Below are 142,692 nucleotides of genomic sequence, written 5' to 3'. Positions count from 1 at the left end.
CACCCAGTTTTATGGATCCAGCCGTTCTATGTGAGTTAGCATCCCATGAAGACCTCAACCGAGCCATTCATATTGCTCCCGAGTTATTGCAGCGAAGAACAGGAACAAGGAATTTTGCACCGTATCCTGCCAAAGGAGAGTTACAGTCCTTGCTTTCTATACAGGATGTTTCTTTGTTGTACTGGAAAGGTGTTTGGGTTTGCCAGTTGCCAAGACGGGACCCAGGAGTGGCAGCTGGTCTAGTTGACAGTCTCTCTATTCAAGGAGACCCAAAAAAGGGGGACTGAATTGTGTAATGTTAGCAAGCCATTTACAAAAAAAACTTTTTCCCCTTTGCAGTGACAACAGATTTCTGACACCTCTGTTCTTTCTCAGGTGCACCATGCTAATGTGTAACAAAACAAAAAGAAAAAGGAACCTGTCAAACAGGTCTTTGTGACCTCTTGATGGAAAACCTCCAGCTGGCCCTGAGTCACACTTACAGTTACCCATCCCAGGCCCAGGCTGAGGAACAAGGAACGTGAAGCCAGCCAAAGCAACTCAGAGAAGATGCCTGCAAAACGGCTCCACTTCATGCCTTTTATGCTCAATGCAGGGGATCTGGAGGGTGTGTGTGTGTGTGTGTGTGCATGTTGCAAAAGGGTTTTTTGCTTTCAAGGCCTTCCACCATTCTTTTCTTTGAGTTAATGCTTTGAGAGGAATTAATGTCCCCAAATCTGACAGGTAACAAACATTTTCTCCCCTGCAGGCTTTTTCTATCTGTTTTCTATCTTATGTTCAGGGCCCTCGTCTAGAGAATTTCTTTCCAATTTCTCATGGTGGTGTTTTGGGCTGACTTATACTTGGGAGTTTCTGGAGGCTGGTTAACTGTTAACATCTCTCCATTAATCTGCAGCCTCTCTGGCCGCTTATACTTTTCACTATGAAGGGCTGCTGGGAATAGTTCCTTCGGGAAAATCTCCTTTGGGATTTAAGCTGGGGAAACTGCAGAGCATCAGACAGATGATCTTACCATAAAAAAACTGGACATTCACACAATGTAAATTGTGTGATTTACCTGAAGGCAGGACAAGACTCAACAGATGGAAACTAACCAAAGAGAGAAGCAACCTAGAACTAAGGAGAAATTTCCTGACAGTTAGAACAATTAACCAGTGGAACAACCTACCTCCAGAAGCTGTGAATGCTCCAGCACTGGAAGTTTTTAAGAAGAGACTGGACAGCCATTTGTCTGAAATGGTATAAGGTTTCCTGCCTGAGCAGGGGGTTGGACTAGGTGACCTCCAAGGTCCCTTCCAACTTTATTATTGTTGTTGTTGTTAAATTCTCTCAACTTACAACCACAATTGTAATCAGACATTCCATTGCTAAGCAAGGCAGAGGTTAAGTGAGTTATGCCTGGTTTTATGACCTTTTTGCGGCAGTAGTTAAGCGAATTGTTGCACTTGTTAAGGGAATCATGCAGTTATTAAGCCAATCCAGCTTCCCACATTGACTTTGTCTGTTGCAAGCCAACTGGGAAGATTGCAAATGGCGATCACATGACTCTGGAATGCTGCAACCATTATAAAGGCATGCCAGTTGCCAGCCACCTGAATTCTGATCATGTGACCATGGGGATGCAGAGAACCAGTTTTTTTCAGTGCCCTTGTAACTTTGAACAGTCACTAAACAAATGGTTGTAAGTCAAGGACTACCGGTAATACCGTGTTTCCCTGAAAATAAGACCCAACTGGAAAATAAGCCCTAACATGATTTTTCAGGACCCTCGTAATATAAGCCCCACCCCAAAAATAAGCCCCAATTAAGATTGTCAGCAAGACAGATGCATTTAGTATTGTATTTCCCTGAAAATAAGACCTAACCGGAAAATAAGTCCTAATGAGTCTTTTGGAGCAAAAATTAATATAAGAAACACAGTAATAATCTTCTACTTCCAAGATAGCAAGAACAACACCTAACGCAAAAATCCTATTCTATTCTATTCTATTCTATTCTATTCTATTCTATTCTATTCTATTCTATTCTATTTTCTATTCTATTCTATTCTATTCCATTCCATTCCATTCCATTCCGAGGCATCTCCAGGGGAAGGGTGGGGCAGGGGTTTCAATGACAAAAGGAGCATTGTGTCATCATTGTGCAAGGCCCACTCCATTGCTACATCCCTCAAGACAACGTGCACAGTACAAAAAGTATGGAGCTTCCATCTCCATTGTGCCCCACTGCTCTAGAGATTCTGATGAAAACATCAGCTTCTGCTGATGCCTCTGCCCTGCCTGCCCAGGTTCAAGAGGAAGCAACACTGGCTTGGGCTGATCCAAAGCGCAACCGTGCACAAGGTAACATGTGAAACGCAGATCCTGCCTATGAGCCACTGGCTCAACCCATCCGGTCTTCACCTTCTAATGGGCATCTCCACCCAGTGAGGACACATAAAATGTATGGTTTTTTAAAAAAACAAACAAAAGAGAACCAAGAGTACTACTAATATTAATAATAATATATTTGAGCATAAAAGCAGATCCACCCTCCTGTTACTAAAGCATCTCAAGAAGCTTGCCAGACAGATTCTGCCATGACACAGCAGCGGATGTGCTCTGACTGACAAGTTCTGGCAGTGGGAGAAGGCTGAGTCTTTGGAGCAGGTCGATGATTAGAGATAGGAAACTTGCAAAACATTTTGGTCAAAGGGACTCCTATTACATCTCTTCCGCACTTGAACAATGCGTAGATCTGCTCTCTCTCTCTCTCTCTCTCTCTCTCTCTCTCTCTCTCACACACACACACACACACACACACACACACACACACACGGAATGGGGCCCCTTGCAGTGGTGGGATTCAGCTGGTTTCCACCACTTTGGCAGAACCGGTAGCCCTATTTTGCCCTATTTTCCTGCAACCTTCAGAGTACTTTCAAAGGACACACATTCTTTTAATCCTTAAGTGAAAAGAAAATACAAAAAAAAACTCCAGGAGGAGGAGGAGGAGAGGGGGGAAAAAGGAAGGCAAGAATAAACTAGCCTGAAGAGGAGGCATCAGGAGTAGAAAACTGGGGTAGAGCAAAACTAAAGGTGGAACTTCCAGAAACATGTGTGGGTGCCCCTAATGAGCACCTTAATCGACTCAACCAGGCTTTGCCCCTTCTGGCAACTGACAAAGGGGGTGGTGGCACAGGTCTGCACCCCACCTGGAGACCCCAGACCAGCAGAAACATCCACACCGGATCATATAATGCAGGTTTCCCAACCTTGATATGTGAATAGTCAACTGACAGTGAGAACAGTTGGCCTCCTGGAATTGTGGATGTTCAATCACTGGAGGTTTTCAAGAAAAAAACTGGACAACTCTTTGGCTGGGATGGTATAAGGACTCCTCCCTTGGATAGTGGGTTGGACTAGAACACCTCTATGATTCTATGAACTCCCAGAATTCCCCAGATAGCTATGCTGGTCTTGGAATTATGGGAGTTGAAGTCCACGTCTTGCCAATCCTGATGTAATTCATGGCTTTGTCTTCTATCATCCTGCTTCTATCATGTTTTCTTGACCAGGGCTGGGCAACCTAAGGTTCTCCAGAGGTTACTAAACTTAACTCCTAGCAGAAGAAGCTACAGTATAGGTGACCAATAATGAAGCATGCTGGTAGGTTTAGTTCAGCAATAGCTGGACAACCAGTACCTTTGGTCTAGTCTAGTGGTTAAAGTATTAGGCTAGAAACCAGAAGATCCTGAGTTTTAGTCCTGCCTTAGATATAAAAGCCAGTTGGATGACCTTGGGCCAGTCACTCTTTCTTAGTCCAACTCACCTCACAGGACTGTTGTTGGGGAAAGTAAGGGGAAAAAAGAGCATTAGGAATGTTCGCTACCTTGAGTTATTTATTTTTTTAAAATAGTGGAGTTGGTAAATAAATAAAAGTGCCACTTTCTCAGTTCTTTGCTGACATGATATGTCCCAGCTGTAACTTGACCTTGTACCACATCCAGACAAGGATGACAGACTTTCGGCATTTTGCTCATGGGGGAGAGCTGCTTAATTAGACTGTACAAGAGATTTCTAGGGACATTTACGTCCAGCAAATACCAAGTATCAGCAAAAGCCAACTAATTACAAGCCCTTCTGCAGACATATGTGGCAGGGGGGAGCCAAGACAGGATCCAAAATGGCTGCTCTGTCCAGCCAAGGCATTCACTGGACGCAGGACTCCCATCAACGGTTTCTTTTCCCGTTTAATTAAAAGCAAACACTGAGCAGGAAGCCTAGCAGGAAACCTAGTCAGTGCAGCAGACCACAATTTTTTTTTTTTAAAAAAAAGGCCAAGTGGAAAGTAAATACAAGCGAAAAAAATTCAGGAAGTTTGCACTTTTCTTGAGCTACTTGAATCCCTTGTGGGCCAACAACAGAGTGAGGGAGGCCACGTTTCAAACAGCCATCAGCCCCACTGAAGGACGGACACCGATAACATAGGAGCAGAGCTGTTTATGTCCTTGTAGGTGGGTTTTCTGAAAGGTTACATAGACAACCTTATCAACCTTATCACTTTCAGGACCAACACGGGTACTCTCTCTCTGCAACCCCAAACCAATTCAATAAAAAACTGCTTTGTGGATCTTCCTTTTCTTTTATTCAGATGGTCCATTTGGATAATGGAAGGCCATCAATGAGTCTTCCCAGATGGGCTACTTTTGAGAAGGGTGGGCTCCGAAGCCTCATAATCCACACACAAGGCCAAGAGGGTTGGGTTATGGCAGAGTTGAAGTCCGTGGCACCTGAAGGGTGGCACAAGAGGCTTGAAAAGCCAGCAGTTCCCACTTCCTGACTTTCTCACGTGTGGCTCTGGGCAAGTCACATAATTCTCCCGTGAGTCAGAAGGAGGTGACCTTATCTATCCACCTGGGCAGAAAGGAGGCATTCTACCTGCCCCTTGGCAAGCTGCCACATTATGTAAGTGTGGAGTTTAGCCCTGAGAATGTTTACCTCCCAGGATGTTCCAGCCATGCCAGGACACTCCTGATCAGCTCTATAGTTTTGCAAGAATAAACATCTTTTTGATGACTACTCTTTGCTCTTTGGAAAGAACAAAGGCAGATGGGGGGATGGGGGGAAACAAAGGCAAAGTGGGCAGAATATTTATTTACTAATATGTATCCCGCCTTTATTGTTTTAAAAATTACCAAAGGTAGTGAATACATCTGACACACCTTCCTCTTCCTATTTTCTTCACAACAACTTTGTGAAGTGGGTTGGGCTGAGAAAGAGGGACTGGCCCAAGGTCACCCAGTTGGTTTTCATGGCTAAGTTGGGACTTGAACTCACAACCCCCAGCTTTCTAGCCTGGCGCCGTAAGCAATAAAGTAAACGGACTCCGTGTATCATATTTGCATCATGCTTGGAAGAGGGTGGTGTAGTCTCAAAATGAAACTTTTTTTTTAACTGTTGATTTTTGGCAATTTTAAGGAGACATTACAGATAGGCCTCATCTTATGACCAAACTCGAGAGCAGAATTTCCATTGTCAAGCAAGGATGTTGTTAAGTGAATCGTGACCTTTTTTGTGATAATTGATAAGTGAATCATGCATTATGCAAATCCAACTTCTCCCACTGACTCTGCTTGTCAGAAGCTGGCTGGGAAGGTCGCAAACGGTCATCACAATACTAGTGATGCTGCAATCATTATAAACACATACAGGATACCAAGGTCTCGAATATGGATCACAGGATCGCTACGACGGTCGTAAGCGCAAGGAATGGTTGTAAACCACCTTTTTCAGCACTGTTGTGACTCTGACCCAGTGGTGGGATTCAGCTGGTTCGTACCACTTTGGCAGAACCGGTAGTTAATTTTTTGTTGCCCGGACCCAGAATGGACTTCCGGAAGCGGCATCCACACAGAGAACCGGTTGTTCACCTATTTGAATCCCACCACTGCTCTGACTGGTCAGTAAGTGAACGGTTGTTAAGTCGAGGACTACCTTTATGAGACTGTGAACAAAACTGTGTCCATCTGCAGCCCTAGGGCTCTAGGTTGATCACCCCGGCTTAAGCTATATGGACTCTGATGGGACCCCAAATGGCAGTGTCCAAGTGAGACGCGATGGGGCATACGCGGAGGTTAGTAATGTCACTTCCTGAGTCCCTCGTCTTGCTGCTCCGACTTCTTGCTACTGTTTGCCCATCCTCTCCAAGCAGGCAAGCAGAACCACAATGCAAAGGAAGTTCTAACAACTTTCTCCCTCTAGTCAGCTCTTGGGATTGTCCCCCCCCACCCCAAAAGGAGAACAAGTGAATGAACGGCAACTGTCAGCAGCAAGGATACAATGGGTATTACTGAAAGGTGGCCATATTTTTATGCAAGGACATCTAGTCCTCGACTTACATCATTTCATTTAGCGACCAAAGTTACAACAGCAACTGAAAAAAAGAGACTTGTGACCGCTTTTCACACTTACGACCGTTGCAACATTCTCCACGGTCACGTGATCAAAATTTGGAGGCCTGGCAAATGGTACATATCTATGATGGCTGCAATGTCCCAGGGATCATGGGATTACCTCTTCCGACTTTCTGACAAGTAAAGACCATGGGAAAGCCAGATTCACTTAACCACCGTGTTATTAATGCAACTACTGCAGTGATTCACTTAATAACTGTGGCAAGAAAGGTGGTAAAACGGGGCAGCATTCAGTTAACAAGTGTGTCGCTTAAAAACGGGAATGTTGGGTTTAATTGTGGTCGTAAGTCGAGGACGACCTGTAATAATACTCTGCTGAACTTTTTGAGGGCAAACATCTGCCTGAAGGCTTCCTTTGTTTCTTAGTTCTCAGCGAGCCAAGACCAACTTTGAGAAGGAAGGATGGCGAACTCAACCAATAACATTGGTCAATTAACTCTTCCCTGACATGATTCCAAGCTGCCATGAAAGACAGAGAGGAACTTTCCACCATATGGACCTACTGAGGAATAATAGGCAGTCAAGGGTGTGAACACACATCCATGCATTCCAACACTTATGTACACAACAGTGTTATTCCTGTCAATGCCAGCAAGCGCTTGCTGACATTCCAAGAGCAAAAACAATCGTCATGCCATTAAACAATTAATTGTCTTAGTCATTGTCTTTTTTGGAAAACCAAAATCCACTTCTCAGATCACCCATCCCATCCACCTGCCAGGACAGGCCCAATGTAAACAGGGGCATCTGCCAAAAATGGAGTCAGAGGTCAAGGGCAAACATTTCTGGAATACAGATGGCTAAGACATTCCTGAAGGATCCCATCCTTCTATGGCAGTGTTTTCCCACTTTGGCAAGTTTGAGAGGTGTGGACTTCAGGTCCCAGAATTCCCCAATCAGCCTGCTGGCTGTGGAATTCTGGGAGTTGCAGTTCACACCTCTTAAACTTTCCAAGGTTACAAAACACTATTCTACAACGTGTGATGGTGATATATCCCAAAGTGCTCTTTATTAAAGTTCTCCTGCATTTTTTTTTACCAGTTTTCAATCTAGCGGGGGAATAAAATTGTTTCCAGAGACAAACAGAATTCAGTACAATTCTGATAGATGGTACGTAGTATTTTTGAAATTATTTAGCAATAGAATACCCAAGTCTTATCTTCTACTAAACAATCATATTACCATTCAAATCCAAGGGAAGGCATCTATAACTTCCTCTGGGAGACATTTTCAGACAATATTGTCAAATGAACCTGGCTTCCCCATCGACTTCACTTGTCAGAAGGTCGCAAAAGGGCATCACATGACCCCAGGAAACATTACAGCCATCATAAACCGTCAGTTGTCAAGCAGCTGAATTTTGATCATGTGACCGTGGGGATGCTGCAACAGTGGCAAGTATGAAAAACGGTCCTTAGTCACTTTTTTCAGTTTTATTGTAAATAATAATAATAATAATAATAATAATAATAATAATAATAATAATAATAATAATTAATAAATAAATAAAATAATAAAATAATAATTAATGATAATGATAATGATAATGATAATGATAATGATAATGATGATGATGATGATAATAATAATAATAATAATAATAATAATAATAATAATAATAATAGAGTTGGAAGGGAACTTGGAGGTCTTCTAGTCCAACCCCCTGCTCAGGCAGAAAATCCTATACCATTTTGTTTAGTGAATGGTCACTAAATGGGGTATTGTAAATCGAGGACTACCTGTAATTTGAAAAATCCTGAAGCCTGTGGGTGCAGAAACCGTGCAGGAAGCCTCTCCATGCAGGTCAAATGGGCAATCCAAAGGGACATTTTGGAACAGCACGAATGACCTCTGCTCCCAAGGGATAGATTCCCCCCCCCCCCCCATCGTCCTCAAGCTTTGGCTCAACAATTTTTGGCCTTCTAAATATATTTAAGAGGAGCAATCCTGTTAAATACAGGCCAGGTTACTTCCAGACGAGCATGCTTAGAACTGCGCTGCATAAGTCAGCCGGCAAGGATCCTAAGTCAATGCAAAGCGATCAGGATTGAAACAGAAGCCTGATGTGTTTAATATTTCAGTGTACTACATGATTATCAGCTAAGTTAAATTTTAATAAACTGATGAGGGGTAAATAAGTGGCAGGTGCCTGCTTCCCAGTACATTTTGTTCTCACTGGCCAGAAGGCTGGAAGGGAGATTGCTTCTTCTTGGAATGAAAATAATAAAAAAGCATGTGTGCTTTTATTTGCAGAGATAAAAAAAGGGGAAAGCATTTAGCTTCACAACAATAAAGGGGAGAAAAATAGAATATTCCAACCAAGTGAAAATCAACCCTTGCAACTTTTCTAAGACAGCAGTTCTGATTTTAACTGGGAGAGTTTGAGGAGGCATCTCTTCAAAACTTCTACCTTAGCACTGTACTTCACCCTTTATTTCCTTTGTGTTCGTAGTGCACAATATACTCAGCTCTCTCTATAGACCAGCTTCAATGCTCTTTTACAAACGGCGCCCTCAGGGAACCGGGTTGCATGACAACAGCATGAGGTCACAATTTCCCATCTCCCCGGGATTTATATTTATAGATTATTTTCTGGCCCATGTGGTTACCTGCCCACACATTTTCCAACCCCATCCTCACTTCTAGTACGTTTTGCCATTGTTTGCATTCGGGGCTGAGATCAGGCTGTGTCATCTGCTTCCTTTACTTCTGGGGCTGCTGTAAATTTATTTTTATTTTTTTTTAGAATAATACCTGAGTGTGAGCAGTTATGAAAAGCCATACAGCGATGAACACTATAATAAAAAACCCATAATAGCGCACTAAAACATCCATAATATATATGATAATATAAATCATAAAATAACCCAGGGCATTATGTCACCTTTCCTAGGTTTTCTGAAACAATTCAAAGATTAAATACTTATGGAAAGCCAACAATGGGCAGGGGGATCCTTAGGGTGGATGAAAAAGTTATATATACATACATATACATATACATATGCATATACATATACATATACATATACATACATACGTGTGTGTGTGTGTGTGTGTGTGTGTGTAAATTGTTTTGGCTTGCTAACAAAGAATAAAGGGAGACCAATATGATCATTTCAAACTTATTTGTTCTCATCAATCAGCCATACCCTTCTGAGATTCAAACCTGGGCCTAAGCAGTAGTTTTAACCCCTAGGCCACAGGCTCTCTCTCTCTCTTTGTTAGCTGAGAAACAAGGGAGATATGTGTTAAATGTTTGTTAAGCATTCAGAATACACTTGCTTAGTATTCTGAATGCTTAACAAACATTTAACACATATCTTCCTTGCTTCTCAGCTAAGAGAGAGAGAGAGAGAGAGGGAGGGAGGGAGGGAGGGAGGGAGGGAGGGAGGGAGGGAGGGAGGGAGAGAGAGAGAGAGAGAGAGAGAGAGAGAGAGAGAGAGAGAGAGAGAGAGAGAGAGAGAGAGGGGGGGGGAGGGAGAGGGAGAGGGAGAGGGAGAGGGAGAGAGGGACTGTGGTCTAGGGGTTAAAACAACTGCTTAAGACGCAGTCGGCCCAGGTTCGAATCTCAGAAGGGTATGGCTGACTGATGAAAACAAATAAGTTTGAAATGATCATATCGGTCTCCCTTTATTCTTTGTTAGCAAGCCAAAAAAAATTTACACAAATATGAGCTGCCACTGCTGTGGCTACTGCCTGTAGATGGATGGATGCCCTTGAATCAGAAGACCAATTTGATTTCCAGCAAAAAGGTCTTCCTAGCACAGGGGGTCCTGTTAAGAAGCAGCAGAAAAATGCCCTCCCACCCTCCACCCCTGCATGTCCCCACCCAAATGAAGAACCTTTTTGATTTAACTGAGATTTGGTTGCATTGAATGGTAAGCCAATGAGATTGCCTGGATCTGACAAAACAAGTCCCCACTGGCTGCTGTGGTCCATGCTATGTAATAGTGGTTCCCCACCTGTGGTCTGCAGACCCCTGGGGTCCACAAAGGCTTGAAGAAATATTCTGATTTAAATCTTGAGTTAAATCTCGGTGGTCTGTGGCCACAAAATGTATTTAAAGGGGGGGGGGGTCTGTGATGAAGAAAAGGTTGACAACCACTGCTATATATCATTCAGGCTGGATCAAAAGCATCCCCTGGACACTTCACATATCCACGGCATTACATGTTAATAGCCCTCAGTTTGAGAATCAACAAGCAGCCATGTTCAGAGCAAAGCCTCATTCTGTTTACATGGCATTGTGATGCTTGTTTTCTGGTGAGTTTCCATAAGCGAGTATTCCCTAAGTACTACAGTAGCAGTCATTCCAGCCTAACGATCCAGGCTCACTATAGTATATGGTATGTTTTTATCCAATGTGCTCCATTTCAATATCATCGGGCCTGCCTTTAAATTGCATTGCATTTAAAATTTAGAATTGCATTGCACAAATCCCTCCCCTCCTCGGGTCCTTATTTTTCCTCATTTACCAGCTCTCTTGAGGTCCACAGAGCTCAGATCAGATTTTGCTTCACAAGGCCATCCAAAGGAAAAGCAGCGAGCAAAGGGCAGCTCTCAGCTGAAGGGTGAGCCCTGCCAGACAGTGGTGGACAGGAGGTTCTTTGGAGTTTCATGAGACAGCACCCAGATGCCAATCAGGAGGCCCTACATGTTCAAGCCGAGCTTTGTGAATTGCCCAAGGATGTCATCAGGTTTACCCAAGATTGACTGTTGTGTTCCCAGCTGCAATTGGGACTAGGATTTCCATCATAAGTCCTTGTGGTTGTAAGTCAAGTTGGACTTAATTTTATATCAGCAATCATTGTGAATCATACAGTCATTAAGTAAATCCAGCCTCCCTAGTGGCTGGGTTTTTTTTGCCAGAAATTGACCAAAAAAAAGGTCACGAGTCATGATCACATGACTGCAGGACACTACATCGTAAATGTGAGCCGGTTGCCAAGCAGTCATAACTCCCTTTTCCCAAGGCCATCGTAACTTTGGACTATTGTTTGTTAAGTCAGTGGTTAATGTATAGAATTCAATATAGAGAGGTCAATGATGTAAAGAGTTCAATGACAGATGACAAGCTGAGATCAGAAGTGATCTACTCTGGGGAAGCCTCTATGTCATGTCCTTTTTTTTTGCTTAAGGGTTAGCATAGGAAAGAGGAACAAAAGAGTTATCTTTGCTTCACCACAGCCCCCCCTTTGTATCGGCTGCATTAACCTGGGAGTGGTCTATTTCAGTTCTTCCTTCCTTTGAGAAAAGAATTCCCTCTTTTCTCCTTCAATTTAAGAATGATGGAGAATTTCTTAGAATATTTGCATCTGGCTTTCCCCATGCATCCTTCCCTAAAATGAATGAGTGGGGATATTCTTGATTGGATTCTCACTCTTTAAAGGGAATATTTATTCTAGAGCTGGCCCCACAATTTGCAGCTTTTTGACTTGAGCCTCAAAAGGAGGAAAATAGCTTCAGAGGTTATCACCCCTTTGAGCTATTTTGAAAGGACAGTCTTCTCCAATCCAAAATGTCCAGAGAGTGGTTGGGACATTTAAATCAGCCTTTCCTCTTTTGCTACCTTCCAAATGTTTTCAGTTACAACCAGGGCTTTTTTTGTCATAGAACGCCCAGAACGGAGTTCCAGCATCTTTTTGGGATGGAACCTTGTAGGGTAGGCAAGGCGGGTTGTATGACACGTGTGAGTTCCGGCACCTTTTTTTTTTTTTTTACAAAAAAGCACTGGTTACAACTCTCCTGAGCCCCAGCCAACATGACCGAGAGTCAAGGATGGTGGGAATTGCAGTCCAAAATGTCCAGGGCTCAGCAAATTAGAGAAGAATAGCCCAGGTTGTTACAAAACCAAGGAGCCTTCTTGTATAGTACTTAAAAAAAGAAACCAAAAATATAAAATTATCTTTCCCAAATCTGACATAAATGGCTTCCTAGCTGGCATGAGCAAAAGGGATTAGAGAAAGTTGACGCGCAATTTGGTTGTGAGTGTGGGTGTGTAGAATCCCTTGGAAGCAGTGCATTATAATCTGTATCCTCAAGTAGCATGGTAGATTGCTAACAAGGAAGTAATAGGACAGATAAGAATTGCAAACTGAGAATTCAGTTAGACTTTAAATATATCTAAAGAAAGCACCCCAATCCTTGTTAGTGGATCACACAATTAGTTCAACAATACTGAGTTAATGTGCACTTACATTATTCACTCTTATTCATATGTAGCATCCCTGATGGGAGATCAATGAATTCTTGTACAAGTAACCATCCTTAAGTTTTCTCCAGAAGTTCCATTCATTCGTGCCTCAGTAGTGATAACGACTCCCTGTTCTCCATGACAATTAATTCAACATTGCTCAATAACTGAATGTTGTTTCTTATTAAGGACAAGGTAGAGAGTTAATACTGAACATTTTTTCAAGGTCTAACGTATTTTGGCAACTTTAAGATGTGTGTGGTCTTCAACTCACAGAATTTTGCTGGCTGAGGAATTCTGGGAATTGAGGTCTACGTTATCTTCAAGTTGCCAAGTTTGAAAAACACTGGTCTGATTTGCTTGATCTTTCCTTTCCCTTTTCCTTTGGCCTCAGTCTCTCCCTTCTACTGCTAAAGATAACACTTGATGGTCTGATAAAATGCTGCAATTTGCATTCCACAGCCTGCTTGTGTCAAATGGGCTAAACTTTCAACTACCCCAAGACACGTCTTTACTTTTGCTCCCTCTAATGTACTCCACTATTTAATTTTCCTCCTAAAGGCTGCCCTCATCTTCTCTGCAGAGGTCTCAGTTGCACAGCAAAACATTTTTTCTGCCCCTGGGACAAGGTTGTAAGAACTTCTCTATGCACAAGCAGCTCTGGAGGGTCAAATCAACACCAGGGGAAAGTTATGAGCTGCTCACCCTGCCTTCGGGTGTCCAAAAGTTCCTCCAACCTTTGTGGCTCAGACTGGAAGATTTACAAGAGAAGCTTCAAGCAGCAAAGTCTTCAGGGTGAGGCAGATTTCCTATGTATTTATTTTTTCACACTTTTGAACCACCTCTCTCTCTCAAAGAGGGACTCTGGGTGGTCTAATCTAGAAGGCCTTCCTTTTTCTTTTTCTTTTTTTAAAATGAACTTTAAAATTTATTTTTTGTAAAAGTCTGACTTTTACAGATTCCTCTACCAGATATGACAATGAAAATGGTAATATAAGTTTTTTTTAAAAAAAAGAAACCAACTATGAAACCAGATACATTTTAAAAAGGATATAGACAGCTCTACCAATGATTCACAAAGCCTCAATACAGAAGGGGTATCTACCACTGAAAAGCAGATGCTGAGGTCTAGCAACATGGCAAACTGTTGCCTTGTTTGCAAGCTTCCCTCAGAAATATATGGTGCCTGGTATTGGAAACATGAGACTAGACTTGATGCTGTTTTGATCCAGCAAGATTCTTTACCAGGGGCAAGAAGAGCAAAAAGGCGTGTGTGCGTGCGTATATATATATATATATGTATGTATATATATATATATGTATGCATGTATGTATGTGTATGTGTATATGTATGTATATGTATATGTATATATATATATGTATATGTATGTATATATGTATATGTATGTATATGTATATGTATATATATGTATATGCGTGTGTGTATATATATATGTGTATATATATATATCCCCTTCATGGATTACTGCCTTGTCGTGGCGAAGGGGCTTGCGTAATTCAATGAAGCTATGAGCTATGCCGTGCAGGGCCACCCAAGACGGACAGGTCATAGCCGAGAGTTCTGACAAAACGTGATCCACTGGAGAAGGAAATGGCAACCCACTCCAGTATCTTTGCCAAGAAAACCCTATGGACAGTACCAAAAGGCAAAACGATATGACGCTGGAAGATGAGCCCCTCAGGTCGGAAGGCGTCCAATATGCTACTGGGGAAGAGCAGAGGGCTAGTACTAGTAGCGCCAGAAAGAATGAAGCGACTGGGCCAAAGCCGAAAGGACGCTCAGCTGTGGATGTGTCTGGTGGTGAAAGGAAAGTCCGATGCTGTAAAGATTTTTTCTCCATAGGAACCTGGAATGTAAGATCCATGAATCAAGGCAAGCTGGACGTGGTCAAACAAGAGATGACAAGACTGAACATTGACATCTTAGGTATCAGCGAACTAAAATGGACAGGAATGGGTGAATTTAATTCAGATGACCATCAGGTATACTACTGCGGGCAAGAATCCCTCAGAAGAAATGGAGTAGCCTTCATAGTCAATAAAAGAGTAGGAAAAGCAATACTGGGATACAATCCTCAAAATGACAGAATGATCTCAGTTCGAATCCAAGGCAAACCATTCAATATCACAGTAGTCCAAGTCTATGCCCCAACCACCGGTGCTGAAGAGGATGAAATTGACCGGTTCTATGAAGCCCTACAGCACCTTATAGAACTAACACCAAAAAATGATGTCCTTATCATCATGGGGGATTGGAATGCTAAAGTAGGAAGCCAAAAGATAACTGGAATAACAGGCAAGTTTGGCCTTGGAGTGCAAAATGAAGCAGGGCACAGGCTGATAGAATTTTGTCAAGAGAATACGATGGTCATAGCAAACACTCTTTTCCAACAACCCAAGAGACGGCTCTACACATGGACATCACCAGACGGTCAACACAGAAATCAGATTGACTATATGCTCTGCAGCCAAAGATGGAGAAGCTCTATACAGTCAGTAAAAACAAGACCAGGAGCTGACTGTGGCTCAGACCATGAGCTTCTCCTTGCAAAGTTTAGGCTTAAACTGAAGAAAGTAGGGAAAAGCGCTAGGCCACTCAGGTATGAATTAAATCATATCCCTGTTGAATATACAGTAGAGGTGACAAATAGATTTAAGGAATTAGATCTGATAGACAGAGTGCCTGAAGAACTATGGACAGAGGTTCGCGACATTGTACAACAGGTAGCAACCAAAACCATCCCAAAGAAAAAGAAATGCAAGAAAGCAAAATGGCTGTCTGAGGAAGCTTTGCAAATAGCTGAGGAAAGGAGGGAAGCGAAAGGCAAGGGAGAAAAAGAAAGATACGCCCAATTGAATGCAGAATTCCAGAGAATAGCTAGAAGAGATAAGAATGCCTTCTTAAATGAACAGTGCAAAGAAATAGAAGAAAACAATAGAATAGGGAGGACCAGAGATCTTTTCAAGAAAATTGGAGAGATGAAGGGGACGTTTAATGCAAAAATGGGCATGATAAAGGACCAAAATGGCAGGGACCTAACAGAGGCAGAAGAGATTAAGAAGAGGTGGCAAAATTACACAGAAGAACTATACAAGAATGAGCTTAACGTTCCAGATAATCACAATGAGGTGGTCACTGACCTCGAGCCAGACATCCTAGAATGTGAAGTGAAGTGGGCCTTAGAAAAGCTGAGCAACAACAAAGCTAGTGGAGGTGACAGTATTCCAGCTGAGCTATTCAAAATCTTAAAAGACAATGCAGTAAAAGTGCTACACTCAATTTGCCAGCAAATTTGGAAAACTCAACAGTGGCCACAGGATTGGAAAAGATCAGTTTACATTCCAATTCCAAAGAAAGGCAGTGCCAAAGAATGTTCAAACTATCGCACCATTGCACTCATTTCTCATGCTAGTAAAGTCATGCTTAAAATCCTACAAGCTAGACTTCAGCAGTATGTAGATCGAGAACTACCAGAAGTACAGGCAGGATTTCGAAGAGGCAGAGGAACTAGAGATCAAATTGCCAACATACGCTGGATCATGGAGAAAGCTAGGGAGTTCCAGAAAAACATCTACTTCTGCTTCATTGACTATGCTAAAGCCTTTGATTGTGTGGATCATAACAAACTGTGGCAAGTTCTTAAAGAGATGGGAGTACCAGACCATCTTATTTGTCTCTTGAGAAACCTATATGCGGGTCAAGAAGCAACAGTGAGAACTGGACACGGAACCACTGATTGGTTCAAAATTGGGAAAGGAGTCCGGCAAGGCTGTATACTGTCACCCTGCCTATTTAACTTATATGCAGAGCACATCATGAGAAAGGCAGGGCTAGATGAATCAAAAATTGGAATTAAGATTGCCGGAAGAAATATCAACAATCTAAGATACGCAGATGATACCACTCTAATGGCAGAAAGTGAAGAAGAACTAAAGAGCCTCTTGTTGCGGGTGAAGAAGGAGAGTGCAAAACTTGGGTTGACACTTAACATTAAGAAAACCAAGATTATGGCATCTGGCCCTCTCAATTCCTGGCAAATAGATGGGGAAGAAATGGAGGTAGTGACAGATTTTATTTTCCTGGGCTCCAAGATCACTGCAGATGGGGACTGTAGCCAAGAAATTAAAAGACGCTTGCTCCTTGGGAGGAAAGCCATGGCAAATCTAGACAGCACACTAAAAAGCAGAGACATCACCCTGTCAACAAAAGTGCGTATAGTCAAGGCTATGGTCTTCCCAGTTGCAATGTATGGCAGTGAAAGTTGGACCATAAGAAAGGCTGAGCGCCAAAGAATTGAGGCCTTTGAACTATGGTGCTGGAGAAGACTCCTGCGAGTCCCTTGGACTGCAAGGCGATCAAACCGGTCAGTCCTAGAGGAGATCAATCCTGACTACTCTTTAGAAGGCCAGATCCTGAAGCTGAAACTCAAATACTTTGGCCACCTAATGAGAAGGAAGGACTCACTGGAGAAGAGCCTAATGCTGGGAAAGATCGAGGGCAATAGAAGAAGGGGACGACAGAGAATGAGGTGGCTGGATGGAGTCACTGAAGCAGTAGGCGTGAGCTTAAATGGACTCCAGAAGATGGTAGAGGACAGGAAGGCCTGGAGGAATGTTGTCCATAGGGTCGTGATGGGTCGGACACGACTTCGCAGCTAACAACAACAAATATATATATATATATATATATATATATATATATATATATATATATATATATATATATATATATATATATATATATATATATATATATATATATATATATATATATATATATATATATATATATATATATATATATATATATATATATATATATATATATATATATATATATATATGTGTGTGTGTGTGTGTGTGTGTGTGTGTGTGTGTATATGTATATGTATATGTATATGTATATGTATATGTATATATGTAGAGAGAGTGAGTGTATAGATACGCAAGAATAAAAAAAACCATCTATATTTACGCATGCGCCTGAGATGCTCAAGTCAATCAGGTTTCCTAAACAAACTTCCCATTATCTTTACAGACACGTGGAATATTTGGAGAACAAGGAAAACAGGGCGGGGGTATTAGGGGCACCTATCTTCTCGCCAGTTACAGGATGATGGGCGCTGAAAGCCAACCGCCCACCAGGATACCCGGTGGGAAAAAGTGGTGCGGCGCCCCCATCCCTCTCCCGTCAACCCCACTCCCAAGGAGCCTCGTAGAGCACATCAGCAGGCGCGCCTCCTGTGGAGAACGCCTCGCCTGCCGCCCCGTCTTCCACCAATCGGCGGCAGAGGAAGAAAGGGGGGCAAACCTTGCCCTGGTTTGTTTGCATACAGACGGAGGAGGCGCACACGAGGAAGGAAGGAAGGAAGGAAGGAAGGAAGGAAGGAAGGAAGGAAGGAAGGAAGGAAGGAAGGAAGGAAGGAAGGAAGGAAGGAAGGAAGGAAGGAACTCTCTTAGGCAATTCGGTTGGAGAAGAAGCGGCGTCCACCTGCAGCAGACCCGCCGTCGCGTTGCAAGGCTCTTGTCTTCGGCTGCGAAAGAAAAACAGGTGGGCGGCACCCCGAGGCTTCCCATTGGGCCCGAATTCCCTCGTTCCGCGGTGGGGGGGAGGGAAGAGGACGCTTTCGGAAGACCTCTCAACCAATTAGAAATGGAGGGGGCGCGGCTAAACTCTCCGCCCTCCTTGCCCGTCTATATAAGGAGGGCTGAAGTTTACCCTGCTGGCGAGATACACCGAGGAGTTGGGGGAGGCTCGTGTGGGGAAAGGGCGGGCGGCCGGCCGGGAGGGATTGATGCGTCCGGAGTTGGGGACGCCTTTGCAAACAGCGGGCCAGGCCGGCCGACTCGAGGGCAAGCAGCGGAGGAGCGTGAGAAGGCCGAGAGCGGAGCGGACGCCGCAGCCGGGGCTGCTTTTGTTCCGTCGAGCGGACTGCTGCTTCGCGCCTGGTGCAGCCGCCCCTTCGAATCGCCACCTTTGGGGTACGTGTCTTTGGGCTAAACCGCGCGCCAGAAATGACACGGCCGGGGAAGCTTTTGCCTTAGAATAGGCGACGGTCTCCCTAGCCCTGCCGGCCTCTCCCGATTTGCACCGAGCGCTCGGCAGGCAGGCATGCAAGCTGGCTGCATTGTCTTGACTCGGGCGCCGGGAGGGAAGGGTTAAACGCGTGTTCGCGAAGTGCTGATCTTTGTGCTGGCGGAATGTGCCGGGGCGGGGAGCTACCTCGCCGGGGCGGAGGGAAGGGGGAAAGGGGTGGCGGTTGCCGAAGGGTTAGAACCAGGAGAAGGGCGCTCGGAGTACCAAAGCGCCGCCACCCTGTTCGGAGAAGCTGGGTCTAGGGCAGGGGTAGGCAACCTCGGCTCTTTTATGACCCATGGACTTCAACTCCCAGAATTCCTGAGCCAGCATAGCTGGCTCAGGAATTCTGGGAGTTGAAGTCCATGGGTCATAAAAGAGCCGAGGTTGCCTACCCCTGGTCTAGGGAGAAGTGCTGGCCGGGAGACACGCGAACGCGAAATACGTCCCTGACTTGCAGTTTCGTTGGTATTTTTTTACAAAGGAGCCACTGCGCGTTATCTATTAGATGTGCGGATTGGGCCTCGCTTGTTGGGGTTACAGGCTGAGAAGAGAGAGGGGAAGGAACCGCCAAGGGGGGCGGCGGAGGAAAGGAAAGCGGAGCCGAACTCTCCAGCCTTGCGCGCCTGCCTGAATGTTCATTTCAGCTGCTACGAACGGCAATCGCCGCCGCCGCCCCGGGCAGCACCCTGCCCTGCCTCTAGGGGGCATCACAAGGAAATTAAATGCCAAACTTTTATCGAATCGTTGTTGGATGAAAAAAATGTCTGGCCGGCCTTAAGCTCAGAAGAGGGCCAGCAAACTGTAAAGGGGGATAAGTGCAATGATTTCCATAAGAGTCATGACAAAAATAGGGCAGGTCCTGCATGGTTCACGGAGTATGCCTTAAGTTTCCAGTCTACTCCGCATGCTAAATGATGGTTGGAAACCTCTGTGGCAGGGTTCACCCCATTTGCTGAGTCTGAGCAAGTGTATTGTGTAGACACTGGAAGACACCTTCTCTCTCTCTCCCTCCCTCCCTCCTCTCTCTCTCTCTCTCTCTCTCTCTCTCTCTCCCTCTCCCTCTCTCTCTCTCAGAGAGAGGTGGTCATCTTTGCTTTTAGCCAGCATGAGAATTGTACCCACTTTGGGGCAGGAGAAGGCAACCTGGCTTCAAAGTGTTTACGGCTACATACTTAATCAGCAACATGCTGGTACAGACGACTTAAAAACAATTTGGAATTAAATGCAGCAGTGCACTATGATTAATTTTAATCTTGATTTGGGGCAGAGAGGGGGCTGTAGCATCTTCTACCAGCTGTTAATGTACTGTACGGTGGAAACCCAGAAATGGATTAGTGCAAGAACCTGTGTGAGAACATAATACTTAATAGTAACCATTGTGAAGACTGACAGACAGATTAACTGAAGGACACTCCATGGTAAATTGATGTCATTTCTATTGTGCTTTTGCCTGATGCATTTATTCCCAGTTAACTGAATCATAGTTACTCACCTGCTTTTCTGAGTTCAGCTAACACTTTAGACCAAAATGTGGTTTACTGTTCCGGATTGTGTGATGCCTCTGCTCAAAAGCGGTATTTCTCCAAATTAAATGTCTGAAAGGGGAATAGTAATGGGATGCAGGTTATTCTAAGGGCTTCTCAAAATCACTCATGCCCTGTAGGAAGAGGGATGTTGAGCCCTGAATGTCTTCTTTGAGCTAAAACATTGGACTATAAGTCTCATTGTAATATCCTACTTGAGTTTTCTCTTTGCCACATGGACTAAGGGGGCAGGGAGGAGTCCCTACCATCTGCTGCCACTGTGGACAAGAAAGGCTGGAATTATATGTATGCGTGCCTCTTTGCTTCATTGAATTAGCTCTGGCCCTTTGCTTGGAGAAACATCTGCAGCTGTCCAGAGCTGCAGTTAATTTTCAGCTTTCAGTCCCCCCAATCTTAATCAATAGATTCAGAAGCAAAGATTTTTAAATCCAACTCAGCTGTAAAGTCCACTGAGTAATTTGGGGCCAGTTGGGCAAGACAATCTGTGGTCCTTTGAAATTTCTAGGAAAAGTAGCAAGAAAAGGTTTCCAGGGTCTTTAGCTTGGTAGTAGCATAGGTATTTTTATGTTAAGACTCTTAGATCAAATCTCTGAATAGAGTTAGGGAGGAATTCAGTCTAAATAAAGTACCTGGGAAATAATGCCTCTCAGTCTGCACCTATGATGGTTATCAAATGTGATAGAATTTAGCGAGGTGCAAACTCAACGTGTCTGGAAGATGTCAAGTTAAGCAGGGGTAGTGGACAATATCAAATAAATGGACTATGCAGGACAGCTTGTCTAGAGGATGAGAGTTGACCTTGACAAAAGGGGCTGAGTGCTGGGAAGCCATATTAAGAAATTGCTAGAGCTAAGGTACCGCACAATCAGACTTACAAAAGTCTGATATCTACCTCAATAAAATTATCACACTAAAATGCACCTCTGATCTTCCTTTGGAGATCTTCCTATGAGGAGGCTGACATTGTGACATTCCTCATTGGAAGGTCACATTGCACTGGTGTTGCCTTTGATATATTGGCATTGAGGACAGCTGTTTTCCCATCTGAAAAATAACCTGATCAACTAGTTCGAATGTCAGCAAGGGAGCTGAATCATTCATTCTTTGACTTCCAAACCCCAATTGCTACCAGCAGAGCCTTTAGAATTCATAGCAGTGAGTTATTAAGCCAGCCTTCTAACTTGAACTCTTTGTCTTGCAGTGCCCTGTTTGTGATGGCTGATCACATGATGATGTCAATGAGCCATGGCATGAATGGGATGCAGAACTACCGGATAGGCATGAATGGGATGCAAGCCCCGCCGCAACACGGACAGCAGCACGTGCTAAGGACGCTTCCTCCCAGCCATCAGATGATGCAGTATGGAGGCCCTGCTATGGATGGAGGAATGAGGCAGAGGCCAGGCATTAACGGACAGATGGGTCACCACCAGATGCCAAACACAGTGATGTTCAACAATCCAAGTCAACAGCAACAGTATATGGGACCTGTGGGTACCCAGCAACTTATGGCAAGTATGCACTTGCAGAAACTCAACACGCAGTATCAGGGCCATCCTCTCCTCGGCATGACTGCTGGCCCTGTTGGACCAGGTACACAGCAATACAGGATGGGCCCGGGACAGCACCCGGGCATGCAGCATCTGCCCTCCCCCGCTTTGACCTTGAATGGTATGGACACGGATCTTATTGATGAGGAGGTCTTGACTTCTTTGGTTATGGAGCTGGGCTTGGACCGCATTCAGGAGCTGCCAGAACTCTTTCTGGGACAGAATGAGTTTGACTTCTTCTCAGACTTCGTTAACAAACAGCAGCCCAGTGCAATCAGCTGCTGAGCAGTTCTGCCTGGGAAGCAGGCCTGTTTTTCTTGTGGCCTGATTGTGATACACGCCTGCCTCCAGCATTTTCATTTTCTCCTGTAGATATGTTGCCCAGATCATCTTTGCCTGTTGCTTGAAAAACAATACAGACAATCACCAGAGGCTTTTTTTTTTACTTTTTTCCTCCCCTTGCACTGCCTTGCTGCTTCTCACAAGGGAGAGAGTGGCTTTTTCTTGTGCTGTTCTTGCAGAGAGGGTGGTTGAAAGGCTTCTGCAGATGGGAAATGAATAGCAGTTGTAGAACTTCAGCCATTCAGGAAAGAAAGCCTGTCCCTTCAAAACTATTCTGCATTTGGACTGCAAACAATAAGAGGGGTGGGTTTCAAAGAGGCTGAGGACTGTTCTGTTGTATCCTTCTCTGATGGCAGAACAAGCTGTTTCCATAAACCCCTCTCCTTCAGGGGTAGCGGTAGTGGATTTTTAACCGAACGTGAACGGCTGGGAGATACTCTTCACTGTTTCTCCTGCCTTATTGCCCTTCAGTACTGTGAAGTCTGCAACCATCTCTCCTTTTTTTACTTGAAAATAACACTGGCCTCAGATTGGGGTTTATTTTGGTTCTGTTCTTTTTTTTCCCCTCTTGTAATTGCATTCCTTTGTTTTGTATTAAGCAGGCAGGAGTTTCTGGGGGATAGCTGGCACATGTGTTCAAATGACAAGGTTAGGTCACTTCTGATGAAGACCAACTGATTAGCATTTCTTGACAGGCTGCTAAAAGCATGAGCTATAAGCTTCTCTAGCTTTTTCTGCCTCTTGAAACCAAATAAAATCGCGTAATTGTGTATATTTTTAATTTTTCAAAGGGGAAAAAGAAACCTTTGTTGTATTTCTATTTATTTGGAAGGGCTCAATGTTACCTTCTGAAATCACTGAGAAGGGCTAAACAAGACACTGAAGTGCATGTCCCTCCATATTTTTTGTTATCTCTAATTAAAGAGCAAGAATATTTTGTTTGAATGAAAAAATAGCTTGTTGCTCTCTGGGGGCTTGATTTTTTTTAAGTTTTGATTTGTTTCTCAAAAAAAATGGTGTGGATAGCAATTTTATTTTTATTTTCAAATTCAGAAAGTTCAGTAGAGTGGATATTTGCTAAGGATCCTTCTGTTTGCAGGCACACATCTGTTGATTAATGAAGTGAAAATGTACAGATGATTTTGTTTTTCTCCAAATAAAAGCTAAACCCTCAAATTTAAGATCCTTCTTGGGTTTGTGTCTTAATTGAAATTATGTAAGAAAATGTTCCTGGACTTGCAATTAAGTATGGACAAAAGGTCTAACATGTTCTACTTTTTAAATTGCTCTCTCTCTCCTCCCAGATGCCTGCTGTTTCTGTAAGTACTTGACATCCTCAAATCCTTAAGAAGCCTTTTTCAGCCTCCTTTTCAATTGCCTGTGAGATAAGCTTAATTTTGCATGTGGCATTAAACTATGCTTTGTTTAATCTTAATTTTAATAAGCCACAGGGTGGGTTTGTACAAAATGGTAGCTATAAAGCACCATTTTGGGGTTCAATAGACAAAACCAAACCTAAACAAGCCACAAGCTAAAATACTTGATAAGTGCAGAAGGTGTAGACGCCCTGGAAAACACTTGTAAGTAGAGAAGCTATTCAAACTTCCAGATGGACTACAATTCCCATTAGTCTGGCTGACATAGTGTGGTGGAGGTAAGGTCTTTAATATCTGGGGAACACCCAAGTGGGAAAGACTGGTGCCCCAAGTATGTTCTGACTTTGCGCAGCTCATAAAGAAACATTTGGGGCAATTAAACCTGAGTTAAGTGGTTGTACATGTAAACCACAGATGTTACTGCTATTTTAAATGAGAATAGGAAACTGAAGCAATCGGTATATACTAAGGTCAGCCTTAGGTTCCCTAATGTGTTGAGATGTGCCTAGAAGCTCTAAAAGTTGCAGTTGAATATACCTGTTGAATGGCAGCTTAGGAAACTTCACCTGTGTCTGTTTGATCATAACATATCACATTACTGATGCTTTCCGTGATTACTACCACAATCTTAGCGACTCGCTTAAAAATCTAGTTTCTGGTGTCTTCTGATAATGACCAAAAATCCGTGATCTTCCCAGATGGAAATATTGCTATTAAGTAATTGATTGGATTTTTGGAGGGATTTTGCAGTAACATTATGGCATTTGTGCTCAAGAGTAAACAGGTTTGGCACCATGCCTAATCTTGAAAAAAATCAAACTTGATTAATTATTGGATGAGAAACTACAAAAAAATAATAGGACATGACCGGGAAATTAAAAAAAAAATCCTGGGAAAAAGTAGTGGCAAATTACTTCCATTCTGTTGCCAAAACCTTAATGCATGTGCCCAAAAGGTCACCAAAAATCAATCTAATTAGTGTAAACTCCGCCACTGTAGTTGCAACCTTTGGTTTATATGGTTTAATATGTGCAAAACCAGTCTGTTGTTGCTTAGTAAAATTCCTTGCAGCTCTTCACTTTGTGGTTTCCCAAATCCCGGGAGTAAAGTCAACCAGAAAAATTTGGATTCCATGTTTGGGGAAATGGATTTGTGTTTATAAAAGTTAAATGCGTGCCTTAAATTTTTAGAAGACTCTATAAAAAAACTCACCTTTCCCCATCTCAATAAAGCCCCTTAAACTTCTCAGCCCATGGAGATGTATTCAGAAAACCATGTTTTTTTGTGAGTGTGAGTGAACCCAGATGGTAGTGCTTATTGCTGCCTTATATTCTCTTTGGTAAACAGTGGGAACTATTAATGATTGAAAACTTAATGGCACCTGAGATGGAGTTGATTGCAAAGGAAGAATATTAATATAAGGAAAGTTCTAGTTAATATCAGGGGAAGGGAGTTTGGGATGTTGATGTGGTTTTTTAAATTGTGCTTACCTGGACTCAAAAAGAAAATTTACGAAAGACTAGATCTGATTCCTGTTGAATTTATACATGCGATTAAGTCAAAACCAAGCAAACAACTATGGTGTAATATGAAAGCAGTCTGCTTTTTAGACTCCAACCTGGTTCATACAATAGAGTAAGTTCTTTATTGTTTGCTTGTTTCCTTTATGAATTATATAAATCTATTCTGATTTGGAAATTAGGCTTTAGGCCTAGTGTGATGTCTGAAACCAAACAGTCTGGCTTACAATGGTTTTAAACACAGTGGGCTTTGGTTCAATATCTTTGGTTATTCACCTACTTCAAAACAAAGATAAAACACCACTGAAGTCTAAACCTGGATTCCTCTCCATGAAAAACAGGCACTGTTGCTCAGCTCACACAGAAAAATTACTAAGCTTAAGATGAGCTATAAAGTTGCTTGCTTGTATCAATTTTTTGTTTGTCAAGCAGAGTTTAGACTTTGAATTTTGCTGGGTATATTTATTCAATTTTGACTTAATTTGTTAAACTGTAATTAAAGTCTAGCTTACCATGGTATATGAAACAGGGCATTCATTGTTCATTGATTAATTTTAGGACTAAGCCATGGGATCAAAAAGCAGATAGAACCAGATCCTGGTTTCTCCAGGACACAGAGTGTTTTTGTTAATGTGTGACTTTGCAATCTCCTTTCTGCCTTAAAAATAATGGCAAGCAACTACACACTGTTTTGTGCTTGGCATCTTCTCTTTGTTGTTGGCTACCAGTCAAGATACACAGACTCCTGCCTGCTGCATAACAACAGGAAACACTAATGACAAAAGGCCACTTCATGTGCTCCTTGGCCTGGAACAATTGCTCATTGAGAGGATTATCTCTGCTCCTCTTTCACATGAACAGAGACTGAGTTGCTTTAGTTACTGTCAGGTATGCAAACTGGAGCCTCTCCTCCAGGCCAAACAGCTTGCTCCCAGATTGATTTCCTATGCACCATCTCTGCCTGTTTTTCACAGTCATCCCTTCAAATCTCTGGAGAGATGCAAAATTGTTGACATAGCAAATGTTTACTACTAATATGCTTCAGAGTTAGTGGGGGTGGAGGGTAGGAGGAAGATCCATCAATTTCTTTTTGGGATCCAAGCCACATTGCAAATCGCAGGTTCAAAGTATTAAGCCGAGCTTTATTGAATAGATCACAATTGTCTGCATAACAGTTAAATTATAATACTTGAACCCTCCCTTTGCTGTGTAATACAAACTACAATCCTAAACTGGGCAGATGCTTACGCTAAGTATCCTACCTCTTTTTAGCCAAGGTGGTTTATCTTGATAAGACTCTTCTTTCTTGGTATATCTTTCTGATCGCTTGGCAGTTGGTCTCTGAATTGCAGAAATTAAGTCTTCTGGGGGGGGGGGAGTTGCCCTATTTATCTTTGGGAGATGAGATCATCTGTTTTGCCTGTAGAAAGCCACAGATCTCTATTATCTTCCCTTAAAAGATCAGGCAGTCAAAGATAAAAGGAGACTCTGAAGAACAAGGACCTCAGTATTAGACTATGAAGGTCTAACACCTTACTAGGCAGAAATTCTGGCACTGGCTCTATGCATCATTTACTGTATCCTGTTGTCTTACTTCCATGAGGCATCTGAGAGGTCACTATTAGAAACAGGGCATTGCTCCGATCCAGGAGAGTTGCTAATATGTTCTTAACTTCAATCTGATTTCAACTCCATCCTTTTTAGGACATTGGGTTTTTACTGTATTCTTTCTAAACCAGCTGGCCATGGTTGTATTTCGCAGTGAAACATTGCGAAATATACTGCTTATAGCATATTTGCACTATCAGCTCTATCTCTGTTCTGACTTTCTCATATACACACACTTGCAAGTGAGATCTACCTAGATGGAACTCAAGTTATTCCAGGATAACTGGACAATCAGGAAATAATCCCATCCGTCTTAGAAAGCACACAAGGTTTTGCAAAGTTGCACGATTTGTAATCGACACTGCTTTCCAAATAACTTGCTCTGTTGGAAGGCATTTTATTTTCAGTTGTTGCTAGGGTTCAATCATGCTGGCTCAGCTTGGGCAATCTCCAGGTCCCAACAGAAAAACTGGGATGAACAAGTCTAGACAGTGCTAACGAATACGGTACAAAATTCAGTATGGCTTCAGACTGCCATTTATGATGGAATGAACACTTGTTATCATTCTAATGAGCGTCTCCACTTAGTACTTCTCAAGAGTTCTGTCCGTATGTGTGTGTGTGTACGTACACTTTTCTCTCCAGGTCCACAGCAGCATCACATAAATAGGACCCTTATTGCTTTGATGGCTAGCAACTGTTCGTTGGACTTTAATGCTTAATTTCCAGATCAAGGGATTTGTGCTGATATACTATTGGTGACACAAAGACACACAATTTGAACTATATATGTTCTCTGAAAAAGGTATGGAAACCATAGATTAAAAGTTTGTGCTGGCTCGCTGACTGTATATTTACACAACTTTGTAAGCGCTCCCAAAATGTAATGAACAGAACTCTTGAAAAGTGCTACGTGCAAAAGCATGTTAGAATAATAGCAAGGAGTAAAAAGAAAAGAGCAAAATATATACCTAGTGGATTTATTGCATCTCATACATAGGTGACAGTATTCATAGACCAACATTTCCTATCTCAAAATGAGATGGTTACCTTGGAACAGAATTCTGATAGATTAGCAAATAATACTACTGTAAAGTGTACAATACCATCTATATAGCTCAACAGTGTGATATATAATTTAACAATACTGTAGTTGGTTAACTTGGCCCATTCGAGTGAATTACAAATCATGCAGTAATAATGGGAAAAATGCAAACAGATTTTTCACCTTTTAAGAAATACTAGCAAATGCCATTTCAAAATTCAGCTGCTTCCATATTCCAGTGTTGTTACATAAAATATCCCAGTAATTACAGCATGAAAAGGGAGAAAAATGTTCTTAGGGCAAGGAATAAATGGTTTTATATTCTATATCAATAATGCATTAATTAATCACGCTAATGTTAAGAATTGGCCAGGTACAAGTATTCCAAAAGACTAGTTTCAGCCATATGCCGCACGTTCAAATTGAACTATTTGCTATAATATTCTCTTTGGAAACAGATTGTACGTGGATTTCTGCTTATAGAAGATCCTCAACTGTACACTGAAATAATTTCAAAGGATTAAGACAGGGGTTCCCAACCAGGGGTGGTCGCACCCCCTGGGGGTGTGAGATGATATTCCAGGGGGTGCGAAAACTTGGGTTTTCAAAATTATAGTGTATAAGAAAAATAGGGACCACTACGGTGGGAAGGTAACAGTGTTCCGTGCGCCTTTGGCGTCTAGTCATACCGGCCACATGACCACAGAGACGTCCTTGGACAATGCTGGCTCTTTGGCTTTGAAACAGAGATGAGCACCGGCCCCTAGAGTCGGAAACGACCAGCACGCATGTGCGGGGGAACCTTTACCTTTACCTAGTTTACTTAGTGCTGATCAGAGGAAAAGCCTTATGGTTCTTATTTAATTTGATCAGAGGAAAAGCTATGGTTTATTGAAATACAGTATTTCAATGGCTAAACCAGAATATCCTAAATAATAGTTTCTTTATCAAATGGCTTAGAATGGCTAAACCTAAACCATACTGTAACTTTGTGCCATGTATGCATACACTTTCACAAAAATGGTTGTACAGATTAGAAGGGGAAATAAAAAGAATCCAATCCTGATTAGAGGAACAAATTCTTCCTATCTGTTGCACCATACTATTGAATGGAGATATTTGCATCCGTTCTGTTTCATATATATAAATACATGGTATTCCTTAATCTTCCTAATGTGGCCAATTAAACTCCCCACCTGACTGCTAGGCAGCCTGTTCAGTGTGGTATTGGGCCTCTAGTCATGGCTGTCAATGTTCTCATAAAAGCTTGATTCAACAACTTGAAAGTCTTCGGCATTTAAAATGAAAACAGGAAGAGAACAGTTGTCTATTTTTTTCTTGCTGGATTGTCACTGATGCAATACAACAGAGTTGCTGGCTGTATTTCTATATTTGGAATCACATCTTCCTCTGTGTTGTAAGATTCATCAACCACGCAGGAGGACCCTTTGGATTCCTCAGCGAAACAAGTTTTATTCATTCTCCTGACTTCTTCATTAGAAGAGAATGTAGTACACAGGATTTTTCCAGCCCTACTAGTATACCTTTTCTTATCCTTTGGCAGCCTAATGTGTAAAAGTTTTCAAATTCATGTTCAAATCCTAAAATATCCAGAGTAGAAAAAAATATCCCTGGAAGTCTGCAGTTGTGTTAACGTAACAGGCTAAGCTGCGATTTCTTGAACAACTCACATAGCAGCTCACTCTCCAACATTAACATCCTGGGGAAGATGCAAGACAAATGACAAAATGTGCCTTGTGAGGTTGTGACAAATGTCTTTTTTCAGTGTTGCAGTTACAACCAAATAGCTGAGTTCTTATAACGTATTGACAGTATTGGGTTACCAGGGTAGGAAACCTTGGCTCTTCAGTCCATGAGTCATAAAAGAGCCAAGGTTGCCTACCCCTGGGTTAGACAGACCATTGGCTTAAATTCAGGATAAGAGAAGTTCTGTTCCTTTTTCCCATTTCCCAGTTCTTGCACTTTCAAAGTTTTGAGGCTTAGAAAAACAAGGTATACATTGAAAAAATAAAACAAAAGTAAATTTATTAACTGAGTTGACTCATACTGTTGACCTTTGGTTAACTTAATTATGATTGGTTGACCTGCATTTGACTGAGCAATAAAGTAAAACCCAAACTACATCATGGTGAAGTTACATGCTGTTGATCTATTCACGTGACATACTAATCCTTTTTGTTTGGGGAAGAGGGTCACATACATTTCCTTCTTAATCTCCTAAACTATACAGCCTTTCAGCCAAGATCTATGACTTATGTAAGGCCAAGCATGTTATTTTTATGTAGAACTGTCACCATTTCTTCATTGATTGACTTCTCTAAATTACTGGCTCGTCCTTTCAGATCCTGGAAGGTCTGCTTAGGACCTTGCCCCTCATGAAATAAAGGTGGTGGGCTGGAAGACAGGCTTCTCAGTGGTGGACCCTACATTGAAGAATACTGTCTACTGCCTCTGAAGGTAGCTTGGTTACATTGCTCAAGTCTTCTAGGATGCTCGTTTAAACTTCTTTAATAATGTTTTTGATCATCTTAAGGCCAGAGTGTTTACATTACATTGATATAGACATTTGGAAATTAAACAAATTTTCTAGTTGACAGGAACTGGAATTTGAAACCCATGGCAAGCCTTGATTTTAAATTCTGAAAACTTTTATTACTCACTGTTTAATCATGTGGCTGCTGTCTTCTTAATCTAGCGGTTCCCAACCTTTTCTATACCCCGCATCCTTAGAATGCTTCTGATATATTCTTGCACCCCTTATAAAAGTTCGAAATAACGGCAATAACGGGAAACCTTTACCTTTACCTTTTTATACTATAATCATTTCGTTAACTGTTCTATGTTGACTCCAATTATTGTGGATTTAATGTACTAAGCCATAATATGGTTTATCTTTGGACTTTGTGTGAACCAAGCCAATCACATTTTATAAAATAAACCATGGATAAACCTGTGATTTATAGTCCCAATAGATGTTTGCCTTTGGCTAATACCTACAAGTATCAGTTTCCAGAAATTAGGGATGAGTTAAATTGCTAATCTCAAGTTGTCACTAACAATCTGGTGGCATCAAAATGTCCTGGGTGGATGGAAATATACATATATTACATTTGTATTGTACTTTTAATGTTTATTGCTTCTCTTCAGGAGCTCAAAGTGGCCTGCGTAGAACTTTCCATTTTATCTCTACAGCAATCCTTTTCTGAAGTAGGCTGGGCTGACAGTGAGCAACTGGCTCAAAGTCAGTGAATTTCCATGGCTGACAGTGGACCTGGGTTTTCCAAATCCTAATGTAACACTTTGACCTCTATTTCACTCTCTCTTTCCCATACGAGCCTTTGAAGGCAAATCTTATATGCAAAGACTTGGGAGGACATCAGGAATGCCGCTCCTGCCACCACAACTAACACCTGCTGCTTAATATTCTTAAGAGTGCTAACAAGTTGCTCTGCACTGGACAGAATATGAGAATGTCGTAGTACCTTCCCCAAAAGGCCAGTCCATGATAAGATATAATAGACATGAACAAAAATGGACCAGCTCAATTCTGTTATGCATGGGGGGAGGGGGGGAAGTAACTGAAAATAAATGGTTCCTGTTGTGCCATGACAGTCTCTTTCCACCTACCAGCCCTGACCTCCTCATCTTTCTACTACACATTTCTCTTGCAACATCAAGTGCAGCTGAACTGTTAACTCCTCTAGACAGTTAAACAGACTTTGGTTTCAGAGGTCACAATGCAATAACGAATAGTAAATAATAGTTGCTCTAAGCTCCATTTTTATACGCTAGTTTGAAAGTCACCTGCATTTATGGCCACAAAGCCGAGATTCAACCATTTTTAATTGCAGGAAACCTGTGAACCTTTGCTCCAACTGTTGAATAACTGATCCTTACAACATAGCTCAGGTTAGCGGGAACAATTTTGTAACAACCCAATTCTTGCACTTAGCATTTATCAGAATTGGCTCTGCATTTAACAGGCTGGGTTCCCACTCTGCACTAAGCCATAGTTTAACCACTTTTAAATCACACTAGCAAAAAACCAGAGCCCTCAAAATCAAACACATACCGGTACTTATTTGTGATTTTAGAAGCCACATTGACTGCAAGGCAGAGGAGTTTAGAAGACAAATTAGATAGTCTATTGGAGTTCGTTAAATTCCTTAAAATCCTGAATGCTTTTGTTATCTGAATGCTTGCAGCAAATTATAAGCAGCCAGTTTTTTCCACTCTTGGTGTGAAACATCCTTGAGTGTATAGATGACAACCTGGTGCAATGGTGGAAGTGGGGAGGGAAGCGTTTGATTGTTTTCTTGCAAGCAATATTCTGGTCCTCTGCATTAGAAGCAGCCAGTTCTGGTATATAAATAACCAGGTTCAGGAAAAGGCACTTTCCGCTTAGCTCTCTGAACATTGTGAATCAAGAGCATTTTGAGTTGAATAACAAAACAACAAAAAAGGAGTCTGCTCTACCCTTTAAGTTCAAAAGCCTTGTATTTGTGCAGCTTTAACAGATGTTGGGGCCTCCATTCACTACCACCAGGGTTGTCTACGTTTCATATGCCAGATAGTTTGTGTGTTTCCAAATCTCCTGAAAAACAGGAGATTTTTGATTTTTGAATTCAGACATTGTCTTATTTTTGGACAAGGAAGAGCTGGAACCCTAAAAACTTGGTTCCTACAGAGCTGATGCAGAAGATACTTTTGTTGCAGTTGGACAGGCAATTGCTGAGAGTGCTTATCATTAATTTACAGGGTTTACAAATGTGGTTTAGTTTACATTAAGACATAATGTGAATTAATGCAAATGTTATTCTCTTCCTGACAGCCCTTGACAGTTAACAGATGTTGCCCTGCATTGTTATTTTTACATTGAGATTCTTTTAACTATCACCTACATTTTTAATTGTATTGCTGCATTACTGTTTAAACAACTGGATCCATTATATTTATGCAAACTGCCTTGTGAATCATCAGAAAATAGCATAGAAGTGGGCTGGATGAATGTATACACATTTACCTAGAAACATCCCTTGCTATTTGTATTTTCTTTTTTTATCCTCTATTCTAATGTAGTGAGATTAGAAAACATGCAAGATATTGTGTTAATGTAAGAAACCATCTTTATTTGGCTAACAAAATTTAAAAATTTGAAAGCCGAGTAGCTAAGACTTCCAAAATTATTATACTGCCACAATATTACATTTTAGGCTGCATTTTATGCATAACATTGGATGATACACCACAATATGAATGGGCAATTAGTTTTCAATAAAAACACCAACCTTTATTAATCACCCATTATGCTCCTATAGTACCATATGGCTGAGTGCAGATTGATGTCATCCAAATGAATTGGTTCACAATCATTCATCATTGCCATTATGCATGGAATTGGAATTTTACTTCCAACAGAAACTTGAAAATACCAGCGTAGGGAAGGCTGCATAGAATCTTTCTGAATACATAACAGAAGACTGTACTATGAACTATTAGACAATTCTCAGGTCAAATTCTCATATAAACATTCAGTGCTCTGAGTAGTTCTTCAAACATTTGTTTTGGCACTAATATTTATCAAAGACCATAGTCATAAATATATGGATTGAAACCAGATGTCCTTGATGATGAAATACAATTTTGGCAATGAGAACATAGAGAAGATACTGAAGTGAATGTCACATCTTAGCACTAGGATTGTCAGACTACTGTTTTGAATCAAAACTGGTAGCATTCACACAGTAATGTTCAGTACTTAATATAATAATATAATTGTGGTTTACTCCCATTTCACACAAACACTAAACCATAAAGAGACCACATGGAGTTGATTTCCATTACAGTTAATACATTACGCAGAGTACTTCAGGATTTAGCTGGCTTAAAAGTACTCTTAGATAAATATGCATTTTCATACATATATGCGTTCTAGTTAGCTTGCAATTCAGTATGCCATGTGACCTTAGCCAATGATTATAGTGCTGCAGCCGTCCAAAGATTATTAGACTCCAGCTTCCATTACTTTTGGTCAGTGACTACGATAATTGGATACTGGACTCTAGCAACATCTAGAAGGCTACAGGAACCTCACCCTTGGTTGAATAACACATTTGAAACCCTAACATTTGAAATCAATATTCGACACACCAGGAATAAATCTAACTTACTGAATTCACTGGGTTGACCTCTGAGTAAACACACCTAGGATTGCACTGTTACCATGCCGGATTAGTTGGGAAACAAAATTTTTGACAATGTACAGTTTTGATCACTAATACATTTAAATTGCAGAAAGTAAACAACTCTACAAAAGAAACAGAGATAAAACTGATGTTCAAGTATGCATCACCTTAAAACAATTCTTTCAGAATGATGCAATTTACTCATTTGCTGAGAGCAAATAAGAGATAATTGTTGCTGCATCAATAATGTATCCTTTCTACATCAAACCATGTAATTGAAGATTTAACAATTAATGAATTGACTCATATGCCTTCAAATCAGATGACAGCACTTGTTTGCTCTCATTTATAGCTCACCCCATCTTGAGAGATCTGGGCTAATTATAATCTAAAACAACCTCATAAAACTGATAAGTTATTACTCAATTACTAAGGTAATCTAATAAATGAAAAGAACAATAGATGTACATAGCCTGCTCAACAAAGATACCATTTATTTGATTTTGGCTTAAGATGATGTGTGAATCCAGCTTTTTGAATAATGTGTAAAACAAACCCCCATAGTTGCTCAAAAAATTCTGGTTAAAGAAAATTATCGCTTCATACAGCAAGTTAAAAAAAAGCAATGTTTGCTTAACCTCATTCATCCAAAGCCAGGAGTTTTAACAGCTTTCTGAACTGTCAGCTTTCAGGAACATCCATAAGAAAAGATTTCTAAAGTAAGATGGATAAGATTGCTCTGGACATCATTTTGCTTTATGGATAAAAGCCATCTGTTCCTTTAAAGAACAGGTATAACAGAAAAGAACTATTTTCTTGTCTCTGCATTTTACAATAAGAAAAACTTACATAGAAAGTGCTGCTGCTATATAATGTTTTGGACAAACCTTCAAATGTATTTTAAAAAGGCATTTTTCTCACAAAGTATGTAATCAGCACCCAGATATGAACCAAGAAAAATTTTAGGCTGAACTTTTAAATGACAAAGGATGGTAATGGAGGTAGCAGTAGCTGGATCTCTACTATGGTATTATAAACTTCTTAGAAGAATAAGAAAACTGAAAGTTGAGTTTCTTCATTTGTGGCTTGTGGGTAGCAGCTTATGAGCAAACATGTTATTGGCACATGCCCTTGACCAGCTCCTGGTGTTCTGCAACTTGAACAGCTGATAAACAAAGGAAGCCTGAAGTTTCAACATAGCCCTAAGAATATTTATATAAACGTGTGCAATTCAAAAGATTTACTATACACTGATGCCCCCTGGTGTCTGATATTATCCAGATACTTCCCCAAATCTCAGGGATTTATAAGATTAACAACCTCCAATTAGACTCCTGATATTCAAATTGCAACTTCTAACCTTTACCAGTTGACACTTTTATTTCTTTATCATTAATTGATTAGCTGGGATGGGCTCAAATGTAGAAAATTCCAGGACTGAATCAGAATATATCAATAGTGTTATTGATTTTAAAGTAATTATTCTGTCAGAAAGTTTCAGACACGGTTTAATGAACAAATCATTATAGGCTGGTTCATTGTGATTATTTATTTGTCTTTTAAATTTCTATACCACCTATTACACTTGCACGTCTCTGGGCAATTTACAGATAAAACTTTAAAATGATAAAAAGCTGTAGTTAAAAACAAAGTTAAAAGGAACAATTGCAAAGTTAAAAGGCAGAGGGAGTGTCTTCAGCCCATCATACATAACACTGAGCTATAAATCTTGTTTACAACCACTGTGGCCTAGTTCACTACATACACTTAGTCTTACCGTACTATATACTGTAGCTTAGTTTCTACAATCCATAACCTGTCTGCAAATAATACTTTAAAATGACATGTGAACATGTCTCATTATGCTGCATGAATCTAAACAAGCCACTGTATTATGGTTTTGTTTGATGTGTGAATCTGTATTGAATATTGACCTTCTGCCAGCATAACTCTCTAGCTTTCCTTCTTTGTTGTTAGACACAGAATATGTGAGATCTTATTTTGGCATGGTCTCCCCATGAACAGTCTTTATTCAACTTGCCACCCACCACAACTCAGATAATTGAACCAAATGATATAGGAGAAAATGATTTAACAGAGTCTAGGTCCTAAAGAAGACCAGCATTTTGAACAGGGTATAGTCCTTAATTGAAAACATTAACATTGTTTTTATATTCAACATTATTTCAAACTGGATTGTCCAAACAAATATTCTTCATGAGAATCAGCCCCCAATCTCATTCTTCTGGTCTTCCCATGGTGCACCCAGCCCCATTGTTGTTGAGTTCATCCATCTACCTTGTTCTTGGTATAAAGTAAGTAAGTGTGTGTGTGTGTCTTCAAATCAGTGTTGACTCCTGGTGACTGCCTAGACAGTTTTCTTGGCAAAATTTAATAAGTGCTTTGCCCTTGCAGTCTTCCTAGAGCTGAGAAAAAGTGACCCGCCCAAGGTCACCCAGATGGTTTTAGGCCTAAGGTGGGACTAGATTTTTTTTATTCTGCCTTTATTATTTTTATAAATAACTCAAGATGGCGAACATACTTCATCTTCTTGCCTATTTTTCCCCACAACAAACCTGTGAGGTGGGTTGGGTTGAGAGAGAGTGACTGGCCCAAAGTCACCCAGCCGGCTTTTATGCCTAAAGTAGGACTAGAACTCCCACTCTCCTGGTTTCTAGCCTGGTGCCTTAACCACTACTAGACCATGGGGAACCTTTACCTTTACTTTTAATGGTATTCAATATTAGTGGGCTGTCACCTTTTGACCCATTTCCAAGGGCAATTTTTACAAGGGGCATTTTGTAAAATGCAAGATCGCGTTGGCTAATGACTGGCAGCCAAGAGACCCCAAATCCTGGCTGCTGCTGCTGCTGCCGCCATCTAAAGGTTGCCCCAAATTTTTGACGATGTGTTTAATCCCCACGTACCTGTAAAAAGGCCACTGACCTCCAGGCGTTAGCGTCTAGTGAGCCGTCGCAGAATAATATCCACGATGTAATCCTCGGATCACGTACCTGGAAACCATACCTGGAAACTCAGCAATATTGTTATTGATACATCGGTTATTTCGCTTTAATCCAAGGCAGCTTTACTGAAGAGTCCGTCCCATTTAATTCAACGTGTACATTTTCGCCAACATTCCAGCTGTAACCTGACCGAGCCCAGTTCAGGTCCAGAGTGAGTAGATACCACGCCATTATCTCTGGGGAAATCATCATAACGGCCTCCTTTAAACAGCAACACCACCAAGCTACCCCCCGGTTGCCATGACACCGAGTCTCGATTTCAGATAATGGCGGTTGAACCAAGCCTGAGCGTTCGCGGCTAGGGGGCGCATGCGTACAGCCCTCTTGCTTGCCCTCGGCTCATCCAACCAGCTACCGCTTCCTAGGGTGAGGAGGAGGTAGGCTGTCCTGTTTAGGCTTCTACTGTGCGCCTGCGTGTGTGTGGGGGGGAAAGGATCGGGCCTGCCTGATGCGCGTGCGCAGTTGTGGAGGCGTCGGGGCCGGGTCTCGGTTTGACAGATAAATAGGATATTTTATCCTTCTCGGTTGGGGTTTTTTTTTCTTGTGGTTTCTAGGTGTTTTTTTTTCTCTTCCCCGGGGCTTTAGAGATAACCATGTCGTACGGACAGTTAGAGACTTACCGGCCTGGGGGGCTTCCGCCTCGAGATTTCAGCACCATTATCCAGACCTGCAGCACCAATATACAGCGCCTGGCACAATGCAGTGAGTGATGCTTTTGATCTCTTTGACCCACATCCTCCTACCATCTCCTGGATTCTCCCTCCCGCGGCAAATATATATATATATATATATATATATATATATATATATATATATATATATATATATATATATATATATATATATATATATATATATATATATATATATATATATATATATATATATATATATATATATATATATATATATATATATATATATATATATATGTGTGTGTGTGTGTGTGTGTGTGTGTGTGTGTGTGTGTATATGATGTATATGTATATGTATATGTATATGTATATCCTTTAGAAATGCTCCCCTTACCTCGCTAACCTCTTTATTTTAAATCATTTGTACCACGTTTTCATTTGTAAAATCCACACGATCTCCTAACGTTTAAAGAAAGTGTATATATTTAAAAGGTTAAATCCTAAACCTTACAAATTGGGACCAAAAATAAAGTAGCAAGCAGTTCCAAAGACTTAAGAGTCTAGGCATCTCTATTTGCATGCAACGTTTCAGAAAATATCCTCATTAACAATAATAATGATGATGTCTATCCCCATTTTTGCCTACTAATTGTTCTCTAGATCAGGTTATTTAAGAAAGTTGTCTATAGTTTTAGTATGATATAGTGTGATGTTAAAATTTAAGCGTCACATAATTTTTTAACAGAAAACAAAGTAACACACGAAATATACAATTACACCAAGACCACTCCCATCAACATTGACAGGACAAGCCACTAGAGTATAAATTAAGAACAAATCTCACTTCCTATCAGCCCTGATGATGTTATCTAGTTTTTAGAGAATGAAATATCTGCTCTCACCTCCTATTTTCCCCACAACAACCCCTGTAAGGTACGTTGAACTGAGAGAGTGATTGGCACAAAGTCATCCAGCTGGCTTTCATGCCCAAGGGACTACTGAAACTCAGAGTTCCCCATTTTCTTGCCAACAAAGTCAATACTACACCAAACTTTTTCTGTGCAAAGATATCCAGACTCTTTGTATAGCATTACAAGGAGTGGTCAGCAATACGGGCAAATCTAACTTAACTAATAGCCCCTTGTGATTCCATTTTGGGCTTGTAGCTAGCAACAGAGACCACAAAAAGCATTCAGGAAATAGCTTTATAACTTTCCCCAATTCACGCCCACGTTTAATAATGAGAGATGATCTCCTGCTGGCACAGCCTGCAGCCTGCTGAGGAATCAACATAGGCTTGAATTGTCCTGTTTGTGCAAGCTTTAGAGATCAATGGACTGAGGCTGTGAATGCAACATAGCCAGGCTACAATGTGCCTGCAGCTGGACTGTGTTTTTACTTTAAGTTTATAAATCACATCATTGGCTTCTTCATCAGAGAGTGTCTTCATTTTTGTGGGGATCTAATCTCCAGCAGATCTTCTGAGATTATTGACTAGGATTGGAATCAATATTTTAAAAATGTATTTACAGAATGCCTGTAGATATCTGCCCAAAAAATAATCCCAGGACTTCACTTTTCAATGTGAAGGGGGTTTTTTTAGTAATAAAGTGCATATGCTAAACTGACTAGCAATCTCACTGGCACTTCCTTGATGGATTTTTTTTTATTTAGCCTCTTCTCACATCAATATATTTAAACAATAATTTGTAAATAGATGAAGGAATTTTGATAGCACCTTTCCCAATGATGTAGGGTCAAATACGTTGATGTTGCTGGAATTGCTGTTTGTAAAGTGCCCAGAGTAGCATGAACTATATGAACTGCTGTTCCACAAAAGTATCCAGAATAGCATGAATAAGGCACAAAAAATTCTTTTCAGTTTCACTTTAATGGACAAGAACTCTAAACAATCCTTGTTCTGTTGACTGTAAGGAGTTTTAGTGGATTTTTTTTTGTTTTGATTTCTCATTTTATAAATGGAAAATTATAGCCTCCTCTGAGCATGTGATTCAGTGGTGCCAGATTAGCATCTTGATAGTCTCTGATTGTATTTAAGCCTTGTTGTGGGCTAAATCCATCTACCCATTATAATTTTGTTGAGACAAGTTGTGAGCATTGCAATTATTTATATATTACTTATCACTCTTAGAAGAGGACTGTTAATTTCTGACTTTAAGCCAGATTTACATTCTCTTATTTGTTGTGAATGGGTCCCTTATTCAACAGGGACTGAATAAAACAGCTGCATACCTGTTTTGGGACTTGAACAGCTGCAGAGATAGATAGAGCCAGTGCAGTTGAGGGATGTGTAGCTATTAATTTAGAACCCACAGTTCCATTTATTGGTCCAATCCCTCTATCCTTCCCAGATTTCTTTAAGATCACTGTGACTTATTGCTTTATTCATTTTTTTTAGTCTAGCTTGATTTCTGATGACTTCATAGTCATTGTGTTTACAGGGGGAGAGGTAGGATTATAAGAATCTAGAATTTGAAGTGACCGTCTGTGGTTTAAGGCAGTCAAGTTAAAAACTTTCTTCATTGTTGCAATTTATGACTGTAGAGTTTAATAACACACTTGAATTACTCATAGAGTTTGTGTTGCACCCATTAATTTATACTCTCGTCTTCTCATAACTCAGTGGGGAACATACAGGTAGTCTTTGGCTTACAAGAGTTCATTTAGTGACCGAAGATATAACGGCACTGAATAAAGGAACTTGTAACAATTTTCAGTTACGGCTGTTGCAGCGTCCCTCTGGTCACGTGATCAAAATTCAGATGCTTGGCAACTGACTCATATTTATGCTGGTTGTAATGTCCCGGGGTCATGCGACCTTCTGACAAGCAAAGTCAATGGGGAAGCCACATTCACTTAACAACCAGGTTACTAACTTATCCACTATAGCAGACATGTCAAACACAAGGCCCGGGGGCAAGATCTGGCCCGCGAAGTGGTTTCATGTGGCCCGCAAAGCCACCCTGGAAACAGTGAGGGAACGGCCCCCACTGCCTTGGCCCTGGCCCAGAGACCCTCCTTCTGCCAGAGACCCTCAGATCTGTCCCACTCCTGCCCAGGCCCCCATAGGCACCCTTGATGCGAACGGTGTAGAGCTGGCCACGCCCACCCAGTAGGCCATACGCACTCTAGCCACGCCCACCCAGTAGGCCACGCCCACCCTGGCCACACCCACCCGGCCCCTTGAGGGCAACCGCAATGCTGATGCGTCCCTCAATGAAATTGAGTTTGACACCCCTGCACTATAGTGATTCACTTAACAACTGTGGCAAGAAAGGTCAAATAACGGGGCAAAACTCACTTAACAAATGTGTCACCTAACCACAGAAATTTTGGTTGTAAGTTGAGGACTACCTGTACATGCCAAATGATAATATGTTGTTGTTGTTTTTTTTACAGCTTCTCAAATAAAGAATTTGATGAACCAGTTGGGAACCAAGCAGGATTCTACCACACTGCAGGAAAACTTGTAAGTATGATCTGAGTAGCATTTTGAGGCGTGCAGGGCCTGAGGGCTAATCAGGTACTCAGATTAATTTTGGATATCTTAACTTTGAGGTCTAACAAATTCACAGAATAGAATAATTTAATACTGTAAATAATTTCCAACACAAATGGGTTAAGGAAAAAAGTGATTTGTGGGTAGCTTAGCTTGAATGTGAACGAGGTAAGGAAAAAGAACAGATGCATAGATTATAACAGGAACTGTGGATAATTTTGTATCATAGCATTCATGATATTTATTGATGGTTCTAACTGATTTGTCATAGTATTGTGTGGATTTTAAAATGTCCAGGTTCTAGAAGCTAACCCAAAAAAAATTTCCTGTCGACAAAAACCCCTTGTTACAAGAAGCCAGAAGGAAGGAAATCAGACTCCATTTTTTCTCCAAGAGCTGAATTTAAAAATAATAATAATTAAATGCCAGAAAGCAAGAAACTAGAGAGTAAAGAAAATGAAATGGGATAGCCTATCAAATCGCTGCTTTATGAGCAAAAAACTCCTCTTCCATCTGTTCATAATGGAGTTACAGCAGTTCTAAGAATAGGCTTGGACATAAGCTTTAAATAACTTCACATTCAAAGCACTTTTTTCCCCACCACTGAATAACAACAAGCAGTTCTGTGTGTTTGTTTTGTTATGGAGTGCTGCCTACGTCAGATTGAATGGTGACACTGTGAATCCAGTCTTTATAAAATTGTCAAGTGGGGGGGGGGGGAAATGTTCAAGGAAGAAACAACTCTGAACAAAAAACAAACTGCTGAATCTGATGGACTGGGTTTTGAAAGCAGGATGGGTATCTAAGTGAGTTCTTTTAATATGAAAAGCAAAGTTTGATGGCTCTGGAATTGGGCAAGGAGAACAGTTTGAGCCAATAATTAAATAATCCAGTTCAAATCCCCATTCGAATAGATGGCACTATGACTGGCAAAAGTTAAAGGGAAATGGAACTAGAACACGGGCTTGCCAGAATGAAACTGAAATGCGTTTTTGTTCCTAGACAACAGTTGCAACATACAGCAAACCAGCTTGCCAAAGAGACTAATGAGTACCTAAAGGAGTTAGGCTCTCTTCCATTGCCCTTATCTTCCTCAGAACAGGTTTGTGGGTTTATCTGTGGTATTCATGTATTGGGAGAATATTGAACAGGTTTGCTGACCACATTTAAACTACTGCTTTTTAATCATGATTTAATTGGATGTTTGCAATGTCACAATCAGCTATGGTTTACAGACAACAGTTTGCAAAACATAATAAGCCACAGTCAAGCGTAACACATCACAAATTAGCGTGATGATGTGTGAACCATGCCTTAATGTTATATAGTCAATCACCTGGAATGGCAATGCTTCCTTTACTTGGTGGCATGGATCTGGGGGCAGAGGGCATTCATAGACTGACTGACATATCTTGCTCATGCTAGTTCTTAGTGTGAAGAAGGTATAAGTAGCGTTTTGGAGTTGAGGAATAATTTCTCATTCAATTTTCTGTAATAATGGAGATTAATAGTATGTGCATATAATTTTCAGTGCCTGCTGGTGTATTAAATAGGTGTAAATTACCCTTTCACACACTGCTTTGGTGGAAGTGTTGGACCTCTGCTTCTCCTATTGTTGCAATTAATGTTGCTCAAAGCAACATTATCCCCAGAATATGAATATTTTACCCCCAGCAACTCTCTTGGGAGTAAGAGGTTGGGCTGAAAGGGAATGAACCAGCTATTCCCTGACCTTTCATTGTGAATAGACGTTAACCTGGACCCACACTCTAAGTCTTTACACTGATTCTCTGTTTCTCTGTTTCCAAATTCCCAGTCATGGCTGAACAAGAAATCTTAATATCCTTTTATTAAAACAGTGGATAAAAGTGGTCTGGATCAGTCAGAATAACAGAGTTGGGAGGGTCTTTGAAGGTCTTCTATCCAACCCCTGCTCGAGCAGTAGATTCTATACCACATTGGACAAATGGTTGTCCCATCTTTCCTTAAAAGTCATATATGTTGAAAGTTGCAAAAATATCAAGCAAGAGCTAGAAATAAAGTATGAATATTTCTCTGAAGCCGGTGAGTTTGCTTTTACAACCACGGATAAATTTCTTCTTTTCCAGCGCCAGCAGAAACTTCAGAAGGAGCGTTTAATGAACGACTTTTCTGCAGCCTTAAATAATTTCCAAGCGGTGCAGAGAAGAGTCTCGGAGAAAGAAAAGGAAACGGTTGCCAGGGCAAGAGCTGGCTCTCGTTTCTCTGTAAGTTGTTAAACCAAATAGTCCACAAAGGAATCATTTAGGGTTTGTTTTTTTCCTCTCCAAATGTTTGGAAGATGGCAAGGTGTCTTATTAACCTGAAGATTCTTACGTTCCTTTCTTCTAGCTTCACACCCTCCACCCTGTTTATTCTAAAGTCATACTATAGATGGTTCTGCTTCTTAACAAGGAAAGTTCTGAAAAACATCTGGGCTTTATATATGTTCCGTTACCCACTTGGGGGGAAAATAAGGGAAGGAGGTTGCTTTACACCCAGGGTCTTCAAACCTGGCCCTTTTATGACTTTTGGACTTCAGCTCCCAGAATTCCTCAGCCAGGCATGCAGGCTGAGGAATTCTGGGAGTTGAAGTCCACAAGTCATAAAAGGGCCAAGTTTGAAGACCCCTGCTTTACACTTTCTCTGTCAGGACAGTAGCTAGGATGTGAAGGCAATGTGGATGCGATATCTGTCATCCCATTCATTGCCACAGTTACTTCAGCTGATCTGGCTAAGTGAATTCCTCCCTCACTGTCCATGTGTATCCCTCCTGAAGCTGGACACTTCTTGGAAGTGGACGACCTTCCCAGATGAGAGTTCCAATCTTTGGCTAAGGATATACAATAGCTGCGTTCCCCTCCTAGAAGGTCCATACATAGGACAGTAGCTATTTTTCAGTCTTCTCATAGCAAAGCTGTTATACAACACTATACCAATCTTCTGTAATTTGGATGGGGAAAATGAGAGTTCAGTTGTTACTTGAGGCGAGGGACCAATGATGTCCAACTGATGAACATATTGATGAATAGAAAAAAAATGCAAGTCTGAGCAGTGACCTTGAATTGCATAATTCCTTTTCCCCCTCTTCTGGCACCCAGCAGACTAAATTAGGTAGATTGATTCAAAGGGGCACAGGAATAATTATCATTATTTATTTATTTATTTAATTAGTTTTCTATACCGCCCTATTCCCGAAGGACTCAGGGCGGTTTACAGGGCAGCATATAAAAGACAATATAAAAAGATAATATAAAATTAAAATGAATTAAATTAATTAAAGCCCAACAATTAAAACAATATTAAAAAGCTAAAACCCCTTCAGTCCAGGCCTGATAGATCGAAAAGCCAGGTTTTCAGGTCCCGGCGAAATGAACGCAGATCGGGGGCGGTCCGGAGTTCCACAGGTAAATCATTCCAAAGGGCAGGCGCGCCCACAGAAAATGCCCTCCCTCTGGGGATCACCCGCCAGCACTCCCTAACCGGCAGCACCCTAAGGAGGCCCTCTCTATGGGAGCGCACAGGACGATGGGAAGTTGATGCTGGCAGCAGGTGCTCCCTAAGATAATCCGGACCCATGCCATGTAGGGCTTTATAGGTCATCACCAGCATTCGGTTGCAGACATAATGACTGGGTAAGATATTTGTCCCTTCCTGTTTAGTTCAATTCTATTTCAGTTGTTCAATTTTATTAACAGTCTATGTTGCTTAATTAGTACTTTTAAATGAAAAAACTAGTTTTGTCTTGGATATGTCTGTGAAGTCCATGACTTGTAAAAAAAACAAAAACCTGTTGTTAATTAGGCCAGAAATTGCTGCACCATATCCTCCAAGAGTACATTTTTGGCTAATCTAGAATTGTTTCTTTCCAGGGAGATGAGAGACGCAGGGAAGAGCAGTTGGTCTCATTTGACAGGTAATGCTTACTGCTTTCTGATATCTATCACCTTGCTTCTTCATTTGCAGAAACCTTCCTAATGCACATTCAGTTAGAAAATAAATCTGATGTGCCTGCATCACAAGTTGTTCATATGACCCACAACAACTTTTATTCAGAAATAGTGGCTGAATTCAGATATCGGAGCCAAATAATTGTTTAGCTATCAGGATGTTCCTCAGGCTTTGTACTCTTTTTCTTGTGCACTCCCAGTTTTCTTATTGAAATCCTGATTAGCAGACAGTATAGCTGTGGAACAGCCAAATAACCTTTCCTACCATCATCCAAACCACAGTCAGAAATCCAGATTGAATCATAGTCTCTGGTTCAGGTGTAGAAGTAAATTATAGTTCGTGGTCAAATATTTCTGGCATTCTAATTGAGTAAACTTCTTGTAGTAAACCAGGAAGCAAAAAAAGGAATTGGAAAGTGGGGAGAATGCCAATAAAACAGCCAAGTGTCTGAATCTAGTTTGTCATATTGAGTATAAATATTGACCAGGTTTTTAGCATGGCACTTGCATGTCTGCAAAATTAAAGTATATGTATCCAGATGACAGTTTTCAGATATTGAAGCTATTGTTCATAAAAATGATCTTTCACATTTCAAGGGTAACAAAAACAAAATATGGGTATGCCTGTCAAAGAAAAAGCGGTAACATTGTTTTGGGAAACATACAGCTCTCCCCAAACCTTGAATTTAAATGTAAATTCACTAAATGTAAGTTCACTATAAAATTCCTGAACAACTTCTATCCCTTCATTCCCTTTTTAAATATACAACATACACCGATCCATGTTAACACTTAAATCCACTAAAATCCTGATTCAGAATTAAATAATCAGTCGGAAGCTTGGTTGGTCTTGAAATATAAACAAGATTATTTAAATTGCACCATGCATTGGGTTAATACATCAGCTCTTTCCTGAATTCTCCAAAACGTTTGGAATTCAACTTTCAAAAATCTGATGTGGTGTGACTTCCAGCCCAGGTTTTTGGAAACGATTATTTGAAGAATTGTGATCCATTTGAGCTTGGGGATAGAAAAAAAGGAATGCCAGTTGCCAGGAGTTTGTCTTAAAATGTGTAACTTTAGCTTGCCTCGTGTGAAAATGTTTCGATACACAGATAATCATTTATAACTTTCTCCCCAGTTTATATTTTAAAAGATACTGCATTCTCAGTTCCTTTGGTGTCGAATGAAGACCACTGAATACTTTCCACAGCTAAGGAATGTGAATCAGTAAATCCAAAAAGTATTTGATTAACCTTTTCCTTATTTCCTGGGGATACAAGAAGAGTGGATTGTCCATTTTTTTTCCCTTCAGCAATGAAGAATGGGATCAGATGCAGGCTCAAGAAGAAGATGTAGCTATAACAGAACAAGATCTTGAATTAATCAAGGAGAGGGAAACTGCCATTAGGCAATTGGAGGTAAGTAGCTGATAGATTTAGCTAGATACAGTGGTTTTTTTAAAAAAATACATTTAAAAGGTCAAAGGCCTCTCTCTGTCAAAAACCACCTCTATGCTCTTTGTTTACATCCTAGGATGTTTATCTAATACTGTACAACAAGCCTTTTTGGTTTGATAACCACTGTTGGAATTTTGGAAACACCTTGGAGAATGATTGGGATGGACAGCCTTGTCCATTTGTAAAATGGTTGCCATGCAAAACATGTCTAGATGGAAAGCCTCTATTTACCGTAATACAAACTGCCATCTTCAGTTCTGTAGCCTAAGGTCTCTTCTAGGCAGATGAACACAATTCAAACTAAAACTCTAGATTAGGGGTTCCCAACCCTTGGTCCATGGGCCAGTACCGAGCTGCGGCATGCCAGCAACTGGTCCACACAAACAAGAAAAACCCCATCCGCAGAATGCAGGCAGCACTCAAAACTACGCACCCTCCAGTCCGCGGAAAAACCTCTCTCCACGGAACCAGTCCCTGGTGCCCAAAGGTTGGGGACCTCTGTTCTAGATTAGAGACATGCATCACTTTGTTTTTATTAGAAAACTTAGAGGGCTAAAGGCATTCATGGAAATTGAGAAGATGCCTGCAGCATGTCAGTTTTTCATGTATTTTTTAAAAAATTTAAAATCAGGTGGTTCAAGGAACTTGATAGGCACGAGGCACATTATCTGTGAATACATGGATGTTTCACTGGGGACCTGGGATACGAACATGACTTCTTTCCAGGCAATCTCGAATTAGTAAGAGTTCAAAATAAGAGCAAAACGTGCAACATTGATAGTATTTGATAAATTGATATGAATCTTTATACCATTCATAAAGTTTCTAAAGCTAAAACTGAAGCTAAAACTCAAATACTTTGGCCACCTAATGAGAAGGAAGGACTCACTGGAGAAGAGCCTAATGCTGGGAAAGGTTGAGGGCAATAGAAGAAGGGGACGACAGAGAATGAGGTGGCTGGATGGAGTCACTGAAGCAGTAGGCGTGAGCTTAAATGGACTCCAGAAGATGGTAGAAGACAGGAAGGCCTGGAGGAATGTTGTCCATAGGGTCGCGATGGGTCGGACACGACTTCGCAGCTAACAACAACAACAACAAAGTTTCTAATTGTTATTTGGGAAATTAGAAGAATGCTGCGAAGTGCAGCACATTGATATTTTGGTGTGTCTTCTTAAAAGATAAACAGACAAAGTGTAGGATTTTGCAAAATGTGGATTGCGCTTCTACAGTCAGTTATTAAACAGGAGGAGGATGTAGTAGAAAGGGAAGAGATTGGAGTAGGTGAACCAGACACATAAACCCGAGTATTCTTCTAAGACTGGAAGATGATATAGTGCTTGTGATACACAACTGTAAATGAAATTTCATTTTAAACAATAAATGGGGAGGGTGAATCCAGAGATTCAGCAACAGTGGCAATACAGGGCAACAAATAGCTGCTCCAAAAAGCCTCTTTCTGTAGGTGTAGTATGGACAATGAGACTTCAGACTTAAGTCATACTAGACTGTTATTTAGAAAAAAAATTAATGCAACAGGAATAATTATTTGGCTTAATAATTGGAATAATAATTAGAATAATAATATAAAATATAAACACAAAATGCAGTAATTTCTTACATACCTCCCTTTCAGGCAGATATCTTGGATGTGAATCAGATTTTTAAAGATTTGGCTATGATGATCCATGATCAGGGAGACATGATTGGTAAGTTAATAGGGTATTTACTTGGCTGCAAACTCTATAATAGATTTATCTAGTAGCTTAAAAAGGTATAGCTTTAGTTTGGCAAGATTCTGACTGTTTTGTATAAGCACATAAAGGATTAGACTCAACTGGATCTCCAGGTCTTATCTCTAGGCTTGGGAACTAGACTAACAATTATTGATCAGCAGATTAATACAGCTAAAGGGTATGCCACACTGCTAATTTCATGCTGAAATAACTTAATACAGCATATATTTAAACAGGTTTAACTATAGAAAGAATGCATGATATAGTGGTGATGGTTGTGGAATTTTTTTTTAAAAATGTGGATGTTCTTTTTCTCTATAGATAGCATAGAAGCAAATGTAGAAAATGCAGAAGTCCATGTGGAAAATGCCAACGATCAGTTGCAGAGAGCTGCTTATTATAAGGTAACCTTTGTACAGCCCCAGTCTTTCAAAATTACAAGCGGGGACAGCATAGTTGGGATTTCTGTCCATCTTTCAGAGATGCTCTTTCTTTCTCTGTCTCAATTTTGATTTTGAATGTTTTCCAATCCAAAATGATGAGAAACATATAGCTTTCCATTCAGTCCCTTTAACTGTTCATGACTTAGGGCAGATTGAGAGGCATGAAAGGCATAAAAGCAGCTAATCTTCTGCATTCTACCCCTCTGTTGACTCAGCTCTGATCCTTTCCCAACTGTGTGTTTAGCCTTAACCACATGCATTAGTCTTGGGAGATCTAACTGTTGCTTCCCATCCTCCAAGATATTTTAAAAATAGAGGAGAATATTTGTAGCTCAGGGTTGAAATGAGGGGTCGTTGTTGCTCTCTGAGCTTGGTGGTTTTCTTGCAGATGTTTCATTACCCAAACGAGGTAACATCATCAGTGCCCAGTGCTGATAAGATACCCAAACATTGCACAGAATAAAATGCTTCTTTTCTGAATAACAGTTTCAAATCAACCGCTGTTCAAAACTTGTTTTATTTGAAGTTTTTAAAAAGTGAAGTTTAAAAAAACAGTGCTTTATCCAATGCATTCCACTGTCCAATTACTCAAGTTTTTAAATTACATTGGATGATTTTCACTGTAATTCTAATCCTAAAATGGGAGCTGAATTTTGCTTCTCTTGTATACCTCTTTCCTCTACAGTATACCCTATTGTTGTTTTTGTTTTTGTTTTTAAACAGAAGAAATCACGCAAGAAGATCTGCATCCTAATTTCTGGCCTGGCTTTAGCTTGTTTAATCTTGGTAATAATCATTTTGCAAGTACAAAATTGAAGCATCTCTGTGGAACTAGATACGCAATTAATATTTCTGCCATGAGACAAGCCTAAGAAATGAGGGGATCGAGGTGAGATGGAACACAAACTGATTTTCCATTAGTAATTATAATATAAAAACTAACATGAAGATAACTAGCTCTTGGATTTAGTGAACCATGAAGACAGTACATGTTAATTTATTTTATGTAACTAAACTTGTGGAGGGCTTCGTTTTGTTTTCCCAAATATTCCTGTCCCAAGTATTGAAGGATGTGACCAGTCATCTAGAGTAGCTTGTTAATCGCCGTAAGCACTACAGATCTAACTCTTTTTTTAATGTGTACTGCTTTGATAAGTGACTCATATAGGAATAACTCCTAAGTACAAAATCCCAAGCAATGTGCATCACCCTTCAGGAAATTGCCAAAGTGGTTTGAAACAGCAGTTCCTGATTTCTGTTGTACATGTCTTTAGGCTGCTTTGAGTGTAGCCCAGTGGGTTGCAGGGAAAAAAGGACCTTCTGTAGCAGACAAAGAAGAGTTTTTCAACTTGGGAAGAGAGAACATCTCAATTTTCCCAAACATAGCATAGCTAATATGAGGCATATTGAAGCCAGTTCTCTTCAGAAACTTATTTGGTAATGATTAGTCTGAAGGTATTTCTATTTAAAGCCCTGTTTCTCTCTACTTCATTTCTGTGGTGACTATCAATTGCTTAATAATATGTCCAGAGGTCTTTTTAATGAAGGTGTCATTGGAAATGGCCCATCCTACTGTCTCTTCCCAACTTTGTACCACTAGCATGTGCATTAAATATTATAGCAGTAAAAAGTTTCCAGAAAGTCTGAAATGGAAAGATAATAGAAGGTTATGCATCTTTTCTTTTAGGATTTTGGTAAATATGTCTGTCCAAGGTTTCTAGTTGGGAGTACCAATTTCCTTCCCAGACAGTCTGCACATATAGCAGTAAAATGTACTAGACTAGAAAAACAAAATTTAATGAAAGAAGATTGCAGCATACTTGAGGTTGGTGTGACTTCTGTCCTCCTTTGCATATAGTGAGAAGAATGACTTCTAATTTCCTCTTATATTTAAATGTGTAGTTTAATCCTGATCTGCTGGTACCCTGCCTGGGTTGGAAAAAAACCATTTTCCATATTGGGACAGTTCAGGAAGTGTTCTTAACAGTAAAAGGAAGCTTTAAACCTTTTGTATCAAAGGAGGATTAGAAGCATGCCAGTCTAAGATTCACTATTCTGTCTTTATGGAAACCCACAGGTTCCACTTTATGTCTGATTTGGGCGTTTTAATTTGCTCAGAACTTGTATTTTATGTGAAATTTCTGAGTGACTCATTTGGTTAAAGGAAAATGGGCGTGGAAAGCCTAAAATGTTGACTTGGTTACATTCTGTATACAAGTAATGTTTTTCTCCTGACATCTTATTTATTACTTCACACATTTTACATATTTAAATGACTAAACTGTGAAGTTGCGTGAAGAATGATGCCCTCAGTTGCACATCTTCCTTTGCACTATCATTCCATCCATTTAAGTATCAATAAACATTTTTAGATATTTGACGTCTCTTTTTTAGCAGAAATTTCCTGAAAAGTTTAAATTGGTTTTAAATTGTTGAGAAAATATTTGGCTTCCGTTTGAAGGCCAAGATGGCATTGTTAGGAAAAATTATTATAGCATGGCTTTTGTTCTTTATAGTCCATTCCAAATGGTGCTTCATGTGTTACTTATCAGTTGAAGATTTAGGTTTCATGCCTCTGAACAGCATGTTCAATTCATGAAAGCTTATGTCCTAATAAGGTTTTATAATGCACAACTTTTGTGGGTTTGCTGCTACAGACTCTCCCTGTAGAAGTCATTGTGAATGAAGATTATGTCTGGAGTAATAGTGAGGTGTCTTACCCTATTTGTTACCAAATTCAACTCAATTTTTATTTCAGATAATAATTTTACCTGCTGAGATAGCCCTCTATGGGAGTAATATCTAAAATATAGGTAGTCCTCAACTTACAACCATTCATTTAGTGACTGAAGTTTTAATAGCACTGGAAAAATGACTTATAACCATTTTTCATACCTATGACTGTTGCATCTCCATGGTCACATAATCAAAATTCAGATGCTTGGCAACTGGTTCATATTTATGTTGACTGCAGTGTCCCGGGTCATGTGAACACCTTGTGTGACCTTTTGACAAGCAAAATCAATGGGGAAGCCAGATTCACTTAACAAGAGTTACTAGCTTAACAACTGCAGTGATTTACTTAGCAACTGTGTCAAGAGAGATCATAAAATGGGGCAAAACTCACTTAACAATTGTCTCACTTAGCAATAGAAATTTTGGACTCAGTTGTGGACATACATCAGGGACTACCTATATATAAATTCTGACTGTTGGGAGCAAGAAGCAGGATAAAAAAAAACACTACTGAATGCTAGAATGGTTTTGAGATACAAATTTGTATTTATAAAAAGATGAAAAATCCATTTGTAGAGATACTGTGGGTTTTTTCCTTGCACAATTGAAGTTCTACTTCAAGTTTAATACTTCAAATTAAATATCAATGCAACTCTAGACAACCCTGGTGGCCCACCTTCAAGACAGCCTAAATTACAAGAACTACTACAGAATTTTGGTGTTAGTAAATGTATGTGTCAGAAGGCAATGAGACTGATCAAAGATACATTCACCAGAGGATTTGTTTTTGCCAAGTGTGCAAACGAAGTCAGCTTAACGGTTAAAAGTACTGGGGTAGTTCCAGGCCTTCCTTAGGCAAGAAACCAGCTAGGAAGGCAATGAATGACCAACCGCTTCTGAAAAAGCTTGCTATGGAAAATGCAAGGACCTGTCTTTAGTATTTGCCAGAAGCCAAGAACTCCCAAGGCACACAGTGTGGAAATACATGCATATTATATGCACACATACAACACAAGTCAACCCATGAGCGCATGGTACTGTAGTTGTGCAGTCTCAAAGTACAGTTGGGGGATGAGTTTAAATTGGATTTGTTTGTAATAGCCCTTCAGACAAAAGTGTAGCTATCTTGTAAATATCCTGAATCCAAGTATTCGATAGTGACTGCACTCACATTAAACCTGGTTACAGACTTCGTTCCCAGGGTACGTTAACATGTTAGGGCACAAAATGCAAACCAAGTTAAAATCAACCTGATTTAATACTTGAAACATGGTTTTTTGTACTACCGTGAAAATGCAGCTACTAGTTCTAGGACAGGGGTAGGCAACCTCGGCTCTTTTATGACTCATGGACTTCAACTCCCAGAATTCCTGAGCCAGCATGGCTGGCTCAGGAATTCTGGGAATTGAAGTCCATGAGTCATAAAAGAGCCGAGGTTGCCTACCCGTTCTAGGACGTTGTATGAATTCAGCCCAAAAAGACCACAGGACTAACGGATCAACGTTTCTAAAATTAACTCGGCAGCATCCGGCTCAACTCCCAATAGCTCAAATCTCCTGAAAGGTCGAGCGAGGCTTGCCAGATGCCCGTTGCTCTGCTTCTCCTCCAAAATCAGCGGAGACCTCAGCCAGGCTCTCAAGCGGGCCGGCGATTTTAAAAGGCAAGAGCGCCCGTAGAGGCTTTGTGACGTACACGTTTCTCGTGTAAGTATAATGTAATAATGAACAGCTGCAGGTTTTTTAAAAAAAATGCCCGGAAGGGAGAAAAAAAAACAACCACCGCCACAGCTTGCAGGAGAAGGTGCGTGGACTGCGGCTCAAACAAGAGGCAAGCTCAACCCACCGACCCGAAACAACCAAGTATAAAATGGCCTCCTCCCTCCCCGACGGCTCTGCGTTCCCGCTCTTTAAAGGAGCGTCGTTGTGACGTCACCCGAACGCCGCGCTCGCGCTTCGATGGGATACGTTCTATCCTCTGCGGCTTGCCTCTCCCCTTTCCTCTCAACCCCGCTGCAACGCCTGGGCGCGATGCATGCTGGGATCGCGGCCCTCCCGCCAGGTCTTCCAGCTTCCCGGCGTGCCCTGCGCCCAGCTGAATGGGGGCAGTCACAAGATGGCGGCGAACGCAAATTCTGCCGGTGGCGGCGGCGGTAGCCTCCCACTCTTTGACTGTCCGACCTGGTGAGGGTGGGGGCGTGTGCCGTTGGAGAGCGGGGAAACGGCTTGCTGTGCAAGGGGGACTGCATTTTCCTTGGGAGGCGGAGCAGCATCCGAAAAGAGGGGAGCGGGCCCGGGGAGCGGGGTAGCAGCCCCTGGAAGGGAGGACCGATTGAGGGGAATCCTCAGGACTGGTCCTTCGAGCGTTGCAGTGTCGCGCTTCGTATGTGAAATACTTGGGATGGAAGGGAGGGAAAGAGTGCTTTTTAGCTTAGGCAGAACACATGCTTTCGACCTCATAGGATGCTTCTGGTCACGAGCAGAGGACCTGCTGCTTATTGATGTACCTCAGAATAGGGATGGCGAAGAAGTTCAGTATAGGACGCGCTATGATGGATAAGGGCAGGCTGTGTGGCTCTACTGAACGGTCTTTGTGAAGTGAGACAGAGAGAGTGAGGGCTGCTGAGTATGGACAAATGACATAAGTTTTTCTTTAAAATCTCTGAGCCTGGGAGAAATCAAAATATACTTTCAACCTAGGTATGTTACTGAAGTCCTACATGTAAACCTACAAAAATGAGGCTGTGGTGGGGAAATTGCTGTAGGCAGCAGGGACATTCATTTGGGATTGTTTTAATCTGGACACAAATCTCGCCTCAGTTGTAAAAATCTGAATAATGGACTGAAGTGGTGATTGAAGTCTGGAATATACAAATATGTATTCCTTAGATCAAAAATAGTTGTCAAGTAGAAAGATTGAGTTTTAGCTTGCTAGCAAGGTTTTGCATTTTAATAACAATAGTGAAGGCGATCGTGTCACTTATGTGATTTAAATAATTATTATTAGATTGTTCCATCGTAGTCTTCACTGTGTATTTGCTAGACTTTACAGGAAAAAAATGTGAAAGTGAGATTAAAGCAGCAGTTGAGCTGTCAAAATGTGCCTTAAAAATGCAAATGTGCTCAAGGATTTTGTAATACAATATCCACCAAGGTCTTTTGGAGAGAGTGAGAGATTGGTGTTTCAAAGATAAAAAGTCTATATTGTACCAAACAATCATTCGTATCATACCCATTGTTTTGACCTTAACTAATGACAGAACACAACAGGGACTCTGACGCCAGCCTTGGAGATTGTGTCTTTTTATGTAGTGGTAACTATGTGCATCCAAAAATAACTGCAATAAGCATTTGAAATATTGAGTGCTCAAAAAGCTTAAGGTATATTAACAGTTTTAGCTGTTAATTTTTGTTTTGTAGCAGATTTGGGAGAGCATAAAAGTTAAAATACTTTGTAGCAGAGGCAAAAACTGAGCAGGAGATGTTATGTAGTTATGTACTCATGTTATGTAGTTTTGTCTCCCAGCCATATCCTCTCTGAATCAAGCATCTAATCCTATACATCACAGAAATATGTAAGACTATATTTGTAGACAAATTTGTTTCCTGATATGCTGAATTCAGTCAATAAATAACCTCTCCAAGTAGATGCTGTCGCCAAAAGGCAAAGTAATCATTCTGATGCATGCTGTTTCTCACAGTGGTCTTCCAGATGCTTCCAGGAAATCCATAAATAGGACATACCAGTTTTGTTTCCAAACAATTGGAATCATATTCCTAATGAACTGGAGGTTTGATGATTTGTAGGCCCAAATTAATGAATTTTCAGTCCCCTTTTGAGGCAAATATTTTAAGGCCATTGATTTATAATTTGTTATATATCTAAACTGTACTCACAAATGCTCAGTTAAACTAAGTGGGTCAGTGCTGAGCATAATTGACTTTTTGTGCCCAAGTTCAGGTTCTCCCTGTCAGAGCAATTTGTGGTCATTTTACATCTGTTGATAACTTCAGAGATTCCAATGACTACTTTTAAGTATTCTTAAAATATTTTTCTTGTTTTTGTTTCCTAGGGCAGGAAAGCCTCCACCAGGGTTACACTTGGATGTAGTCAAAGGAGACAAACTTATTGAGGTATGAAAATAGATGCAGAAAATTTAAATTTAAATATGAGCCAGGTGACATACAGCATTGGATAGCTATAGAACTTATCACAGGCAAAAATCTAAATTATTCTTTTTTTTAGTTTCAGTTTGTCTTGGCTATTTTTAGCAAGCCATCTGAATTTCTCTCTGTTGGACTGGTATCTGACTATTTGCATCCAAGTATTCAAAGATAATGGTGCTTTTACACTATTAGGTGTGAATGTGCACCCATAACTTTTATTTTAAGAATTTGGATCACTATTTGGATCCAAATTATTTTTGTGCAGAAATCTGTTTTTTTGTTTGTTTGTTTTTTTAGGATTTCAGATTTTCAGGATTCATGTCTGGTTAGACAGTGTTTGGGTACTTCATTCTTATATTGTTCATTCTCTATTGCAATACTGTATCTCTTCCAAACCAGAAAACCTTGGTTGCCGCTACTTTAAGAATCTATATCTGGATGTAACTGAAAGCTACAATTAATTGAATCATTCCTGATTTAATTGCAGTGTGACAAGAAAGAAAGGAGCAGTATAAGGACTGAGCAAATGATTCATGCACTTTCTGACAACTCTCTCTCTGGTTTGTCCAAATATCCCAAAAGTGGGATGGAACACTTCTTAAGCAGAATCTTTTATCAATGTGTAACTATAAATTATGGTGCTATTTCGCTTCTACAGACTTCTTAAGCACTTGATACTAACCAAGCCATCTGTGCCTTAGTTCTCATTTAGAGTTCAAAGGTGTAACTAGTGATTGGCTGGGTCTAAAAAGTGCAACATCAAAGTTAAGCCATGAAGTGATTAAGCTCTATGTGTGGAGAATCACACCGGGTTATAACTCAGAGGCACAAATGAGATTTTAGTGGTTGATGCTTTTAAGAATGGCAAAATATTAGCTTTTCTGCTTTCCCATTTCTTTTTATACAACTTAATTAACTCTAGAACATCAGTTTGCTTCCTTATATTTGTTTCTAGAACTGCTCAACTATGTTAGTTGATTTATTTTATTTTTTGCAGGTACCATTGTCATTTAGATAGTAGAAATTGTCCCATGCTGAAAAGCTGTGTCACATGGCATTAATACAGCTAGACCAGGGGTAGGGAACCTTGGCTCTTTTATGACTTGTGGACTTCAACTCCCAGAATTCCTGAGTCAGCATGGCTGGTTCAGGAATTGTGGGTATTGCAAGTCCACAAGTCATAAAAGAGCTAAGGTTCCCTATCCCTGAGCTAGATCTTGCTTAATGGCTCCCCTGTTTAGCAACTGTATGAAGTTACAACACTGCTGAAAAGGTAACTTTATACAGTAGTGGCCAAAATTGTGGAAACCTTTTGGGAAAAGTGTATTTTTGAGGTTTGATGGCTAATAACACCACTTTTTTTGGAGTAGTACCATAAAATTATATATCATTGGAAAGATAATTTAATCAAGAATGTAATGCAATATAGTTTGTTCAGTTATCTGTACTGTATTCTATGAAGGTATAGCTAAATAACCAGAAAAAGGAAGCACAACTTGCTTAGGTTGATATCAGGTAGCTTTCCTTCATCTGATTGTAGTCAATGGGCATGAGTGTTTAGAGAGCCAATCAGGTGTCATCTTTTGGCAGTGAGCCAATCAGATCACAGTAGGATTCAGTTATTGATGTCATGTATTGAAGCTGAGAGGACATTTGTCAATGTGTTAAGTGATCGCTATCAAGTTGGTTGGGGTTTTTTGTGTTCTTTCATTTAGTGAGCTTGTAAAACATAATAAAATTAAAGTAATGGTGCAAAGAGTTGACTGGTTGCCTAGAAAGCGATGTAAAGTAGTAATATTAAGTGAACAAGGCTACAGTTATAAAGAAATTAGATGAAAAATTGGTGGAAACTTAACCAAAGGTGCCATTTCTATTATACACTTTTCCCAAAAGGTTTCCACAATTTTGGCCACTACTGTAGCCAGTCCTCACATTTATGGCTGTTTAGCCTCCCCAGAGTCATGTGATCGATAACATGCTTTACAGCTGGCTTCCAACAAGCTGAGTCAGTCTGTAACATCTCAAGTCACAGTCAATGATGTCTCTTTTAACATCCCATAAATGAGAATTGACAGAAATCTCACCATGGTCACATGCCAGTCCCAATTGTGATCACTAAGCAAGGAGTACTTACACACACGCACATGGACACAAACACGCGACCCTTGGGTTACGACTGCTCATTTAGCAATTGTTCACGTTTTTAATGGTGCTGAACGAGAGAACCTTACGACCAGTCCATCACAGCATCTCTGCAGTCATGCAATCACAATTCAAGGACTTGACCACCAGCAAAGGTTATGATGATCTGATCGCTATTTGCGAAATTCCCTGACAGACACAAGAGAAGTCAGTGGAGAAGCCAACAGAGTTTGCAAGTTGCTCCTGCTTCACTGACACACCTGGGCTCCATAGCACTTTCCTGCAGCACCTTCCCAGCCACCCATATTCCATAGTGCATCTGCCCTCCTGTAGCTCTTAACTGAAGGTCTCTCCCACTGGCTTACTTGTCTGGGATTTCTGCCCCTTTCTACATCCTGGTCATACCAGGTCCTTGACCTGTGCAGTCCTAGAGTTACAATGGCAACTGGGATTGCCAGGATTATCATTACTAAGTAATGAGGTTGTATGATGTCATGCTTTATAACCACGTAGCTTAGCAATGGAAACTCTAGTCCCAATTCCATTGTAATCTGACTACGTGTAATTTTTTTTAAGAACCCATACGTACTTGTGGGAAAGCCACCCCTCAAATTTTTAACTGAAATACAATGAAAACTGGCCGCCTGTGGGTAAGCCAGTGTAAAAATTAAAACATGAAAATTTTAAGGGTTGGCTTATCCACAAGTGGCACATTTTTCAATTGCTAGTCTTTTGGGTTGCCTTTTCTTCTCATGGAGTAATGAGGTTCTCCCCTTTTTTATACCCAGGCCCATGATTTTAAGAAAGTATAGGCCTCCCACCAACACCAATTAAAAAAAATCCACCCATTTGTCTTTGATATCTTGTCATAGAAACTGATCATCGATGAGAAGAAATACTATCTCTTTGGGAGAAACCCCGACCTGTGCGACTTCACCATAGATCACCAGTCATGCTCTCGCGTCCATGCTGCTTTGGTCTACCATAAACATCTGAAGAGAGTTTTTCTTATAGATCTCAACAGCAGTAAGTTGATAAACAATGGGTGTGCAACTGTTTCGATAGTCCAGTGCACTGGTTAAGAGGGAGGGACACACTGAAATTTAGAAAAGGGACTATGGTTCAAGTAATATTTTAGTAACGTGATTAGTATTTGTTGCTTTTCCTCTCCTCCTTATTCAAAAATGCATAGCACATGGCACGTTTTTGGGCCATATTCGTTTGGAGCCTCATAAGCCACAACAGATTCCCATTGATTCCACGGTTTCCTTTGGTGCCTCCACGCGGGCCTACACCCTGAGAGAGAAGCCTCAGACATTGCCCTCAGCGGTGAAAGGAGATGAGAAAATGACCAGCGAAGACGATGAACTGAAGGGCTTGCTTGGTCTGCCAGAGGAAGAAACAGAGTTAGATGTGAGCACCGTGTTTTACCTGTATTGTGGTACCCATCTTGCATATCTAGTTTGTGAAGGGAACAGAGACCTTTTGGCTGTGCATATCGGCATCTCGGACTAACCAGTCCATCCCACCTTTAACGATGGGGGGGTGAGGTGTTACCCCCCGTTGATAGGGCTCGCAACTTGGGCGTCCTCCTGGACTCACGGCTCAATTTTGAAGACCATATAGGTGCCGTGACCAGGGGGGCTTTTGCCCAGGTTTGCCTGGTGCACCAGTTGCGACCCTACCTGGACCGAGATGCCCTATGCACAGTCACTCATGCGCTCGTGACTTCCTGTTTAGACTACTGCAACGCTCTCTACATGGGGCTGCCCTTGAGGACCACTTGGAGGCGTCAACTGGTGCAGAATGAGGCCGCGCGAGTTGTGATGGGGGCTTCCCGATACTCTCATGTAACACCTCTACTCCGCGAGCTGCATTGGCTTCCGGTTGCCCTCCGGGTGAGATTCAAGGTGCTGGTGATGACCTATAAAGCCCTAAATGGCTTGGGTCCGGGATATTTGAGGGAACACCTCCTGCCAGCATCAAGTTCCCTTCGTCCAGTGCGCTCCCACAGGGAGGGTCTTCTCAGGGTGCCACCGGTAAAAGATTGCCGGCGGATAACACCCAGGGAGAGGGCCTTCTCTGTGGGTGCGCCTGCCCTCTGGAAACAGCTGCCCGTGGAGCTAACTGGGGTTTTTATTTTAAGGGATAATTTAATCTTTTTTAATTGTTTTTTAACTTTTGTATTTTGTATTGCTGATTTTAATTACCCTGTAAACCGCCCTGAGTCCTTCGAGAAAGGACGGTATATAAATCTAATAAAATTAAATTAAAATTAAATTGAACGGTGATTGGCACTAGCCCCTGAGTAGAACTGTGCTATTCTTAAAAGTGGGAAGAGAGGTTCCTGTGTGTCAAATTTGCTACTGTTGCCCCAGGGAAGAAAGAGAAAAGTAATAGTGACCAAATCCTTCCAACCAGATTCTTGTTGCTTGTTTTAGTTGGGGATATATATCATCTTTATTGGTCTAAGCCAGGGGGTCTTCAAACTTGGCCCTTTTATGACTTGTGGATTTCAACTCCCAGAATTCCTCAGCCAGCGTGCCTGGCTGAGGAATTCTGGGAGTTGAAGTCCACAAGTCATAAAAGGGCCAAGTTTGAAGACCCCTGGGCTAAGCCGAGAGCTGCTCAAGTTTGCTCTAATTCCCTATTTGAAGTTTCCTCTTGATTAAGGTTTAAATGAAGTGGTAGTCCCTATTAAAAAAACGTGAGGCTGACTTTTTCAAAACTACATTTTGGTGGCAGATTTTAAGAAACAGAATGGATTCCTAAAGCTTTGCCATATTCTAAACTCTAATATTCTCCCAAAAAGTTTGACCAGGATATTCCCCCCCCCAAGGTTTACAATGCCTCTTCCCCCCCCCCCCAGTAAACCCCACAAAAGGATCAAGTTCTGTCGGGTCCAGAGTTGTCATAAGATCACTGCCACAACAGAGTAGGAAATTACAGCAGTTTTCATACCCCCCAAATTGTTGAATCCTTTAATCTGTGCTGCAATAGCAATCTCTCTCTTTGACATCTTAGAACCTGACAGAGTTCAATACGGCCCATAACAAGAGGATTTCCACATTGACAATAGAAGAAGGGAATTTGGATATCCAAAGACCTAAAAGAAAACGAAAGAACTCAAGAGTAACATTCAGTGATGATGATGAAATCATTAATCCAGGTGAGTAATGTGGGCCAGGAAAAAGCAGCCCAGTTCCCTTCTGATGGTTAGAATTACAACTCATCCCTTCTGGCTATCATGATCAAGAGTTGCAGTTACAGTGCAAATTATCTGGAGGGTACCACATCACCGATCCCTGTGGAACTATATATTGTTCCTAAAGAAAGTTGCCTGCCTTGTTACTTGTGTGTAAGCGTGTATCAATATATAGATATTTTCCTAAAGAAGATAATGGTAATGCCTTTCCTTTTGAAAAGACTTGTATTAAATTCCTTCAGTGCTAAATATACTCTTGAGATTTCATTTATGATTAGCTATTAATACCTCAATCTCTTGTATTCCTATAGAGGACGTGGACCCTTCTGTTGGACGTTTCAGAAACATGGTACAGACTGCAGTAGTTCCAGTGAAGGTATGTTACTAAATTGGGAAACATAAAGCTGACCTGGCTCTTTACTTTATTAAAATAATATGGGCCTAAACTAAACACTTTGATTCTTATTACTGCTAAATCAGAAAAAATATACTGTCAGTATTAGAACTTGCTAATAATAATAATAATAATAATAATAATAATAATAATAATAATAATAATAATAAGAAGAAGAAGAAGAAGAAGAAGAAGAAGAAGAAGAAGAAGAAGAAGAAGTTGGAAGGGACCTTGGAGGTCATCTAGTCCAACCCCTGCTAAGGCAGGAAACCCTATACCATTTCAGACAAATGGCTGTCCAGTCTCTTCTTAAAAACTTCCAGTGTTGGAGCATTCACCACTTCTGGAGGCAGGTTGTTCCACTGGTTAATTGTTCTCACTGTCAGGAAGTTTCTCCTTAGTTCTAGGTTGCTTCTCTCCTTGTTTAGTTTCCATCCGTTGCTTCTTGTCCTGCTTTCAGGTGCTTTGGAGAATCGTAACTACATTTTTCCCAGTGGACTATGTTGCCAATTACATTAGATTTAATTTTTGCCAAGGACAGAAATATGTAAAGAAATAAGATTAGGTTTTGATAGAACAAGAATTGAATTCATCAGCAATCTTTTATTGAAACAACAAATATAATATAAAAATCATCCAGATGAAAAGTTTCTGAATTCCATTTTATATAACCACCATTTTTCTTGGTTACTAGCCTGCAGAAACATAGATCATTGCCCTCATTCTCCCTTTTCTGCATAGCCAGGAAGACATTTTAATCAAGATTCATTTCCATGACTCACAGTTTGCTTTGACTTGCAAATTAAGAAGTATTTCTTCAGTAATAGTCAAAAATTCAGCTCTACCCACGCATTACTGAACACAGGGTTAGCTAACTTTAAAGAAGAAATAGATTCGTGGAGAACCAAATTCTCAGCTGTGAATTAAAATAGTTCTGAGTGAGGTTTTAGCTGCTAGGATACAATTGTGAGAGAAAGGGCTTAGATCTGACTTGATAAAAATGGAAAGTGGAGGAAGCTGAAATTCATGACCTAATTCTGTTTTTAACTCTGCTAACAATGAGGAGTTGGTATTTTAAAGTGAAAGGTTGTCAGGCCCAAAACCAAGAATAATGTGTTAATTCTTCCGAGCTGAGTTCCCTATTGCTCACACCTATAGACAAAATATTGCTAGACTGAAGACTCTCCTATTTGCATTTACAGTGGCGGGGGTGTCCAATTCTAGCAATTTTTAAGATTTGTGGACTTCAAATCCCAGAATTCCCCAGCCAGCCATGGGAGTCCACAAGTCTTAAAGTTGCCAAGTTTGGATATTCCTGATCTACAGTATACTTTGTGAACTTCACCTTCTTATATATGATATCTGGGCTAAGTAGCCACTTATTTCTCTGGCACGCACCCCCTCCCTCCTGGGGATCTACCTCCTCATGAAAGCACAGATTCTACTAAATGTCTTTGTATTTGGGGCATATTTTAATTTCATGTGTTTTGTTTCTCGACAGAAGAAGCGGATGGACAATTCTGGCTCCTTGGCTGTAGATGAGGCTGCAACACGTCGCATGCAGAACTTTCCCTATAGTGGAGGACTGTATGGAGGCCTGCCTCCCACCCACAATGAGGCAGGTGCCCAGACCCACACCATTCACGGCACAGCACTCATTGGGGGGTTACCAATGCCCTATCCTAATCTTGCCCCAGACGTGGACTTGACTCCAGTTGCCCCCTCCACTGTTGCCATGAACCCAGCTCCCAACCCTACCGTCTTTAATCCTGAAGTTTTGAATGAGCCCAAGAAAAAGAAATACGCAAAAGAAGCTTGGCCAGGCAAGAAGCCCACCCCTTCTCTCTTGATCTGAAGAGCCAATCTGAGTCTGTTCCGGGAGGCAGGAGCCAGAAGCCAGGCGGGCAAGGGGGAACTGTACAAGTGCAGCCACAACTCTCAGCCTGGGGTCGTAGTCGGGTTTTGGGGGGTTTTGTGACTCCCTTGCACAACCAACCTTCAGAAGAGTTCAAAAGGTGTCTAAGAAATGAAATGCAAAAATATCTCTCACTGCCTGTGGAACCGCATTACCTGGCAGATTCTTTTTCATTTACCCAGACATTACATTTGCCCAGTTACTTTTATTCTGGCATTACTCATGCATTTAAGGGGCACTGCCCTTGTCTATATGTTGCAGCTGTAGAAATGGCAGGTGGTTTGCTGCTGTCCCAGTTCTTTTTTTTTCTTCTTTTCTTTTTGGGTCAACTGATCTCAAAAGAAACCCAGCCCCAGCAGAATTTCTTGACACTTACATAGTATTTTGACAAGCACGTCAGTAATAGTCTTCATTTAAATCAAATACCGTGTTTTGCTTTGTATCTCAGGATTATGAAGTGCTTTTAGTACAGGTAGAACCCTTTGCATTTACCCTCATTTTGATGACTGCAAACCAAATGAAATGGTCATGGAATTAATTGCTTTTTGACATTCTTGATTGGAGCCACTGAGAAAAGATTATGACCATTTCAGACTTAGTAAAACTTAAAAGATTTTATGACCAGTCCTTAACAGACCAAGAATTGCCCAATAGCCACATTTAACTATGTTGATGGACAAGGGAGTAAAAATATTCAGCAATAATCTTGTATGATTTTCAGATACCATATTAATTAATTAAGATTAATGCTGTTTCCCCAAGCAGTTCCTTAATGGGGTAGCCTTGAAGTTGAGCCCAAGAATGGTCAGCCAAGTTCTCACTTCATTTTTTAAAATCATTGCTTAAACTCAGCTCCATCATTCTGTAATTAATTTCTTTTTAACTAAACAAAACTAAAGATATTCATTCCTGTTCCAAATATTTGGAGCAAGACATTGCCATTGATTTCAATGTATGAATGTATCCCCAAATAGCTATTAAATTGGAGCTATATTGTCCCATATGATGTTTTAGACCAGGGGTGTCAAATTGCCAGCCGGCGGGCCAGATGCATCACATGCAAGCCGCGCCCACCCCATTGCCAGCAATAAATAGCAAAAGTGTCCCAGTACGTCGCACAATGTCACGAGTTTGACATGTCTGCTTTAGACTCTTAGACTGCAAGCTATTGATCATCACTGTTCTTGATTCTGGGTATTTAGGGGCACTTCACAATCCTTTGTAGCACAATAATGGGCAGGTGTCATGTGTTCAAGCACTTCGTCCAATAGATTTCATTGGGGAAATTAACCATATCACTTTCTTTCCCCAATTAAAATTGGTGATATTTATTAAAACTGAATGAGCTAAGATAGAAGAATGTTGTCATTTTGGAAACTTTGCAGTTATCCAAAACTGCATCTTGCAAAAGTATTGTGTCAGTGTGGGCCAAATAATTCTTTGTCGTTGTCTCTGCCCAACCTGAACAACTGCTTCCCCACCCCCACCACTCCCCATGGTATATTGGATTACATCATATTGGAGTCTATAGCAGATGAATACTTCTCAAGTACCTGATTTTCTGTTTTATTTTCTATGGTAGGCCTCTTAAAAAATGCAATTTTAGAAAATTATGTCAGGTAACATAATTCTTGGAAGAAATTGCTAATGACCCAACTTTTGTGTCCTGTACTCCAAATCCTCTCATTTTATTTGCAATTTTATCTCTCTGGATTATTAATTTTCCCAAGGCTGTGGAATGATATCTTAACTTGGGAGGGTACCTGCTGAAGTTGCGATGAATTTAAAACACTTGAACTTTCCCTTGCTTGATTTTAAAGTAAGATTGAAGAAAAAGTAGTTGGTTCTTGCAAAAATCCATCTCCTGGGAATTTACTATGTGCTGGCATTGGCCCTGACTTCCCTGGGATAGTACAAACTTTTGTCTTTTCAGTTCTTTGAAGCCAGGCTTGGCTGAAATTGGGGCAGGGGGCGGGGAGGGATTAAGTGTGTGGGGCTCTGTACAGACATTTGTACATTTGTGTAATAGGCCTTTTCACACTGTTGAGCTTTTTATCTGTAACATTTATTACACTGTAAATTAAATGACTGTTTTGCCAAATGGAGAGTTAACTTTGTATTTTCAGATTTCATGGTAAAAATTACCCTGCCTAATTTCCATTCCGTTCTATTTAATATTTTTTAACCTTGCTCTTTCTTTAATGAGAATATTTAAAGCAGTATACAATGTTTTTTTAAAATCATAAAACAAATATGAAAGTGTTTCGTGGGATTATGCTCTGTTGCACTAATGCTTCTAGGAAGCTTTCAGGTGGAATATAATGGTGATAGTCCCATGCTGTTCTTTGTCATTGATATTGAATGTACACAGGTAGTCCTGGTTTAACAATCATTTATGACATGATGAGTATCTTTACAACCGATCCTTGGGTTTGCAACCTTCACAGATGTGTAAAAGGAAAGCTAAAGTAAGTTCATAGGCAGAGTCATGGTTTCACTTGGTGACTGCTTCACTTAGTGATTGCGTTGCCAATTGCAATTGTGGTTGCTAAACAAGGACTACCTATTATTAATTCTGAGGATTGTTTTAAAGCCATCAAGACACAACTGGAAACGCCATGGATTGTTCAACCCCGCCTTTAAATTACATTGATAGCGCTCACTAGTTTCATCTGTGTTGTGCAAAAATGGCATCTCTTTACATTTAGCTTCAGGATTTGTAAAAGTACAATGCTCACATTTTTAGTAATATGATGAATTTATACTTCTCTTGCCTATTGTCCACTCGTATCATTTTTCTCAGAGTACCAGTTCTTTAGTTCTTTCGAAAAAAGCTGTTACATTCTTTTAATCGTTTGCCAGGTTTTTCAGGTCTATAATACCATTATAGCTCATATTTAGACACATGAATTATATGCAGTACTCTTAAGTGGTTGTACTGAAAATTTATATTAAAGAAATGGGCCATAGTATTGATGAATCATTTTGTCAGAATGTAAACGCTGCACGGATCCTCATAGCAGTATTTTCCAGGAAGTCTAGAAAGGATTGTTTTGGATTAAATCTCTTCTTGGATTAATCTTTTCCTGCCGTACTTTGGAGCCCTACCAGCCAGAATAAACCAAGAAAGAGACAAGGTCATATTTGATTTCCTCTTACTGGTAAAAGTGATGTGTTTTAGTATTCTGCATCCAAGTGTTTTGGTGGTATGAAATTGGAACAGATGTCATGTATAGAGAAGTACTTGTGTGCCAGCTGTGAAAAAGTTAAGTCTTGCTTCAAAATGAAAATGTTAGTTCATAAGGGGCAGAAAACATTCTACTTTTTACAAGTGGGGTACCAATTTTTGTTAATAAGGCTGCTGGTAAAGCAATTCAATACCATGGCAATTTTTTTTGGATCTTCCATTCTAAAGGACAAGGGCAAACCAGAAGAGTGGTAGAATGGAAAGGTATTAGCAGAGAAATTATTTAAAATCTGGGCCAACCCAAGATACTTTGCACAGCTGCCAATGCTCTCGGTCTGAACAACTGAGATGCACGTGTAAACAGTCCTACATAATTTCCATGTCTGAAACCAAAAATGGCGCGTGGACACACATTCCCAAGTAAGTCATTTTATTGTTTCCACACCTATACACAGAATCTTGCCAGTCTATGTGCATCTACCATATATTCTGTGAACTGTTAGGGAGGGGCTATCTTCAGCCTCTTCTCACATGTCACATCCGAACTATGTTGCTTCTTTACTCTGGAATGCACACCCTCCGTCCTCCAGAATCCATCTCCTTACTACACATTCCACAATAAAAGTTCAAATGTTGAGTTAGGACAGGAAGATACACTTTCATTCATGGAAACTCACCAGGTGACTTGGGACGAACCATTCAGTTCAATTTTCCTCATGGGGTGGTTGTTGAGGTCATGGTGGGGGGGCGTAGAGGAGAGAGAGGTAAATATCTTATTTGAATTCATGGAGGAAAGGCAGGTTTTAAATCTAAGAAATAGTGTTCTGGAAAACCATAGAATTTAATTTTTTAAAAAAATTATCCAATTTATGACAATTAGGAAGACTTAAACCAGTGAGAAGCAATCAAAGAGAACATGTGTTTTGAAAGGTATAACCATAAGAAATTAATAACTTATTGAATCCCTGGAGCTAAAAAGATGGCATTTTGATCTCGCAATTCTAACCAAGCCTTTACATTATTCTTTTAACATATTTTGAGACTAATCACAAGGATATTTTCAGAACAGCAAGATTTTATTATATTTTTACATGTATTAGATGTCATTTTCCTCTTAACTTTCAAAAATCTTTACATTCTCAGCCAGAATTTGAGTATGTAAACTACATTTATATCCCTCTACATACTTATTAAATTTCTATATGAATAATCAAATCAGATTCCAAGATATGTGTTAATTCTCCTCCTGATTTTAAAATTGTTAAAGAATAAATCTTAAGAAATCATTCCAAAATTAAATTACATAATTATGTAAGTATGATTTCTGAGCTAGGCAAAAACCCAATATTGTACAAGACTGCATAATGTAATTATACAAAGTTACGGGGGTTCCGGTGTACAAAATTGCATAGTATAATATTCAGCCAGAAGAAGACAGAAGCTGGAGCAAAGTTAAAACATCTTGACATTCCAGAGTTTCTGTGAAATGTAAAGGATCCTAGACTGAATGTCTACTGCAAATAAACTACTGCCATATTAGTAAAAAAATACTTTTTTAAAGGATTCCATTGACAGAAAAGGCACAAAAAGTTAACCACGGCATTCCCTCTCTCCACAAAACAGCTGGATAGAGGCATCTGTTCTAGACATGTGCCCATTTCCCATTCAGTCTTATGTGTCACCATCAAGAGTACTTTGAGACTTAAATCAGGGAAAACAGTCTTGGATCTTATAAAACATTGGACCCAGATGATTTAACAGTTAGAACTTAGTCAGCATCTGTAGACTTGAAATGTTCATCATCAATAGTGGAGTATATATGTCCTTCACTGCTAAGAAATTCAACAGCTTTCCTGAATGGAAGGAAGAGAAAAATAATTTCTTCAGTAAAATTTAAAATTTAAACTTTATTATAACTAAAGAACAGCACAGAGCAGTGATGGTGAACCTTTTAGAGACCGAGTGCCCAAATTGCAACCCAAAACCCACTTATGTATCGTCGGGGGCTGGGTGGGCGTGGCCCATTGGGTGGGTGTGGCCCATTGGGTGGGCGTGGCTACAGTGGTAACGGCAGACTGGGTGGGACTAAAATGTTCAATCAATTCCAACTTTGCGAGATCTTTTTCCTGTGAGAAGTTGAAATTGATTGATTGAACCTTTTTTTTGTGTGTGCCCATGGCGGCAGAGGCCTAAAGTGAAAAGGTTTTATAAAACCCAGCTGAAGGGCTAGGACTGGGGCGACGGCGCGTGTGCCCACAGAGGGCTCTGCGTGCCACTTGTGGCACGCATGCCATAGGTTCACGACCACGGGCAAAGAGCAATATACATCTTATATACAATATAACAAGAAAAAAAAATCACATGAAGAGGGTGAAACATACAAACCCAATCAGAATATAGTTAAAATTGCCACAGCAGGTGCTACCATCTAAAATAAAGTCAGTTATTATAAGACAAATTCCTTGTCTTATATCTAATCTGGCAAAATCTAAAAACTGACCAAAACACAAAGCATGCATGTAAGAAATTATTATTCCCAAAATATTATTACAAAGCAGCTTAGAAAGAAGCGAACAGTCTGAGGGGAAAAACAGCTATTGGTAACATTTTAGGGCAACTTCTTGATCTTACATAATCCCACACCAAATTTAGCTCCTGTCAGATAATAAGAAAAATCTCTAGAAACGCCTTGGATGACCTGGCATTTTCTTTTGTGTACAGTATTAACAAAACATAGATTACCAAGAGAGAATATGATGCTGAAAAGTGCTTTGAAAGAACCAAACATTAAATAAATTGCTTAGTGTACATTATCCTTATCCTTATACACTAGGAAAAATAAACCTTATCCTAATTTTGTTTTGGACACTACTACAGGTGTAGATATCAGGTTTGAAAGGAATCAATATGCCTTTTGGTATAGGAACACCCAACAGCCCAGTATGTCAAAAGCCTAATTTCCCATTCTGTTACGTACTTGAGCGTTTGTAGATTAATATTATGCAACTGAGATTTCAGATCATGAAGACTTATTCCTTCAGTTGTCATGCAGCTTTTAATCAAATTCAGAACCTTCAAAAAGCAAGAGTTCACACAGTTATTCAAAGGCAAATACAGAATAGATCTAATGTGTTTTTAACAACAAAAAAGCCTTATTAGAGCTATACAACAGCAGTGTTACATCAATACACAAGTTTCTGTTTTCAACCTTCTAGAGCGGAAACATGCAGTGACATAAAAATGAACAGTCTTTCTTCAGATGTATGGAGTTTTACTTTTGCTGCCATGCTCAAAATTGGCCTGGTAACTGGAGGAAGCTAACCACCAGATTGCAAGAACACAACTGAGCGGTCCAATGAGGAGACCCGAACTCATTGGTAGGCTCACCTTGCAATAAACAAGGGCACACATTTAATTTTGCAGGTACTAAGATTGTTGGCCGTGCAAGTACAAAGATAGCCAGGGAAATGATTAAAGCGTGGGAAATGGACCCCTCATCAGTCAGCAGGAGTGTTGATTTACCACCAGCTTATCAGGTACTTAGGAGCAGAGAGTTTGGCAGCACAAGGAAACAATAGCCAATCACCAGCCATCAATGTACCAATCAATAGGAAGATGCTACATAAACACGACTCACAGAATAGCTCAAAACACTTATTCCAGTAGAGAGAAGTTCTCTGAAGATGGGCTCCAGCACGAGTCCAAAAGCTCAGAAGAATAAACCTCTGGTCCTGGTGACCAACTCAGGTTCAATTTTGCAACATTATCCTGGGACACGTACATTTGCCTTCATTTGTGACCTGGTAACTGACATACCTGACTCTGGTGCGGTGTAAGACCATGCATTGTCAAGGAATCATTTCCTCCGGCATTTGACATACTGCTCGTCTCAAATACACCAAAGGACTGAGGTGTCTTTGAAGATTGGGGCTAAAAGTCAAGGGGAAAAAAACAATGGCCAGTTATGGTCATTATGTATATTTCTGCATGTGTAAAATAGAAATTGGGCTCTAGCCACCTGAAACAATGCCATTTGTTAAAGCTCTCTACAACTTTCTATCAGTTTGCCCCCTTCCATCACCTGGAACCATCTCAATATATTAAGACTGCTTCTTCTAGGATGGCAAGTCAGTTTGCCTAGGCAAATGTGACTAGGCCAGGAAAGGCTGAATTAGAGTGTTTTGCTTCCTCCCATACCATGTTACTTTTTCTGAGGATCATGTGTGCGTTGACAACTTCAAGCAGATGTGTAGTAAATTCATTCATATCTTCCAGGGGCATAATCTTGAATGCAACCAGGCTCTTTTTGTTCTGGAATTTTAAAGGAACATTAAACATTTTTGGCCAATGGCAGTCAAGAGATATACTTTTCAAAATAAGTTCCAAATATTCACATTACAGGGAAAAACAAGACTTTTCATATAAATATACCAGCAAATTCAATGTGTATTAAAAAAAAAACAAAGGCTACGAATATTTTTTTAATAGTGTGCATGGTCTTATTAAATATTCACTCCTTTTAGACTCTTCTAAAAAATTAGGTTTGCCTTTTAAGTTTCTGTTCTTTAAGGATTCAAAGTAATAAAGTATTGCAAGAATACTTTATACATTTTTGTCATCTTCAATAATAGTTTTAATGAATTTGACATACTGTATCTACCTTTAAAAATTTTCTGCTGTCCCCATAGCAATGTTAATTTTTCTAACAGCCAATGATGCTCATTCTAACAAGTTTCACAAAATTACCTGGGAACAAAGTAATTTCTTAGTTCTCCCAACAGGTTTTTTTTAGGAAAAGAGACCTGATTATTAAGTTTATTAACATTATAATCTAAGAAAGCAAAATCATTTTATTTTCACAATGTAAATCAATAAATTCCTGTATAATACTTACCTTAGAATGCTAACTGAACTTTTCAGAGGTGACCAATGTCTTTTCTTTAAGACATTATTCGTTTAGTTCTAAAAACACTTTTGATTTTACCCATGCTTACTTAAGTTCTTTCCTATTCTCATGCTTAGGAACTTATGAGTCCAATTTACTACTGTTTGTAATTATTTTTTAATACATTGTATTTTTCTATAGCTATATTGTGCTCTGGCTCACATAACCTACCAAGCTTTGGTTTGCATTAACTGAAGCTGGCTGAATACTGTAAACCAGGGGTCTTCAAACGTGGCCCTTTTAGGACTTGTGGACTTCAACTCCCAGAATTCCTCAGCCAGCATGGCTAAAGAATTCTGGGAGTTGAAGTCCACAAGTCATAAAAGGGCCACGTTTGAAGACCCCTGCTGTAAACCAAACTGGTTTCCTTCTGAGGCAAACAACTGCAATATTTCCAAAATGACAGAAAGAAAACTTGTCTAGTAACTAAGTTCTAAAATAATAAGCAATAATTTAGCTTAAGATATAGCTAATTTATTTGAATGGTGAAAAAAAAGGAAAGTAACATACCTATGGGACTATAAACACATTTTTACTTTCTTGAAATCAAAGAAAAATGTCTTAAATGAAACAGATTCTCAATAGTCAAGGAATAGTCTGTCAAATTAAACATGTCACAAGCACAAACCTACTTGCTATCTTCTCATCTGACATTCACAGATATAACAAGAGGATTTTAGAAGACAGCACTTAAGTGTCTTTTGTTGGGGGAGCTCAAAATTAATTCAGTACTTTTGCTAAAAACAGAATTATCCAGCACTATGTGGCAATTCTCATTTTCAAATGTTTCAATTCCATGGCTCTTACCTGGAAAGATCGCAGATGACCAGCTACTTTCACGTAGGTTCCTGGTGGAACAACCACATTTTCACTGCCCTCCTCCTTGAATAAAAAGAAGACAATGATTTCTTGGCATTTGCCAGCAATGTTTTACAAAGTAATGCAAATCAGCCTAGAATTCCAGGATTCCATTATCTTACTTTAAGTAAAGGTAAAGGTTCCCCCGCACATGAGTGCTAGTCGTTTTCAACTCTAGGGGAGGGTGCTCATCTCCGTTTCAAAGCCGAAGAGCCAGCGCTTGTCCGAGGACGTCTCCGTGGTCATGTGACCGGCATGACTGCACACCAAAGGCGCACGGAATGCTGTTACCTTCCCACCGGAGTGGTCCCTATTTTTCTACTTGCATTTTTACATGCTTTCGAACTGCTAGGTTGGCAGAAGCTGGGACGAGGAACAGGCGCTCACTCTGTTACGCAGCACTCGGGATTTGACCCGCCAAACTGCGGATCTTCTGATCGACAAGCTCAGCGTCCTAACCCACTGAGCCACCGCGTCCCATATCTTACTTTACCCCAATGTATTACCAAAGCTAAGTGAAAGCAAATTGCAAACTCTATAATAAACGTATTACATTTAGAATCCATGTTCCTCCCAAATAAGTCAAAGTCACATTTGTGGCTCTCCCTTTTATTTTATTATTCTAAAATAAGTGTGGATTTGAACATGAGCTTCCTCCGTTCTATAGCTGCCACATTATACTATCTCTTTTCACGTCTATTGATGCCTACGTGATATTTACATCAGTGTCGACCCACTGCCTCACATCCATTGGGGCTGCAGTCATGTCATCCACTTTGTAGAGAATATTTGTTGGAGCTTTTTCAGCGTGCCTGATTATGCCCACAATAATAACCTGTATGATGAAACAGAAGCAAATCTCAATAAATAGATTTTAAGATGCCTCTTCCTGCTAATCCTTGTATTTAATTAACCACACAAATGTTCATGGATCGTGATCTGGCACAATCAAAGGAAAATTTTTCATGCCAGAGAGGAAAGATTTAAATAAAACCTTTGTATAGGAGTCTTGGCAGAACTAAAATCTGGAACAATGTTCGGAAGCTTCAAATGATATGCAATGTGGCTACGTGGATAGTAAATGGTGCCAGTTGTTCAGTGCATGTAACACCACTATTTTGTGAGCTGTGACAGCTGCGGTTGTGCTTGTGATGCAATTCAAGGTGCTGCCTGTCACCTTTAAAGTGTTTCATGGCCTGGGAACAGGTTACTTTAGGGACTGTCTTTCCCTGATTGTTTCTACTCATCCTATCTGGGTCTGACAGGATGGGCAAGTTCCAGATCCCTGTGGACAAGAAATGCAGATTGACGGGGCCCAGGAAGTGTACCTTTTCTACCACAGCACTCACCCTATGGAATATTCTTCTTCTGGAGATTAGACCCTACTGGCCTTTCATGGGTTCTTTGCCCAGGCCTGGGACCCCCAAGTGCATGGAGGATCCTAACTCCCGGCTCTGCGGGGATATCTTCTCAGCTGCTGTGTATTTTAATTTTTGTATGCATGAATGGAACTATTTTTTAAATTTATTTCAATACTGTTTGCCACCCAGAGTCATTTTTTGTGATGGGCGGTTATACAAACTGAATAAATATGATAAATCTATAATAAAATGTAAACATACTAAAGGCAGTTTTGAAAATTACCTGTGAAAGTTCAACTTCACGGACCCTGAAAACATCATCCACTTGTTCAGCTGAAAATAGCTGTGATACTGTACAGGGAACAATGTTCTGTGATCTTGACCTCTGCAAAGATGAAATTTTTACACTATAGTTCTTTTACTGTCACTTTTTCAGAAAATAAACTGGATATAAAGAAGTACATACTGATTTTCTTTCGCCTTGGGTTGCAGAAGGCGATGCAAATCCTCCAGGTGATTGTGTATTGTTAATATTGCCATAACTGCTGTCATAACCTCCTGGAAAAATATTTTTTTAAAAAAAATGAAAAAACATTTTTCTTTGCATTTTTAAGTCTCTGATTTTTTTATCCAAAGCAGCAAAAGTGCACAGAAATACATTCTATGTTACTTTTTTCTTCATTACATATTAAAATAAAACCAAAACTAAAAACATCACGAGAGTCATGACAGCCTGCGGGGGAAGAAAATTGAGACAGCTTGGGTATTTCTGCCACATATGACCCTATTACTTAATCTCATCATTTACACAATGATATAGTAATGCCCGGAGGCATTAGATTTATTTTATGCATATTTTTATTTATTTATTTATTTTACTGTAAGCCATCTAGGATCACAGATACGAGATGGGCGGCAACATACAACGAATAAATAAATGTCATCGTGGTTAATGTAATCATGGCGACAAACGAAAGAAGAAAAAAAGATAAAAGAGTACAGCTCCCATGAGGCACAGCCGCACAGGCTGTGGGTGATGGGAGTTGCTCCCACACTGCCTCCAAAGAGGGGAAGGCCTTCCGAATTCCCGCACACAAGACCCCGCCATCCGCCCTCACCGTGACCAGACCACATGCTGCAGAAACTGGAGGCGCCACGCCTGGAAAGACTCCGCGCCGAGCTCCGGCTCTCCTCCCCCCACGCACGAACAGCTCGCTTTCGCCCTGGCGCGTTTTTTCCCCACACGCGCGCAAGCACGGGCGCTCGGGATAGGCCACCTATTGTCACTACCACTCGCTTTTCCCACCTCCTCTTTTTCTCCCAACCAATCGATTGATGGGGAAACTGAAAGGGGCGGGACCTTTAAGGAGCGGGTCTGGAGAGGGGCGGAAAAGCCGGCCGAAAGAGAGAGAGAGAGAGAGAGAGAGGGTAGAGTGGCGTATGCAAAAATACTGTGGTTCCGCAACTACAATTCCCAGAATTCTCAGCAAGTACACAAAAGATTTGATATTCTGAGAACTGTATTTCGGGGGGGTGGGGGGGGTGGGGGACTTAGTGAACTACTTCGGCTTTAACTAACCCGATTTCTTTACGGATGTGTAGTTTCTTCAGCTCTTTGTATCCCCCCCCCAGCCAGGTCAGATAGGGAAGGATGGGCTATTTCCTTAAAATAGGAAAGAAGCTGAAGTTTCTGTAAGACTGTATTGGCATTCAGATTTTATTTGGGAAATTTTGTTTTTATTACTGGGAAACATACCCTTCTGTCGTGGCTATCAATTTCCCTGGCATTTGGCCATACCTTTTTCGAAAAGCGAAAGTATCTGCAGAACCGCACTTTTACTTTCATTAACGAACCTTCATTAATTGAAGGTTTTATCCCTTTTTAGAGTCAGATAAGCTCTGCGTTATTTTGTTTATTTACCATGAGGATATGAAGGTCTATTCTATTGTGAAGCTCACTGGCTGAAACCTGTGATTAATGAAACACGTTTTTTAAATATAAAATAGGGGAATGCCTCAATTTTATTTTCTACAAAAAAAAGAGGAACTGCCATACATCTACACGAATTTGTAGAAACTTCTGCTGATCCTTCCCAACTTTCCAGACACTTTTCTTTTTACTTCAGTGTTTCAAAGGTCTGAAAAGGTTTCAGCACAAAACATCTATTTTAGACCTGTTTTTTTAAATATACCCCTTAGCTATTTTTCCAGATGTGAGGATTAGAACTGCATCTTTTCCCTGTCAGTAAGGCCTCTGAAGCATTCCTGCACTGATCTTTTTGTTGAAATAAAGATACAGATGTGCCAGGATAAGTGGACAGCTGCAAGCCATGTCCTGGAAAAAGCCAAAAAAAGATACAACCAAATCTTACATTTCAGAAAGTCAGTTGTGTTTGGAATGTGGCTCAAGATCCCAAAACAAACAAACTCACTTGGAATTCCAGCAACAAAGTTTTATTCAAAATAAAGCGTTTGCAAAGGCTTGGTGGACTGAAACACACACAGGAGTTCAGCCACAACTTATAGAGCTGTTTGACACATTTTTATATCCTATCCCCGACGCAGATTCCCCCCTCCCTATCACACTCAACGCCCCTTTCCTAATCATCCAATAAACTATCCAGACCACCTAAAACCACTGTCCTTCCCGTGTTCCAGGAAGCCCCTTTGTCCATATCCTATCTTTCACCATCTAATTTTCTGTTAGCACAGTCGTCTCCTATAGTTGTTTTGATATTTCCTATTGCAATTTGTAACTTCTGCTTTTCACATTTGTACCTGTCAATACTTAGATAAGATATATATTATTTCTGATCTTCAGTTGGCTTCTGCTTCAACCTTTAGGCTCATTAGAAATTTCTGAATTAGTACTTTATTCCTTTCAGTTCCTGCACTGATCTTTTTGTTGAAATAAAGATACAAATGTACCAGGATAAGTGGACAGCTGCAAGCCATGCCCTGGAAAAAGCCAGAAAAAAATGCAACCAAGTTTTACATTTCAGAAAGTCAGTTGCAAACGGCACTTTAGGGAAGATTTTGGATAAACAAGTAAACAATTGAACAAGACTTAGAAATCACCTCCCAACCTGGTTTCCTCCAGATGTGATGGACTACAGGCCAACCGTGAACTCCTGAATTGATCTGTTCATTGCCCAACTCAAATTTTGAAGGGGCTATATAAATTTCAAAAGTAAAATTTCATGGATTTAATTTGAGCAGCAACATGTCTGCCTCAAATCTACATAATTGTGGGGAAAATAGAAGGAGGAAGGAGTATTAGGTATGTTCAAAATAAACAAACAAGCAAGCAAAATCAATATGTATTACTGGTGTTTGTAGCACCTTTATTTTAAAATGATTCAGGGTGGAATAACAGAATTGTAGCACTCTAGAAGTCTTGTTTTGATCCAGCAGCCAAAAGAGAGATTTTCTTCTAAACAAGTTAGATCAGTTTGGGCTACTTGACGTAGTTTGTGGCAGAGAACCTAAACATTCACCTACCTCTCCCCAACTACCAAAGCTTCTCTGCCAGAAAATCAACTTTTCCATCCTGCTACGTCAGCAAAGAGTTTGTCAAATGACAAAGAGCTTAGTAACAGATTGAAGGCTTGTAAATACTATAATATAAAGCTTGACAACACCCAAAACCTCAGCTACATTTTCCCTTCAAATAATATACTGCTGAAATATTTTCTAAGGATTCTGCTAAGCTGGAAGAGATGCCAAGTTTTGATGCTAAGTCGGTTCCTCTAGTAAGCCGTGAGTCAAAGAACATAGGGGAGGAGAGTAAAAAGGCTGACGGATTGCCACAGCTGCACCTCCAGAAGAGAAAGCAGATCTTCGGTGCTTGTTGGCCACGAAACCAAAATGGACTTTTGGAAGATTCTATTGCTGTTGATGCATTGCAGAAATGTAATGGCCACTTCAGGTATTTTCCAGGTTTTTTTTATTGAGAAAGTTGTCTGTTTAAAGAATGGCAATTCGATGATAAGTTTTAGGAGGCAACACTAGAACAGGATATGGGCACCACCCTAGGAGCTTCTTCAGAAGTTGCCACTAAATTGTTGTTTTAATAGGACAGAAGAAGATTACACAGAAGTAATCGTATTCATTGTTTAATCGATTTGCTTTTAGCTGTATCCTTTCTTCTGGCAGATCAGATGAAGAGAAGCCGGCTTAAGTTCTGCGCTGTTGCAACTGCCACTCAGTTGGCAAAACAGCCTTTTAAAGATTTAGTTGCAAACGCTAATCTTTACTATTTGTTTCATGTTTTATATTTGGCATGAAGAGACTCCGTTTGGACATGTGTCTTCATTTTAAGGGACTGATCTGTGTTTATAATTAACTCGGTCCATTGAACTCATTTGAGCCACACATACTGTAAATCAAGTCAAGCTGAGGGTCGTCCTTGCCCCATCCATTCCTTGACTTATGGTGCTACTTAATTTTTGGAGGGCGGCTCAGGCACACCACTCAAAATCCAAGAGAAAAAAGTTAGTTCAAGACAAGAGGATGAATAATTTTGCAGAGTGGGCTTGACAAGCTGGGACAAGCTTGCAATTACATGGGAACAGTCCTAGACATTTTGCTGTCTGCAATAAGGAACATTGGTTCTGGGGAATACAAAAACTGAAACAAATATTGAACCATTTTATTGTGAATTTTCTGTCTGCTGACGCAGGTTCCTTCTGGCATATCTCAGACCTTCATCTTGACCCAGAGTATCAAAAGTCCTCCGATCCCTTGAAGGTGTGTCCATCTGCTGGCACTCAGCCAGTGATCAGTGCAGGAACCTGGGGTGATTACTTGTGTGACTCTCCCTGGATTCTTATCAACTCTTCTATTTATGCCATGAAGAAGATTCTTCCTGATCCAGACTTTATTCTTTGGACTGGGTAAAAAAAAATAGCATGAGTCCTATGCCATATAGTAAACAACAAAACAAACTTTTATTTAACCCCTTAGCTGCCTAACCATTCAAGAATGGCTGTTCATTCATTCTCTTAATAATTTACTTGAATATAATAACCATTCAGGATTCCCGTGCAAATATGTGAATATGTTCATTCAAGAGAGATAGCTTGTCTATTTATTAAATTTATATGCCACCCATAGTTGCATGTTACCTGTGATGGAAGACATTTTTTAAATGAGGTTGAGAATAAAACAGAGATAATGGATTGGAATACCTACATCTACTGTATGTCTTTGTAGATTTCTATCCCTTTTGTCTCCTTAGGCTAATTTCAATCATAGTTGAGACCTGGGATATGTACTTATTTTATTCTTATATGTAGCTTATCTAGGTTTATGCTTAGTATCTGTGGGGTTTACTGGAATGTGTTTTTGCTGTTTTCTAGAGATGATACTCCTCATGTGCCAGATGAAAAGCTGGGAGATGAAACAGTGTTGGAAATAATAAAAAAGCTGACTAACCTAATCAGACAAGTCTTTCCAGGTATAAAATAGTAGAATAAGTGGGCAATAACAAGCTAAGTCCTGTGAAAGACCACAACAAAATGCAGCATTTTACATTTTGTATAAAAGTTAACATGATACATTTAATATAAGACCTATGTACTGGAAAGAAGACATAGACAAAAGGGTACACATGTGATGTTTTTGTGAAGTTCTTCAAGTGTTCTGGTGCAAAGTTTTTATTAAATTGCCATTATTATGGTTGGTTGCACAGCCAGATGTTTAGATTAGGTTATTAGCACAATCTTAGAAAACTGAGAAGAATTTGAATATTTCCATTGGGGTACAAATATGTTGGATATCACCTTAACAGAAAAATTGAATGAAAAAATATTACAGTAATGAAGATGATGATTTTTATCCCATCTGGTTTTCATGTATTATGTGCAACAGAAACATAATGATTGTTTACTAGCCAATTCCATATTCCTGATTAATTTAATTAAATCATATGTATTTTGCTTTTATATGGTCTTCATTGTCCTGAAAATAAGATTATATAAGGTTCCAAAAAGATGTAACATGCACTTTTAGAAAGAAGAATCTCATAGTCTAAATTAGTACTAAGCAGCAGGAGCAGAATAGCCTTCCCATACTGCTTTATTCCAAATGTTTTGAGGCTGCAAATTTCAAAAATCCTAGCCATCACAGAGGTTTCAGATTTTGCAAGAAAATAACAGAATATTTGTCTTTGAAGTTTACTGGAAATATGTTGAGAAAGCAGCAGCAAGTACAGACAAGATTGTATATACTCTTCTCTCAGGTTTCTCCAAGAAATATGTTCCTATTTCAGGATAATGGGAAGAATTTACATATGCCAATATATTTCTTTAGGGGAAAAATGTAGCCCATTCTCCATAGTGTGACTTGGTGCAGACAGCATAGGAAATCGTAGCTATGGGTTCATATGGTTGTTTGATTTTTCAGATATAGCAGTGTTTCTCAACCTTAACCACTTTTAAGATGTGTGGACTTCAACTCCCAGAGTTCTCCAACCAGCATGCTGGTTAAGGAATTCTGGGAGTTGAAGTCCACACATCTTAAAGTGGCCAAGGTTGAGATACACTTGAGATATAGAGTAGGTTCACTATGGTTCAGAATCCTTTTCGCTTTGGCTTTACATATGTTCAGCTCCATAAGTACATGAATTTAGGTAAAGGTAAAGGTAAAGGTTCCCCCGCACATGCGTGCTAGTCGTTTCCGACTCTAGGGGCCGGTGCTCATCTCCGTTTCAAAGCCGAAGAGCCAGCGCTTGTCCGAAGACCTCTCCGTGGTCATGTGGCCGGCATGACTAGACGCCAAAGGCGCACGGAACGCTGTTACCTTCCCACCGTAGTGGTCCCTATTTTTCTACTTGCATTTTTACGTGCTTTCGAACTGCTAGGTTGGCAGAAGCTGGGACGAGTAACAGGCGCTCACTCTGTTACGCGGCACTCGGGATTTGACCCGCCAAACTGCCGACCTTCTGATCGACAAGCTCAGCGTCCTAACCCACTGAGCCACCGCATCCCTTACATGAATTTACCATCTGATAAAATTAAAGTACCTTCCTGGTTAATTTCAATCTATGGCTTGATCTCCTTGTTTGGTGATTCTCCTGTCTAGGTCCACATTTTGTAAATTAATGTAGTTTCAGATAAAAGTTATACTAACTGTGATTACTCTGTGCCTAGGAATACCATCTCTGGTACCCCTTTTCAGAGCTTGATTGAAAAAGGAATTTTGAGTCCACGCATCGTAGGAAACCATTATGTGACCTCTTTGTCAACTCCACCATTCAGATTTGTGTTTAAAGATTTATGCTTGTGGCTTAGCATCAGATCAATCTAGGATGGCTAAGACAAAACATGGCTTAGTGTGGTTTGCTTCTCCCTACTGTGGGACATTTTTTTCACAGGCAGCTTTACTGTGTTCAGGGACAAATCGGCTTGCTTTCTTATACTATTCTCTACCAAGCTGTGTTCTTTCCTGCTTCCTTCAGATACTCAGGTCTATCCAGCAATGGGCAACCATGACTTCCACCCCAAAAATCAGCTTCCAGCTGAGGAGAACAAGATCTACAATGCAACAGCAGAACTATGGCGCCCCTGGCTTAAAGAGCCCTCCATACAGAAGTTCAGAACAGGTATGTGATGGCAGATTGTGTTGTAGCATTTTCAATTGGCCCTGAGAGACAGTACTGAAATGCAATTGACACACACACACAAATGCTTTCCTCTGAATCTATATTAATTTTGCCCTGTACACCGCCCTGAGTCCTTCGGGAGAAGGGCGGTATAGAAATTAAATTATTATTATTATTATTATTATTATTATTATTATTATTATTATTATTATTATTATTATTATTATTATTATTATTATTATTATTATTATATAAGGGGCTATAAGAAAATGAACTGGAGTTAGTAGCCCATTTAAAGAATCCAGTTGACTAAACTTAGCTGCTACCTACCATACATTTTCTGATCCAAACTGATCTATTCACTGTTTTGCAGGTGCTTTTTACAGTCAGTTGCTGCCTGGTGTTGGACCAAGGAGGCGAATAATTGTCCTCAACACCAATCTGTACTATGAAAGTAATAATTGGTCCATGAGTCTGGAGGATCCAGGAGGCCAATTCCAGTGGCTGCAAACTCTGTTGACCAAGGCATCAGAAGCAGGAGAAAAGGTTTCTTTCGGCTCTTATTTCCTTGCTTTAAACAATACTTCTAACCCTTTCGGGGACAGATAATTATAATCAGGATAATGTCTCAACTCAATTGCAAAAATACATTCAGCAGTATGACGCTATTTTTTTTAAAATCCCATTTATATCCCGCCCTTTTCCAAAGACTCAGGGCAGCTTACAATCTAAGAAGCACAAATCAAATGTGCTTAGCAATAGCCTTCATTCTATGTCTATGCCTGCTTATTAGGGCTTTCGCCCCCTCCCCCAAGCTGCATTTTTACAAAGTCAGCTTATTGCCCCCAACAATCTGGGTCCTCATTTTACCTACCTCGGAAGGATGGAAGGCTGAGTCAACCTTGAGCCTGGTGGGACTCGAACCTGCACTAAATGCAGGCAGCTGGTGTTACTTAAGGAGGCATTAGCCCACTGCTCCACCAAGACACCACAGGTATACCTCTGGAATGTCAACACATTTCAGTAATGTTGTGGTTTCAAGAGGGAATCAAAGGATACATACGTAGTTAAGTCACAGACCATAGTTTAAGCTATAATTAGTTGGGTTTACATTACATGCTAAGCCATAAGCATGGTTTGATTTCTAATAATGAAAACTGGACAAACATTTTATAAATATATTAAGCCACTTTACGACATAGGGTGGTATGTATGAATCTAGCCAAAGAGAGTATGAATCATAGATTGTAATATCAGCAAAGGGCCTTGGAAACTATTAAGTCCAACTTCCTTGTGCAGTTTAGGAGAAGGGTTTGTATCAAACCTATTCAGATTGAACCAAACTAGTTGTAGATTAATCACTTAAAATTTCTATAACGGGAGTTCCAGGTCTATATAGGATGAGAGAACATAGCTTGAGAGAGGATATTGGGAAAAGCAGAAATTTGGAGCTAGCTCTGGGTTTGGCCACCCCCTCCAAAGCATTGATCAGGCTAGCTGATGATCCTGGGAGGGGAAGGCTAGGAAACTGTATCCCGGTCTTTAGTGTGTCATTCCCCCCCCCCACCTTAACTATCCCTTGTCTGATCTATCCCAGGTCTATATTATTGGGCATGTTCCTCCTGGTGTCTTTGAAAAGAAACGAGGCAAACCCTGGTTCCGTAAACACTTCAACCAAAGATATACAGAAATCATTCAGAAACATCATGCTGTAATTGCAGCACAATTTTTTGGGCATCACCATACAGATAGCTTTAGAATGTTCTATGATAACACAGGTACGTCCTCTGGAATTCTCTGAAGGTATTCCAGTCTGTAGAGCAACAGGGTTGTGGGGCAAACGTACTTTACAGGAAAGCAACTATCAGGACTGGATCCTGCTGAAAACGTGGCAACTGACTAAAGATGTCATGTGTCTTACAGAACCTGACAACTGGACAAAAATGTCATTCAGTTTAGAAATATAGTTTTTAAAAAAGTCTCTTTAAAAAAAAGAGACTGGAGAGTCTGAAATGGTATGGGGTCTCCTGTTTGCGCATGGGGTTGGACTAGAAGACCTCCAAGGTCCCTTCCAACTCTGTTATTTTGTTATTCGACAAAAATTCCAGTTACCTTACATTAGCGGCCAAAAAAAGCCTAGAGAAATGAAATAATATTTGCCCAGGGATGAGCTCTGTGCCAGAATCCACCAGCAATTAGTATATTTCACAAAAGGAGGGCCATAATTGAATGGCTGTGTTATTTTCCAATCCCTACCCATTTAAGAGAGAGAGGGTGCCCCAAAAGTGAATGCAAGTTTTGCATTGCCAAAGGCAGTTCCTTGTCTTACCTGTCAATTGATACATTATTGGGACTTGAATGCCACTATTCCAGTCTGCATATCACTCCTTGCTCCATCATGGATTATATCCTGTTATGGTCTGGCATGGAACTGACAACAACAATCTGTCCTCAAAATTAAATGTGTGTGTGTGTGTTTTCTCTTTTAGATTCCCCGATCAGTGTCATATTTTTAGCTCCAGCAGTTACACCTTGGAAAACAACCTTGCCAGGCGTGCAGAATGGAGCCAACAACCCTGGGATCCGTGTTTTTAAATATGACCGTGAGACTCTGCTCGTGAAGGTAGAAAGAGAATTCCATTTATATTTGTCTCCATGAATTAGGGCGCTTGACCCAGAGGTGATCCGTGTAGCCACTGAGGGCAAATTATTTTGCCCACTAGAAATTTCTAGCTGATCTCTATTGAGGTGGTCTACTGTGACTCACTTGAGTCCTATTCATATTGACAGCCTTGGGAAAGGACAGGGGAGACGCTGTAGACTAGAGAGCCGAGCAATAGTCACGAGGATCCTGCTGATCATCAGAAGGATTAGGGCCTGATTCAAAAAATCCTGAAATGCAATTTTAGTTTACTTGGCTGACTGAGTATCCTGCCATGGAGAACCCAGTCATGTCCTGGTTGCTGCAGCACAGGAAAATCAAATGAAGAAAGGTGGAGAGTGGCTTGAATCTCCTTTTCAGCTGCCTTAACAAGAGGGCAAAGGAAATATAATGGCTATCTGTCAGGTGCAAAGAATCAGGACCACCAGTTGGGTTGTAGCATAGAGGATTTATTCAAGCTTATACACAAGAATCTGATCAACTAAAGTTCGGTATGAATTAGCTCCAGTTAAGAATTCAAGAGGGGTTGGACTTGGAGCACTTGTGGGAACGCAATGACTCTAAGCTGATGATGTGTTTAACTCTGCCCCCGTTCCGCCTGTTTTTCACCTACAATATCTTCATCAAGGTTACACATCAGGCTGCAAAAATCTAAATATCCAGTAGATGGGACCAAAGAGTTGGGTTCTCTGTATTTTTTTGCTATTGCATAGTTGTCTGAATTTCTGCAGCCCAAACCTGTAGCTCGCTCTGATCAGTTTTAATATAGATTTCTTAGTATTTCTTCCAAATGTTTTCTGTTCCTTTTTTAGGATATAGTAACTTACTATTTAAACCTCACCCATGCTAACATGGGTACTCCAGAGTGGAAGAAAGAATATAGCCTGACAGAAGCATACCAGATCCTGGATGGTTCTGTTCACTCCATGCATCTGCTTCTGGAGAAGCTTATGAAAGATGAAGGCCAGCTTCAGAAGTACTACCGATATAATTCAGTTCAGTACGATAACACATTCTGCGATGACAGCTGCCAGACAGATCACATCTGTGCTATCAGAGAAGTTGACTTTGAAAGATACAGTCAGTGTGTTACAGCCAGAAGTGCTGCAGCTGCAACACCAATTCTGGACGTTTTCTTACTTTGCCCCACAATGAGTCTCATTACTTTAGGTCTCTTGGATGTCTTGAGCAAGCTGGGCCACAAATAGCACCACGTGGATTCCACAAGAGTAAAGAAGAAACATAGATTGGAAACTAATCAAGGAGAGAAGCAACCTAGAACTAAGGAGAAATTTCCTGTTAGAACAATTAATCAGTGGAACAACTTGCCTTCAAAAGTTGTGAATGCTCCAACACTGGAAGTTTTTAAGAAGAGACTGAAAAACCATTTGTCTGAAATAGTATAGGGTTTCCTGTGCCAGCATCCTGAGAATTTAGACCATCCATTTCTGATGAATTTTTGAACTGCAAACTCATCTGAACATCATCATCATATCAAAGTTATTATTTTTCTTGCATTGGGAGGGTGCAAGGTTTCCCTTGGAAAAACCAAACACTTAAGTGACAAAGTTTCTAAGAGTAGCAGCGTCATAAAAGGGTACTTCCAACTGATGTTAGTAAAAGAGGAGAGGTTCTGATGGACTGTCCCAGAGCAAGGACTTCTCTTTTAACACCCACATGAAACTGCTGGTATCAATACATTGATACCAATTTTATGTCTCCACTCCAGGCTGAGTAAATGACATTGTGGAATTCTTGATTTGATATCTAAAAGCTATAAAGAACTGGATTCAGTGAAACAGGTTCAACTGAAAACAGTAGAGTTATTATTTATATGCCAATGTCTTCAGTTGCATAAAATGTGTAGAAAAATGTAATATGTGTAAACTAACACAATCGTTTGACTGGAAATTTTTATCTTCTGCTGAGGGCACCCTGGAATCATAGATTCAGTAAAATTTCAAAACATTCTTCAACTGGGTTTTTACTGCCCAAAATTGAGGGGGAATTTTCCTTATATAGAACCTTAACTTTTAGGAAGTAAACATGCTCTTCTAGAGAGCTGTTGCTGAGAAGTCCACTTAGCAGCTCTGCAATATGGTTGGTTTTAGGTTGCAGACTGTTATATTTTTAGAGCTGTAATCTACCTGTGACCCAAGCAGTAGATAACATTCAAAAGTCCACATTAGTAAATAGATAAATGTGGTTGGGTTGGGTTGGTTTTGACTTGGTACAATGTTTTGGGTGATCTCATACACTGTGTTTGTGAACCCAGCTATGGGAGCTAACTTAACAAACTATAATGAAAAAAAAGTATTTTAAGTGGACTGTGTGCACATAATGCTAATCCAAATTCACATGTATGTTTTAAAGGAAATAGGCAATGGAAAAATATGTGGGCAAGGAGAGGTGGCTTCTACTTAACTGTTCTAAGAAAAAAAACCAATAGTGTCCAAGCACATGAATCTCAATGCTTCAGTTGTTTCATTTCCTATTTTATCCTATGTCTACAATGCCATAAAAGCAATAAGGGAAGACTTGTGTTTTGTGACACAAAATTTCAACTCAGTAGAAAGGCAGAACTTGAACAGAGAAATAAAAAGTATACATTCAAAACTATTAATCTTTCTGCCTACAGTACACCATGCTACCATGTCCAGATTTTCATATCTGGTAAGCCATTTTGATTTTTTTTTGGGGGGGGGGAATCTGGTGTGTTGTTTTACAAATATTATTAAAGGACCCATGGATCAATTTTCCTTACAGTGGCTGGAGCAGGCAAGCTTTTAACTTCAGCGACACACACACACACACACACACACACACACACACATTTGTTGACTTAATGGAACTTAAATAACAGGGTAAATATTGAAGACTTTAATATTCTACATGGAATAATAGAGGAACTTAAAGGCTGAGTCAGGATCAGCCATTTCACAGCTATTGTTTAATGTTTTTTCAGGTTTTCACAGAGACAAAGCAAAAGTCAAGATATCCTGGAACCTGAAGATAATATTTACATGTAGGGCAGAAGAAGTTACTTGCACTTAGATTCTAGTCACTTTGACTGTTCAATTATAGAAAAAGATGTAATATAAAAAATGAGAGGAGGGGACATACCAATGCTCCAAAGTAAATAAATAATCCTTAAATCTTTTCAACTGATTTATGTGTGAACTACAGTTGTACTTTGAAATTTGTGAACCTTTGGAATTTTCATAGTTCTGCATAAATATAGCCTAAATTTTAGGCCCTAAAACATGATATGTTCTCCATAGAAAACCCCATAATTACAGAGCAGTTCTAGGCATATTTTTCTGACAACTTATTAACTCCAACAATGTCTTCAATGGATTTTAGCCTTGAATGTGTTTAACTTGGGTTTTTGAGCGCTGATAAAAAGGAAACAAGAGTTGAGGGAATTAACTTTTTAATTCCAGTAGTGACGAACTGCATGATTCAAAATACTTAAAAGAACCCAGAATGTAGAAATTGAAAACAAATAGTCATGAGAGCCATTGGTCTTGCAACAATTCTAAATTAGGCATTTTACATTATTACTCATCCCATGAAAAAGGGAATAAAAACACTAGAGTGCGTGAGAAAGTGTTTAGCAAGGTCCGGAATTTACCTTATCTAATTTTTTCTTGCTGGGAATTCCAACTTTTCTGTCGTGATTTCTTAGCTCTGTTTTATAGCTTCGTATTCCACGAACCTCTTTCTCTCTCAGTATATGTATATGTATGCATATGTATATACACACAAACACATTTATTAGCCACTCAACTCTTAATTGAATAAACCCAAACTGGAGGGAGGGGGCACTTAATGGGTATGAAGTCTCACATTAACACTTGGCAGAGCCTTCTTTGTACAGATCAAAGAGGAAAGGGTGGACTATGGGCGTCTCTGTCGCCTTGCAAGAAGGCGCGTGATATCACAACGCTGGAAGCTGAATCGAAGATATTCCCGCCATCTTTTGCACCACAGCTCCAGATGCAAAAAACCGGCCTCATTGCAAGAAAAAAACAAAAAAAACAAGTCACCTGCCTCAATGCAAAACAAAAAGAAAACCCATCTGACAAGTTTGGCGTATCTGGCAGACATAACCCCGGGATTTGCAGCCGAAAGGTGTGTCGACCCAACCTCGCTCGACGCCTCCCTTTCAAGACGGTCCCAGCAACCCGTCTCGGGGTCAACCAGACGGGAGGATGGCGGGCTACCGTCTTGGCCTGTTCCTTCCAGCCGAGAAGGGAGGCCCGCTTCCGAGCCGGGCGAGTCGCGGGTTGCACTTTCTTCCCACTGGGTCCCGCCTCTCCTCCGGGCAAAGCAGGCCCGGCGGCGGGAGAGGCGAGGCGGGGAGGCCACGCAGCGCCCCGGGCGTCTTGCTCCGAGACCCTCCCCAGCCGCCGCCGTCGAGGAGACGAGGAGAAGCCCCACTTTCCTCGTTCCCTCCAGGCGCGCCGGGAGGTAGCGGAGCGGGGGCGGGAGTGGTCCGTCCCGGGGCGGGGAAGGGGCGTTTGCAAGCCCGGAGGAAGAGCCGCTTCCAAGGGAGCCTGAAGGGAGGGCTCTGAGGGGGAATCCCGGCGAAGTTTCCTAGTTTACGCTTCTCTAGAAGGCAGCGGAGCTTCCCTCCTCCCAGCAACCCGCCTTAGGCGAGGCCTCCTCCGAGGTTTTTGGCCCCTCGAGGCCCTTTCCCTGCCGTCCACCGGGACCATGACCAGGACCGGCTGCACTCCTGGCTGCAGCCTTCCCCAGCCGCCCCCTTTTCGCTTTCTGGACCTGGCCTTTGCCCTGGTGGGCACCCTCGCCTTCCTGCTGGACTTGGTGGCCGATGGGTGGGTGGCTGCCAGTTACCTCCGAGCCGGCCACTTGCTCTGGGGCGGGCTGGTGCTGGGGCTGCTGCTGCTCTCCTCCCTGACGACCCAGTTCTTTAGCTGGGCTTGGTTCCGGAGTGACTCCGATAAAGAGGGCCTCTCTCAGCCATCCCCCCGGATTTCGAAGCTGCTCCATCTCCTACAGCTCGGCTACCTGTACAGGTAAGAAGAGGAGCAGGGATGCTTCTGTTCATTGACCCAGGCGGTTGCACACAGCACACTCTTCTCCTAGGGTGTTTTACACAGCATAGCTAAACAAACAAGCTTTTCCATCACACCCTGCCAGCCTGGCTAAACTCTTTTTATCCAAATGCCAGAGTCAAACATCATGCATCAGACTTTCAAGTAACTTTGTTGGCTTTGTTTAGATGGACGCAGGCTCAAGACATAAGTTGCAATGATGGGCTGACAAGAACTTGGCCAAAGTAGATAAACACGAATTAGCCTACTGAGTCAAGCTAAGGAAGCCATAATGGCTACATTAAGAGTGAACTTAATTGTCCGGTCAATTACACTATCTTGCATATTTCCTGGAACGAGAAAAAAGGTGAAGCCTGTTAGGAGGTATTTACTTTTAGGGATCCTTTTAACATCTCCTATTAAAATGTTTTGTTGTATACTCTAACATCATAGAGAAAGTACTGGTTGATGGATGTTTTTGACCTGCCAGGCTCACTGTAGCAGCTCTACACAAAACAGTCCTTGACTTGAAACCACAGTTGAGTATCAGAATTTTTGTTGCTAAGCAAGGTAGTTGTTAAATGAGTTCCACATAATTTTACAACCTTTTTTTGGAATGATTAAGCAAATTGCTGCAGTTAAGTGAATCACTCAGTTGTTAAACGTGTCACCTTGGTTACATTGATAAGATTACTATGCAGCTGGCAGAAAAACAGTGAGACGTGCGTAGCTGACAAACCCTTAAAAAAAACGCAGTGACAAAATGAATCAGGCTTCCCCTATTGACTTTGCTTGTCGGAAACTAGCTGGAAATGATGATCACATAACCCTGGGATGCTGCAGCCATTGTAAACACATGCCAGTTATAAATGCCTGAAATTTGATCACTTGACTATGGAGATACTGCAGTAGTTATAAATGTGAGGACCAGTCATAAGTCACCTTTCTTTTCAGTTCCATTGTAACTTCAGTCACTCAACATATGGTTGTAAGTCAAGGACTGACTAAATAAATCCCCTAGGGCAGGGGTAGGCAACCTCGGCTCTTTTATGACTCATGGACTTCAACTCCCAGAATTCCTGAGCCAGCTGCTGACTCAGGAATTCTGGGAGTTGAAGTCCATGAGTCATAAAAGAGCCGAGGTTGCCTACCCCTGCCCTAGGGGCTGCTGTTTGAGAAATGTTCCCATTGCATGCTTTCCTAATTTCAAATCTTGCCTTAGACACTTCTGCGTTGCCTTGTTCAGGTGTCTCTGTGTCCTGAGGGTGGGTTTCCAGGCATGCAAGATTGAAGATGCAACAGCAACTCATCAGGCCTTTGCCATTTTCCTGTCACACGATGTCAGTCTCTTGCGCCTCTTTGAGACCTTTCTGGAAAGTGCACCTCAGCTCATCCTGGTGATCTACGTCATTCTACACACCAACCAGGCTGAGATATTTCAAGGTGAGTGCCAATTGGGAGGGGCCAGTTTTGGAGGAATGTGAGCTTCTGCGGGCATAGATGCCTGTTATTTGCAGTATCCATTTTATTTGTAAACCACTCAGTCATGTAGGTGAGAAGGACAGTGCAGAAATTTGATAAATAACTAAAACCCAGCAGTGGATGTCAGCATTTCTGTGGCCCAGATCTTCAGCCTCTGGGGAACCCAAGATTTGTAGACATATAAAAACAATGTGGAGAAATAACATCAGGTTAAACTTTATTAATTTGTTCAATAAATTGGAAAAAGACATTCAAAATCAAATCAAAATCCATCCACCCACACATTCCCTCACAAAATAACAATACAAGATAGATCTTAATATTAATTAAGATTGAATCTTCAAACTGTCATCAAGGAATCAGACCTGAATCAAGGACTACATGTATGTTTCTTCTTGATTTTACTGTCATTATGTATAACAGTGCGAAAAATAGGGAATTCACTAGAAATGATAGTAATTTAAATAATTGAAAGATTCCTGAGTTACAAGGAGTAGATTTTTGCTGCCCGCTTCAGCATCGATACTTTGATGTTTGTAATGGGGGCGGTTTTTCCTTAACCTGATCTCTGTTTCCACTGCCTTCTCCCTTGTTTTCCTTGCAGTACTCGGGATTTGCACATCTTTTCTGTGTATCACCTGGGCCCTCTTGGATTACCACCAGACCCTGCGCAGCTTCCTGCGGGACAAACACAAGTTGGCCTTCTTGTCTTCAGTCCTCTACTTCCTGTGGAACTTCCTGCTGATGTGTCCTCGCATTCTCTCGTTGGCGCTCTTTGCAGTAGTCTTCTCAGGCTACATTTTCCTCCACTTCCTAGGCATCTGGTTGGTCATGTTTCTCTGGGTCTCCTTGCAACAGACAGACTTAATGGAAAATGCCACCTTTGAGTGGTTTTACCGAGCTACAGTAGCTGTTATCCTCTATTTTTGCTGGTTCAACGTGGCCGAGGGGAAAACGCGCCACCGCTCAACTATTCACCACACTTTCCTTTTTGTGGATAGCGTCATCCTTGTTGTCTCTTGGTTGTGGTACAGAATTCCCTCAAGCTGGGATTCCCAAGTGTGTCCTGCACTCCTGGCTGCCATGGTCTGTTATGCCCTGGGCATTTTCTTTAAATGCATCTACTACAAGTGTTTTCACCCCACTATGAAAACTGTACCCCTTAGGAATTACGATGAAGTAGACATCAATGATCGTGGGTATGGAGATGTTGCTGTGGTCCAGCAAATGGTTATAGAACCTGTCATCAACCATCGGACATATAGACTCTCCCAGAACTTCTTTGCTGGCTCTTTGGCAGAAGAGACTCAGTACCAAAGGAATGAGACTGTCAGTGATATTTATCTATGAGCCTCTATGCCCAGGGCAACCAAGACAAGACTTTAGTTGAATTAGATTCAGAAAACATTTGTACCAGTTTGCCTATTGAAGCCTTGCCTATATTTCTTCCAGATTTACACACAAAGGCCAAACCAAATAAGCTAGGAAGGATTTTTTTTAAGTACAAGGTAGATGTTACCAACTTAGGCTGATCGCACCTTAGTTCACTCACAGCAAAACACTCTTGTCAGCTTTTTCTGCTACCTTTTCAGGGCAGATTTGCCTTTCCTTTGCTGCTGCTTCTCAACTGATGTGTTGGATGATATGCAAGTGCTATCCAGTTAAGAGATGTCTGGGGAAAAACTAAGAAAAACCATTAGTATGTTTTCCAAGTTTTTTTAAAAAAATTTGTTTTGTGCAGACCTTCACATATTTCTGTTCACTTGATTTGGAGGTCACCAGAGCAAGGAGAACTGTTTGTGAATCGGAGAAAAAGGAGACATCAAAGGTGCAACTGTCCTCTTGAAGAGAATCTTTAGCAGAGAGGTGGAAGATATGAAGCAACATCAGTAGATATGGCTAAACAGGGCCTAAGGTGAAGAATGCTAGTTAGCAAGTTCAGATGTTCCATATGCACATTATTATTGCTTTTGATGCCTCTAATTCTGGATTCTGTGACTTGCACCTTATTGTGGATTGCAAAAGGTTCTGGTGCACTTTTCAGACTTTACACTTTTAATCTTAAATCCAGGCCTTACTTTACTGTACTTGGCCACCCACCTGCCTGTGTTCTGATAATATGCTTCACCAGGAAAAATCAGTTGAAATGGCCTTTGTCACATGCTTCCCCTTTTCTTTGATGTGCCCATCAGAGGGGCTCCAAACTGACACTTCTACTTTCAACTAGTTCTTGTCATAATATCTGAACTACGAAACTATACAAGGTTTCTATGGTTGTCACAGTTTATCTGGAAAAACACATAATCCTTAAAGCATAAGCTATAAACTGACTTTAACATACCACTATGAAGATGAACTGTAGTTTAGAATTTGGTGTAGTGCTGTAGTTCATGGTGATGAGGCTTTTTCTATCTCGTTGAGATGAGGAAGTTCATACACTTGGCAGTTCACAGTAATTATGTTTTGATACGGGGACTGATGGAATAGAATTCTCAAACATCTGGAAGACATTAGGTTTGATTTGGTTTCAATACAACATCTGAACTAGCTAGAATAGCTTCAGTCCTTCCCCTCTGTTCTATTTGATTTTGGCCACCTGTGCCCAAAGAGTTTATATTTCAACAGTTTTGAGAGGACAGCCCTTGTTCCAGTTTCCAGGTTTATCTTGAAGGGAAGCTTGGAAAACGTGCCTAACACTTCTTTCTGGATTTAGCTCTCTTCCTATGCCTTATGTGGCTAATTTTTTAAAAAGTCAGTGTTACTTTTAAGGTTTTCACAATTATTTGGATCAGGGGTGTCAAACCTGCAACATCACCTGACATGTTGTGACGTATCGTAACTTTTTTTCCATTCCTGGCCATGACACATCCAGCCGCGGGCTGGCAGTTTGACACCTGTTTTAGATTGATTGGAATCAACAAAATATATCTGGCAGAGATGTGCATATTCTGTTTATTCCAGCTTCCAACAGAAGTTGGAGTGCAAGGAATAGCAAAGCACTAGGAAAGGATTTAGTATACAGAGGCATTTAAAAAAAATTCAAAACCCCACCTGCTTTTCACTTCAGAAAGTAGATGTATTAGTCGTAACCTCTCTCCCTTCTTTCACTAAACTGTCTCCCAGTTTATTTTTTCCCCATATATAGTAATGCCAAATTCAGTGTGAATTCAGTGCAACTGTTAATTTATTGCCACTTCTGAAATGTTTAGACTGAATAAAGTATTTCAGTTTCTGTTCATCTGTGCTATTTGAACAGCGCCTGCAAGGGGTTAGATCAGGGGTGTCAAACTTGCAACGTCATGTGACGTGTCGCGACCTATCGTGACTTTTTTCCCATTGCTGCCAACGGGGTGGGAACGGTTTTGCTAGGATGCATCCGGCCCGTGGGCCAGCAGTTGTGACACTCCTGGGTTAGATAGTACATCTAGAAAACAGTGGTAACTAAATACGTTGTCCATTTTTATGTGCACTATGTTGGTTGGGACTAGAATGCCATTAAGTTTTAAAGAGAAATTAGGTAAGCTTACAACTTCCAAGATGGGGTGCAAGTCCATTTTGTCTTCAAGGGTGTGAAGGGCTGCTAAAGCAATTTATTAGCAAATAAGTGAATGTGACCCATGTTCTATAAAGTTCATAGAACTGGTAAATTTTGCTCCAATAGAACGGGCCAAATTGTCAGCTAATGGGTTTATTAGCATGGCCTCGACCATAAGCTGCCTGAGAAAACTGCTTTACTATGCTCAGTGTGACTTCTCAGTACCAAGATCTGTCAGTTAAAGTGCATATGCAAAACAATTGGCTACAGGTGACTGCTGAGGGTCCTGATAGAATGTAATGCTCAAAATCCAGTCGTTTTCTTCGTGGGCTAGTGCACGAGGCCATCAAAAGGTCTGAAAAGCAAGATTATTCTTACCTGTTGTTGTGGTTCAATCATATGAGATTTCATGATTTAAGTATATTGGATATATTCACAGTGAACCTTAATTGAGATTAATGATCTAGATTCTAGAAGCATGGGGAAGCAATATTGAATTCTGAGCAGTTTGCATAATTGGCCACTTTGGCAGGAACTGCTGTGAACCAGATTTGAAAGGCCGTAAGTCACTCATTGCTGGTGTTACCAGAGCCTTAATGTCATTTTTAAACAAATGTGATCAAGCTGGCCAAGTTTATTTGGAAACAGGTTAGTAAAACCTAGAGCCTTGTTTCAGAATCGGCATCCGATTCTTGTGTGCCATTCAGCTAAAAAGAAAATCACACCCATCTAGCTTATTGCAAAGAACATATTTGGAGGCAAAAGTAAAAGGGAATAAAAGCAGTCAGAATCCTCTTTCAAAGGATACACTTGCCCTGTAGGTAATGGTAGGGCAAAAGACATGTGGACTGATAGAGCTTGATGATTTTTAGTAGATAATAATAATAAGTTGGAAGGGACCTTGGAGGTCATCTAGTCCAACCCCCTGCTAAGGCAGGAAACCCTATACCAAATGGCTGTCCAGTCTCTTCTTAAAAACTTCCAGTGTTGGAGCATTCACCACTTCTGGAGGCAGGTTGTTCCACTGGTTAGTTGTTCTGTCAGGAAGTTTCTCCTTAGTTCTAGGTTGCTTCTCTCCTTGACTAGTTTCCATCCATTGCTTCTTGTCCTGCTTTCAGGTGCTTTGGAGAATAGCTTGACTCCCTCTTCTTTGTGGTAGACGGAACCATGTTTCTGATTAAATAATGTCATGGACTCAAGCCTTCTTAGAGAACTTCCTTCAAAATAACTCAGTCTATACCTTGGTTTCCCCCTGAAGAATTACTCAAGTGCAAAGCACAGGTTCCTATTTTAATGGACAGAAGTGATTGATTAAAAGTAGTTTAAAAAGAGAATAGCTTGACTCCCTCTTCTTTGTGGCAGCCCCTGAGATATTGGAACACTGCTATCATGTCACCCCTCACCCTTCTCTTCATTAAACTACACATACCCAATTCCAGCAATTGTTCCCTATATGTTTTAGCCTCCAGTCCCCCAATCATCTTTGTTGCTCTTCTCTGTACCCTTTCTAGAGTCTCGACATCTTTTTTACATCGTGGTGACCAAAACTGGATGCAGTATTCCAGGTGTGGCCTTACCAAGGCATTGTAAAGTGGTATTAGTACTTCGCGTGATCTTGATTCTATCCCTCTGTTAATGCAGCCTAGCACTGTGTTGGCTTTTTTGGCAGCTGCAGCACACTGCTGGCTCATATTTAAGGGATTGTCCACTAGGACTCCGAGATCTCTCTCACAGTTACTACTATCGAGCAAGGTACCCCCTATACTATACCTGTGCATTTCATTTTTCCTGCCTAAATGTAGAACCTTACTTTTTTCACAATTGAATTTCATTTTGTTAGATAGTGCCCAGTGTTCGAGTCTGTCCAGATCAGCAAGAATTTCTGATCTTCACTTATTTGGGAGAAATCACGACCCCCCAGCTATCCAAACGTGAGAGCAATTCTGGGTAGAATTTCCAGGAAAAAGGGGGGGAAGAGAACAATTGAAGGGTTGTATAGAAAATAAAAGACTTTATTTTTTTTCCAGTTCACAGGACAGTTGCCATTACATAGAACATGATATTGAAGGAATCTATATAGCCATTAATGCCCTCCAATCACTATTATAAGCACAGCTGACACCAGGATGTTGACAGGATCCTGAGGGAGAATCAGCAACTGTAACTTTTGCTTAGGGTATGCAATTGCAGTTGCAGCCTATTTCTCACACTTGGTGGGAGATGACAGCCTCCCACGTACTTAAGATGATGCATGTCCATCCACCTTTGCATTAGAAAAAAAAATAGGTGTGCTTGAAAGCTAAACAGTGGGAAGGAAGGTGGCAACACACTGGTTTCCAAACTCTATGAAGCCCCAAGAAAAAAGCAGCCAGCAAATTCAGTGGTGCGAGAGCTGAATCGACTTTTATAAAAGTTAATACAGAAAATGTACCATTGCCCTGAGTGGTTTAGGAAACAAAACAGCTCATGTATATTGGACAGGAGGCGTTACAAAAATCAGAACCTGATGCCAAAAGCTTCCCACTTGGCCAAAGGTGTTTCCGAAACCTGACAAGGGGCTGGCAAGGGGCTTCTTTCTAGGAAAAAAACCCCCTCTTGAGCCAGTTTGTTGGTGGCTCAATATTCACTGGCTACGCTAAGAGTGCTTAAAAAAATAGAATAAAAAGATTAACTTTCAACACGGAAGAGATGCAGGCTTACACTCACTCTTCCACGCAACAGTTGACGTTTCCAGGACTCCGGGAAGAAGTTAAGGCACAAGAGTTATTTCCAAAGTCAAGCAAGGGCCCTTCAAGGCAAATGACTTCCTCACTTTTGCTGAGAAATAAAAATCTGCAGGAACGCGATTCAACAGAACAGAGGCTCATTCTATTCTGTATCTGAGTGGGGGGGATCTGGGAGGGAGAATACATTTGCATCCAGTAAAATACTGCTAGACTGTCTTTTAAAGGATTTGTAAAGGACACCGGGCAACAAGGAGGCTGAGTGTCTCCTTGAGCAAGAAAACAGGAACCTTTTTTTTCTAACAACTCAGTGTTGCAGCCCACCATCTGCCCCATCAATGTCTACCATTCACGTGCATCAAAAGGAATCACAACACCGCCTCCCAACAAGTAGCCACTGTTCTTATCTGCCATTTAGTAACCTAATGGTGACTTCCATTAGGTACCTTGTTCTGACCAAATCCTTGCTTCACAAAAATTGCAGTGCAAGAAATAAGAAAGAAAAAAAAGGACACTATCCTTGGCGAATGGAAAGTTGGCATCTGAAGGGGACTCCTGGACTGGCAGGCTGTCATCTTGGATCTAAGAAAAGGAGCTTTCTTATTACCCAATTATGCTGTTGCTGAAAAGAGGGATGGCATGGGACAATTAGATTCTAGCATCTTGTCCTCCTTACTTAAAAAGTCTGCCATGTGCTAGTCAAGTGGGGTTATCTGCTAGAAAAAGAATTGGGGGACAGCCATGGTGCCTCAAGGGAATGGTTGGATGTGTTCGGTCCCTGGCTTATTACGAAAGAGAAGATCCCCATCTTCCAAACACACCTTATTTTATTATTTTTTTTCCTAAAATATAAACAGTTCTACTTCTGAGCTTTGCAAGAAGGGAGACCCGTCTGGACCCCTTTCTGTAAAAAAAAAAGAATAAAATAAAAACAATCCGTTTGCCTTCCTTTCCGATTTAACAGCTTGAAAGAAGTCTGCAGGGGGCAAAAGTATTCTACAAAACTGTACTGCTTTTCTCTTCTTTAGTATAATACCACTGAGGGCTACACAGGGAGAAAGACCTTTGCTGCTGGAGATTCTGCACCTGGAAGTTTCCCCGTTCCCTTTGCCAAAAAAAACACAGAGAACCATTCGAGCACCGGAGCTGCATTGCCAAGGCTTTGTCGGCTCTCCCAGGAAAGCAGCGACGGGGGCGAAGAACCTCCAGCTGTACACTTCCACTGGCTGCATTTCTTTGTCTGGATGAAAGAGAAAGTCCCCAGACTGGTTCCTGTTTAAGCCACGAGGTGACTGCTGGGAGCAGGGCCAAGCTGCTTTGGGCCCAGGTCCTCACAGAAAGTCTAATTCGAGGGCCTGGTGAAGGGACACCAGATCTGCATGATTTGTGATTCTCCAGAACGGCATGTTGTGCTGCAAAAGAAGAGAGACCAGATTGTGAGGAATGGGACTCACTCTGGCAAAGGGGACAAGGTGGAGTGCAAAGGAAGAGGTACAATTAAGGCTTTTTCTGCATAAAGAGGGGGCACGGTGGTATCAAATTCTGCACATGGGCAAGGTCAGGGTTTTTTTCTATATTTTTTTTTTGGGGGGGGGACTTTGGAATGTTTGGGAAGTTGCACTACAATTTGCAGCAACTGTTGCCGGAGGAGTGTGATGCAATGTACTTTGGATTCCCAGGATGGAGGGAATGCATTCCAGAGTAGCAAGAGACAGCGAAGCTTAGTGTGGGAGGAAGAGTTAAGGCAGCTCCTCCCTAGTCGATTTCAGTATTTAATGGTGCAACTAGTCTGCTTTAGTTTGGCAAGATTTTTGTCCATAGGTGGGGAACAATCAAGGAATTATTAGGGCACAGATGATGTTACCTAGTTGGGAAATGAAAAGTCTGCAAGAAAATCACCAAACTCAGAGAGCACCAAGGACCACCCCCCAGTTCAACCCTGAGATACAAATATTCTCTTTTGTTGTAATAAAGGAGATTGCTCAAAGAACCTGTGTGTCTTTCTTAAGTTTTTGGAGCCTGACAAGGACTTCCGATGGTGAGGGGGGGGAAAAAGGTTCGGGGGGGGGGGGGAACGGGACACAAAACTTCCAGATCTCAGACTGCCTATCCTTTCATTATTATTTATCGTCATTGTTATCATCACAACTATATTTCACGGTCCTTCTGGGAACTCAAGATTCTCTGCTCATTTTTAGTGCATATCAACCCGGTGAAATAAATTAGACCGAGAGAGTATGACTAGCACAATGTTAGCTACTTGGTCCATGGAGACCTGAATTTGGGTTTCCCCAACCAAGCCCAACATTTTAGCCACCACACTCAGCTGTCATCGTGCAGCAAGAATACACGCCCGTAATCTGAATGGGGCTGACTAATGTGGGCAAATGTAATACTGTATTTTCCGAGGGTTGGAGTCACCCAAGAAAGCAAAAGTTAACAGCCCATCAGTCACGGATGTGCCTGGGTGAGGGGGTGGCCAAGGCACTAGGTAGCTCTGAAGCAGAAGCTGCAGTCAAAGAGCTAGCAGAAACAGACAACAGACCGTCCTGGGTGCTAAGAGGGGAAAAAGAATGAAGTCCACAGTCACCTGTTTGGCTGCCAATTCTTCATCACGGCCATCTCCAATCACCACATAGGTCACTTTCTTTCCAAATCGAGAGATAATTCGTTCAAAACAGCTCTCTTTACCTGCCAGGGACAGACATCTTTGTGATTAAAACAAAGAAATACTTGACTGTGATTCTTTCTCTTTCTCTTTCCTTTTTTCTTTCTTTCTTTCCTTCCTTTTTCTTTCTTTCATATTCAGTTTGCATTCAATGGGAATCCCCAACACCACCCAGAGGAATTTGATGTAATTCACTTACCTATTTTTGTAGCACTATAAATATTCTCAATGGGGAACACTTCACCAAGTCCATACAGCAGGACTTTGGCCAGAGCTGGCACTAGCTGAGTGGTTGTTATCAGTACATTCACACAATTCTTTCTGGAGGAAAAACAAGAGGGAGGAAAAGAAGATATATGTGGGAGCTGAGATATATGAGCTACTTTTATTCGTAAAAGATCTGTTTACACAAACGACAAAGAAAAAAATCTATAAACTGAAGTCTAGACGCATCGGGAAAAGAATAACACAAAAGGAAGCTCAATTTAAATCTCCTCTGCAGCAATGGCCGCAATTAGTCATGGCAGGAGGCCAGTATTTGAGAATTCTTAATCATGAATGAATAGCAGGTGCATATATTGCTTCTCCTGCAAAGCCTAGAGCAAGGGGGTCTTCAAACTTGGCCATTTTATGACTTGTGGACTTCAACTCCCAGAATTCCTCAGCCAGGCACGCTGGAATCTGGCTTGCTCTTTTAATAAGCTATGAACAAAACATATTTGACTTACAAGAGCAGAATCCTAAATAGCTATTCCAGAATTCCACGGCAAGAAGAACAAAGAGTGTATCACCACAAGGTTATATAAATATTTTAAACAATTCTGGTTTATCTTGCTCAGATGTGAACTTTAAGTTTGGGTGCCCAGTTATAAGGTTCTCCAGTAAAACCTGAACATCTCTTTAGGGTTCAGGTTGGACACTTCTAACACTATGCTGTTTATGAGACACTTCATCTCACACAAATGTGGCAGCAGGTACTGTACCAGAACTATTCTTCTACAATAGATTCTCATTTTTGTACCTGGACTGAATGAGCAGGAGGGATTTTAATGCTGTTCCCAACCAAGAATCTGTTAACACTTCTATATCTTCCCTTAAACGCTGTAGTGCTTCTTTTTTCTCAGAACTGAGGAGAGCTAGAGGGGGGAAAAAACAAATGAAGTTGATCAGAAAATAGAAATGTTATTAGTGTCGGGGACCAACTTTGTGATTTCTGCATTCAATAAACTGGGATTTTTTTTCAATTTGGAGAGATGTCTTGATGAAAACAGCAGAAAGTACAATTTTCATATATTAGACCATCAGGTTTTTAAAGATTTTCATTTCCAAATTGTCTTTCTGCAATAAGTCAAAACCAAGTTCAAATTCATAAATTTAAGCATATAAAATTTCTCCTATCACTCCAGTCAGCCTTACCCTTCTCTAAAAAAAGTCTTTTGTGAAATGACTTTCACAATTCATGGCGTATGAATAGGGCTAGCGGTGGAAGTGGGGGATATATTTTTGCCACACTGACAAAAGAGGATAGTTTTGGTGTGGTTAAAAAGCACTGTGTGAAAGAAAGTAAACCCTCTGACGGCACTTCACAAAAAATGGAATTCTGCATTTCCTGGACAGATCTGTGATGTGTGAACTTCGATTCCCAGAATTCTATAGCCAGCAAGTACACTGGGAGCGTATTCAATGAAAGAACTGAAGAGAACTGTGCTGGGAAAGATTTTTTATCTTATTTATTTATATGTCATGTTTCTAGAACACCATCTCCTCAAGGGGAAGCATATTACACCAAGGTTGTGATGTACCCCTTGGTTGCATTCCAGAAGACTGCATATGTCAAGTGTGAACATTTCAATGCAGTTACCCCAATGCTAATAACCTTTCAAGACATTATTGAAGTCCTGCTCCAATTCTGCCCAAATTGGATGGATGGCTCTATTTCAATAAAACAGTTCAGCAGAAATTTACATAGGTGGGTCTGATTGGGATAAACTGTAGTAGGGAGTGATATACTGACATAAAAAATAGCATTTTTATTTTATTCTTTGTATTTAATCTGTTTCTTTTATTCCATTTCTGTCTTATTAACGTTCTGTGTTTTATATTTTGTATTTTGATATGGCCAAATGGCTAATGAACAACCAAGTCACTATTGGATGGTTGGCTGATTCTGGTTCTTTCCAAAAGCTTAAGAATTTTCAATAGAAGAGTCTCGCGTCCTGTAGAAAGAGTGTAAGAAACCTGCTGATACTCACCAGCAACATTGTTTTTGTATTTATCATAGACCTCGCGTACTTTCCGGTAGCGGAATGCCAGCTTCCTCATCCAATCCACTCCTCCCTGGACTCCTGTTGAACCATGATTGGCATTACTTCCTGAACCGCTGAAGCCATCGGTGGAAAAATTGTAATTGCTGGAATAGAAAAGGAAGCCTGTGCCTCACAATCTGGATTTCAATAGTTATTGTTTAAAGATTCTAGAACGCTTGCCCTTCTTCCAGGGGATGCCCTAGCTCACGGGTAGGCAACCTCGGCTCTTTTATGACTCGTGGACTTCAACTCCCAGAATTCCTGAGTCAGCTATGCTGACTCAGGAATTCTGGGAGTTGAAGTCCACGGGTCATAAAAGAGCCGAGGTTGCCTACCCCTGCCCTAGCAGCTTGTTGAACACAATTTCTATTTTTAGCATCCTGCTGAATTCTTTGCATGCAAGAATTTCCTTGGTCTGCCAATCAAGTGCTCTGAGGCTCTAAAACCACCCTTATTCACAAGGAGGAATTAGATGTTGCTGAATGCTCATGGTTATTCTGCTATCCTTTTTTCCCTTTTCAATAAGAAAATCCAAATGTCATACCAAAGAACAGTATTTCAATTTGTAAACGTTCAACATTGATATATTTTGTTTTTAGCACACACACACACACACACCCCACATACACACATCACAATATTGTCCCTTTTAATCCCTGAGATCCACACCTCAAATCCTGGCCATTGTCATCTGATGCAACGTCTTCTACATGTACTTGGTCACACTCCTGTAATGAAAAGATAGAAAGAAATCTATGATGCCCAATCATGATCTCTGCTAACTAGCAATAGCATGCAATGCACTCTTCCCTAATCAGGTCCCTGCTTAATGGATTACAATTCCTACCCAGCCAGTTTTGTCTCTGTGGATTGCAGTCCTAATATAAATCTTTCAGGTAATGGAAAACTTCTGTTTGATCTCTATGCTCATTTAAAGATAACATGATTAATGATAAAACAATAAGCCACGATACTCCTCAAAATTATACTTTAAAGCAATTTAGAGGACTGAAGCAAGACAAATCAGAATTGAGTTTAATGCTTTTTTCATCTCTTATAACAAAGATGGTGCTATTAATCCACTGATTACAATGCTATCAAAAAACGAAACTAATATTGGAAGAACATAGATCTCCTACTGTTAATCTTAATTGACTAATTTGGAAGTTCAGACTTGCAATTATGACATTCCATGATATGTAAAGTCAGAAACTGCCTACCTCCAAGTCATTGAAAAACAAGTGTGTGTCAGCCACTTCAAAAATCATTTCTTCCATTGTCAAACCAAAGCCAACAACTAAACTGGGATCCTAAAAGTTAAAAGAGAGTCTTTCTGAAGGGATGATATTAAAAACTTTCACAAGACTTCAAGACATTCTAATGCAAAAGATATATTCATAGAAGCTTGCAGCAAATACAAGTGTTATCCAGGTGAATTACTTGCTTTATTTTTTATTAATGTACAGGGAGTCCTCAATTTACGACTGCAATTGAGCCCAAAATTTCCACTGCTAAGCAAGACAGTTAAGTGAGTTTTGCTCCATTTTATGACTTTTCTTGTTATTAAGTGAAACACTTCAGTTGTTCAGTTAGTAACATGGTGCTAAGTGAATCTGGCTCCCATTGACTTTGCTTGTCAGAAGGTTGCAAAAAGTGATCACGTCTCCCTGGGACACTGTAGCCGTCATAAATACGAGTCAATTGCCAAGCATCCAGATTTTGATCATGTGACTCTGGGGATGCTGCAGTGGTCATAAGTCTGAAAAACGATCATAAGTCAAGGACCACTATATATAAAAATACTTTTAGGCAGCTCTTAAGGATAGAACCAATAATGTCCAAGGGGAATGGGGATGGGGTAAAAGAAGGCAAGATGGTGACCAAAATCATCCAATCAATCAAAGCCTTCATTTTTTTCCATTTATTGTGATATAAAAAAGGGTGGGGCTTTGATTGCCTGGCCCCCACCTTGACTTTTCCCCTCCTCCTTCCTCCTTGCAGATACTTTTGGATGGAACCTTTCAGGTTTGCATACACCATAAAAACTATTTTCTGGCATTCTAAGATAGGCTGCTGTATATGGAAGTCAGAAATATACACATGCACGGGAACCTCCAGATTCTATACAGTCAAAACTTTAAAGAAAATGAAAAATGATTTAAATTCTTTCTTCCAACCTAAAAAGATGCTATCATGCACAACCACGAGGTACCCTTCAAGGCGGTACTGGTATCACACCTCCTAAAGGAGCCCGTCCTTCATCCGGAGGGGCTCACCAACTTTCACCCAGCTGCTAACTTTCCCTTTGGGGGGAATATAGCATCGGTCAATTCTCCAGATCCATGTTTCCCAACTTTCCCAACTTTAAGATGTTCCGACTTCAACTTCCAGTCTTACCCTTTTGACGGCTTAACTTAAGAGAATAGATAAAATCATCCATACATTTTACAGTAAATATAACAGCAACAAAAATCAATACCTTCCCATATTTTTGGGCATATGAGCCTGTCAGAAGAGAATGAAATATTATGATGGTCTCGTCCAAGTCCCACAGAAATACTCTCTGAGGAAGGAGGCAGAAGTGAAATAAGTTAATCTTGGTGGTGGTTGGTTGTCCGCCCCCCCACACCCCCAACTGCCTCAAAAGCACCCCTATCCTGTGGCTTAATGCTGTTAAAAGGATACAAGAGCCTTAACTTTTGACAGGGGAAAGCATTTGTTTTCTGGTATTACATTTGGCTCTGCTGGAGGAAACTGGATTTTTTGGGGGGACTAGATTATGAACTTCAGAAATGAAGATGAACCTCTGAAGAGATTGAGACAAACATGTATTACATCAGTTTTACTCTCTATACCGCAATGTGACACCTGTAGATTGATGGTCCCTGTTTTGAGGAAAAGAAACTGGGTTCCTGGCATTCCTTATTCAACAAGTGTCACCCTCATCCTTATCCAGAACTTTCAAATCCTTTTTGTATCACAATACTTCGTTTTATGTTCATGCTCAAGTGGTGATCTCATGTTTCAATTTTAAGTCCTATTTAGCTTAGCTAATTTTTCACGATTTATAGCAATAAAGTTAAATAGACCAATTTCCCCATTAGATTCGCAGAGTACAATTGCCTAACTTTCCTATCTTACGAGAAAGAGAGAGAGAGAGAGAGAGAGAGAGAGAGAGAGAGAGAGAGAGAGAGAGAGAGAGAAATAAAGGGAGAAAAATGGCAAACACAAACTTCAAGCTCATTGTCCTGCGGTGAAGAAGCGTCTGCTTTCCTCTTGCCTCTGTTTTTTGCAGTTATGTTTCTCCTAGATTGCTCATCTACATGTTTACTTGCAGTCGCTCTTGGCAATGATGGACTGGTAGATGGATCACCTAGAAGAAAAATAACAGCAATTTTTATGTATCTTGTGCCTTCAATGCCGTATTCCAGTTCAGCTTACATAATTCAAATTGACAACCTTTCAATAAAAATTAATAAAGGAAAGAAAACAGGCAAGTAAAACAGCAAAAGACAGAATAAAAAGGCCCTTGAAATTAATGAAAGCATAAAACGGAGGTTTTAAAGATATTTTAGCAATAGCACTTATATTCTGCTTCACAGTGCTTTGCAGCTCTCTCTAAGAGGGTTTAGAGCGTCACCCCAACAACCTGGCTCCTCATTTTACTGACCTCGGAAGGATGGAAGGCTGAGTCAACTCTGAGCTGTTCAGGACTGAACTCCCGGAAGTGGGCAGGGTTTGCCTGCAATCCTGCATTCTAACCACTGCACCACATGAAAAATCCAGAAAAAGCATCAACTCTCCATAGGGGAAGTGTTCTTAGGATGAGATGCCACCTAAGGAGGCATCTGCCTCACTGTCCGGCTTTGGCATCTGCAGCATTTTCCAGTTTTTGCTCTAACGGTGGAATGCCTTTCCTTAAGAGTACACCCACCCCTTCCTTTTCTAAAATGCTATCTTTGCAATGTTGCAAAGCAGCATGAAGGAAGTTTTAACGATCTGGACTTCAGGATGAGTGGAGATGACAACCCATTTATTCCAGATAGAGGAACAAACCTGCAACGAACACCAAAATAATCAATCCTAATGGGGCAGCTGGGCAACAGAATGATTGGAAGCAGCGCTAACTCCGAATCAGCCCAAATGAGAACTTGAGTTGCATCCTTGCTGGGTAACTCAATGGGAAACTCAATCTATTCTCTCAATTTGAGGGGCTCCTCTGATAGGAGAACTTTTCTACCGGGTTCAGTTACAGATCGTCAATAAAAGGAATAGGCCTTGCTAGGAGCAACGTAAATGCACTTCTGTGGTACAATTTAAGATATAGTTGAGGTCTTATAGCTTCCCACTACCCTCTAGCTCCAGCCTATTGGCTGGGGGAAATCTGGAATTTGAAGTCCACACATCTTAAAGGTTTCTGAGGTTAAGAAATACTGATCTAAAAAGCATTTACATATCCATCTTCCCCCATGAGTTTACCAGAATGTCTCTGCACCGTCTGGGTAGGCACCATGGCATTTGATTTTTCCGAAGGATATGTGGCAGATGTTAATGTGTTGGTCTCTGTGCTGCTGTCTGCTGGTGCTATCACGCCAAAACCTGAACTGGGATAATACGGCTGGTACTGACTTTGGCCAAGGATGGTGTAAGTAGGATACTCCTTTAAGAAAAAGAAAGAAAGAACTGAAAGAGGGCAAAGAATGGTGGAAAACATGCAGTTGTCAAGTGCTAAAAGAATCTTAAAGCCAGTCTGTATTAGATAGCCTTCTCTGTCTTGGTGCGTTCCAGCTATGGCAATTACAATTCTCAACGGCCTATATAGGATGATGGCAAGTTAGAGAAAGTGAGGGAGAAGGGAAGCACATTCAGACTTGCAAGATTCTATTACTACAGCTATTCTAATAAAAGTGGTTTTAGACCTATATGCCATTAGTTTCTTAGTGTAGTCTACCCTATAAGGCAGACATAAGAAATACTATACAGATATGATGTATAACTGCCTTCTGTTAGGAATTTTTTTACCATCTTCTAGACCAGGGGTAGGCAATGACTCGTGGACTTCAACTCCCAGAATTTCTGAGCCGGCTGGGAGTTGAAGTCCACGAGTCATAAAAGAGCCAAGGTTGCCTACCCCTGTTCTAGACCATAGCTACAGACCTCGGATTTCTTGAAGATAGCCCAATCAAATACTTATCAGAGCCAACCGTGCTTAGCTTTTTTAGAATTCAGATAAGGTTGGCTAGGTGATCCACACAGGGACTGTATAAAACTCCACGTTCCTTTTAAACAGGTCATCTGGAGCTTGGTTGTGTAATTCTAAAGTGAACTCACTTCTCAGTGGAACCCCTGCTACATGTTTGCAGTGGTTACTGACCTAACAAACTTTATATTTTGTTCTGTAAACATTATATTTACCATCCTATTGCTCCTTAGGTATATTGGACAACAACTTTTATGCCCAGCAAGGATGTGGGAACTAGCTGATATTAAATACAATTGACAGCTAAGCCAAAACAAACAAACAAACAAACAAAAAATCAGAATTACAACATTTAAGGCTGAATCAGGCGGGCTATAGCCAACTTGCCACGGGACAACTCGCCGTGGGACAAGAGTTACACTAATATCAAAGAAATGGTGGAAGAGAATCATTAAAGAAAGGGTGCAAAAGGAGGAACACAATGAAATGTGAATGACAAAAAATAAAATATTTTTTTAAATTTTTTGTTAAATAATTAAATCGAATTGTTGAATTATCCCATAGCGAGTTGGACCGTGGTCTGAGTTAGCCGTAGTAAGTTGTCCTACGGCACGTTGGCCACGGCAAGTTGTTCCATTCTGGAATCAAGCTAATACTTTTTTTTTCTGAAAGTCTGAACTAGTCAGCATTGTAACAAACAACACAGGAAAAGACAGCGAGATACGTGTCTCAGATGGGATACTTACACATTTCATAAAATCAAATTATTATTTGTCACTTATCATCCAGTTGCTAAATATATTGGAGCATGGAGTAAAAAACATGACAATGAACAGGCTAACTTATACTGGAGAATTATGTACCTGTTGAGAGATGCTGGCGGTGGCAGCTGAAATATTGACAGCAGGCGAGGAAGTGGAAATTGAGTTGGCATTGGTACTTGAAGCTGTAAGACGTTCAGAAGAAGACCGTGTATTAATCCATGTCATTAAAATTCAGAGAATTGTTAAAAACTACCTAACGGAAGGAAAATGGAACATTTCCAGGATCTTTTAGTTCGACCTATGTCTCCATTCATCAAAGGAATTCACAGAAACATCAGACAAGATGACCAGGTCCCACTATGACATAACCATGCAGCTGTTCTTCCTTCTCAAAATAATTAAATGTCTTTTGGATTTACTTTAAAAAAATGCTACACAAATGTAATTTGCTCTTCTCACAAATACATACCACGAAACCACAGCATAAGCAATTAGTTCTACAACTGTGTAATTTAAGTGTATAAATTTATACAAGTTAATCTAAGAAGGAGTCTTATATAAGTCAATGAAAACTACCTCTGAACAGACATCAATGGAAATCTTTTGTAATCTTTGCTAAATGCCAGGCGACATATTTGCTAAAGAATGGTGGAGCCTTAAGTCCAAAATACGTAGAAGGCATCAGTTTGGAAAATATGTGTAGGATTGCACTGGTACTGGAAGCTGCAATCAGTCACATTACAAACTTGTCCTAATGATTTCAAGGGCCGATTTGGCTTGGATCAACTTCATTACCATTCGGCCTGCTTCTAAGAGGGTTAGAACTAAAAAGATGGCCATTGAAAACAGGCAGATGATGACACTCTATGAGTAGGTCCTTTCAGAACTACTATCCCCAAAATAAATTAACAGGGCACCCAATCAGAAATAGCCTTCGGAAGCCTAAGTTGCTTAATAATCATAAGTACCGTATCAGGTGGAAAAAAATGGAACCTGGAAGACAGCTGAGAGAATAGTATGAAGAGAACCCTCATTAGGGTGCAAAGACACACTACCACATGTTGTTCCATGTTGCACATCATGCTGATTATTAACAATTGCAACACACAACAGATAGGTTAATTTGTTCCATTCCAGATCCAAGTCAGAGGTTGGCAAGCTTAAATCCACTGCAACCAAAAACACTTACAGATGGCCTACTCTAAATCAGATACAATAAGCAAATAAAAGAACCATCTCTTTGTCAAGAAATTCAGTTCTGAAGTGATTTTAAGTTGGATGCTAATGGAAACTGCATCTTTATCCCAAACAACAGCTACCCACAGCCCACCAAGCGGACTTTAAAAACACAATTTAATCCTTAAAGTGGATGACCTACTTCAATGCAATATAAAATTACTTGATGTCATCAAAGCTATATCCCACTGGTATCTTGAAACTTAGAATTCTTAATCAACTAATGAAAAACAAACACGCACACACACACACACACACTGTTGTTCCTGTCATTCCGCAAAGTGACACAATCCACTTAGGGATGCTCCTTTCGAGTAAGATATATCGCAGCAATCTGACTGCATTTCCTTCCTACTTCTGCAGGGTATCAAATGTCCAGAGTTGCTTGTTTCTTTTTTAACGCCATTGTCTGGAAAACACTCCAGTTTTTCCTTCTCCCGTTTTCACCCTGCTTGCAATTAGTCCAAGAGACCTGCTCAATGATAGCTAAAGTCACTTACTGTCTATGTTGCATTTTTAAATGCAATGCACCATCGCGTATTTCTGAATCATATTCAGCCCGTTCAATGAGCTGAGGTTTTCCTTCTTTTAATGACAACTGCCTATTGGAAACCAGAAGAACATTCTGTTCCTTGCAGCTTAATGGCAGGTTGAGTTAAAAGATCTGAATAGTTCTATTGCAACTTTGAAAACCTCTGATGGATTTTAGTGTTGATTAAAAAGTAATTTGCAGATCCTTATCGTTGAGAAATCAAGTTACCGCAGGTTGATAAAGCTAACCTTTATGCATTTCTTGAAACCTAAGCAGATGGCAAACACTGCATGCTGAATAAGGACATTATTATTACCACTGTTTTTTAGCCATTTGTATACATGCACGTGACCCATACCCAGATGGTTTCTCCCCATTTCTATGAGGGTTTCGAAAGCAGAGCATGGTAAAATTCACCTGGTAGAGCAGAGAGGCAGGCAAACGGTGAGCAAGAGAGGTGGCAGAAGCAGAGCTTGCCAAGCAGAGAGAAGCATGCACAAAACAGAGACGAAAACGTGCTGGCCCCTTTGTGGCTTCTTGACCAGGTTACAGGAAGAGGTACGTAAATAAAAACCATGCCGACCTTTACCTTGAATAGGGTAAGAATAATGTGCTGGGCTGGATTGGCTTGTGGTTAACCCTGTAGTGCAGGTAAGAACACTGTGCTGACTTGGAGATGGAGTCTGAATTAAACCACTCTCAGGTTTCATACCTGGCCACAGTGCACCTGAATCAGATAAATTGCACCCATTATAAACAAAACTGGCTGCGGTCAGCCAGGCCACCAAATTCTTTTCACCGAGGTGAACAAGTGACACAACTGCCCGGCTTACAGGTAGAGAGCTGTTAAAATTTGCATGTGCAAGTCTGAGGTCTAAGCCTGGAGAAGCAGGGAAGGGAGTGAAGCAGCAGGGCCAAGGAAGAAGAAAAAGGAAAGCTAGACAATAAATCAGAAGAGATGCGATAAGGTTAATTCCCAAGCCTTCCTAAGAAAAGAGAATTGTGCAGGCACTGCTGACCAGGCTGCTCCTAAGCTCAATGCCTCTGGATTATTGTGTTTGCCCTACAACAAGCCATAGTGACTCAGTTGGGTGATTTTACCAGACAGCTGCCTCTTTCTAAAATTACTCTGGGGCAAAGAACAGGAGGGAGAGATTCTAAATTCGCTCAGTTGATAATTACTGTTGCACGATACATTAGAGAGGAGTACATAATACCTATGCACACGTGAGTACACCAAAGAGTACAGCCCTCAGAATAAAGCAAAACAGATGACATTAAATTGGCCAATTTATGCTCTATCACATAAAATGCAACAGGACCCATTTCTCTACTGCAATCTTCCTGAGAGCCGTGGTGGCGCAGTGGTTAGAATGCAATATTGCAAGCTAACTCTGGCCTCAGCCAGCAGTTCGATCCTGACCGGCTTAGCCTTCCATCCTTCTGAAGTTGATAAAATGAGAACCCAGATTGTTGGGGGCAATATACTGACTCCGTAAACTGCTTAGACAGTGCCGTAAAGCATTATGAAACAGTATATAAGTCTGAGTGCTATTGCTATGTAAGTTCCTTCTATTCCTGACATATATTGACAACTGTGGCTGGGTTCAGACATCTATTAATTTGCTGCCCTCTCAAGTGTCCCTAAGGGACTCTGGGCAGCTTACACAGAAGACCTCTGAGGTACAGGTAGCCCTTGACTTACACCAGTTCATTTAGTGACCATTCAAAGTTACAACAGCCTTGAAAAAAGGGACTTATGACTGTATATCACACTTATGACCGTCGCAGAATCCCCATAGTCACATGACCTGAATTCAGATGCTTGGCAATTGACTCGTATTTATGACGGCTGCTATGTCCTGGGTTCATGTAATCATCTTTTGCAAACCTCTGACAAGCAAAGCCAATGGGGAAGCCAAATTCACTTAACCGCAGTACCAACTTAACAACTGCAGCGATTCACTTAAGAACCATAGCAAGAAAGGTCATAAAATGGGACAAAGCTCACTTAACAAATGACTCACTGAGCAACAGAAATTCTGGGCTCAATTGTGGTTGTAAGCCGAAGACTGCCTGCATGTTCTCAGCTGATACATAATCAAAACATACCTACTTGTAATGCAGTTATGTAAAAAGCACTTTAGAGAAAGTGCACCTTACACAGAAGAGCAAAACGTCTCAGATGACTGCAAGGCCCTCTAGAGATCCCGGCCAACCTTACCAAAAGGAGGTAGTCCGTAGGCTTGGGTTGTCTGGGGATAAACTGCGTATGTCTGGGACTGTGGTAGTGTTTGATATTGAGTCTGCCCAGAATAAGAGGCCATCGTTTCAGAAACAGGTACAGAAAGGACGTGAGCATATGGCCTACGGTAAAAAGCAAAAGAAAAACACCACGTTGATGTGGAATGTTGCTACATAAAGAGGGGAAACTCTCATCTTGCAACTCAGTGGTATCCCAATACTATTCAAACAGCAGCCATGGAAAGAGCAAAGGTGGGGTGCAATCCCCTTACCTTCTTTTTTCTTTCAATAGTGTCAACACTTCATCCCTTGATAAGGAAGGAAACTGTACAGATTTGCGTAACATCACTGCTGCCAGAGAACCAGAGACAACTAACAACATGTCACCTCCTAAATGTATAGGCTGAATGCTCTGCCTTCCTTCTGGGCTGTGCACAGAATGGTGAAGCTTTCTATGTCCTGTACCATCCCAAGCTCCATGCAGTCCAAATTACAGACTGATACCAGTTAAGAAATATTTATTAGAAGCTTGCTCAGTCTTGGGTATATGTACATGCAAGAGAGGGGTAGGCCATGAAGGGGCACCGTAATTGTTAGGCCAAATATCCCCAACTAGTCAGAAAGGTTGGAGAGGCTTCAAAGAACCGAGCCACTCGCGCCTGACAGTTCCTTTTTGGGACCTATGCATAAAGATGCCATCAAACTAAGAAAAAAAATAATGTTGTATTCAGGGCTTTTTTTCTCATAGAACGCTCAGAACGGAGTTCCGGCACCTTTTTTGGATGGAACCTTGTAGGGTAGGCAAGGCGGGTTGTATGACATGTGTGAGTTCCGGCACCTTTTCCTTTTACAAAAAAAGCACTGGTTGTATTATATCATTAAACACCTACATGAACCAAACTTCCAGTAAGATCCCTGCTGTGAGATTGTGGAGAAGCAAACAACTTAGTTCAACTTACTTTGCAGAATACATCTGTGAGGTATAGTCATTTGATGACCTTGAGATGTAGTCAGTGCATGGCATGACTGCAAAATACAACATTTAAAAATGACCTTGAAAGTTATTTCACACTTTTAACGCTATTTAATACTATTTAACCATGACATTAATGTCGTATGGCTGTGTTTAACTGTAATTTACATGAGGTCTGTGCAAAGGTTCAAAAGAAACATTTAATGAAGGCTCAAGCAAAACATTCTTTAAAGCTTCCTGCGCTATTTCTAAGATCAAAACTTCCATATTACTTTGCTCTCTCTGCCATGCAGAATTTTAGTAGGTTTTGTGGCAGATGTCTGTTCATCTCGTTTGGCATAGCTCATCCAAAGCTTTGGTGATCTTTGGTGGTGAACATACTGTATTTCTCCAGGTTAATATATGCATGCCAGGAACTGAAATGACATGTCTAAAACTTGCACAAAAGATTCTTCTGGCTTTAGCAAGTGAGCAGAAGAAGACTAGAACAGGCAACTTTACTTCAACAAAGAGTCAAGCTGCCCCTGCAGTGGAAATCTCATCACCCCAGCAAATTCAGGACACTTTGCAAAGATTTATGTTTACTCATGCTCACACTTTGAAATTTAGGGTAAGTTTTTAAATATTAAGGATTGCAGGAAGAAGATGACTTTAAAAACCTAGCTTAGCAATACAGTTGAAAAAATTGTAAATCCATGGCAACTGTAAGGGTGTCCCCTCTTTTAGTCTGATTCTTCTGTTATATGCTTTGCTTTTTATTGCATTGTTCATTTATTCTGTTTATTATATTGTAAGCTGCCCAACACTGCCCTGGAGGTAAATGATACCAAATCAAACTATCAAATAAAAGGACCACGTTACAGACATAATTCAGGTGCCAAATGCCTAATACTTCTCCTAATCAACTTGGAAAATGAAGAAATCACTTACTTGGATTGGATATAGACAAGTTTGAAGCAAGACTTGAGGATTCGGGCTTTTGATCATTACTGTCTGTGCTGCTCACTTGCCTGAAAAATGAAGTCAAACAATGAAGTACCGGTACTTTTTAATCTTTGTCACATCAATTAAATATTGTCATCCTAAACACATGCTAATTGTCTTAAAACTACATGCAATATTCACATTTATAAGTATCTTTTAGCCAAAATTCTGAAATAATCACAAGACCGTTTTTCAATTTTTCTGATTAGTTCCTCCTGCTAGCAGAACTGGTTAAACAAATAAGGTAGTTCAAGTTATGGTTTATTCAGCATTACCTTTAATTAATCTTGACACTAAATGAAATTTAGGCATAGATGCTAAATGAAATTTAAAATTCAATGTGAAGGCTCAAATCTTTTCTCAGTCCCTCATCCTCAGTGAAATATCAACAGAAGTGACCAACTTTATAGAGCCGAAGATGACGATAAGAATTAACGGACATGTCCAGTCCATATTAAATGAAAGAAACAAGGAAATACATTCCAAATCACAATTTTTCATTTTTTTGGAAAAAAAAAAGGTCAGAAAGCCACAAAAATTAGATGTGGTTTGTTTAATTTCTTTTTAAAAAAAAATTCAAGAATTGCACACCTTAACAGTTGTTCTCCTGATTCCTGCATCTTGGCCTTTTTTATCTGCAGAGACAAGTATTATATGAAGTTAGTCAATATGATAGCAAATAAAAACTCTATGAACAACAGTATGAGTTCAAACATAACAGGAAGGAGGATTTATGACAGCAATGTTTAGGTCTGCACACTTCTCTCATTCCTATACTCTTCTTTTTTTCCTGAATATAAAAGGACAGTTTCTCTTTTTAAATTTAATTCCCAGCAATATCCGTACACATTACCTAGACTGAGGGGTTTTTAATTGGGTTTTAAAGTTTTAATTTTGGGGCTTAAATTTAATTACTTGTTTTAAATTTATTTTAACTTTTGTATTGTATGGTTTTAATTGCCCTGTAAACCACCCTGAGTCCTACAGGAATAGGGCGGTATAGAAGTCAAAATAATAAATAAATAATAAATAAATAAATAAGCCAAAGTCTAACCAGGTATCTTCTTACTGACCAGTTTGCACAAATTACAGCTAACAAAGTCTAGTTTCATGGAAAACTCTGCTTGTGTAAATAAAAAGAATACACACGTCCAGGTTTTGTCATGGCTCACTCTCATAAGGGGAAACCAGGATTTCACAATGTTCAATAAAGTCAAAACTTCCTTTGTTTTTTTTCTGAATCTGTCTGAACAGAAAGATCAAGGTTTAGAAACTTTCATATTCTGGCCTGTGGAGGGCAGGTCGATTTTTATTTTGATAGGCTGCAGCTAAGGACCATTTTCTCCCATTATTTCCAATTGATTCTTAAACAAAAGCAATATTCCACCATATGCTAAATATGGTCTCAAAAAATCCTGTGCTTGCATTTATATTCATATGGCCATGATGAGTTGTTGCAAACTAGGTTTTTACTTTACAGAGATAAACTCAAAACAAGAAAAACTCCCATCCAGCCTTTAACTGAAGAAGCATCTATTAATGCTGCAAAAATCTATTTTGTGATTGCTGAAAAGAAGCACAGCTATTTTGGCTCCCAAAATATTTCAGGTCCATTGCTCCTTCCTGTTCCTTTTAGAGTTGGATAAAGATCTGTTTGTTGTAAGGGGGATTTGAGGTGAAATACAGAAAGTGAAAATGTGTTTGCTATAGGTTTCCTGTTCTTCCTAGAGACTCTTTACTGGGACAGTTGCCTTGCTACTAGCAATTACTATGCAAATGTTAATTATGAAAATGGTTTTTCACTGACATTTTAGATGAAATGGCTGCTTGTTAACCTAAGGCATCTTAATTTATCATCATCCTTTATTAAAGCCAATGGACAGGAATAAATAGAAAGATTACTTATTTAGAAAATTTATTCTCCATTTTTCATAGTTAAATAAGTTGCCAAAGACATTACAAAGAACAGTCAAAACACAAAAGAATAGAATTTGCACGGAATTGTTAGGGTTTTATTGATTTCATTCAAATCTCTTACTGAGGTTGGCAGAGATTTAGAACACCGAGAAATTCAAACGATGGCATCAAAATAGATAACTAGTTTTACATACTGAAATATTAGCAAGCCACTCTTTATTTCAATCGCATATCTGTGCTGCATTCCTTTGTTTTTTACACCTGCAAACAAAATAAGATGCACCAGCTATTCTCTAGAAAATTCCATAGAAAGAGAAAGCTCTTTTTCCCCTCACTTTTGTTGCTTCTTTTGTATACTCACTGGCTGTTCTGCTAAATCTTGTACCTCTTCCATGGAGGTGAGCTTTTTCAAAAGTGCTCCAATGTGAAGAATGGGTGTGTCTTTCTCTCCTGCCTTCAGAACCTGTAACAGACAATATCCATGTTTTATGTATTTGGGGAACTGCTTATTGTTTTTGCTATTGGTGCCTCTAGCCATTTTATAGCCGTATGCCATTCTATAAACATATGTTGGCTTTACCAATATATATGGAGGCTATACTAACATATGGGGAAAAGCAAGGATTTCCCATTAAGCCTCAAGCTACAGCAGATACAATAATGCAAGTGAGGGCACATCTGATGGTGCATTTCTTTTGTTACTTGGATTTCAAGTCACTATTCTTTTCTTTCTTTTTACTGATATTTTACTAATTTTTTTTTTGCTAATAAAGAAATTAAAGCATTGGAAGATTAAAGAAATACAAACCACAGATGAAATACAAGCAGATGAAAATGAAAGAGCTTGGAAAACTTGTTTTTATGTAAATGTTTGTGTGTTTATTTAACAGGTGTTTTAGAATACAAACATGACCTTAAGGAGAAACACTAATGTCACTATTTTTTCTATTTGAAAAATAGAATAACAGATAAAATATTCACCTCCATATGTTCTAGCATACAGAGAATCTCTCCTCTTCAGATTAAAAATCACAACATAATAAGAATTACAGAACTGAACTCATCATGGTATATAACATAACCATCAGGCGAACACTGCTTTTTCCAAGATATGATGTCCTTGACAGAAGAAATGCCAGACAATACCAAGCTAAGTTGTTATATATCATAGAGACAAACTAATATTTTTACCTGGCCTTATTTACATAAATTTGTCTTTGCTATTTCAACTAATTTAATGAGGTAGTAAAATGACATTTTGATACATCTATTCTTTGTCCTCCATCTATTTACTGAAACTGATGATTCCAGACCAAGCCATGACTATGATGGTGAATTCTTTAAAAGAAACAACTTGGTCAAGGGAAAAAAGTCCCAATCTCCACACATTAAACCAGGAGTCTTCAAACTTGGCCCTTTTATGACTTGTGGACTTCAACTCCCAGAATTCCTCAGCAAGGGACGCTGGCTGAGGAATTCTGGGAGCTGAAGTCCACAAGTCATAAAAGGGCCAAGTTTGAAGACTCCTGCATTAAACAAAACAATGGGTTGGATTGAAATCCAAATACTTTTACAACAAAAGCACTTAAATCTAAGGGTCTTCCAATAGTTACTCTCTAATTACAACTAACCCTTGATTTAACTTATGGAAAAAACAAAGTTGCTGAAGTGAAATTTAATGTCAAAATATTTTATTTCTATGACATCTTTTTTCAAGAAAATTCCAGGAAGGCTCACATAACGTAAATTGAAAATGTAACAATACAATGTTACAATACCAATATAAGCAAATGTGATATTATTACAATCCCTACTTTCAATATCTGAGAAAATTGTTATAATGCAGTGTCCAAAAATATTTAAGAGGAAAAAATATTTTTACCTTATGCCTAAAAAAAGGTAATGATTATTAAGTAAACCTGCTTGGAAACACTTTCAAAATTAAGGCTTTGCAATAAAAGCTTGTTTACTCCTTTCACAAACCTTAGCTGATGACCTACAAAGATTTATTATAATAAAAGCAAAGAGAAAGATGCATAATCAAAACAAGATTTCGGCTAGCCCTGACTCACCACAGAAAAATTACAACCAAAAAGCGTATCTGTTAAAAATCTTATTTTTACGTTTCTTATTTATACATTTCATTTAATAGTACTTATGTACTGCCAGCAGAATTGTAAGATTCCTTATCAGCAGTATACCACTGCATTAGGAATATTTATAAACAATACTATCCAAAACGCATTGAATTCATTTACCAACAATCTGGCTTTAAATTTTAATTCGTGAATGCTTTAAAGAGTTAATTTATGTCATGTTTTGTATAAAACTATCAACAGAACATCAATTTTAGCTGAAGCAATCATATGCTTCTAGAATTCTTAATCCTCCCCCCCAAAAAAAAACACTTCAAAACAAACCCAACCCAAACCTAAAGATTCTTAAGCATGACTCACGGAGATTAATGGGATTTATTCCCTGATAACCTAACTACAGTGTTATCGCTTCTTTCAGTGAGAAAGTTCTCATTAAAATAAGATTAAAAACAAAGGCCTGAAAATTAATGTCTATGGAGATTCTCGGTCATCCATCCTTTGGCCTGAAAATTAAGATATTACTTCCAATGTGATGGCAAATAAGTTCACAGTTATTCACATTTTCATTCTTGCTTGTTTACCTTATAATTAGAAATAGTCTCATGCTAAAATTTTCTACATCAAAGATGTAGAAAAAATGTGTTAGTGCCTGCCATAAACAAGCTGGTAATATTTTCAAATTTTCAATTGCCTGTACCAAATATGTGTTTCTTACTTATTCCAATGTTACTGAGAAACTTCACTGAATCAGTGTCCACCATAAAATATTTTTGAAGTTAATAAGACAGCAACCCACTCATCTAAAAGCTCCAAGTCAAAACCAACAGTAAATATAAAAAGTCTGCCAACTTCCAGTTTTCTAAAGATATTTTTGCACAGGAAGAGCTGTAAGTATAAATAAAGTCAAATGACTTTATTCTTAGAAATAGTGAAGCCACTTTTATGAAATCTGAACCAAAAATACTGTACAATAGATGGATTTCAAATCTAGTTTTATCTTTTATTATCTTTTTTTTTCTTTTGCTTTCCAGAGCAGGTTTAGTATATTGCATTAATCTACTGTTGTGGCTTAAATGTCATATAAACATGAAGGAGACATCTTATTTGGAATTCAGCAATCAAGATCAACAACCCAAAAAGTACCCAAAAGGTCAAAACAGAGTAAATGATTTCTTTCAATGTAGAAAATTAGATTTTTCTTGTAATCTTATTTAACTTTTTAAAAACATTTTATTATGTAAACGAAGTATAACCAAATACCTCCTTATAAGCCATCTACAGTACGATGTAATCTTCTATTCATCTTCACAAAAGAAAATCCCACTAAATTAAGAGAGACTCCTAACTGTGTAAAGGACTGCAATCTAATTTTATTATTGTGTAAATTACAAGTGAAAGGGTACTAGAAAATTAAATGAATTGAGCAACCAGGGTTCATTTCACCATGTAAATACAACATATACTACAGGGGAACACCTAAGCATGATCACCAGGACAACGCTCCTCTCAATCTAATTTTTTAGCCAAACTATGGTTGGCTTGCTTGCAGTTCAGATATTTATATTGCACCTGTCCTCACTACACAAGGATGTCTTCACCACACATCAGACATTTTCTGATTTCAGTTCCTTAAAGGTCCCGGGCAGTAAGGTGAATGGCCAAGGATAAAAGAACAGAAATTAAAAAGTCATGACAACGCTACAGGTCCAACGTGTTTTTAACTCCAGTTATTTGATTTAAGAAGTTAACAACTTTCTGATACACTTAAGTGCTTTTATTGCTTCTGCTGAGACTCAGAAGTCACCACAACCGCTTTATTATTTGCAGAGAAAGAAGAGTGCCTTATTTGATTGCCCAAGACCCTGCTAGCCCACAATCACGTTTCAGTTAAGGAAATCTTCTAAAAGACCGAGAAGATCAAAACCTATCAAAGGGCAAATCTGACCAAGCGATCTAGGGAAAAAAAAGAAATTGAGAGATCGGGATGAGCTCCTCAAGCCTCTGAGAGCCTGGAAGACCTCAGCTTGCCCCTTGGCAAACGTATCATATAAAAACATAACCACAAATTAAGTAACCCTGTTAGGCTAACACAGGGGTAGGCAACCTCGGCTCTTTTATGACTCATGGACTTCAACTCCCAGAATTCCTGAGCATAGCTGGCTCAGGAATTCTGGGAGTTGAAGTCCATGAGTCATAAAAGAGCCGAGGTTGCCTACCCCTGGGCTAACGTACCCTGCAAGTCCAGGCTTTCACAAAAAGAAGAAGAAGAAGAAGAAGAAGAAGAAGAAGAAGAAGAAGAAGAAGAAGAAGAAGAAGAAGAAGAAGAAGAAGAAGAAGAAGAAGAAGAAGAAGAAGAAGAAGAAGAAGAAGAAGAAGAAGAAGAAGAAGAAGAAGAAGAAGAAGAAGAAGAAGAAGAAGAAGAAGAAGAAGAAGAAGAAGAAGAAGAAGAAGAAGAAGAAGAAGAAGAAGAAGAAGAAGAAGAAGAAGAAGAAGAAGAAGAAGAAGAAGAAGAAGAAGAAGAAGAAGAAGAAGAAGAAGAAGAAGAAGAAGAAGAAGAAGAAGAAGAAGAAGAAGAAGAAGAAGAAGAAGAAGAAGAAGAAGAAGAAGAAGAAGAAGAAGAAGAAGAAGAAGAAGAAGAAGAAGAAGAAGAAGAAGAAGAAGAAGAAGAAGAAGAAGAAGAAGAAGAAGATCTCAGACCTTTTTCCTCCTGCCTGCATTCGACTTCTCTTTTCAAGCCATCAAAATCGGGGAGGGGGAGGGGAATCAGAAGTGTCACCGCATCACGTGGCGGTGAGTCCCACAGGTTGCGGACACGCCCTGTAACGCGCTCCGCCCGCCTCCTCCTATCCCGGCGCGGCAAAAAGACGAGCCCCGCCCCACCGCCCTCTCTTCTCCCTTCCCCCATTCACCGATGTGGGGGCGGGGCCGCGGCAACCGCTCCCCAGGCCACGCCCACCGGCCCGCGCGCCGATCGCGCGAGAGAAGGGGAAGCTAAGGGCGGGGAAAACTTCTTTTTTCTCTCACCGTGAGGAGAAGTTGGCGGAGGCGGCCTTGGCGACAGGTGACATGGTGGACTTGGTGGCGGCAACAGCGGGACCGGCGACGGGCTGGGTTCCCACACAGGACAACAACACACACACACACACACACAAATAAAAGAAAGAAAGAGAACGGAAAAGAACCCCTTTCGGCAAGCCTCCGCTGGGTTGAGGCCCGGAAGCGGAAGCTCCTTGCCGGAAGTGACGATAAAGGTGACGCGGGATAGGATTGGTCGGGGTGTTTGCTGTCGGTGGTCGCCATCGCCGCCCAGGTTTCCTACCCGTGATTCAAAATGTCTGGGAAGGAAGGAAGGTGAGGGAAGGCACAAAGGCTGGGCTGGGCGGCGAGGAGCGGCCGCGCCTTTTTTCTTATTGCCGTTGAACTAGCAGGTAAAAATAAGAGGCGGCTGAGGGGATTCTCGCTGCCTTTGCTCCTTACAAGTGCGGCCCCAGCGCAATTGCTTTTCTCTGCCTGTAGGGGTCGCCCGCCTCCTTTGGGGAGCAAAAATAAGCTCCATTAAGTTTGTCCGATCTTGTACAATACATTGAATCATAAACTAACTCAACAGGTTGGATTTGCACCACATGGTAAAACCACAAAAATCGGAGTTAACGCTGCTGTAACGGCGCATAGCGTATTTTACAGATGGAGCTGCCAATTTTGAGCTGTTCTGATGAAAAAAAAGAGCCTTGGTGGAGCAGTGGGCTAATGCCTCCTTAAGTAACACCAGCTGCCTGCAATTAGTGCAGGTTCGAGTCCCACCAGGCTCAAGGTTGACTCAGCCTTCCATCCTTCCGAGGTAGGTAAAATGAGGACCCAGATTGTTGGGGGCAATAAGCTGACTTTGTAATAATGCCGCTTGGGGTGTGTGTGAAAGCCCTAATAAGCAGGCATATACATAGAATGAAGGCTACTGCTAAGCTTGTAAGCCGCCCTGAGTCTTCGGAGAAGGGCGGGATATAAATAGAATTAAAAAATTTTTTAAAAAGTGTGCAGCAACTGAGCGGATAATAGAATTAATTGGCTGGGTTCCGGCGAAGCCCCCTCCCCCACTTCGTAGCTATTTAACAACCCTAGTGAGATGGGTGTAATAATAATAATAAATAATAATAATCCTTTATTGTCAAAGTACAACTTGTGTACATTGAGATTAGCTGAGCCTCCCCCCCCCCCCGTGCTCTCTCCCCCCAACACACAGTGACAACAAACCCTCCATCCTACCACACTATGTTAACCAACTACACCACACACCGGCCTCCCAAGTCAATGTGTGTACATAAATATACTGCTGCAGCCCACATATTTTAACGGGCTTCAAAAATTAGAACGACCATTAGTTGAGAATACAGGTTTTTGTATTTCTTCGTTGCATTCTAGTAGTTGTCCAGATTATAATAGCTGAGATTTGTGCCAGCTGTAATTTGTAAATAAAATATTTTTCCATATAGTTTAAATTACATTTACACATTGATATGAACTCTTCTTACTCAACCCCAGCAAATTGTATCAGACAACCTCTGATACAAAAAAATATGGAATATACGTGGTATTTATCAAATTAAAGTCATAATTAATTGGGTTTCATACTTCTAAGACATAAATTACATTTGACAATGTATGATTGGGTTTAGCTTAGGGTGATAGAAATCCATGTCGGCACTAAGATTTGTAAAGGCTAACATATCCAGTTACATTTAAAATTTTAGGCAAGTTGAGCTGTTCCCACAGAGATAAGTTCCACTGAATTCAGTGAAACATTTCTGCTATGCTAAATTGTTGCCGTTCTCTTTTGTTTTATTTAGAGAACAATTATTTCAACGCCATATAATTACCAATAAATGTTCTCCAGGTTGCAGTCTTATTTTAAAACAACAAATACACAAAATGCCTGCAGGAGCTTCACAATTAGAACTTCTGATGTGCTTTTAATAAATCTCGAGTTGATAGTTCCAAGCTAAACTATTTGAGAACAAATGTTTGGCATCCCCTCTTTTTGATATGGATATAAGTGTATACTTTCCCCCCCCCAGCATTTGAGGTAGTGGAATGCAACATTTCTGGCAAGTGGAATGCAGAATCCAGACATTCTCAGAGGTAACCTCACATGATAGGTGTCTGTATTATAAATAAACAATAAAAGCACAGAAAGAAAGAGATTGATGGTGGGAATCATTCCATAGCTTTTGTCAAGCACCAGAGAAATCAGGAGATCCAGACAGTTCAAATCGGTATAAAGATTTATTGCAAGCTTAAGCTCTCTACAAGAATTTGAACTTCTTGTTGTTAGTTGCAAAGTCGTGTCCCATTGCGACCCCATGGACAACGTTCCTCCTGGCCTTCCTGTCCTCTACCATCTTCTAGAGTCTATTTAGGCTCACGCCTACTGCTTCAGTGACTCCATCCAGCCACCTCATTCTCTGTCGTCCCCTTCTTCTCTTGCACTCAATCTTTCCCAATATTAGGCTCCTCTCCAGTGAGTCCTTCCTTCTCATTAGGTGGCCAAATTATTTGAGTTTCAACTTCAGGATCTGGTCTTCTAAAGAGCAGTCAGGGTTGATCTCCTTGCAGTCCAAGAGACTCGCAAGAGTCTTCTCCAGCACCATACTTCAAAGGCCTCAATTCTTTGGCACTTAGCCTTTCTTATGGTCCAACTTTTACAGCCATACATTGCAACTGGAAAGATCATAGCCTTGACTATACGCACTTTTGTTGGCAGGGTGATGTCTCTGCTTTGAGTTTGAACTACTAATGGTTAAAGCAATTTGGCAGTAGATAAAGAATTCATGGTGGGCTGGACTTAGATCTCTTGTGGGTGCTAAGGGACTCAAGACTGATGATGCATTTGACCCCTCCCTCGGGCTCAGTCTGGTCATCTACAGCTGCTGAGTGTAAACTTCTGCTACCCTTCTCCCTCTGTCCATAACTCCGTCATCTATTTAGCCAATTTTCTGCCAGAGATATGACCCAAAAGGCTTTTGTTAGAAGCCTGGAGAGCTTCAAATTTGGATAATCTTTTCGGCCATTATGTTTCTAATAAAAGTGTTACCAGCTATACATTTCAGTCTTTTTTCCTTTCCTAGACAACTAGACTCTGCTTGTCTTTTATAGTCTTCAATACAATAATGGAGATACTGATAGGTTTTTATCTAAAAAAAATAGACAGTATTGGCTAACTCTTTCTCATCATCACTGTTTTTCATTAGCGATCCATACTCCTTCATTGCATAACATTATAAAAGTCATATGTCAATTAATTCAGAGATTTAATAAAACAATCATCATTTATTACTTGTATTTTTGTAGAAGCCTGGCATTCTGACAAATCAGCCATCAGTAGACACATAGACATTAACAACATCTATAGATTATGCAAAAGAGACAACCAACCGGGCCAAAAGAGAAAAAGATTCCAGCACTTCTCCACCAGTAATCAGCACTCAGATCAGCATAGATTAATTCCAAGGTCACCTTCAGACCAACAATCAAGTAAGCAGTACCCCAATCAAGAAACTGCTACAGAGCCATTAATAAACAGCCCAACCAAGGAATCCCTAACACCCACCCAAACAGGCAAGACATCAGATTATAAACCAACAGCAAACACCATTCCTTACTAGCACTGATGATGTTACCTAGTTAGGGTAATGAAATGTCTGCAAGAAAATAAGCTCAGAGAGCACTAAGGACCCCTCACTTGTATTTTTTTGAATATTTTAAGGTTAGACTATTACAAAGCAATGGATAGTAATGAAATATTAGGCAACAGTTGGGTTTTCTGAGAAAGCCAAACAACCCTTAGCATAGTCAGCATTCTAAATTATGGAACAACCTTCATGTGTAGAAGAGGCTCCTGTCTCAGATGTGTGTCTGTCAAATGGTGAAAGGTGACAGATGTGGAGTAGGACAATATATTGAAATGGGCATAATATGCCAGAAGCCTTAATTTCATGTAAAGTTGTAATTTAGGTTTTACTTTTCCATAGATATGATTGCAAACAAAATAACAAGAATTCATTCTTGATGGACCTACAAGCAACGGTTCTCTCATACTCCAGGCTTGTTTCAGGATAGGTCTTCTTGTTTCCTATCTCAACTTCTAAATTTGCATAGGGATTCTTGGCTAATCCATAACTGTTAAGTTGTAAGTTTATAAGTTTTGGCTTGTATCTCTCAGCCTTTCTGGATACGAAGGAATGAGAAAAGAGCAGGAGAAAGATTATACCCATGAGAATGGAATGTTTGATGGAAAGGAATCCTATAGCTCTGTCCTAGATATTGGCACTGGGTCCCGAGAAAGTCCTGATATGTTCCAAATGATGCCCAAGAGCTTAGAAGTACCTCAGGATGAAGAAAAAAATACTGATTATATTATATCACAACCGCAACAATGTAATATCTATCTTTCAAGTAAGAGATTCACAAATTCTTTACCCTCACAACAATCACCAAAGTCACCTCATTTCAGATATGGCACGTCCTTTCAGAGATCTTGCATTTGTGTTACGTGGCCTTCAGTTCTTGTTGTTTTTGGACAACACAGGTTGCAGCCCTAAATTAATTTGCCAAGCATCCTTGTTAGGCATTACCTTTATTTGACACTGATAATAAGTAAATGCTGCTCTTCAGTAAGAAAGTTATCATTTCATTTCACTTTACAGTTTTCAATCAGAAGGTCTTTCAGCCTAGATGTTCAGTCCGTTTTCTTAAGAATGAAAAGAGTAGCTGGCCATCTTTAGTTAGCATATGGGCAACAAAGGCACACAAAGCTCCTCCTTACAATCTTTGCTGTTTGTGAGGAGACATATTGTATTTCCTTATCTGCATGCAGTGTATGTTTGTCCTTTAACATAAGCAAATGGTAACCAAATGTATGTTTTTTGGCCTTTTTTGCTGCTACAGAAGTATCTTCCTCCATCTTGCGTTCAAAATACTTTTTAAAGTTTGGGGGATGCAGGAATACAATCATCTAACTGTACCATCCCTTCCACTCCAGTGTCAGTTGTTTGCCTGGAGCATTTTCGACTGTTTTTTATGTTTTTAAAACTTTCAGAAAGATGTGTCCTGAATTTTTTTGTGAGAAAACAATAAATGATAGGATCCAGGACACAGTTGGCACCCAGAAAAACAAGGGTAGCCTGATGGATATCATTTAATAGTTTTTGCCTTTGGCAGCTTGTGTCCCACTTGTTCAGCACCATCAAAGTCCAGGGTAGATCCACCAAGTGGTGAGGCACAAAACAGACAGTGAAGACAGTCAAAACTGTGATCACCAACCAAAGAGCCGTTTTCCTGATACGGGCGCTCCTCTGAGTTTGCACTGTTTTTGAAAGCAATGTCCGGATAATGAAAGCATTGCATACCAAGACAAGCAGGAAAGCAATGAAGAAACAAATGGAAATAATCACATGGAAGGCAAGAATAGGCGTGGTATCACCGCTGGTATCGTAACGCTCAAAACAGCGAATCAGGTGCCCCTCAGGAGTTGTGCCATCATCAACTAAAAAGTAGATGGAAGGAACACCTATTAGGATCCAAATAGCCAATGTAACATAAAGCCCTCTTCTTCGTGTGCTGGATTGAACCGTTGAAATGGGCCTTGTGACAGCTTGGTAACGATTGTATGTGATCACTCCCAGGAATGCCACAGAGCAGTATGTATTGACGAAAAATAAGTAGCCAGCTATATTACACAGAAAGCTGGGCATGATCCAGTTCCCTTTGTGGTTGTAATAAACAATCCACATTGGCAAAGTAACCAGGAAAAGTAAGTCAGCAGTTGTCAAATTGACTATGAATATTTTTATTTCATTTAATTTCTTCTTAGCATAAAGCCGCCAGAAAACCCACAGCACATAGGTGTTAGCTACAAAGCCCAGGATGAAAATGATGCTGTAGTAGACAGTAAACAGTAGATATCTGAACTCAGAATCCACATGGCATGTCTTAGTTTGGCTAACGAGTGCAGAGAAGTTTCCATTTTCACGAAGTTTGGATATCATTGTCGTAGTCATGGTGTTCTTATCCTGGAAATAAAATGACAGAAGGAAATAGTTAATGCAAGAATAGAAAATGACAGGATTTCTTAAAGCTAACTTGGAGCTGGCTAAGTCTTTATCGCAATCTCACTTTCCTCACTCACACCACATACTGTGGGGCAGTCCATTGCCTTACCCTCTAGGAATCCCTTTTCCAGGGATTCTCTAGTAATTGTGGGGTTTCTTAGCCAACCCTGTAATCTGGGAATGTCTTCCCATGTTTAACTAGCCTGTCAGGAGATTGTACTCCCTAGTTACTCCTTTGGCAACTCAAATTTAGTAGCTTGGCTTGACAGTCAGCCCTCAACTCTAGGAATACCTCTATACCAATATCCTGCATTTATTTATTTATTTATTTGATTTGATTTGTATACCGCCCTTCTCCCCAAGGACTCAGGGCGGTGAACAGGGACATAAATATCAAAATGCACAAATACAGAAATTGAAAACAAATTAAACCCTAGTGCCCAAATGTAGAAGATAAATTACATTAAAACAATAATTAAAACAAAAACCCGTCAGACCAGACCGGATTGCTCAAACAGATAGGTTTTTAGGTCGCGTCGGAAGGAGCGAAGGTCGGGAGCCATCCGGAGCTCAACCGGTAAACGGTTCCACTGGTCAGGCGCACCCACAGAGAACGCCCTCCCCCTGGGAGCCACCAGACGGCATTCTCCGAACGGCGGCACCCTGAGGAGGCCCTCTCTGTGGGAGCGCACTGGGCAGAGGGAAGTTGACGCCGGCAGCAGGTGATCCCTAAGGTACTCCGGACCCATGCCATGTAGGGTTTTGAAAACCATTACCAGAACCTTGAATCTCACCCGGAGGACAACTGGGAGCCAATGCAGCTCACGGAGCAGAGGTGTAACATGGGAGTATTGGGAGACTCTATTTATATTTATTCAATAGTTACATCCATCAACCATTTCATTCTCTCAAGTGACCACATTATAAGCATTCGGAATACTCCACTTTTTACATTGGTTCAAGTAAATAGATCATAATCAGACTAACATAAGCCTTTTTTTCTGCTTTTTTGTAGCTTATTAAGTAAAATAATCATAGTTAAATGTGTAAAGTTGATGCTTGGTTAGATCTGCATCCTAATCTAAAGCAGAAAGGTGGGGAAAGAAAATGGAATTGAGAGAGGGAGAGGTGAGCAATCTTAAAGAAGATCTTCCTTTTTGCTTGGTTTGCTTGGTTCCCATCATCTGTATATCTTCAGTTTTTTCAGGGTAAGGCTGGATGGAATAAGAATGAACAGCTGGTTCATGACCAGAAAATTACATGACTTCTTTCTCCTTGCAATGTTTTCTAAAGCTCATAAAGGTTTATAGTTCAAGGACATCTCTACTCAACAGTTTCTCACTTTTTTCCACTCGGTTCTTCAGATTAAGGCTACTTAATCTTTTTTGTCTGATTTTTTTTGTCTGTGGGAACCTGTGGCAAATTAAGGCACTCATATTTCAGCAGACTGTATTAGTGTTCTAACTTTTTTCCACTTGATTCTGTGGTTACCTAAGAACAGTGAAAATCTGGTGCTCAAGCTGCATTCTACAAGTTCTGGCAAGGGGTGGAAATAAGTGGAGAGGGAAGAAGTGAAACTGTATAATAAAGGGGAAGGAATTCAAAAAGACTAACCTGGGGTGAAGCAAAGGTTAAAGTTTAGCACAGCTTAATGCCTTCCAGCTTAATGTCTCTGGCAAAAGCAGGATTCAGCCTCTAGTAATAAAATGTTTAAGAATAGAGGTGAGCTATTTGCAGGAGATGGTCAAGACTGGGTTTTAGAGTCCCTTCCACTGAGGGCTGGCTAAAAGTACCTGTGTCAACAAGGAGCTTCATCTTGAATGTGTAGCTCTTCTTCATTTTTTTTCCTAACTTACACAAACCAATTGTACAACTGACAAAAGCTGTTCTATAGTTTTACCCAAATTATATAAATATTTTCTATAGTTAATTTCTGTTTTGAAACTTTAAACATACTTTGGTATCATGATTTTATAGTTTGTGCCAATTATCTAAGTTTTAGTCAAGTCTTATAATACAAAGATAAAACTTTGACCGCAATGGGATGGCTATAATTTTACACTTGAATGTTATGTTATGCTGGTCAGTGACTGAAATAAAGAGACCACTGCCAAGAAGATGACTCATATTCGTTTGAAAAGACACCACAACAGCTAAAATGGCTGGGAACCAGACTTTGATTTGAAAATCCATGTCCCATTCTATGCTGCTTAAAAATATTTCTGGCACTTTTACAGTCTAAATGACAAAAGCTCTTCAAGAAGAGTCTTAGGCATAAAGTTTGCTAATAGCATTTTCTTAGGTTGAATTCAAGTGACCTCTGATTACCATTGGGCCCAAAACCACTAGAAAGAAAATTAACTTTAACCAAAAATTTTAAAAATGGTACCAAGCCTTAGTGACCATAGACACCAAACCCACGTCTAATTGTTGGGCAAGATGTTCATACATCATTGAACTGCAAGAATAACTCATAAATTTAGATTAGACAACTTCAAAGATATCAAGCTTTCTAGAATACACACTCTGACGTTTAAAGAGATAGGAAATGGCTTTGGCTATGAAGAACTTGCAAGCTACGGGTGTAAAATGAACTCCCTTCAAATAGAAAAATCTCCAGATAGTGAGCTATATTGTGCAACATTTGCCAGTGAAGATTGGAACAGCATTCAAAGTTGTTATAATTAAGTACTCACTAGATAGCATTTCTTTTTGTTTGTGAATTGAATTTTATAACTTCATGAAAATACAAAGACTTCAGTTTTTCCTAGCTTTTCTTCTATGTAGAAAGAACCCCAAGCTTTCTGTGCTAAATATTTTCTTGTCTTGAAAATTTAGTAATAGGGTGATTTTTTACTTCCCTGGGGCAATTTTTCAATTATAATCATGTTCTGCTACCTTCTTTTGACTCGCTTCCTCCTTCTAGGCAAATAGGTACATTAGAAAGGGTTATTTAACTTTTATCAAATTAGTGTCTTTTTAACTTCCTTACAGTACAGTTTCAAGTGTTATTTTCTAAACATCTTTTGCTGTATTTTTCTGGTTACATCTGGAACTATTCTATATGGAAGGAAGTGAAACTGGCATAGATAAAAACTTAAGTTGTCCACAAAAGGATCTGTAGAATTTCTTGAGAAATTCTAATAAACCACAAAACGAATTGGGCAACATGAACCAAAGTTGAACATAATTGCAGATTTTTTTCTGCTTTCTAAATTTTCAAATGATTCTTGCTTTTTTAAAAAAAATATCTAAAACCATTATAGATATCTTGACTAAGTCTAAGGGCAGCCATTCTCTCCTACTTGAGAATGAGCCCTGTTTAATAACACATATTCAGAACCAGTGTTAAAGATTGTGTGGGTGGGTATTTGCCAAGGCGTGGAGCCAAAAACGGCCCATTTCTGACCTGAACCATCCTAAGCAAAGTATTCCCAAGCGTCACTGACTGCTATGAAATTGCAGGAAGAGAGATGTGTTAGTCTCTGGTGGCCAAAAATCAGGGGGTGTCCGGTAAGTACCTTTTCCAACTAACAATATTTTTTTGTGCAGGGTCCTTAGTGTTCCCTTAGTTTGATTGTTTTCTTGCAGACATTTCATTGCCTTACCTACTGCTAGCTGGTAAATGAAATGTCTACAAGAAAACATCCAGGCTCAGGGAGCACCAAGGACCCCACAGTTCAACCCTGAGCTATAAATACCCTCTTCTATTAGTACAGATTTTATTAAAAGGTATTTCTAACCTGCAGAGCGGTTTTATCAGATGCACAGAGCGGCTGATGAAGTATTGAAATTGGGGTGAAGTGGGAGAGGTGGCTGAACTAAGTTTACATCAAAGTATTTTCAGGCATTCTCCGAAGGCCTTAACAAACAGGCATTTGTCATCTGTTTCATATATTACTACGTCTGCATAACAAACCTATGTCTCCCTTCCCTCTCAACTGCATGCCTGGCCTTCCAGAAGAGCCTAAGAATTGGGTTCCGCTGCTTCGCCTGGGGCCCCAGTAGGGGCCTTACACATTGGGGGTGCTGCCGGGGTAGAGAAGATACGTGGTGATTATTGCCACCCATCGTCTTGGTTTTTAACTTTTAACTTCTCTTACTCAGTTTTTCTAATTTTAATTCATTTTTTAGCAGTTTTTAACTTTTGATTGCATTTTAAGCCAGTATTGGTGAGATGGGGGGGGGGGTTACAGAAATTTAATAGATAAATCTACCCAATTTAAATCCTTAAATCAGTCTAGCCACACCATGTTTCCGATGAAATAAACTGTAGCTCAAGAAAGATTATACCTTTTAATAAAGTTTGTTAGACAGGAAAGGCGCTACTTGATTCTTGACCTTATGATTAGTGAGAATTAACAGAAAGAAAGGAACTGTTTGTCTTGAATGGCCTGGTTTGCATCTCCAAAGTAACCTTGTTTTCAGTTCCGGTAAGTCATTGGCAGTGTTGAAATGAAACTCAGCTGCAAGTCATATTATAGGTGGAGTACTGACTTTTCTTTTACTACGTGTAGCAAAATGCCCCAGGTATTGTGCTGATCTCTTATTTCCCAATGAGAGAAGTTTCTGTTGGCAGCAGAAATTTGGCACTTCTCCCAAATCATCACACACACCCCAAAAAAAAAAAATCCAGAAAAAAAGATGTGTGGTTAGGAGCATTTAGACATCCTCTTAGAGCCCAGAGGAAGAGAAATTGATAAAAGCATAGAAAGATGCTATATATTAAGTGAGAAGCAATGAGTATGGCCCAGTCTGTTGTTGAGGTTGACTGGTGAAATAAAGCAACAAATTGTGGTGGAAGGCTAGTCGGGATCCCTGAGAAGGAGGTGTTGCACTCCGGAGGGCAAAGAGGCCACAAAGCATGGAGAGCTTGATCAAGAGAAAGAGAATTAAGAAGGCTCCTCCCTAGAGATTCCCAGAGTGTATCTAGGCTCCTTGCTGCTGTCTGTGCTTGGTGGTTTGTTTTTTTTTTGGCAGTTATTTCATTACCAAACTAAGTAATATCATCAGTGCTAGAAGGGAATGCGGCTTGGACCCGGTGTTCCTTGATTAGATTGTTGTTTACTATTATTAGCTTGTTAGTCTTGAGTTGGTGGTTCTTTGATTATAGTCCTTACACTGTATCTTGTAAACAATTCCTATTTTTTTCTTCTATTGGTAGAATATCTATCATTGTGCCAATACAGCAGTTGCATTCGTTTGGCTAGATTTTGTCTGTAAACGAGGAACAATAAAGAATACAACTCAGGCGTAGCTCCATGTGTCTTGGGGGGGGGCTGACATAGATTAAGCCAGTATAGAAAACTTTTGTTTTTGTGTATATGACCACACATCTCAGCATCATAACTTCAGATAGTTAAATAACAGAACTACCATTAGTATAAATGGAATAAACTATTTGATAATGATGATTGCATTTGGTAATAGATTTAGCCATCAACAAACCACTTAGCAGTTACACTTCTCCGTTGACTTGTGGGAGAAGCGATGCAAAGTGGTGTGCATTAAAGTGATACATTAGAACTCAAGGTTTTAATGTCCTTTGTCCAACATAGCTATGAAGTTCTCAGTGGTGTCTGTGGGCTTGTCACTCAAACATGTTTCACAGGTTTGGTGCTAAAGAAAAATCTTGTAAAGGAATAATTTTTTTTATTTAAAAAGTTTTACAATACATTTTATTTTTAGCAAACAAAACACAACCCCACCCCACCCCCTTCCCACTCCCCAACCCTCCCCAGGATAATTTTTATGCAGTACTTCATCAAAATGTGGCTCTTATATTTAAGAAATATATAAGTACATGGAAAATAGAGGCGTTTATGTCCTTATCTGGCCTTTCCACGGCAAGTTTTTATTTTTGGTTTATTTTCCCCAGTGGCTGCATTTTTTTTGTACCATCTTTTTGATGACTAGGTGAAACAGAAACCACAAGAATGTTTGTTCTGCCATTTTATATTCAAGAACCCTTGGCATCTTTTGCTGTAAACTTTCTACATTAGGTCACTTTGTCTTTACCCAAGCTAAAGAGATCCTCTTTTCACTCTTGTGGTCTTTTGACCTTATGGCATCCCTTTCCCAACCTGATGCCTTTCTGCTACTGCTGGGTTCCAGTTCTGAACATCCTCAGCTTTGGTGACAGCGGATGGAAAGATGATGGAGTCCCATAGTCTGCAATAGGCCAGGGCAGGATGGCTGTTCTAGAGCAGCGGTCTGCAACCTTGACAACTTGTAGGACTTGTGGACTTCAGCTCCCAGAATTCCTAAAGTTGTCAAGGTTTTAGACCCCTGTCCTAGAACATTGGTCCCCACTTGGTTGGCATCCAAAACTATAAGATCAAAGTGCCCAGGCAGTGACATTGCAAGCCCCTCCCAGATATCAATTCCCACCCAAGGTGATGGATTCAAAACCAGGTGACCATGAGTTTTAGTCCTTCTGTAGGCATTGAAGTCAGCTGTGTGACTTTTTGCCAATCAGTTACTTTTTCAACCCAATCCCCTTATAGCTTGTGATTGTGTGGAAGACAGGAAAAGCAAGAATTATGTACATGCTCCCTTAAGTTGTAAAAAAAAATCTAATAAAACAAATACACTATTAAAATTAGGGGCAGAGTTTACTAAGGGAGAATTGTATACTTGTTCAGTCCCAGAATGAAAAGCTTTGGACTGTGGAGTCTTTAGTTCTGAATGCATATCTTTTATACTAGGCTCTGCTTGGTAGATTTCCACATGATAATAACTTAAAAGGAAAAAAAGGAATGCACAGAATTTACAACAACTTAAGTGACAACACTAGTGACCTTCACTGGGCATGATCCAGCACAATTCTTTTAATTTGTGAAAATGTAATTCCACATTCTGGATAACAATTTCATTGATATTAGACTCTCTATTTTTAGTATACGGTAATTTCACCATCAATTTTCCACTCATAAAAAATCAGTTACACCCTTTCCTGGTCTGTTTGACTCTTCAACTTCCTGATACTGGAAAAAAGTTATTTTGAATGCCAACAGGATGCAACATAGTAACAACTTCTTGTTTGCTAAATTGAAAGAAAGACAGTAATTGAAGCTATGGCAACAAAAGTTGTGTGAATGAAATTAACTTTACAATAAATTGGATCACTGTGCAAACCTATAATACAATATAGGAAGCCTAATCAATTTTTTTGGGTTGTTTGTTTTTATTGCAAGGTGGACTTAAGGCATGGGAACTCAAGGCTTCCGTATAGAATCCAGGTTGCTGCAAACTACCTCTGTCCTTATAGACCAGTCATATACTGAAACTAAAAAAACAAATGTGCAGAAGCACTTGCCATTTAAGGTAACAATGCCCTGGTAGGATCTCATGGATATTGATTAATCTTTTGTTAAATACTCTTCCATATTTCTGCCTGCCCAGCTGTGACCTTGCCAAGCAGTTTTGGTGCATGCCTGAAAAGCCTCATTGAAAACTGTCTACGATATCATGATTATCAAAGACATTATGAATAGACATAGTGGTGGATAACTCATAGCTGACCTGCCTGTTTATGATAATTATTTCTGGAGAAAGACAGCACTGATGCCAGAGAAGCCAATCAAAAGGACTTTTATCAGAAGGACTTCCATAGGTACATATCCAAATAGGAATTGTTGGATATCTACTGTGGCTCATACATCCTCATAATCACTGCCAGTTCCTGGAGTTTCCTGGCGATTTGTTTGTGAATTAGCATCATTTGAAACTAGAAGGAACAGCTGCCTTCTTCTCATTCTATGGTTATTCTGATCGTGCAGAAAGAGTATAATCTAAACAAGGCAGCAGGCAGGGAAGGATGGATCTCCTGAGTTTAGATTGACCAAGAATCTCTAAAATTGCAACTGAGTTTATTTGTGGCATCTATTATTTCATAATCAGAACAATTATTTCTATTAAAATATTCATTATTGAGCCTAACCCCCTGATGAAGTATTTCTCTACAAAGAATTCATTGGCAATATGCATATATCTATAAAGTTCCTCTCAATATTTGGGATGAAAAAGCCTTGATTACAAAAGCTGGGTGCAGTCCTAGCACACTTAAATAATTTCATCTGTAAAAGCACCCATCACTTACCATAGCAAGGATGGATGTTCTTGGCTGAGTCCAAGGTTTGGCCACAATGTAATGAGTGATATCCATCAATGGAAGGCCAGTCTGTGGGAACGATGCCTCTTACATGCTGTGACTTGAAGCGTTTTCATGACATGCTGAATTCCATGAACTCAACTGAAAATGACACAGGAAACCCTACATAGTCATTGGGAATGAAGAAACCATGTGTGTGTCATCCTCATTGCCAAACAGATGAAATGTTGAGCAAGTTTAAGAGGAAGATAACTTGCTACAAAAAGCTATAAGACAACTCGTTATTATATATTTTATCCCCATCTGGAATGAAATGGGCAACAAAATACATTTAAATGGATGTAAATGTAGAAGTTGATGTTTCTGATCCAAGGAGCTACGGGATCAGCCCTAATAAGTATGATATGCGCGAAACTGAACGGAGTTTGGATTCGCTTTTAACTTATTTAGGATGAATGCAGTGTGTAAAACTGAATTTAAATTCTGAATCATCGAAGGCTTAGTCGGATCATAGTAGACTTGTTCACCTTGTGCATTTGGCAATTGTTAATTGCATCATGACAGCAGCTTAGATGTAGTGGTTAAAATATCAGGCCGGAACTGGGAGACCCTGAGTTGTAGTCCTGCCTTAAGCACAAAGGCAGCTGGTTGACTTTTGGCCAGTCACTTTTTCTTAGCCCTAGAAAGGAGGCAATGGCGAACTGCCTTTGAAAAACCTTGCCAAGAAAACATCAGGGACTTTCCCAGCCAGTCTCCAAGAATCAGACACAATGCAACAGAAGGAAAAAACGTACACTACTTTTCTTTATCTAAAAATTGTTTGCACAGAAAGCTATGGTCTCAGCTACGTGATGTATAAAAAAATTAAAATGCATGTAATGCAGTTGCCTGGATTCAGCTTGATAGAAAGCCAGGAATGGCCCTATCATTTGGCAAAAAAGAAGGAAGACACCTCAAATGGCATTTACTTAGAAGAAAGGGCTGTGCTCTCTAAGCTAGCTTAATGATTTTTGGCATGCTCCATCACTGATGTTACACACACACAAATCACATAGTCCTCCCATTGAACATTTTGCACATATGAATGGGAAATGCACCATTGATTTGTCATGGCAGGCAGCATACCAAAAATCAGTATTGAATGCAAGGATAGGATTTCAAGGTTTATTTAACAGTACAGATCCAAGCCATTTATCACCTGCTCCCATACAATCTATCCTGCAGTCTCAGCTCATTAGGATGGCACATTTCACAGATCCCACTAAGGAAAGGCTTGAAATCCATAGCCAGTTTGGCTTTGTGCATGGCAGGGCCCATATTATGAGATTAATTGCCACTGAAGTCAGCTGCTTCGTTGTTATAATTTGTTTCCCAAAGCCTTTAAATTATATTTGGTTAGGGTTTTATTATACAGTTGTAAGGATTTGGCTTTTCTCCCATGCACTGTTAACATAGGGAGTGCTTGTTATCAATGAATAAATACATGAATGCTAATTCCAGTTATGCAGGAAGTGTGTGGCAGGCAACATTTCCAATCAAAGAAAAACTTGCCGTCCAGGGGTTTATGCCAGAGAGGTCCATAGGATGGGGCTGAGTGTTGACCCTCTGATGAGATGGGTAAATAGCCCACTGCCTCCCTTGATAGAGGTTGGCTGGAGAATAGACAGGTAAGGCTTCCCTCAGCTGTTTCTCTCAAAGTCTGGGCTCTGCCTTTCATGCTGGAAAACACACCCCTGATGAAGTTCAGGTCCCACCACTCTACCAAAATGTGTGATTCTGAGTCTGGAATATGCCATCTCCTCTAACGTTCAGGTACCAAAATATATTGGGCCAACCTTGATGACTTGCCAGAGGTGGGAAATCCAAGAGTGAAGCGTGTCATTTCATTACACCCCTTCCCTCCTGCTTCCACTCATACTATTTGAAATATGCCAAAGTAACAAGCAGAGAGCAAATACAAAGAAGTCCATACAGAGATCCCGATCGGTTCCAAAATAAAATTAAAAGGGACTTACCTCTGTTTGTGGTTTATTAATCAATCCCTCTAGCCTAGCAGATTATGGGAAACGAGGATCTTCCCTATGAGGTAAATTTCTTCTCATGGTTCTCTCCTGGAAGTCCAGATTATCTCAGCGTGGTTTCTTCAGCAGTGTTGACTGTGATTATTTTTACTCTTCTGGAGAAAAAAGTTTTGGGAGCACACTAAGATCATCGTACTGTATTACGTCTGTGGAAGGAGGAGTCCGTTGTAATACCAGATGCCACAGAAGTGCTGGGAAATCCCAAAGGTTGCATCTGTGTGTGTGTGTGTGTGTGCGTGTGTGTGTGTGTGTGTGTGTTGTATACATTCTGCAACTGTTTGAACTTATTTCTCAACAGTAATAGCAGGAAACAGAAGCTATGAGTGAGCAAGGTGTGGTCGATCTCTTAGGTGAATGAGTCAAATTCTTAAAACAGTTTAACCTAATTTCTGCCACATAGCTTATCCAGGCAAAAGCCTGATCTCCCAGCTAGGTGCATGTAATAGAAATACAGAGGAGAATATCTGGTTGCAGAAAATGATTCTGTGAAATTTGCACTATATTCTGTCGCCTTTTATTTATTTGTATAGGTATGCATGTGTTTACACAGCCTTTAAAAACCTTACCTGTCGTTCTGCATGTACTAATGTTTGTCAAACGTTAAAGAACTGGTAACCAACATCTGAAACTCCAACTTAGGTATTCTCAAGAGGAGTGGCAGCCTGAATATTTACTGTCTGAGACAAGTGAGTACTAGTGGAATAGGGGTTGGGCAGATAGAGCGAAGTTTGGAAAATGAGAAGCAACTGGTAGGGAATTGCCACGAGAAGCAAGGAAATAAATTGAATGCTAGGAACCTGGTTGTCTAGGGTTTATAAGTACCTAAAGGCGGAACAGTGGGAAGAGGGGAAAGTAAGCAAGCAGGAAATAACATAATTGGTTCATAGGGTGAGATAAAAGAGCTTACTAGCAGATAAAATGGATCTTTCAAAGAAATGGAGCACTTATAATTTCCCATTGCTGGAGAAAATTGTTAGGAAGCCTGGACCTGAAGGAGAACTGGATCAGTACTGGATGAAGTAAAACCAGACTAGAAGACCTAATGATGAAGCTATGAGTAAAATATTTTGCACATATAATTCAAGAGCAAGGATAATTTGGAGAAGACTCAGATACTCTGGAAAATCAAGGGAATCAAAAAAAAGAGGTTACAAAGATTCAAAGGAACAATTGCTGGCATACAGTAGTGTCCTGCCAAAATTTTGTCAGCTGGGCCATGAAGAATGAAAAGTGTCTGAACAACATGGCCCTCTGGATTTGTGAGGTCCAATATGAAAATTAGTTCTCTCACAGGGTCAAAAGTAAACAGCTATCACAAGAGATGGATGGAAATTGTATCTTCTCAAAAGAAATGTACTTCTGGCTCTTTTCATAGAAGGGGGCATGTTATAAACAAAAGATTTGTTATAAACTTCTTAGTAGAGAATTTTTGCATTCCAAGCTTTTTAGTTAAAGCAGTTCAGTTTCAATATTTGGAGGCTGGAAGGCATGACTGGAGGCAGAAATCATGTTTGGGACTTGTTTATAGTGGTTTTTAAGCTTGTCTGGATTTCATTGTTTTTCCTGATGTGTACTAATGAGTTGTGTTTTACAACTTAGCCTAAGTGATACTATAGGCAATGAGGAAGTTTTGTCCAAAAAAAGGGCCAAAGATACACTGAACAGATACATTCAGTAGATTTGGACTGCAAATATCTAGATGACCATGATATAGTAGCAAAGGATTTTCTGTATTAGTTTGTAACTATTCAGTGGGCCTTTAGGTTTTTGTTGCCCAGATCTGTTAGTCTAATTAATACATATTCTTAAGTAGCTTTAGATATTTTTCACTAATCTGAAGTAGTTTTCATGAACTACACTAAAAGGCTAGAAATTCCTAACATAAACATTGCTCTTCCTAGGAATGCTTTTCAGGAGAAATTGTATATTTTTAGTATTCGTTGCTCTGTGTGGGCTGGTTTACAGAAATATGACTTTGATCTCCTTTCTTGGCAACTGCCATAAGTTCTAATTTTGACTCATTCCATATTCATTTATTAGCTGTCTTTGTGAGGAACTGCCTGTGTTTTCATACTCATTGGTCAATTTATCAGAACTCTTTAACAGAATCCATGGAATAAGGCAATATGATATTGGGATTTGCCAGCCTTACAGTTCTGTGAAGGGGCCTTTTTATAGAATGGGTGGAGATGCTGTGACCTTCCAGATAGACTCAAAGATCTCTCTATTTTTGGGCTTTAGGGAGAGAAACAGAATTATCTGCATCATTCGCACCGAGGTAGAGTTGTCTGGCTTATTCTTCCCAGGGGCACCTCCAGATCTAGAACCAATGTTATTCTGCTGCTTCAGCAAAGCAAGCTATGGAAATTAACAATATCCATTTCAAATCATTGTGTGCTGATACGCGTGACTTTTTGCACTCTTGTTTTGCCTAAATTCTTATCCTGTAACCAAGTAACCATATGTAGATTGCAGAAGTTGTCAGGAGATGAGGGGTGGGGGAGCTGCAACTTCATTATGTTGCTAGTGTTATTCACATGTGATCTGAGGCACCAGGAGTTGCACAGTGCCTTTGGACAGAGCCATTGGTGCTTTAAGAATTCAGAAGCTATTTCTCAAAATGTTCAAAACCTCCGCTTGCAGTTCCATCAGTAACATCCCCAAGTGTCTAGAAAAGCTATTGATAAACACCAGGTCTGTTTGTAATGTGACTGATTTCATCTACAATTATGTGATAGACAAGAAAAAAGACCTAACGTATTCAAACTAGCTAAGGAAAGGCAGGTATCCTGCCGTGTTAGGCATATACCCTTCTAGATCCTTCCTCAGCCACGATCCTCTGGAAAATCTTTTTTTTAAAAGTTTTATCAAGGATTTTTATTAAGGTTTTAACAATAATAAAATATACCGGTAATACAAATTGAACTCAAAGAGGGAAAACAATAGGAAAAATTAACTCTAAAGTGCAAAGAAAAAAGGAAGAGAAATGAAAGAGGGAAATGGGAATTTCTTTGTAAAAAAATGACTTCTGATCACCATAACAAGTACGAACAAACTTAATATTTATCCACCCCTAGAAGATTATATACAGGTATCACTTCTTCCCATAGCCAACCCCCTTATCCATTCACAAATCCATGAATCATTAATGTTTCTGTTCAGACATCAGCAAAAATCCCGTAAAAAGTACCTGGGATTTTATAAACATATGTCTTATTTAACACTGATCACACAAATCGACTTTGTATTCCTTCCTTTTGTTTCTAACCGTTTTGGCCCTGATTTCGTTCAGAAGCTGTTGTAGGATTTTTAATATTCCTTCACTTTTTCTTTCTCCCATCTAGTTTTAAAATTTCCCTGAGGGGCGTCAGTTTTCATGCAATTTGGGGAAAGGCTCAAAATTTAGAGGCAACAATAGATTTCCCTAGGCTAGGGAATGTCTGCTTGGCCCTATACATGTGACATGTTAGATACGGCTTTGTATCAGGGCGTCAGTGTCTGGCAATATGCATAGCAAACTGCAGTGAAGGCAAAATGACGTGACAGTCACTCAGCAATGCAATTACACGCAGCAGCATTGTAAGTGACGTCATCATTACATGTGTCATTATTTGGCTCCCCTTCACCTTCCTCCCCACAGTTGCCCATGAATGTGCTACACACGAAAGGATTAATAAAATGCCCATGACAACTGCTGAAATTGTGCCCATGCTGCAAATGAAGAAATGATTGTGAGTTGCTCAGTAAGCATTCTAGTCATATTCAATTGACTTAAAAGAGTTTCCAGTTTGTGAGCTCAGGCTTCTAAACAAATACACTTTAATAAGTTTCTGGTTAAGGCTTGGGACCTCTTGAGTACTGTACAGATGGTCTCACTTGAGAGGGCATGGAAATACTGGGCTGGATGCCAAAATCTTGGGCTTTTGGCTGGTGTTGCTTCCATCCAAATCTTCATGCCTTGTAAATGATTTTTATGGCTTAAGCTAAGCCACAGTATATTATGCCACCTCAATCCACAGTTTGTTATGTTACCATTGAATTATATGTTCATTCTAAATTTGGAAACAGGCTGGCTGTCTCAGCTTTCTTTTGCTAGAGAAATTGTAGATTAAATGGAGAATTACTGGTTGTTTCTGTAACTGGACATACTGCATATACAATAGTTTCCTGATAATTGAAACTATCTTAATAACCTATTGAGTACTTAAACATGGTTTCAATTGTTTATAGAATAAGCTAAGTTTGTCCACGAACACATGTAATTATCAGCACAAATCAATCCACTGCAGAATGAAGTCCTCTAAATTGAACTTTATGCATCATAATGTACCACATTGGCCCAGTGTGATTGGTAGGGAGATATTTTTTGAGTAATTTGCCCAAAGTCACCCAGTGAGCTTCCATGCTTAAGAGAGGACTAGAGCTTAGATCTTCCTGATGCCAATCCTTAACAGTTACATTGGCTTTTTCACAAACTATGCTAACTTATATACCATAGTTTAGAGATCACAGTGGCTAGGCCACAGACTAATCCAAAACCAAGACATAGTGCAAATGCAATATTGATCTTGGTTTTGGGGACAAATAATAATAATAATAATAATAATAATAATAATAATAATAATAATAATAATAATAATAATAATAATAATAATAATAAAGTTGGAAGGGACCTTGGAGGTCATCTAGTCCAACCCCTTGCTCAGGCAGGAAACCCTACACCATTTCAGACAAATGGCTGTCCAGTCTCTTCTTAAAAACTTCCAGTGTTGGAGCATTCACAACTTCTGGAGGCAGGTTGCTCCACTGATTAACTGTTTTAACTGTCAGGAAATTTCTCCTTAGAAATTGGAAATTTCTCTCCAGTTTGGTTAATTGGAGAGAAGAGAAACAAGCTAGTTGACTGCTGAAGCTTGGAAAACTGGGATTCTCTGCCTTGAACAAAACCCTCTTTATCTCTATTTATACTTTATGTTCCTGATTCTTTTTCTACCAAAGGAAACTAATTTTTGTAGTGCACTTTCCCGTTTGGAAGCAGAGAGCACACGGTTCAGTCATAAGTTCTTGTATTAATGATGTGTTGCTGTGAAAGGCAAAAAGAAGTGCATTTTAAGGCTCCATGGAGGTCATCAAAATATCTACAACCTCAAGTTTTGCAGCTACCTACAAAATCAGTTGATATAACATCTTTTTCAAAAGTACCAAATGAATTCTGATATGGCTGCATGAGGAAAATGGCATTTAAGAATTGGGGGGGGGAATGGAAAAACAGATATTTTCAATAGGTAGTAGCTTGGAAAAGATCAGATCAATTCAGTGTTTAGAGATCTTTTATTGCACTTGGGAGCAATGCAGAAAGATCCAATTTACCTACCCTCTGATATACGGTACAATAAAGTATGCTGAATTCATCACCTTGTTAAGGCTGCTTTTAGATCGTGTGAAGAAAACTTCAAAAGGCTGAACTATTGCTGACTTTGCTGTCAGTAGAAAAACAAGAGTTCTATTTTCCCAAAGTGAGAGAAGATTTTCTTCAAACTTGTAAAAAAAAAAGAAAACTTTTGTCTGTGTGCCTTTTTGCAAGTGATATTGTAAAAGAAAAGTGGGGACATTGCATAAAAAGACAAAATGGTGCAGAGAAAAATCAGGAGGGGTGTGTGTCCAGGAGTTGGACAGGAAAGCTCATTAAGGCTCGAAGAAGAAAGGGGAAGAGCGAGTTATAACTTCTCAGAAAGTTATATGTGGTATGAAAATGACAAGTGGTGAGTCTTAGCACATTGTGG

General features: G+C 40.2%; 8 protein-coding genes across 19 annotated transcripts; 5 read left to right on the top strand and 3 right to left on the bottom strand.

Annotated features, from left to right (window-relative positions):
- Positions 1-18,028: 18,028 nt before the first annotated feature.
- Positions 18,029-23,383, top strand: CITED4 (Cbp/p300 interacting transactivator with Glu/Asp rich carboxy-terminal domain 4). 2 transcript variants are annotated; one of them, XM_081334293.1, is made up of 2 exons: positions 18,029-18,219; positions 21,493-23,383. In XM_081334293.1, exon 2 carries the CDS (start codon positions 21,506-21,508, stop codon positions 22,124-22,126), a length of 621 nt encoding a protein of 206 aa, XP_081190419.1. In that variant the 5' UTR covers positions 18,029-18,219; positions 21,493-21,505; the 3' UTR covers positions 22,127-23,383. The 2 variants fall into 2 exon arrangements, with proteins under 2 accessions (XP_081190419.1, XP_081190418.1); XM_081334292.1 differs by lacking the exon at positions 18,029-18,219 and adding an exon at positions 18,374-18,650 and having other exon boundaries at positions 21,493-23,382.
- Positions 23,384-35,394: 12,011 nt separating this feature from the next.
- On the top strand, positions 35,395-50,503 carry STX12 (syntaxin 12). The gene is made up of 9 exons (XM_081334294.1): positions 35,395-37,666; positions 41,020-41,089; positions 42,122-42,221; positions 43,228-43,365; positions 45,010-45,053; positions 46,403-46,508; positions 48,181-48,253; positions 48,602-48,684; positions 49,447-50,503. Exons 1-9 carry the CDS (start codon positions 37,558-37,560, stop codon positions 49,537-49,539), a joined length of 816 nt encoding a protein of 271 aa, XP_081190420.1. The 5' UTR covers positions 35,395-37,557; the 3' UTR covers positions 49,540-50,503.
- A 3,036-nt stretch (positions 50,504-53,539) lies between these two features.
- Positions 53,540-65,436, top strand: PPP1R8 (protein phosphatase 1 regulatory subunit 8). 6 transcript variants are annotated; one of them, XM_081334281.1, is made up of 8 exons: positions 53,566-53,639; positions 53,918-54,155; positions 55,529-55,589; positions 58,637-58,790; positions 58,957-59,177; positions 60,789-60,933; positions 61,281-61,345; positions 62,865-65,436. In XM_081334281.1, exons 5-8 carry the CDS (start codon positions 59,112-59,114, stop codon positions 63,216-63,218), a joined length of 630 nt encoding a protein of 209 aa, XP_081190407.1. In that variant the 5' UTR covers positions 53,566-53,639; positions 53,918-54,155; positions 55,529-55,589; positions 58,637-58,790; positions 58,957-59,111; the 3' UTR covers positions 63,219-65,436. The 6 variants fall into 6 exon arrangements, with proteins under 6 accessions (XP_081190409.1, XP_081190406.1, XP_081190405.1 ...); XM_081334280.1 differs by lacking the exon at positions 53,918-54,155 and having other exon boundaries at positions 53,564-53,639; XM_081334279.1 differs by lacking the exon at positions 53,918-54,155 and having other exon boundaries at positions 53,564-53,639; positions 58,915-59,177; positions 62,868-65,436.
- A 1,470-nt stretch (positions 65,437-66,906) lies between these two features.
- On the bottom strand, positions 66,907-74,941 carry RPA2 (replication protein A2). Its single transcript, XM_081334295.1, has 9 exons — positions 74,748-74,941; positions 74,096-74,187; positions 73,913-74,014; positions 72,990-73,103; positions 72,218-72,292; positions 70,663-70,776; positions 70,282-70,395; positions 69,443-69,537; positions 66,907-68,318 (listed from the first exon to the last, which is right to left on the bottom strand). Exons 1-9 carry the CDS (start codon positions 74,761-74,763, stop codon positions 68,234-68,236), a joined length of 807 nt encoding a protein of 268 aa, XP_081190421.1. The 5' UTR covers positions 74,764-74,941; the 3' UTR covers positions 66,907-68,233.
- Positions 74,942-75,965: 1,024 nt separating this feature from the next.
- SMPDL3B (sphingomyelin phosphodiesterase acid like 3B) lies at positions 75,966-86,865 on the top strand. Of its 2 annotated transcripts, XM_081334270.1 has the most exons (8): positions 75,973-77,557; positions 78,311-78,524; positions 78,990-79,087; positions 81,089-81,232; positions 81,606-81,778; positions 82,830-83,010; positions 83,722-83,855; positions 84,707-86,865. In XM_081334270.1, exons 1-8 carry the CDS (start codon positions 77,497-77,499, stop codon positions 85,100-85,102), a joined length of 1,401 nt encoding a protein of 466 aa, XP_081190396.1. In that variant the 5' UTR covers positions 75,973-77,496; the 3' UTR covers positions 85,103-86,865. The 2 variants fall into 2 exon arrangements, with proteins under 2 accessions (XP_081190397.1, XP_081190396.1); XM_081334271.1 differs by lacking the exon at positions 78,311-78,524 and having other exon boundaries at positions 75,966-77,557.
- Positions 86,866-87,503: 638 nt separating this feature from the next.
- Positions 87,504-93,633, top strand: XKR8 (XK related 8). Its single transcript, XM_081334272.1, has 3 exons — positions 87,504-88,936; positions 90,201-90,397; positions 91,041-93,633. The coding sequence occupies exons 1-3, from the start codon at positions 88,614-88,616 to the stop codon at positions 91,784-91,786; spliced, it is 1,266 nt and encodes a 421-aa protein (XP_081190398.1). The 5' UTR covers positions 87,504-88,613; the 3' UTR covers positions 91,787-93,633.
- Positions 93,634-95,960: 2,327 nt separating this feature from the next.
- On the bottom strand, positions 95,961-125,368 carry EYA3 (EYA transcriptional coactivator and phosphatase 3). 5 transcript variants are annotated; one of them, XM_081334264.1, is made up of 18 exons: positions 124,684-124,747; positions 115,880-115,981; positions 114,193-114,236; positions 113,548-113,627; positions 112,604-112,670; positions 111,625-111,767; positions 109,990-110,127; positions 107,732-107,814; positions 106,148-106,328; positions 104,902-105,041; positions 104,148-104,231; positions 102,889-102,978; positions 102,338-102,396; positions 101,615-101,772; positions 100,384-100,498; positions 99,562-99,683; positions 99,285-99,385; positions 95,961-98,106 (listed from the first exon to the last, which is right to left on the bottom strand). In XM_081334264.1, exons 1-18 carry the CDS (start codon positions 124,699-124,701, stop codon positions 98,026-98,028), a joined length of 1,806 nt encoding a protein of 601 aa, XP_081190390.1. In that variant the 5' UTR covers positions 124,702-124,747; the 3' UTR covers positions 95,961-98,025. The 5 variants fall into 5 exon arrangements, with proteins under 5 accessions (XP_081190390.1, XP_081190391.1, XP_081190392.1 ...); XM_081334265.1 differs by lacking the exon at positions 124,684-124,747 and adding an exon at positions 120,639-120,824; XM_081334266.1 differs by lacking the exon at positions 124,684-124,747 and adding an exon at positions 120,312-120,340.
- Positions 125,369-125,558: 190 nt separating this feature from the next.
- Positions 125,559-134,909, bottom strand: PTAFR (platelet activating factor receptor). Its single transcript, XM_081334273.1, has 2 exons — positions 134,817-134,909; positions 125,559-126,676 (listed from the first exon to the last, which is right to left on the bottom strand). The coding sequence occupies exons 1-2, from the start codon at positions 134,880-134,882 to the stop codon at positions 125,588-125,590; spliced, it is 1,155 nt and encodes a 384-aa protein (XP_081190399.1). The 5' UTR covers positions 134,883-134,909; the 3' UTR covers positions 125,559-125,587.
- Positions 134,910-142,692: the final 7,783 nt, after the last annotated feature.

The sequence above is a fragment of the Vipera berus genome, assembly GCF_964194415.1.
Source record: "Vipera berus genome assembly, chromosome: 9".
NCBI lineage: Eukaryota > Metazoa > Chordata > Lepidosauria > Squamata > Viperidae > Vipera > Vipera berus.
This window is presented reverse-complemented; position numbering and strand designations above follow the sequence as displayed.

What these genes read in the sequence shown, in the direction of transcription:
- SMPDL3B (XM_081334270.1), top strand. Translation starts at nt 77,497, where the DNA reads ATGGACTTTTGGAAGATTCTATTGCTGTTGATGCATTGCAGAAATGTA. An exon ending in GACTTTATTCTTTGGACTGG is followed by an intron (nt 78,525 to 78,989) that starts GTAAAAAAAAAT and finishes GCTGTTTTCTAG; the next exon opens with AGATGATACTCCTCATGTGC. An exon ending in GTGAGACTCTGCTCGTGAAG is followed by an intron (nt 83,856 to 84,706) that starts GTAGAAAGAGAA and finishes TTCCTTTTTTAG; the next exon opens with GATATAGTAACTTACTATTT.
- STX12 (XM_081334294.1), top strand. Translation starts at nt 37,558, where the DNA reads ATGTCGTACGGACAGTTAGAGACTTACCGGCCTGGGGGGCTTCCGCCT. An exon ending in ACAGCGCCTGGCACAATGCA is followed by an intron (nt 37,667 to 41,019) that starts GTGAGTGATGCT and finishes TTTTTTTTACAG; the next exon opens with CTTCTCAAATAAAGAATTTG. An exon ending in AGAGAGCTGCTTATTATAAG is followed by an intron (nt 48,685 to 49,446) that starts GTAACCTTTGTA and finishes GTTTTTAAACAG; the next exon opens with AAGAAATCACGCAAGAAGAT.
- XKR8 (XM_081334272.1), top strand. Translation starts at nt 88,614, where the DNA reads ATGACCAGGACCGGCTGCACTCCTGGCTGCAGCCTTCCCCAGCCGCCC. An exon ending in CAGCTCGGCTACCTGTACAG is followed by an intron (nt 88,937 to 90,200) that starts GTAAGAAGAGGA and finishes TGCCTTGTTCAG; the next exon opens with GTGTCTCTGTGTCCTGAGGG. An exon ending in CCAGGCTGAGATATTTCAAG is followed by an intron (nt 90,398 to 91,040) that starts GTGAGTGCCAAT and finishes TTTTCCTTGCAG; the next exon opens with TACTCGGGATTTGCACATCT.
- PTAFR (XM_081334273.1), bottom strand. Translation starts at nt 134,882, where the DNA reads ATGGATATCACTCATTACATTGTGGCCAAACCTTGGACTCAGCCAAGA. An exon ending in GAACATCCATCCTTGCTATG is followed by an intron (nt 126,677 to 134,816) that starts GTAAGTGATGGG and finishes TTTTATTTCCAG; the next exon opens with GATAAGAACACCATGACTAC.
- RPA2 (XM_081334295.1), bottom strand. An exon ending in GTGAAGTTGAACTTTCACAG is followed by an intron (nt 73,104 to 73,912) that starts GTAATTTTCAAA and finishes TTCATCATACAG; the next exon opens with GTTATTATTGTGGGCATAAT. An exon ending in TTACACCGCACCAGAGTCAG is followed by an intron (nt 69,538 to 70,281) that starts GTATGTCAGTTA and finishes TGCTTTTTGAAG; the next exon opens with GTTCTGAATTTGATTAAAAG.
- CITED4 (XM_081334293.1), top strand. Translation starts at nt 21,506, where the DNA reads ATGGCTGATCACATGATGATGTCAATGAGCCATGGCATGAATGGGATG.
- EYA3 (XM_081334264.1), bottom strand. An exon ending in CCGCCAGCATCTCTCAACAG is followed by an intron (nt 106,329 to 107,731) that starts GTACATAATTCT and finishes TTTTTCTTAAAG; the next exon opens with GAGTATCCTACTTACACCAT. An exon ending in AAGAATTGGCAGCCAAACAG is followed by an intron (nt 98,107 to 99,284) that starts GTGACTGTGGAC and finishes CTTCTTTTGCAG; the next exon opens with CACAACATGCCGTTCTGGAG.
- PPP1R8 (XM_081334278.1), top strand. Translation starts at nt 53,572, where the DNA reads ATGGCGGCGAACGCAAATTCTGCCGGTGGCGGCGGCGGTAGCCTCCCA. An exon ending in TGATGAAATCATTAATCCAG is followed by an intron (nt 60,934 to 61,280) that starts GTGAGTAATGTG and finishes GTATTCCTATAG; the next exon opens with AGGACGTGGACCCTTCTGTT. An exon ending in CTGCAGTAGTTCCAGTGAAG is followed by an intron (nt 61,346 to 62,864) that starts GTATGTTACTAA and finishes GTTTCTCGACAG; the next exon opens with AAGAAGCGGATGGACAATTC.